Raw genomic sequence first — 125,922 nt, 5'->3', positions numbered from 1 at the left:
TGACCCAGGATTGATCTATAGAGATGTTTACAAGAAGATAAGACAAGAATGAGGAACTTTCACATCAGGAGCTCTTAAAAAGGATGTCATATTACCTACTGTCTATTGAAATAAATTTCTGTATTAGGTAAGTTAGAATAGTCAATAGTTATGAATAAATAAATAAACTTAAATTTTAAAAGATGACTTTAGAAAAGGCTTCTGTCTTAATTTAGGTCATGAGCTAAAGTGGCCAGGTGGCACTCAGAGATAACTGTCCTACAAAAGATCAGTCTACAATGGAAGTTCTCCCTTATCCTTTGGGTGATAAAGTAAATTCCTGAACTGTAAGGTATATATACACAATAGGTTAATAAAGCACGCATATCTTTCTAACTGTTTTCCATCAACCAGTATACAATTAACAGTTACATTATAGCTCTAAGTCTTCCAATAAGCCTAGAAATCAGACTATAAAGTAGAATTTGAAAAGTATGGCACTCTTTAAGGTACTAGCTGATCTTTTCTGTGTCTAGGAAACAATGTGAGTGTTTTATAAAAGCTTTTCTCCCAAATATTTGGGTTACAGAATGCTTAGGAAGAACTAATAAAAGGGAGGTGATAACATAGCAATATTACTAATCTGTGTTACAGGGAGAATTGGAAAAGCAGTAAAAGTTACAGAGTTGTTTCATCTAATATAGTGGCTCTCAAACTTCCTAATGCTGTGGCCTTTTAGTACACTTCCCCATGCTGTTCTGACTCCTAACCATAAAATTATTTTTAATGCTACTTTATAACTGTAATTTCGCTACTGTCTTGAACGGTAATGTAAATAACTGGAATACAGGACATTTGATAGCAACCCCTGTGAAAGGGTCATTTGACCCCCGAAGTACTTGTGATGCACAAATTGAGAACTGCTGACCTAACGAATGTCTAGTGCAGTATTATTTTAAAAGTTATAATGTGTTTTTAACTTCCTATACAGTTACTATTGTGTACCTTCCCAGAGCCTAGAGATTTCAGGCCTGTTTCCGTTCTACAGAAAAGTGAGCTGAGCAATGGTAGAAAGGTAGTCGGTGACTGCTGTCCAATGTGCCTAATGTTGGGGTTGTGACTTTTCCCCAGGTGGAACAGAGCCCTTGAAACTTAACACCTTCCACTACAAAGAGAATTTGTACATGCATGCAGCCACAATATGACACTTCCCTTGAACATGACTGACCCTCTGAATGCCAACCTTCACCTTCCTAGTTCAAGGTTTCTTTTCCTACCTTGCTCCTTGAAATTGAAGAACTTTCTTAAGTAAATCCTAAACAAAGCATCAGCAATTGGCATCCATTTTATTTTAAATTCCAAAGTAGTTCAAGCCCAATCACTTATCAAGACCCTGAACTTCAAAGAATCTCTTCTCAAGAAACAGAATCTTGATAAGATTAAAACACATATCCTGTATTTGAACGTGGAATAACAGAATACCAATGCATGCTTCTGGATGATAATAAATGTGTCACTCTGAGTTTTTCCCTATGGGAGACTGTGCACATATGGGGCAGGGTGCATATAGGAAAGAGCCATGCCATTGATTCCATTTTGTTGACAATTTAAAATTACTTTTCAGAAAGAGTATTTTCCTTAAGGGTAGGAATAAGGCAAAAGGAAACTAAGACCATTTTTTATTTTAATTAAAATGATTTTCTTTTTTAGCTGGTTCTAAAGAATCACCATAAATTTTTAAAGAGCTATATTCCATCTCAAGCAGAAACATAAATTCTAAACTCATACACACCCCCAAAAGTTCACAAAGAACCAAAATGATGTTAATGAAGACCAAAAATTAAAGGTGTCATATTTTCTTACTTCAAAATATACTGCAAAGTGACAGCAATCAAAGAAGCATGAGGCTAACATGAACAAAGACACAGAGACTAAAACCCACTCATTGCCAGTATACTGACCTTTGTAGTAATGTTATGGATATACAGTGGAGGGAAGGGTATTCTCTTCAACAAATGATGCTGGAAAAACTGGGCATCTTAATGCACTGGGATAAAACGAATTCTTTTCCATGTGCTATATATAAAACCCAGCTCAATACAGGTTAGACCAACACAGAGAAACTGAAAACTGAAAATTCCTTAAATACTGCCAGAAGTATGACCCAGAAAGCACAGACCACAAAAATCAGAAACAGACATGAAGATCCAATAAAAAGCAAAACAATCTCTGTATATGTGTCTATCTACACACACACACACACACACACACACACACACACACACACCACACACACACACACCACACACACACACACCACACACACACACCACACACACACACACACACAAAACACACACACACACTCAGAATGAGAGAGAGAGAGAGAGAGGGAGAGAGAGAGAGAGAGAGAGAGAGAATGAAAGTAGGACCCACAAAGATTGATTGCATGGAGAGTTAATGTTCATAATACAGCTTGACAGCACAATACAAATAACCTGGGAAAAGCATGAAATGCTTGCCACAACAATGACAATGGTACTAAAAATGGTTGATAGATACAGAAACCTCTTCTACATATAATAAGCATAAAAGTAAAAAATAAATCCTCCTCATGCTTGTTAGGATGCCAATTACAAAAGAGATGAAAGACAGCTAGGGCGGGATGTCAATAAAGGAAACCTAGTTCAGTCTTACCACCAAGGTCACTTGGCACAAGATACTACATAAAATAGTTGGAGTGAAAGTCTCCCCAAGTAGAAAACCTTACCAACCAAAATCCCACTTCTAAAAATCTACCAGAAAGAATGGAGGCACTATATCAAAGTCAACTTTGCATTTTTGCCTTCTATATATGCTGTGCAAACTAGCAGCACCATGGAAATACCTGGAAGTCAATACAGATGAAACATTCTCACTCACGCGTGCACGCGCGCGCGCGCGCACGCACACACACACACACACACACACACACACACACACACACACCTTGAACTATTACAGAAGAACTTTACGTTTGTGGCAGATAGCTTGCGGCTTGAGGAGATTGTGCTAAATATCATATATACAACAGATACCATAGGGCATCATTTACATCTATTCTAAAAGTGAAAGTCAGACAAACAGTGTAAAAGTTAACTCAGTACTCGAGAGAAGGAGAAATTGGAGAGGTGGTGGCCCAAAAATCAGTGGCTTGCATGACATAAGACATGGAGCTCTACTACTCACACTTGCAAACTTAAATTTTTCTCATGTCAAATATTCTCATCAACTTAAAAGGAGGAAAGCAAGAAATGTTAAGAGATAGTGGTCAAGTTTGTGGCATTTATTATATTGACACTGTCATCTTTAATATATCCACTCCATGCTTATAGTCATTAGTAACTTAATGATAATCCTATAAGATGTGTCATTAAAAAAATCCTTGATGGTAATATATTCATTGAAAACCTTTTTGTTTACTCCTTCAAGTTTAAGTTAACTGTCTCACTTATTTGTAAAATGAATGCACTGTTGATTGATGCATAAATGATCATAAAACTTTCCTCTGAGTTCAACTATGTCATTGATTTTAAAATGAACATGGGGCATTTTGCTCAAAATTGCCAACATTTGTGAAGAGTAAATCATAATTCTATTACAGGGAAAATTAGCACTCACAAAATTTTGATTCTTCTCTCCTTTTTAATTTCTACATATTATAGAATTAGGATCAGTAAGGGGTTTAAACTGTACCTTTTCTATGCTAATATTATGGTTAGAACATTTTGTAGCATAGTATTAAATAATCTTCGAAATTATAATATTTCACAGCACTGTAGCATTCCAGTAGGGTGATAAAATAAAAAAACATTTCTACATGTGTGACTGGTCTAAAAACTCTGAGACAAACATACATGTACATGTTCCCATATAGATGCAGAAAGAACTAAGGTTGTTCAAACACTGTGCTCCAAAAACACCTTAGAAATTCAGGAAACCATGCATGCTAGTAGATACCTTTATATACTTTCTTTCTGTTTTTCAATCTCTATTTTAGTTCAGTTTCTACTCCACACATGACCCAGACTATTCCAAAAAGGTGGTAAACATGGCAATGAAGCAGCCATGGTCTGTACTTTCATGTGCAGAAGTCCAAGGAGGCATCAATCATACAAGAATATACAAAGCCTCACCAGTGGCAAGTCCTTTGGAGACTGAAGTAAAACCTCTGAGGGCCAATAGCTTTGCACTTGATGTTGACTTTCTTGGATCTAGACACTGAGAAGTCAAGTCTCACACACCCATGATGCATCCCAATTTGCTAAACCAAAAGGAAGGGACTGGTCCAGGATGTTTGTCATCTGTGATAAATTCTACACTACAGATATCGTACATGTAAAACTCAGGGTCAAATGAATCAAATGTGTAGCCTTTAGAGGTAAAACAATTCAAGGAAAGCTCTTTTCAAACAAACTTCACTGCTCAGAACCCAGGGTGGTACAGGACGGGAAGGACAGAGTGGTTGGGTATCTAATGCCAAAGGCAATCAGTTCCATACCAGGTCATTATTAGGGTATGGAAAAAACAAAAATCAGAATCGAGGAAAAGACGATAGGGGCATACAGAATGCCTCAGGAGAAGGAGAGAGAAATAACGATGACCAGCCCTAAGCTCCCAGGAGCTATCCCCAGACTTCAGTTCAGAACCAGTCTACTCATGAGAAACTAACTTATCTTCATTACATGGATTGGACAAGCACAGTTGGGTGTGGCAGGTAAAGCAAGGATTTCAGTCATGGACACAGGAGTCTCTGTGTTTCCCAAGTCAGCTAGTTTCATCGGAGCAAGTACAGGAAAGTAGCTAACGCCAATTAAGGAAACAAGGAAATGATATTCCCATTCAATGAAATGTTTTTAAGTAAAATTGGATTTGCACACTAGGAAGCATACTCTAGTCTGCCGCTTCAAAAGGGCGTCACTTGATTGACTTTATGGCTTGGAGCATGTTGACATTCAGTGGCTTTAGGATGATAAACATTAACTACAGTAATGAAAGTTTATATCTGACCTCTTCCGCCGTCTGCATCAATATTTTACAGAGAAAAATAATAAATCTCAAATCTGCTATTAGCAATTCTGGATTTTTAACTGGCCATATTAGTAGGTGAATGACTTAGGGAACATACACGACAACCTATGAGTCTCTAGAAACCTGGAAGAAAAAGTCAGGCAGCCTTCCAGTAGAGTTCAGCATTACATTAGATTGCTAAAATACAGCCCATTTCATATTCTGAATATCAGCCATAGCCCATACTATTTTCCAGGTAAAGGCTCTGAGGATAATCTGACTTTACACAGCATATTTCATGAGACTTTACACTCCAGTCCTTGAATAGAAAACATGCCTATCTTATAAAACCTTTAACATTTCATTTTCTATCCCTCAGCATCTAAATTTATTTTTGTTTCTTTGATTTCACAGTTGGGCAAAAGTTCTGTTTTCTGTCAAGGACATTTAAGCACATGTATGTTTCAGGCTTGGCTGTGTATGCATCTAAAACTTCAAAGAATGTTGTTTTAATGTATTTGACCTCCCAATGAATCGATACCATTCGCTCTTACAACTAAATAAAATGCTGCAAATCAGAACTCAATGTCAGGGTTTTTCTGGCCTCTACCTGTCCTTGTCTGACCCAACCTGGCCCTCTTCCCTGCCCTCCAAGCACCTTCTCCACAGATTCCACAAATTCCCACTGTACCAAGGGACTAAAGAGTGCACTTTCCATGTAGCACACCTTCTGAGGAAAAAGTTCTTGATGATTCACAAAGAATCAGGCAATGTCTGACATTCAGCACAATACCCAGCTCCAATTATGACAAGTTTACTCCTCTGCTGAACACTGAACAGCTCTGAAACTACACACAGAGAACAGCATCATCTGAAGAGACAAGGATGTCCTTAAAATTCTAAACTCCTTGTCCCTCAGCTCTGGAGCTGAACCTCCGTATTTTTTATGGAACATGAAGGTGCTGGCTCACATTCTGGGACCTTTTGCAGTGAGAATGTGCTACTTTGATGCTCTGACTATTGTGTTTTTACTTATCTCTGTGATAGAGAAGGTTACTGAGAGAGTGACTGTTTTTCCGCAGCTCAGCAGACTTCATAAGCATGTTCTTCCAGGACCTGGGATGACAAGGAAGAACAAGGGACTCATCTACAGAGAGCTAACTCAAGAGCTAGCACACCTCATTCTGAGCCATCTCTTCTGTGGACTTAAGTCCCTTCTCTCTATATGTGCTTCCCTCGGTGCCCACCTCTTTTATCTTTGTAGAAAGTCCAAAATTGAATGTAAGTGAAATGATCTCATATGCCTTTCCACTGTGCTGAAACGAGAGTACTTTGTCGGGCCAATATTGCTATGCAGCTCACAGAACCAGAGACATTTTTCAGCCAGGGAAGAATTAGCATTAACCCTGTAAAGTGATTTCTAAATTATATTTAAGAAAGTGGGATATTTAGCTTAACAAAAATTCTACACAGCATCAAGGTACCTGCAGCTTATGAAAGCCAAGCTGTTCTACAAAACAAAGAAAGTTAAAGAGCCCTTTGTCAGCCTCTCAGAAACCTAGTCATCAAAAATAATTTAAACCTTAAGGTATCCCCAGTCACATCTGAGGACCAGAAATATTTTAGTCTTAAGATATGTCTATTAAGTTATAAGGACACAATTTTAATCTAGCTTTCTGTATCTAAAGTTATAACTAATTGGAGTCTTAATGTTTTTAAACAAATTTGACTCTAATGTAGAAGAAGAAGAAAATAGAATAACCTTTAGTAAGTATGCAATCCTTATGTGACTCAAGATCTCTCTCTCTCTCTCTCTCTCTCTCTCTCTCTCTCTCTCTCATACACACACACACACACACACACACACACACACACGTGTCATGTACACTGTTCTAGGAAGGCAGCAGGCATTATACATGCAAAAAGAATTTTTTCCTTCAAGGTACTTAAAGCTTGGAAGGTAGAAAGATATGCAAAGTAAAATGCAGTGCAGAAATAGTCTTCTATCTCCCTTGGGCTGTTAGGGAATGTTTAAGGAGTATGATAGTTTTCTGAAAGTGATGCTGAAAGCTGAAAGGGGACACTGAGGAAGAATATCCCACTTTCAAAGTCCTGGAGGATTGAAATGGGTCACTCAGGAACTTCAAGTAGGGAGGACAGCATAGAGGATGGCAAGCAGCGGGACTGTACAATGGAAGAATGGCATGCATGCATCCTGTGAGACTCTGGGCAACTCAAGGTTTCTAAGCAGGGACATGTCATTCATAATTAAAAAAAAATACAAACCTTTATAATGAGGGCAATACAAAGTAGAACTGTGACCTTAAGGATGACAAAGAAATACAGAATGAAAAGGATTTACTTATACACTGAATTTGATGAATGAAGACAGAGGTTACAGAAGGGGAAGGCTGAGTTTGGACCATGGGTAAATAGATGGTCACCAGGCTCTAAACTGGGGAAACAGAACATTTTAGGCTCAGAGTGAAGGAGGACTGTCTGAGTTTCAATGTTCATGATCACCAAAGACTTGAGGTCCCAGTAGAAGCCGCAGGCTTTCAGATAAAATACTAAAAGAGTCAAAGATACTTGAAAAGAGAGGAAAACAGAAGGTGCTGTCAGCTTATATGCAGTAACAAAATCATGAAAACAAATTTCCTAAAACCAAAGAAAGCAGAGGAGAAGGCATTCAGGACTTAAGCATTGAGTGATAAATAGTTTACCTGTGTAAACAAGAATGAGAAGGAGCCAGAGTCAAATGCAGAGAGGCAGAGAGATAGATGCCATACAAACCAAAGAAGCAAAGAAGGAGAAATAATGACCAGCTGGGTCACATTGTAGAGAATCAGGTAAGTTGAAAATCACCACATATTTTGCAATAGGAGGTGGCTTACAGCCTTGCTGGGTGATGATAGAACAGAGGCAGCGGAAGCCTCTGCCTTTGTTTGAAAAACAATTATAAAGTGAGAAAGTTTTTTCCAAGGGAATTGAGAAATGTGACTTAAGATTAAGAATATTTAACCAGCAGTGGTTAATCCTGTGTTCCCAGACCTCTAGATGCTGAGGCAGGAAGATCAATGCCTCAAGGACAGTCTGAGCTTGTAATGAGCATAGTAAAAAAAATGCCTTTGAGACATATAAAAATAGCTTAGTCAAGATATAACCAAGGCTGTATTTGATAACCAGAGCTCCTTGATATCACTCACTGCCCTGGAACCCCATGACTCCCACTGGAAAGTGTATAAGCAGAGACTAACAGCAATGCTCCGGACATCTGGAGACATGCTACCTTGATCTCTACCCTGTGACTGCAGAGGCTCCTCCAGGATCCGGACCTTCAAATCAGAGACTTCTGTTAGACCTTCAACTAGGATGCGAAACCCAGGGAAGCAGCCTTAGGGAGATACATTTAGGAACGAAGTTAGGAATTTAAAGTGCGAACATTGTGTGATGAGACCCAGCATAATAAAATACAACTTTTGTTATGATTGACGTTCTTGCTCTCAACAGGGATATACAGTAGGCAGAATACCAGACTGAGCTGCAGGGGACCTCGTCTCAAGGAACAAGTGACAGAAACAATGTAAGAATTGTTTCTGGTTGAAAGGCCTAGAGAACAATCAGTCAGCTAAACTGGCAAAGCTCAAAGCCCAGTGGGAAGTAAAACAGAGACTGGAGCAGAGTCAAGAAGACACAGAGCCCATCCTCATCCCAGGACAGGAGCACAGTGTTGGTCAGGTAGGAGGTGGTTACAAATGGAGAGGGTGAAATCTGCCAGCGTACTTAGCAGACAATGAAATGCTGTAACACAAGAGGTAAAAGGACAGAAATTTGGAGAAATCCCTGAATGGAAAGTCTACACCCATGGGGTGTTATATGGAAATGGCCCATTGGTGTGGCAGTGTGGTTGAACTTAGAGGTACGGAATTCTGGTTAAATTCAGGTTCCAAAAGAATGAGCATTCTCTTAATCCAAGAGAGCTGAGAGACAGCAACACAGACCTGGGTACAGAAGTGAAGGAAAAGTGTGCATCCTGGGAGTTTTCAAAGTTACATACTTCTCTAATGACCCTCAGGGCAAGTAAAATTTCCCCTCTGCTACCTGGCACAGAATCTCACTTCTCTACAGCTGTTTTATTTCCAGTTTCCCGTGTCCTTAGGACTAGCTAGAACAACTGCAGTTGCTTTTTGTGTACAGAATGATTGTGTCCACAGAGACCATTTGCAGTACATCAGAAAACAGGTACGTTATCTCCATTTTGGGAAGATTATAATGTATACATAATCACCAACGCTCCCTATCTCTTTATGGTCAGTTAATAACAATCTGTCTTCCCAAGGACCTTGAGGAATCCAGGAGCCATTGCCTCCACCGTGTTTTCACAACTGAAATTGCTCTTAGAGACAGTAGAGGGAAAAATCAAATTAAGCTATTTCCCTCCTACCCTTTTGCTACCTACTTGGAAATCATTAGTACAAATGATAGTTAAGCCAGCCACAGCAAAGCAATCACAACAAGGACATCCATCTCAGTGAACCATGTCCCAGCCTCAGTATTCCAATGGCTACTAATTAACAGTGTCACACATTAATAGCCCCAGCAGCAGGGTCAGCACAGCACTGGTAGTGTCTTAATGCCAACAGAAATGATAGATATTAAAGTTTGTTGTTTTTTTCTAGCCACTAAGAAGGGTGAGGGTGGAATTGGAAGTCACTTGACAACAGATGGCACATGGCAATAGTCTTTTCAGCAGCGGCCTTCTTGACCCCAGAGAAGGCAGAAGTGCCATCCATGAAGGAGTCTCTCCATTTGTCTCTCTGGAAGAATTTATAATTAGTGTAACAGGACATGAATTTCGTCCTGAACGAGTAAGGCCACCACCATGTAGAGTCAGCAAGAGGGTCTGATTTGTGCTGTATTTTTATTCTGAAATATTTTTGGTAGCCTCTACATTAATTGTTCCTAAAGGATAAAATTAATAACAATGATAATGATAATAATAATAATTATAATAATACACCAACATTACAGGAATTGTGACACACACTGTTTGACAGGAAAAACAGCAGCTGTCCCTAAGGAACCTTAGAAGCTTCCGCCCTTAAAAATGGAGCCTTTAGAAGTATATGCAAAGAATTGTGTGACTTTCCCAACATTCCCTCACAAGGGCTCTAATCCTTGTTCCCCCAGGGCTTCACTATTGCCGACAACAGCAGTGCTCATTAAATATTTGTTGGCTAAATGAATAAACTCATACCCTATTGTTATTAATTTAGCCTTGCCTAGTGATCAGAGTATAGTTTACACTTATCCCTGAGCAATGTTTAGTTAATCTAAAAGACAAGCTAAAGACAAGTGGGACAGAGCAGAAGCAGAGCTGAGGGATGACAAGGGTTCCAGGTAAGGAACTTGAGGGCCTCAGGCATGTGACTGCGGAAAAGACAAAATTATAAAGGGTGATGGCAAAGACAAAGGTGCCCTGGGGAAGCTCCAAGGACTACATGAGGGCCTTTCTCCTGTGCAGAGGAACCTTTGTCCTGTGCATCGCCTTCCTGCCTCTGCTTCCCTGGCTCCAAGGGAAGCAGACTGTGTTTGTTTGTTATGCACAGCACTGCAATACACAAACAGATTGACATAAATTCGTGCCAGCCTTTCTTGTTTAAAACCATGAATTATTCAAGAAATATTACAATATTAATTAGAAATCATTAAAATCCGGGTGTTGGGGGAGGGAGGAACGAGATGGTACATTAGCAGAATCGCATTTAGCCCAAATATGAAGTGTGCCAAAGCTGCTTAATCATTGTTTTGATAGTCAAAATGCCATAACACCAGTTTCACAGTGCAGGGAAAGGAAGCCTCTTGAACACTGCTGCTTCCCCTTATTATGGGGGAATTAATTATTTATGGAGCTCCAGCAGTGTATTGGGTGCTCCAGAAGACACAAATAAGGCTAGGATTCTGCCTGGAGGGCAGAGGAGTGAAGTCAGAATGGAGCAGACTTCTGGCTCACTCCCAGGCAGTGATTAATATCAAGAGAAAAAGGGATTTATGCTCTGACTTTTTTCAGTTTACTTAATGTATTAAGTTGGTAGTTTTTAGATGAATCACAAAGAGATTGTTTTTACTAAAGAATACCATGGAAGAAGTAAGCCATCAGGAGTCCTACAAGTGAATATATATCAACATTCGTCTTGAAGGTTGATGTCACATTCTCAACCTGTGGGAAGCAGCAAGATGAGCCCAGATACTGGGAGCCACTCATGGAACTGGATGATCGAGGTTCAAGGGGGATCTAGGTCCAATGAGGATGATTATTTCCTGCTTGTTATGGTATCTGTGGATTACTATTGTTAAAGAGTATGCACACAGGGCAGAAGTGCTGCCGTTCTTAAAGTTTATAACATTGGTAAAATATGTATTTCATGTACACAAACAGGACACAGTCACTGACTATGGGTGATCAGTTAAAAATCATTGATGGTATCTTAGTTTATTATAAAATATCAGAAAATGCAATGAATCCATTTATGAAATTTTAAGCAGGACCATTTGGCCAGCTGAATTAACTATTTGTTAATAATCCTATGGCTGCTATAATTGAACACAAAGTCTCATAATCTTAGCTGATTCAAACAGCTTCTAAGTTGGCACCAAAGAATGAACAAGTGTCTCCCACATCCTACAAGATGTGAGCAAGAAAAAAACAAAAAAGAGCTGCTAATTTCCAATACTGGAAGCTATCCATTCTCTTACTCCATTTAACTTGGTTTATTTTTTATGTGTGTTTTTATTGGACTTTTTTTTATTTATTTACATTTCCCATTATCAGTTCAATGGTTGGCTGTGAAAGTCCACCTCTGTATTTGTCATGCTCTGGCAGAGCCTCTCTGGAGACTGCTATATCAGACTCCTATCAGTATGCAATTCTTGGCATCCCCAGTAGTGACTGAGTTTGGTATATGTATGTATATGGGCTGGATCCCCAGGTGAGGCAGGCTCTGAATGGCCATTCCTTCACTCTCTGCTCCAAATTTTGTTTCCATATCTACTTCTATGAATATTTTTGTTACCTTTTTAAAGAAGGACTGGAGCATCCATACTTTGGTTGTCCTTCTTCTTGAGCTTCATGTGGTCTGTGGATTGTACATTAGGTAATCCAAGCTTTTGGGACAATATCCACTTATTAGTGACTGCATACTGTGTGTGGGTTTTTGTTTTTTTATGATCAGGTGACCTCACTCAGGATGATATTTTCTATTTCCATCCATTTGCCTATGAATTTCCTGAAGTCATTGTTTTTAATAGCTGAGTAGTACTCCATTGTGTAAATGTACTAAGTTTTCTATATCCATTGCTCTGTTGAGGGACATCTGGGCTCTTTCCAGCTTCTGGCTATTATAAATAAGGCTGCTATGAACATAGTAGAGCATGTGTCCTTGTTATATGTTGGAACATCTTTTGAGTGTATGACCAGGAGTGGTATAGCTGGAACCTCAGGTAGTACCATGTCCAGTTTTCTGAGGAACTGCCATACTGATTTCCAGAGTGGTTGTACCAGCTTGGAATCCCATCAACAATAGAGGAGTGTTCCTTTCTCCACATCCTCACCAGCATCAGTTGTCATCTGATTTTTTTATCTTAGCGATTCAGTGTGAGGTGCATTCCAAGGGTTGTTTTGATTTGCATTTCCTTGAAGACTAAGGATGTTGAACATTTCTTTAGGTGCTTCTCAGCCATTCAATATTCCTCAGTTGAGAATTCTTTGTTTAGCTCTGTGCCCCATTTTTTAATAGGTTTATTCGATTCTCTGGAGTCTAACTTCTTCAGTTCTTTGTATATTTTTTATATTAGCTCTCTTTTGGATGTAGGATTGGTAAAGATCTTTTCCCAGCCTGTTGGTTGCTGTTTTGTCCTAATGACAGTGTCCTTTGCCTTAAAATTGCTTTGCAATTTTCTAAAGTCCCGTTTGTCAACTCTTGATCTTAGAATATAAGCCATTAGTGTTCTGTTCAGTAAATTTTCCCCAGTGCCCATGTGTTTGAGGGTCTTTCCCACAACTTCTGGGTAAAGCACCATTACTCACCTCAAGCTGCATTACAGAGTAATAGTGATAAAAACTGTATGGTATTGGTAAAGAGACAGGCAGGTAGATCAATGGAATAGAATTGAAGACCCAGAAATGAACCCACACACCTATGATCACTTGATCTTTGACAAAGGAGCTAAAATCATCCAGTAGAAAAAAGGCAGCCTTTCAACAAATGGTGCTGGTTCAACTGGAGGTCAGCATGTAGAAGAATGCAGATCGATCCATTCTTATTGCCCTGTACAAAGCTTAACTCGTTATGCACAACACTATAAGCACTGGGTATAATAGGTGTAGGAGCAGCTTTATTAATATAGCCCCTCAATTTTTCAGTCAGCTCTATGTATCTATATTGTTTTGACCTCATATCAAACCAAGGACATACAGGCTGTGCTGCAGCCAGCTCATTTAAAATATTAGCTGATAGAGTTGCAGGATGACTTCTGAGTGACCAGGCAGGGACTTGGTCTTACTCCCCTTTACATATCTCTTCTTCATATTAAGAGGAAGAGATGGAGATTGATTTAAAGCTGGTATTAAAATATAGAGTCAGTTGACATATATGAAGTTCTGAATAAAGTCATATGGTAGCAAAGAGAAATCAGTCTAGATGCAAGAGACATACAATCACGGAAGGAGAAACCAGAAAAGTATAGGCTCAAACACAAGCTAGGGATCATGATGTCCAACAATTTGAAGTCTTGGGAATGTCCATCATGAAAAAAGAACTGAGCCAAGCCATGGACATTGTCTTCCTTTTCGTAGTTCTTATTGCTATATTTGTGGCTCCAGTATGCTTAAAATTTATCTTCAGGATGCTTTTATATTTTTAAATTCTGCAACTAATGTAAACATAGCTGTCCAAATTAAGTCAGCATAACCCAAGCAGTAACTAGCTTATAATATTTGCGTTGGTTCCATGCACATTGCCCAGCATTGGGATGCTAGAAATGTGGAAATGGGACTTTTCTTTCTAGTGAATGCAAGGAGTATTTGGCTTCAATCACTAAGTCCTTTAGCACAAATTCTTATCTACTAACTCACATCTTTTCTTTCTTCAAATATACATTCACACATACATGCAATCTGCAGTAACTGGAATATTAATTTTGTCATTACATTTACTTGTTTTCTTTTTTTTAAAGAAGTGTTTCTTTTAACTTCTAGGAGTGGGAACAGGAGTTATTTTTAAACCTGCAATAATAGGGCTGCAATAATAAGCCAGAGAAACAAGCAACAGAATTAAATAAAGGTACAAATCTATTTGAAAGAAAATACAAGTGTAATGAGATACTTGACCCCACATGCATGACCTCCGTAGCTGATCAAAAGCATTGTGCTTTCCAAATAATCAGGATGCAATTTAATATTGTAGAAACTGCCCAGGTTATAAGATCAACTGTCACCATTTAGATGTTCTTGAGTTCATGTTTATATACTCTGAATATCTCGGCAGGATAAAAACTTCTAAAAAAGAATAACTTCACTTGAAGGGTGAACCTTCTATGTCTGTTCACTCACTGATCAGCCCACGTTCATTTGTCCTTCTAAGGCTCTGTTTCTGCTACCAATGAGAAGTATAGAAGCAGAAGTAACCAAGATGATGAACCTTACTTCAAAGGTCATGTTCAACTAGTCTCATAGGGTAGACCTTCTGTTCTATACTGTCCTATGGGTAGCCTGAAGGCTAAAAAGAAGTGTGACAATTTTGAAAGAGGAGAAATTTAAGATGAGCAGAAACACACACACACACGCGCGCGCGCGCGCACGCACACCATGCAGAGCTCATAAAAAAGAAGGAAAACCAGTATTTAGCAGCAAAATATACTGGTTTGGCTAAGTATTTGTTACTGTGTCTCAGTGGAAACAGAACCAAAACTTTAGGAATCTACACCTTGTGGAAAGGCTGTCCACAGCACACCAAAACAGCCTATTCGAATGTCCAGTATCATCGCAACCTCTCCAAAGTTCTGATAGAGATATTCTAGACTGGTAAACCAATGTAAGTCAGAATTTACTGCAGTATGAAGGAAATAGCCAACCACCTCCATGTAAAACTTCACTCCAGTTTCTATTACTATTTCTGTACTAAAAATAAATTTTAAAAAGCCCTCAGGGAATCTGCATCTTACTCATAGCAAAGGCTCCAATAGAACATGCATGCATGAGAATTAGTACTAGGTCTGTGAGACCTCAGAACACAAAGGTGCAAAGTCTGCATAGAATAACCCCTTCATACTAGAGAACTACACTTCCCTAAAATTAAAGGCAAGCAACCAGAGCAGAGGAGACAAGTAAATATCCCCTTTCCCCGTGGCACCTCTGGCTAATGGGAACCGCAGTTAATGATCTGTATCGAAAGCAAAGCCGTGTTTTATGGAATGCTCACTCTTTGTTAAGCAAAGCTGTTTGGGCAAAGGACCATTCTATTGATTTAGAAATTGATTTCTTTTTTCCTCCTGCATATAACTAAAACATGACTCACAAATCACAGCTCTTTTATTCTTCTGGTTTCAATCGAGGCTGAATCTTTCTCAACCTACTCACCCAGGAATGTGTGATGGAGTTGCTGGAGGAGAAACAGGAGCATTGAGACAGAGATTGCTCAAGATTCTATTAAATGTTTCAAGTGGCTTCCTTTGAACAGAGTCCCATGGTGTAATTATTGTAATTATCATTAATCATCAACTTCCAGACCCAATCGAAATGCAGCACATCAGAAAGGTCAAAGCAGTGGCGAATTCTACTATCCTTCACAGAAGACACAAGGCATTAACATTCTGATGCTCCACCTGTGTGACAACGATTGTAATGGAAACAGAAAATGGCACAAGATTAATGTGTTCTCATGATAAGAATTATCATATGGAAAAGAGAAAGTGAAGCATATTTAACTCATTCCTGGCACAACGCTTGGCACTGACATGAGTTAGACTAAGGTATAAGCAATGTCAGCTCAACCTTGCCCTGATGAAGATCACAGTGTCCTTACTGTGAACTAAGTAACTAACTATGTAACTAACTAACTTATCAACTGTAAGTGCATGAAGGTTATTACATTTTGAATCATTCACTGGAACTCTGTTTGTCTATTTGTTTACTTCCATAGAAAGCATAATTAGTTAGACTATTGACAAAATCTTTAAAACCATTGCATAATGGTTTGTGCTGGGCTTTACGGAAATCCACCTGTACCGCTGAACTCATTCCCACATCTTCAAACCAAATTCAACTCACTGGAAGAGCACAAGATAGTGTGTGTGTGTGTGTGTGTGTGTGTGTGTGTGTGTGTGTGTGTTTCTCATCATGGGGAATCTATTTCTGGTCACTCCAAATAAAATGAACAATGACAGACCAGAGAAAGGATTCCACCCAAGTCTAAGGAAACAGCTTCACAGCACTATACAATATAATAGCTCTGTGAGCACACACATCCAGGTTCAAATCCATTTGATCACAAAATGGCAGCCTACAGAATAGGGAAAGATCTTTAAAAACTTCATATCTCATAGAAGACTGACATTCAAAATATATAAAGAACTCAAGAAACTAAGCATCATCAGACCATATAATCCAATAAAAATAGGATACAGATTTAAACAAAGAATTCTCCATAGAGGACCCTCTAATCACCATGAAGATCTTAAAGAAATATTTAACATCCTTAGTCATTGGGGAAATGCAAATTAAAATAACTCTTGAGATTCCATTTTATATAGATCAGAATGGGTAAGATTAAAAACTTAAGCAATAGCTCATGCCGGCAAGGATGTGGCACAAAGGGAACACTCCTTCATTGCTGGATGGAATGTAAAGTTGTACAGCCACTTTGGAAGCCATTTGGATGGTTTCTCAGAAAACTGAGAATAGATCTACCTCAAGGACAAACTATACCACTCCTAGGCAAATACCCAAAAGAAGCCCCACCATATTCCACAGACATTTGCTCAACTATGTTCACAAGAACTTTATTTGTAATAGCCAGAAACTGGGAACAACCTCATGTCCCTCAACCAAAGAATAGATAAATAAAGTCTACTACATTTATACAGTGGAGTATTATTCTGCCATTTAAAAACTGATATCATGAAATGTGTATGCAAATGGATGGAACTGAAAAAGATCATCCTGAGCCAGGTTACTCAGACCCAGAAAGACAAACATGTTATATCCTTACTTATAAGCAAACATTAGTCATAAATACAGGATAACCATGCTACAAATCATAGACACAAAGAAGCTAAGTAACAAGGAAGGCCCAAGGCAGGGGGATGCTTGAATCTCACTGAGAAGGAGAAATAGATTAGATAGATATCAGGAATAGATATAGGGAGGGGACTGGATGAGGATTGGAAAGGGAGGAATGAGGTGGGGAAAGAATGGAGGGAGAGAGTATTGGGAGAGACAACCAGATTGGAGGAAAAATCACTGAGTTGAGCTAGAGACCTAGTACAATGAAAACTCCTAGGAATCTATGTGAGTGACAATTAATAAATGGAGCCTGAACTGGCTATCTCCTGTATCCAGGCAAGACTTCCATTGGAAGGATCGGGACACCAACCCAGCCACAAAACTTTAGAAACACAATTTCTCCTGCCTACAAGATGTGCAGTGGTAAAAGCTGGAGAAGAATTTGAGGGTAGATCTGACCACTTACTGGCCCAGCTTAGGACCCATGCCATGAGAGGTAGTCCACCACTGACACTATTAATAAAATTCTGCTCTACTTATAGACAGGAGTCTAGCATAACTGTCCTTAGAGAAACCTCACCTAGCAACTGATAGAAAGAGAAGGAGAAACCAAATAATCAGACATTAAGTGGAGCTTGTGGAACCCTGTGAAAGAGGGGCAGGAAGGATTGAAGGAACCAGGTGAGTCATGGACATCACAAGAAGAACTATTCAATCAACTAACCTGGCCCTGTGGTGTCTCATAGAGACTGAACTGCCACAGAGAGCATGCACAGGGTGGATGGATCTAGGCCCTCTGCACACATGTAACAGTCATGGAGCTGGATCTTCATGTGGGATTCCTAAAGCATTACCTCCCTTTGGATCCCTTTCACCAAACTCGGCTGCCTTGTCTAACCTAAATAGAAGATTTTCCTACTCTTAAATTGCAACTTAATATTCCAAGGCTGTTTGATATCTATGGGAAGCTTCCCTTTTCAGAGGAGAAGGGCATAAGGGCTGAATAGGGAAGGAAGGGAGGGGAGAGGGAAAAACTTGGAGGAGATGAGGAAGGGGAAGCTAGAATCTGGATGCAAAGTAAATAATTTAATTTTAAAAGACAATTAAAAAAGAAAAACAAAAAAAACAACATCTTTAACAAATAGTTCTAGCAAAATTGATTGATTGAATAAAGAAAAATGAAAATAGATCTATGCTTATCAGCCTGCACAAACTCAAATCAAAATGGATCAATGACTTCAACATAAAACCAGATACACAATAACCTAGGTGTCCTTCAAGAGAAGGATGGATAAAGAGAATGCAATACTTCTAATGGAGTATTGATATAGCCATTTAAAAACATGAAGAAAAGAATGAGATTCACAGATAAATGGATAGAACTAGGAAAAATTATCCTAAATGAGGTAACCCAGACCCAGAAAGATAAATGTGTATATACTCACTTATTGTAGATATTAGCTGTTAAGTCAATGAAAAGCAAGCTACAGTAGAATCATGGAAGTTAGGTGTAAAACATGGGACTGGGGTACGGGAAAGGTTGATTTTATTAGGGAAAAAATATAATAGAAAGTTATGGATCAATGTAGGCACTGGGATGTAATAATCAAATGGAGATGGGGAAGAAAGAGAGGGACAAAGGAGGAAAGGCAGAGAGAGAAAACTAAAATTATGACCATTTGGGGAGATAGAACATAAAACAAATATATAAGAAGCTTCCTAAAATGCATACATATATGAAGAAAATCTAAGTAAAATCACCAAATAATGGGGAGACAGCATCCCAATTGGCCATTTCTTGTTACCAAATGAAGCTTCCAGTACCAGGACTTTTAACTGAACTGTTGGCTGAAGGAGTCCCATGAGAACCCCAAATGCCCCAGGCTGTTATCAAGACTATAGGTTGCTCTCCACAAACTGATGACAAGGTCCCATTGCCGAAGACAGTATCTACACAGTTCACAGAACATGGAGAGGTAAAGCTGGTACCTGATAGAGTATGCCCCTGCATGCCAGCATCTTTGGTACAGGAATGTTCTGTGCATGTTATAAAAGTAGAACTGTAAACACCAATCCAATCACAAACTCATTGCTACAATGGCATCCTACTTGAAAAATATGTTTGTAACTAGGCTTGTGCAAGTAACCAACTAATATCTGACTTGAGTGAATGCCAACTCCATGATCTAGCACTCAACACAGCTCGGGTGAACAAGAACTTGAGACTAAGATAGCACAAGAACCTACATAAAATCAAGCACTAATGTTCTAGAACAAAACAAAACAAAAACAAAAAACAAACACATGGTAAGAAAATGATTACTATTGACATTTTGTTATTCTCATAGATCAACGCCATGCTCAAACCAGCATTAGAGAAGCGTCCTTCTGCTTCATATAGGAACAAACACAAAGAGCTGTAGCCAGACATTATTCAGAACTCTCATCGATGAACAGAATGTTTCCTTCAAATGTCTCCCCTCATGGGTTGGGTTATCGTGAAGAAGAGGAGGTAGAAAGAATGGAAGAGGCAGAGATAATGGAACACTCCAGAAAATAATAATAATAATAAAGAAGGAAGACTCTAAAGTGCATGAGACCTATGTGATACAAACTCACAGAGATGGAGGGAACGCACAGAAGGACTGCAGAGGTTTGTACCAGATGAGATACAAAGCTGAAAAGAGAAGTGACTGTGTGTCCCTTCCCCGAACCAAGAAGCAATCTCCAAATGTTAATCACCCAACCACACCTTTGGAGGTCCATTACTTTAAAATGTCATATCAGAGTTTTTCCCTTTTTAAATGTTATCTTATTGTTTTTATTTATTTACTTAATATTTGTTTCATTTATATTTTTATTCTCTCCTTTACTCTATAAATTTTTGGATCATGTATTACAGCTTCCAGATTAGTGGTTTTATGGGATTCCTGAGTATACAATAATATCTATTTTGTGCCTTCTCCTTGGGTCCTTTTCTTCTCTTTGTTTGTCCAATACTGTTGGGTTAGCTTTTGTTTTATATTACTATATTGTCTTATATCTTATTTTATTTTTTATTATTCTTTAGATGCCTGTTTATTTTCCAATGAACAGAAAGTGTATAGATATGGGTGTGGGATCAACACTGAGGAGTAGGACAGGAATCCACAATCAGAACATATTATATAAGAAAAATGTCCATTTTTAAGAAAAGGAAATAATTAAATGTGAATGATATCAGGTGGTATAGTGACTGATACCTCCAGTCACAGAAATCTGGAGACTGAGTATTACCACAACTTTGAAAACACCTGTGTCTACATTCTAAGCTTCAGGAATGGCTAAAACACAGAAGTACACTTTGTCTCAAAATAAAAATCATAAAATACTGAAGGAAACCTGCACAAAGCCAAATCAGCCTGACAACAGTATAAGGTAATGCTGCATTAACATTTCCTGGGGAAATGTAGAAAACATCTGTGAGGATTTTAGACTAGCGTGTACGGTATAGGTCAGGGTTAACTCATTGCTTCTTAGGCTGTGGCTTACTCCACAACAGTTGCACCACTGGCAAGCCCCACTTCATCGTAGAGAACAACCTCTTGGAAGCTGCATGATGGAGTCCTGTCAGTAGCCTTCCACTTCTGGCATACTGTAGAATCTAACACTATTTGCAGCAGAGGTAGGGGAAGAAAAGAGTAATGGCTGGAATCCTAAGTGATGGCCCTGCTATCCTCTCCTCTCCCTTTTATTTGGGAGCAGCTCCACTACCATTACTATAGACCTAGCTGTCATTGTAACTAGTTGCCATGGCTACCAGGCCTTTTACTGCAAGATGGAAATGGCCTGGTATTGATATCAGGCAGTTCCCTGATTTAAGTTACTCCTTCTTATGCAAAGGAGAAGTTTTTCTGACTGAGACATTTTACAGGCAGCTTTTGAGTCCATTTTGCAGACGGAGGATGACCATGTACCAGGGTAGAAATGTTAATGAGAACATTAGTTCAGCAGCACCCATCACTACAGATTGATGAATGACTTGTTTCTGGGAAGAGAACAGATACTACAAATGTATCAGGGTGAAATGAAACAGTAGGGACATGTAGGGGTATTGATATATCAGTGAACCTAGACTCAAAACATAGCAGATCAGGGACAGTAACTACCTCACTCAGACCTTAGAAAAGCGAATGACACTTAACAGTGTAATAGCCGCACCTGCACTATTCACATTGTCAAATATACTGAAAACTGAGTCAAATTCTCTTCTGAAGGTGCAGTTTATTAGGATAAAGGGCCTTGAGGTGGGAGAAAGGGAATGTTAGACAAAAACAGAAGAGTCATACATACATAAGAAAAAGTCTCTGAAATATGGAGGATATCGTCGTTAAGAGTAAGAATGAGAGACAAAGGGCAAGAGCATGAAAGGGGTCACCAGAAGGGGTAGAGATGGTGCAGAGGGGCTTTAGACAGCTCATCTTGGTTGTTAGTGACCATCCAGGAAGGGAGAACCCACCCTGAGGAATTTCCTCCATTAAATTGATCTGTGGGCATACTTGCCTAGGGAACCTTTTCTTGATTGCTGAGAGATGTACAGTGGCTCAGTCCACTATTGGAAGTAGCATCTTTAGACACATGGGTCTGACGAGAAAGGTGGCTAAGCATGTGCTAGAGGGATCAGTCTGATAAGCAGCATCTGCCTGTTGTGTCTACCTCAATCTCCTGCCTTGAGTTATTACCCTGGCTTCATTCAGTTCTGAAAGACTGCAGCCTGTAGGATGAAATAAGTCATTTTCTCCCCTCATTGCTTTTGGACAGAACGTTTATCCCAGTAGTAGAAATCATACAAGAGCAAGCCTTTGCAGAAAGTAGCCTTCAGAGCATGGAAGAGTCTGGTATGACAGTAAGGAGCTGTCAAGTCACAGCACAGTCTCCTAGCTCTACCCCAGAGAAAGAGCTATAAGGACAAGCCGAATCTTTATAGACTGTGGGATCTGGCCTTTGAGAATGACTACTATCTTTTAAAGGTGTTGGCCTGTGTTTTAAACTCCAACCCAGTGTATCCATAAAGGAGTAACCAGCAGAGCACTTCTAACTGTCATGGGGGCTCTCAGTTCTGCTTGTTTTTACTGTTTACACAGCCTACTCAAGTTGCCCCTGCCCATTCCTCCTCCTCTTCCTCACTCTAGACCTGCATTTTAACCATTCACCCATACCTTCATCTAGGCTGAGTGCTGCCATTTTTCTGCAGGGGCCTCGGCTCTATGATTTCATGTTCACACCTCGGAGTGGCCTGACAGGAATCTATCCTGCCGGCAGCTTCACTAGTCCCTTCCCTAGGGATACTTCAGTCTCTTTATCTTACAACTATGTCCATTTCCCAGCTGTGGAGTTCAAAGGCCTCTTGGAGACTTCTTACCAGTTTGCCCTTTCTAGTCACTCTGTACCCTTCATATATACTTACAGAGAGATAGATTCCAAAGTGATATGAAAAGCGTGACCTTAGAGTTAATTATTGTATTAAGACTGAAATAATCAGAAATAGCAACAACAAAACTTTTCTTCACCTAAGCCAGGTTTACTGAGGACAGCAGAAATATCTGCTTTCCAAAAAGTTGCCACTGAGCCACTATATTTTATATATTTAATTTCATTATTAAATACAGTATCATTCTGTGCAAAGACACAAATGCTAATCAGTTTCTGACAAACCACAACTAGAGGAGAGCATGTTGGGGGTGAGGACTGGCCTTAAACCAACTGAACGGCTGAAATTATCGACAAAATCCAAAACCACAAGACTTTATCACTCAGATACTTTAACTTTTTCTCTGTTTCAGGGGCCTTAAAACTCTCTCCTATATCAGTTTAATGATTGTCTTCCTGTCTCGAGTCTCAACCCATTCTAAACCGTTAGCCACATGGGAGTCAGATTTTCAAATGGATGAATGTCATAGTAATGGCCTTCTCCTGCCTAAATCCACAAATGGCTGTTTGGAAGTTTTAGCTATGGGTCAGTTTCCTTTGGAAGAAATTAAGTCCCTCTGGACTGGAGCCTGAGTCTCCAATTCCATTCCTATTCTTCTGTAGCAGCTTCACACCCCCACCAGCCAGAGTTGACAAACTTTCTGCCCTCCCAGCACAATCTTCAGATGCTCTTACCGCATGCCTTTGTTAATGCTGTACCCTTGGCCTGAAAAAAAAAAACTTTTCTGTCTATATCTGGAAAATCCCTGCTAATCCTTAAATGGCTCTGCTGCAGCATCACCTCTTTTGCATGCTTTCCCTAGCCCTTTTCTCATATGTCTTAACACCTACAGTGTTCTTTTCTCTGCATTTATGCCCACATATCCAACCATGAAGTTTTTCATCTCTCTGGAAAACACTATTTAACTTTGTGCCTGATGTGTTTGAGAAGCTCAGTCATTTTCCTTGAACATAATCAGACATCTTTCATTCTTTTGCTATCAACAACTATAGATAAGAAGGAAAACAAAGTAAAATTCAACTAATTCTTTCTGGCTCCTTACTAACCATCGAGGTGGGAAATGTGTTGTCAAACTTTCCTAAAATTACGAGGAAAAGACAGGTGTTGAACTAAGTGTACACTTCAAAGTTACTCTTGGCTTTTCGTTTGTATTGTCTGCTGATGGGAGAGAATGGTTTCTTTGCTCAAATGTACAGGCTACAGATAATTGTAATAATTTCCCGAAATGTGCTCTCATATAATGGAGAAAGGAATAGAGAAACATTATAATGAAGAAAACATTTTAAAGCTAACATTTTATGAGAGCAGGGCTGCAGGGGAATTGTACTATATAACCAGTTTTCTGGAGTTACGCTAAGGAAGTCAGTAGGAAAACCATAAAGAATAATAATTCTACTTGACAACCTGAAGGTATGAAAGTCCAAGGAGTCAATTACAATATCCTGCAGAGGGGCTCTAAGTTTATCCTACTGCAAGAGGTAAATAACCACCAGGGGTACAGTAAATCCTATAGCTATCCCTGCTTGAAGACCCTTCTTTAGACTTCTGCTTCTGTGGAAAGATAATACTCTCTGGAGATTCATGTTAGCTGAGATCTACTAAAAGTATTTAAGAGAGTTACTTGAGTAAAAAAGATGGGAGCTCTGCCAGTGGATAGTCTCTGGAGCTGAGCTGATGAGGGATTCTGCATATGTTAGGCAGTAACACTGGAGAAAAACCAAAGCATAGTAAAGAAAAGGTAGCTCTAAGGCCTAAGGGCAAAACAAGGTCATGAATGGAAAATAATAACAATGTCAGAAGATGTAAGCTAGTGTGAACTGAATCAGGAACAGTAATTCATAGGGAAGCTATGGATGAAGCTAGAGAGCCTTGGGGTAGACTTTCATTTGATCAGAACTCCATGGAGGACCAATAGATGGAGTCCAAGAAGCTACTAAGGATAAAACCCTAAAACTCTGTGGTAGAAAAGTGCAAATATTAATGTTTAAGCACACAGGTTCATACTTCCACATGATTAAATGGTGGACAGGTAGACTGAAGAAAAATAACAAAAATAATTCAGTGGCTGAAGAACAAAATGATGGGTCCCCTGACTTGGTCAACAAGTTTATAACCACTATCTTGTATTTGTCTTGAAGGATCGTGGTCAGTGATTAAAAATCTAGACTATTCACTAAACAGGCTAAATAGTACATAATGCACAGACAGGTTAACCAGAGGAATAAACACTCTTAAGGCAAGCAGGAACTAGGATTTTGACTAATGAAGACTGGAATTACAAATAGAGAATTCTAAAATAGCAGTAGTGTTGAAGCATCCATGTGAATTAGTAAAGTCATCCATATGAATTTAGGCTTGCCATGTACACTGAGTCATTGACAACATGAAATTCTTATCATACTTTAGTATTCTAGTGTTTATTTCCTACACATGGGGCATTCTTTCACATAAAACAATCTTGAATCAAGGTTTATCCTGACAGGTCTTAGTTGACAATATCTGGAACTAGAGTTAGGCTTGGGGCAGAATCAGCAGATTGAAAACAGAGAACAAAACCAGAGATCACCTCACCCATTCATTTCTTTGGTACATGGGAGGCCCCATGCTAAGGCCTAAGGTTAATAAGTGTCTTCTCTCAGAGTCTGCAACCTGCATCTACTGCACCATGCTGATTTGGTCTTCCTTTGGGTCAAAGCTTAGAGATAAAGGAGCTGAGGAGGGAGAGGTTGGCAAAGTGACATGGTCCCAGAACCACCTGCCTACTCTTGCAGATTTTGAATTTCTCTTTCAATAGGCTTGTAGTTATTGTCATTTCTGATCTGAGACATCAGTGGTCTTTTGAATTTTAACCAACATTTAGCTCTTATCCCTGGGACACACTTAAGAACAGTGTACTTACTCCTAACTGTCTCAAGTGCTGTGAAAAAACACTAAAAGCAAGGTAGCTTATAAAAGAAAATATTTAATTTGGGTCTCACAGCTTGAACCAAACATGGCCCCACTTCCTAATCCTTTCTAAACAGTTATATCAACTGAGATTTAAACATTCAAACATATGAGCCAATGGGGGCTATTCTCATTCAGTCCTGAGCTTTCAAGTCCAAATGGTGATGGTAGAGAACAGGGAAGGCAGACATGGCACTGGAGTGGCTGGGAACTTACATTTATTCACAGATAAAAGGCGGAGAATAAGAGATTCTGGAATCATGTGGTCTTTTAAAATTTTGAAGCCCATTTCTAGTAACACACCTCTGCTAACATGGCCACACCTCTTAATCTATTACAAACAGTTCCCCCAACTGGGAACCAAGCACTCAAACATATGAGCCTATGGGAGCTCTCCTCATTCAAACCATCATACTGGCAGACACTGGATTTCCATGCTTTTTCCTTTCTTTCTTCCTTTCTTTCTTCTTTCCTTCCTTCCTTTCTTCCTTCCTTCCTTCCTTCCTTCCTTCCTTCCTTCCTTCCTTCCTGCCTTCCTTTCTTCAGCAGAGGGACAATTTTATTAGAATTTAAGTAAAACCTCCACGGTGGTAATATATAAATCTTAGCACATGTGCAGAGGATAAAGATAGATAATAGAAAGGGGGAAATTATGCAATTACAGTTAAGCTGGCAAGTGGACAAGCCATCACTTTGCAGGGAGAACTTTAGAGAAAAGGTGAAACTTAAACAGCACAGTTAAACTCTTGATTTTATCTAAAAGAAAAACAGAAGTAAAGGCAAAGGGAAAACAGACCTTTCTGAGTGGATACCCAGGAGGGTCTCAGGGCTGCCCTTCTCAAAGAAACTGCACCAGAGGCAGAAATTTGGGGAAGTAAAATATGCCTTGTGAAGGGAAAATTGTTCTTCCTATCTTTTTAACATGGCTTAATGTAAACTTTTCTTTCTTGGAGTTGGTCTCGTGTCCAGATGATTGACTAACAATATTACTTGGATTAGTTTTTATGTTTTATATAGCTTGGAATGTTAGGTCTCTTCCAGGACAGAAAAATAGCTCTCTTTAATGGACCTTCATAGAGCCTCATAAAGGTCACTGTAAATTACCTGTCTCTGAAAACCTAGCTCTAAATCAGTAACCATGCCACACATCAAAGTCCCTACCCCCAAATTGTGCCATTTCTGTCCCCCATTCTAGGACTAGGACATTTCTGGCTTAGAGCCAATGACAGGAATGTCTGTACAGTGTCCCATTTCTATGGCCTGCCATCATCACTCCTGTCTCTGAAGAAATTACTGCTGGGGTGGGATCATCAAGTGTGGCAGTTGGAGTATCCTTCTACTTGGCATACCTAAGGTCCTAGAATCACATCAGTTTTTACCTCTGTAAAATAGCCAGGGGTATGGAGGAAACTAACTACCTGGTTGGTTCTTAGAGAGAGATTTGAGGAAGAAGTAAAGGCAAAAGTAACCAAGTAGGCAAAGAACCTAAAGAAGCTAGAACAAAGGAGATTTTTAATGTCTGAATTACATTCCATCAAAACGTATTTGTGAGTTCATTCCCTTTATGAGTCCAATCTTTTATGAACATCTAGTTATTCATATCTTCTCTTCTTGGGAAATTTACAGATTCTTGGAATTTTATAGATTCCAGGTTGATAAAGACAGTAATCTCTTCCAGTCAGGCTGATATTGTTGAAATGGCTATGATCTACATGACATCTTTCCAAGATGATTTCAAGAGAAGCAAGAAGAGAAAGATTGGACCACCATTTGATTTTTAGGCTAAGACCGTACTGCAGTGCTACGTGTTCCAGTTTCAAAAGTAAGCCATAGCCACACTGTCTTGTATCTGGGGAAAATATTCTTGATGAAGAAGAATCATTAGAGAGAAATATTTGTCTAAATAGGAACTTTTCACATGGATTTTTAACTCTAGTTTCTGGGAAGTGTGATTTCTTAAACTGTTAAAAAACAAACAAAAAAAAACAAACAAACAAAAAAAAAAAAAAACAAGTATACCAGTCATTTTAATCCATGGTTACATTTTCTTGTTCTGTGCTTAAGACCATGAAAATTGTCAAAACAACCATTTTTTCTTTTTTAAGACAAAGCTTTTTGACATGTATTCATAAAGGTCACAGGTTTGAGAGGAGTTTTAGCCTTTTTTTTTAACCTGTTGTTTCATGCCTTGCTTAACCATAGCTTCTGCTGGAAGTATGGTGTAAATTTCCCTTTATGGTGACTCCCCATTTTATACAATTTACACAGGGTACATAGTCTATCTGGTTGGGGCCTCCTTGGCTTCCTTGATTAAGAGAATGAGTGACATGCTGAAATTTAGAAACATTTTCAGACGGTCCTCTAGGATCTGCCTGACTTTGGAGGGAAAGAATCAAAATGTTGGCCTTTGTACTCCTCTGCCAATGGTTTCTTCTCTGTGTCTGTCTCTAGTGAACACCAAGTTCAAGAGTGTGCACTTGGGAAGTCACACATGCTATATGAACACCAGGTTGAAGAGTGTGCACTTGGGAAGTCACACATGCTGTATGAACACCAGGTTCAAGAGTGTGCACTTGCGAAGTCACATGTGCTGTACAAGCATTCATGGTTCAGAGTTTTCTGCTCACTTGTTTCTGTCTTCATGGTTTCATGTTTGGACTTTCTGAGGTTTCATGAGTAATAGCTTGTATCCACAAACAAAAGAAAAGCTACCTAAAATGCATGTAATTACTAGCCCTTACTGCCACACTAGCATGCACTTTTCTTTCTTTCTTTCATCCTTCCTTCCTTTCTTTCTTTTTCATAACAAAATTATGTTTCATTTTTATTGAAAATAAATTTTTCTTTCATACAGTATATCCTGACCAGAGTTTCCCCTCACTCTACTTCATCCAGTTATTCTCCACTTTCCTTTCTATCCCAATACAGTTTCTTTCTGTCTCTCAATAGAAAACAAGTGATTTTAACAAACTAACATAATACTTTTATAGATTATTTGGAAATTTTACACAATGCTCCCTGATTACATTCTTCCCTGTCATCTCAGGTCTAACCTGAGCCTTGCGATTCCCTCTCAAAGCAAAAACAAAAAGATGAAGGAAAAAAAGTCAATTTTTTTGTTGCTTTTATACTCACTGGAGTACAGTCAAACTTCCAACAGTCTCTGAAAGATAACTATTCTTCTCCAACCCCAGCCTATCAGAAGCCATCAATTGTAAAAAACTACACTTCAGCATCACTGTCACAATTTTTAAGTGTTCTCTTCATTGGCTTCTCTCTTCAATGGCCTCCTGTCTATAATATTTCTGTTGTCGGGTAGAGGTGAGGAGAAAGAATGGTCACAGAAACCCTTTTTGTCTCTCATTTTCAACTGTTTCCACAATCATCAATACCACTGCCAAAGAAGCTTCCTTGACCTTAATAATCAATGGCAGCATGAATTATGAACTTCCACATGGTTTCTGGCTACAATATAGGCCATGGACATCAACATGACTTTACATGGCAGCTCAGACCACACACATGAACATGACCTTTGTAAGAACTAACAAAAAAGCATAACAAAGTAAAATAAACACAACATTGAAACTGGACAAGGCAAACCAACAAAAGGAAAGAGCTAAAGAGAAGACACAAGAATCAGAGACTCACTCATTCACACTTAGGATTCCCATAAAAATACTAAGCTGGAAGACGTAAGTGCCAAGAACTTGGTGCAGACCCATGTAGGTCTTGTGCTTGCTGCTTCAGTCTCTGTGTTTTTAGATGACCTTTCCTCAGTTGATCTAGAGGGGCTTGTTCTCTTGGTGTTCTCCATCCTTTCTGGCACTTAACTCTCTATCTGACTCCTCTTCCATCAAGTCCCCAGAGCTCTACCAAAGGAATTTGTTAGAGACATTTCATTTAGAGCTACATGTGTATTCCAAAGGTCTATCTCTCTGTGTGCCTGCCTAGCTGTGTGTCTCTATATTTGTTCCCACCTGCTGCAGGAGGAATCTTTTGTGATGATGGCTGAAGAAGACAATGACATATGAGTAAAGCAGAATATCCTTAGGAGCTGTTTTATAGCTAAATTTGTTTATACCAGTAGTATTTAGTTTTACCCTATGCCTCTGGTCCTTGGTCATACAAACAGTATCCTACATGAATCTCATCTCATGTAGTGGGTCTTGAGTCAAATATTCTCTGGTTACTACCACAAGCTTTATGACATCATCACCCTGCTTGTCTTTCAGGTAGTACACTATTGTAGATCAAAGGGTTTGTGATGAGGCTTCCTTCCTTCCTCCTTCCTCCCTTCCTTCCTTCCTTCCTTCCTTCCTTCCTTCCTTCCTTCCTTCCTTTCTTCTTATTCTCCTCATTCTCTTCCTTCTTTCTTTTGTCTGCAGAGTACCTTCCCATACCAAAAGGTATTAGAATGTTCTATTTGGGCATTGGCTTGACATTTCCATGTTCAAAGAATTGTATGTGCCTTGTCTTCAGCAATGGGGCCTTGCTGTTAGTTTGTGGAGAACAACATATTGCCTTGGCAACATCCTGACTTATTTGAGGATTTCCATGGAACTCCTTTGGTCAACAACACGATTGGATATAACCTAGTTCCTGTACTAGAAGCTTCATTTGGTGACAAGAGATAGCCAACTGGGACTCTGTATCCTATTACTTGGAATCTTCATTATGATTGTCTTCATATATTTTATGATTTTTCCACTGTACTAGATTTCCATATCACCCATTAATGCCCCTCAGTTCCAACTGTCTCTCCCAGCATTCCTTCTTTCAATACCACCTGTCCTCCTCCTCCCATCTGATTTGCCTTGTCCATGTTTTGCCTTCTCCAGTTTATCCATAAAATTTATACAGGGAGATAAATGTTCCCTGCTCCAGTCACTTCCTTTTTGTGGACTTACCTCTCTGTATGTATGAATATAGCTTGGCTATTGTTTATTTAATGTTTAATATCCACATATAAGTGACTGTACATCATATTTATCTTTATTAGTTTTGGTTAGCTCACTTGGGATGGTACTTTTTCCAGTCCCATCCAATTGTCTGCAAATTTCGTGATGTCCCTTTGAAACAGCTGAGAAATAATCCATTGTATAAATATATTACTTTTTTATACATTATTTTGTTGAGGGACATCTATGTTATTTTAAATTTCTGGTTATTATGAATAGACCAGAAATGAACATGGTTGAGTAAATGCAGTTTACACTAACCTCATAGCTATCATTAAACTAAATTAAGTAAAACTCAAGGCAATTTCATTTTAACCAAGAACAGGACAAGGGTGTCTACTCTCTCCATATATATTTAACCTAGTACTTGAAATATTATCTAGAACAATAAAACAACTGAAGGTGATCAAGGGATACCAATTGGGAAGAAAGTAATAGTATGGTATTTACAAATTATATCAAAGTATATATCAGTGACTATAAAATTTCTGCCAGGGTACTTCTACAACTGATAATAACTTGTAGCAAAGTAACTAAATACAAATTACTCTCTCCCCTCTGTCTCTGTCTCTGTCTCTGTCTCTGTCTCTGTCTCTCTGTCTCTCTGTCTCTCTGTCTCTCTCTCTCTCTCTCTCTCTCTCTCTCTCTCACACACACACACACACACACACGTACACACACATACACACACCAAACCCAGTAGTCCATATATATATGGACTCAAAGAAATCTGCAAAACAGCACTCTTCATAATAGCCTCAATTAATATGAAATAACTATAACTTGGGGTAATTCTAACCTAGCAAGTAAAAGATGTGTATACTAAAAGTTTCAAATTTTGAAGGAAGACAATGAAGACATCGAAAGATGTAAACATCTTCCATGTTCAGGGATCAGTAAAACCATCCTATCAAAAGTGGTTTACAGATTCAATGCAATAACCCAATAATAAGATCAACAGAATTACAACACAACTCTTTACAAATCTTTAAAATACAATTCTCAGATCATATGAAAACACACACACACACACACAACTCAGGATAGCTAAAACAATCCTGAACAATAAAAGAACTCCAGGAAGTGTTACCATTCCCGATTTAAAGTTGTACTACAAAGTAGTAACAAAAATAGCATGGTGTAAAGACAGGCACATCGATTAATAGAGTTAAAGTCACAGACATAAGTCTACATACCTATATAAATAAAGTCATTCTGTCATTAAAAGTGCATAATGAAATACTGCATACTAGAAAACTGCATACAGGGCTTACTAATAGGTTATTCACTATTGTTCTTTTTTAAAATATCTTTAATCTTTTTTTTTACACTCCAGCCTTTATTCTCCTCCTGGTCTGCCCTCTAACAGTTTATCATCCCATTCCTCTTCTCCCAGTACCCAAGAGGATGTCCCCATCCTCCCCCCCCCACCAGATCTCCCCACTCCCTTGGTCCTCAAATTTCTCCAAGGTTAAGTGCATCTTCTCTCACTGAAGTAAAACGAGGTAGTCCTCTGCTCTATATGTTTCTGGGGACTCATATCAGCTAATGTATGCTGCCTGGTTGGTGTCTCTGTGTCTGAGAGAACTCGGGGTCCAGGTTAGTTGAGACTAATGACCTTCCTATGGGGTCGTCTTCCTCCTGAGCTTCTTCCAGACTTTCTCTAATTCAACCACAGAGGTCCCCAGCTTCCGTTCATTGATTGGGTGTACATATATGGGTCTGACTCATTCAACTGCTTGTTGGGAGTCTTGGAGGGCAAACATGCTAGGCTTCTGTCTGTATGCACAACACAACATCAGTAGTAATATTAGGCCTTGGAGTCTTCCCTTGAGCTGGATACCAATTTGGGCCAGTCACCGAACCTCATTTCCCTCAGTCTCTTCTCCCATTTTTGTTCCTGCAATTCTCTCAGGCAGGAACAATTCTGGGTCAAAGTTTTTGATCGTGGAATGGCAACCCCATCAAAAAAATAATACTGTATGTAATAAACAATTGTGTTATCTTTAAAAAAAGAAATGAAAGACCTATAATAATTGCTAATATTTGGGGAGGAAAGTAATGTGGCTTTAAAAGAAGACTTTATTCAGGAAAGTTCAATATGAGCCTTGAGTTAATCAGTTTTCTTGCCCTTTTCTTCTTGTCTTTACTCTTCTCAAAACCCAAAACCTAAGCAATATTTTTTTTGTGGTTGTTGTTCTTAAGAAACCATGGGAACTTTTCAAATTCTGCTCCTGTGTTTCCACAAGCCTGTTGTCTGTTCTCTGTTCGCAGTTATGCTTCTTTCCCTACGTGATCATATTGACTTACAGAAATGTCTTGGCTTATAAACTTCATCCATAGGAGTGCATTCAACTGCCACAGACATGATAACACTGGAGGAGAGGAAGGTGTTAATAGTCCACCTTTAGCAAAAGGGTCTTTCAATAGAATATAAAGATGTGCTGAAATTATATTAATTAATCCCAAAACCTAATTAATCCCGAGTCTTTTCACATATAATATTTAAAAATAAATATCTTTCCAAAAATATTGTTTATCATTTACCTATCAAATTTAATTTTAATACGCAGTTACCATATCAAAGTAAACATATACCAACATACAGACATTTGACTTCCCTTTCATTCCAAATTTTAATTGTTCTATCTTTGTCTTAATTTCTTCATAATTTTCTTAAGCTTAAAATTGTAGAACAAGTCATGTATGCAAGCAGATGATTTACATGTACCATGTAAATGTGATTTTTGGCAGTTATATTTCTATTATTTATGATACTAAGGGACAGGGATGGCACATATGAGAGAATCATAGCATCTAAGGCTGGAAGTGCTTAAAGGTCAGGTCGTTCAATCACTCACACGACGGCTAATTTACTTCCCTAGCTCCTACACCAGGTAGACTTCCAGCATGTGCTTGAATACTTTTAGTGCTGTTGAAAGGCTACTTCATTTCATCCTTGAGTAATTCCATTAAATTTTGGCTCAATCTAAAGGACAAATCTTTCTATCCATCTGTAACTTTTATACTTATTCTTTGATGATGGGGGAAGAACCATGTTAGTATATCTTTGTATTTCTTTGTGGATTCCAATGCTCAGCTGCAATATTGAAGAGTTTCATTAAGTTCTTTATTTAATATAATTTAAATGCAGACATGAAAATTGTGACACTCAGGCCATTTCTCTCCAGATCCAATATCACTGGTTCCTTAAAACATTCATTAGTCATGAGTTTTAATTTCGTTATCATTCTGGTGCCTTTTCAATAAATGAATTTTATCATCTCTTTTAAATTATCATTCTCCAGAATAAAATAGAACACTGAAAGTCTGTTTTCATAAGAACACAGCACACTGACATTTCATTAGCCTAAAGATGATGTGTTTACTAATCTGGCTTACTATTAAAGTACCCCCATCAGTAGCCACCTTACTCTGAAGGACATTAAAGATAAACAAATATTCTCCTACAGGTAATACTATTATCCTCTGAGCTACAGATTATTTTTTGTTGAAATGAGACCAGCAACTTTGGTAGGCAGTTGGTACCAGTCCAGTACAACCTTAGTAGCCACTCTTCTCTCTATTAGTTGAGGATCTTGCCAATGACCTTTAATTTCTACTATATTTATTTTCCATTCTTAATGGGAGAGAAAAATGTCAATTACATTGGAAATTTTACTTGGGGAGCAATAGAAATCATGGAGCTACTATAAGAAAAGGTATTACAAAGGCACGATGTTCAAATCCTTTTAGTTTTGTTGAGTTGAATATCTATTCAACTGTGAGTTTCAAGTATTGAGAATAGAGAAAAAAATACAATCCAAGAAAAAGAAATGTCTAGGGGGAGAGAGAGAGAGAGAGAGAGAGAGAGAGAGAGAGAGAGAGAGAGAGAGAGTCTGGGAAGCTTACAAATCATAGGAAGCTTCAAAGAAAATGACACAAAAAGTATACAAGTGTGTTTTCCCATATTGGAAAGAAAGAACAGACACCAAAGAGTGAAATACCAACAGGGTTGACAGGGTCCAGGAGAGAGTGCTAACCTGTAAAGCAGGATGTATTTTTATAATTTAATCAAAATATAATACATTATGTACTGGCTAGTCTTATGCCAATCTGACAAACAAGCTAGAATTGTATGAAAGGAAGGAACTTTGAGAAAATGCCTCCACAAGATCTGGCTATGAGGTATTTCCTGAATTAGTAATTAGTAGAGGAGGGTTCCCGAGATCTCTAAGACACTGGACCACCAACCAGCCATCATACACCAGCTGATATGAGGCCCTCAACACATATACAGCAGAGGACTGCTGGGTCCAGGTTCAGTCAGAGAAAATGAACTTAACTGGTGACTTCAGGGAGTGGGGCTGTCTGGTGGTGTAGGGGTTTGAGGGAATGGGGACATCTTCATGGAGACAGGCTGGAGAGAGGAGGAAAGGGAGGTAGAACAGTCAGAGGATTGGCTGGGAGGGAGATAAAATCTGGAGTGTAAAAAAGAATAGATTAAATAAAATTTAGAAAAAAAAACCTGAAAAATGTTAGAGCTTGATTCAGGCATTCGAATTCCACGTTATATATTCCAGCTTCAAGAGTTTGGCTCAGTTACAGAATTAAAATAGGTGACAGGCATGTAAGAAATATTCCTCCAAGGTTTAGATTGTTTGAGTAGCCAGCACCCTCTTTATGTGGCTGCTAGAGCCATTTTAATAGTTTTTATGATGTATTTCACTCCTCCAAGGAGTAGCAAAGAAGATTTGACTCCTTGCCCCGATGCTGAAGAATGTGTTACTTGTATTTAGCATCCCCAGGCACCAAACATACACATGATACACAGACAAACATGCAAGTGAAACATTCGTAGGCAAACAACAAACAAACAAACAAATAAATAGTAGGCCCCCACAGGAAAAAAAATCAAACAACACAAACTGGACTAAAGAGAGAGAAATGGAGAAGGACAGAAACAGACAGAGACAGAGAGACAAAACATTTAATCAGACCTGGGGGATCGGGAAGGAGTTAGAAAATGATTAAAACCTATTGTGCAGAATTCTCAAAAAATGCATTGTTAAAAAAAATCACAGCATGGTTATAGTTGCTTGAATTAGGGTCACATAGAGAGAAAGGCCTTTAGTCTGGCCAGCGTAGCCTAGAGAAACCCAATGACAAGCAAGAGTTTATGTATCAAAAACAATGATCACTGCTATTGAGGCATAAGAGTTTTGAAGTGGACTTCTGGCCTCCACACCCATGTGACCATCCAGGACCACATTAATTAATTCACTAACTAATCAGTGAATAAAATTAAAAGTGCATGAGAGATTAAATAGAATTATAATAAAAGAGTAATATGAAGTACAGTATCTTATCATTTCCTTCAATCTTTGAAGCTTCTAGACTGGGTCTTCTTTTTGACAAAGCTCACTCTTCTCATAGAGAAGAAAAACAACAAATCAAGTAGAGGCTGTCTCTCTAACCCACCCATCCATGTTCTGTCTCTTTCAGAGTTTTACAAGTGTGTTCACTGGAAAAAAATTTCTACATTTTTCTGCTTGAGTCTCTGCCCCTTTGTAATCTTTGGTGTTCATGACTTCTTTTGAAGTCAGAACTAATAGTACTAAGAAAAGAAAACTGTAATTCCAGAAGGTTCACTCTCGTTCCATCTTTAAAAGGTTGCATTTTAGGATTGTTGGTTTAACTCTCAAAAAGGCCTTTCTTGACCCAATTATCCATCCAAAGATTCATGAATACACTGAAACTTTCTTTAAATTTTGAAAGGTGATATGATTGAATCTGATGTACATAATTGACTATTTCCTAAGAGAACATAATGTGTTGAATTGTGATATTTCTCTTAAGATTTCTGTACTTCTGTTTAATTAATGGGCTTAGATTTAGCAAAGAGGCTTCTTTCTCCCTCATTTATTCCATGAGAGCTAGCATGTGCAACAGTCAGGTATGTGGCTTACAGCATAATATGCCTTTACTTATGGGAGACTCCCAATATATCCCAGCATAATTGTACTCTACCGTTTAGTATATCATGCATGTGCTCCAGGTTTTAAAATTCTGGGTCAGTGATGAAGTATCAGTTTCCTTCTATTAATTCAAAAATCCATAGTTAGTATATGCTTATACTATATATATATACATACATATATATATAGAGAGAGAGAGAGAGAGAGTATGTGTGTGTGTGTGTGTGTGTGTGTGTGTGTGTGTGTGCGTGTATTCATTGAATTTTCCCATGGTATTTCGTTTTTCCTTTGCCATCTCTGCCTCATTTGAACACCTTCCTCTGAACTGTATGCCTAGTATGGTGGCCCCTGTAAGTATATTTTTAGTAGCTAGTAATTGATACAACATCAATGTGCTCCACACCTTACTGCATTATCAATTCCATTCCCTGCCTTTTTTATTTTGATAAAGCCAAAAGAAGATGATCCACAAATATTGTATCAAGGACTTTTATGTTTCTGAATCTCATTGAGAGTAAATTGCTGACACAAAAGTATTAATTCAAGCTCAGTGAACGTGAAACAGAAGAAAACTGATGAGAAGTATGTACGTTCAGATATATCATAATCAAACCACAGAAAATGAAGATGAGAAAAATAACTTGAAAGCAGCCAGGGGGAAAAAATGACATGTTACAAAGAGAGAAACAATCACAGAAATAATGATGAGCTTCTCATCAGAAATCATGAAAATCAGGAAACAGAGGAAAGAACAACCTGTAGGACTAAGCAGAGCAAAAGAAAACGAAAGCTATCGCACAATATATTTCTATGAATCAAGACTTCTCTTTCTAGTGAAAATATCCCCAGGATTAGAGGTTAAATAACAACACTTTCCTCTAAAGGAAAAATCAAGTGAACTTATCATGGCAAATAAATTAGTAAATAAACAGAATTATTTCTTTTTGCAAAGAAACTGTAAATCACATACACATCTTTTCAAAAATGTTTATTATTGTTATTAGGTTTTAAGATCATATTTCATTATGTTGTCCATATGTGTTGTGAATTTTCTGGGTCACAGTCCTCCTGCCTTAGTCTGCTGTAGACCTGGGATTGAAGTCCAGTACCATTGTATGAGTTTTATGTAATTCATACTATTTTTAATAATATACATAAAATTATCTGTACCCAAATGTATGAGGGACAGAACAAGAAGAAAAGAAAGTAAATTGAATGTATTTGACTATTGGCTTCTATAATTTATTGAAATGGTAAAATAGTAACAACTTAGAACATTAGATTCATGTGGTATATCCCTTTGAGCAGGAACTAAAACTTGATTTTTAAAACACACAATCAAATAGATAATGGGTAGATTTTTAAAGTATATCAAATATACTCGGCTTGTCCAAGTGAGGCCAAAAAGACAGAAGGGGAAAAAGCCAAGAAAGAAAGAAAGAGAGAAAGAAAGAAAGAAAGAAAGAAGAGACGGAGGGACGAAAGAAAGAAGGAAGGAAGGAAGGGAGGAAGGAAGGAAGGAAGGAAAGAAGGAAGGAAGGAAAATGTCAGAAAGGGGAAACAGAAAAGTTAGGAGGCTGAGGTGACTAAAGTATAAATGCATCAGGAAAATCTGATGTAAATGATCTTAACTGTACCAATAAAAGAAAGCATTATCAGAATAAAAGCAATACTAAACTTTATATTACCTATAAGCCCATTTTTATTATAAGGACATAGTAAAAGTGTTTTCTCACAGGTACCAAGCTAATACCAACAAGACTAAGTTTCATGTGTTATTTAAGTAGAGTAAAATATATGGGTTCAGAGTGAGCAAGCTTTGCAACGTTGGAGGGAAGCCTGACACAGGATAACAGGACATTCCAGAAAACAGATCAAACCCAACACTGGGAAACCCAGCTAAGAAAATGTGTGATAGTGTGTACTGACATTTTAAGAAAATACAGCTGAAAGTAGAATAGTGCTCTTTTATTAAAGATACACTTTTTTTTAACCCAAGGACATAGTGTTTGATTTAATGCAAGTTAGTTTTGGTAACTTGAAGATTATTAGCATCCTGCTATTCAGAAACTACCCCTCAGTCAATATGGCTTCAAAGGAGAGAATTTTATTAGGCATCTGGACAACAGTTGTTTCTTTTTCTGATCGGAGTGATTTTGTGAGAATCCCTCTTTAGCAGGCTCTTGCTTCTGAGACTGCCAGCACCATTATCTACCAAACCCCTTTTTGATTAATAAGAAAAGGAGCTGAGAATGCATTTTACCATCTTCAGCTTCCTGGGGTCTGTCAAACACTCTTGTTTTACAAGATGTAGTTTTCCTGTAGGGCTCTAAGTGTGTCTGCATAATTTTTCATCAAGGCAATAACGTGGGATCCTAAATCATAAACATTCTTTGCAAGAAGTCCCTTAAGTGCGGTGTAATTTGGAACAGGCAATCCATTTCAAATTTGGAAAATTAAAGGGGAAATAGCCAAGCACAAGTTACAAGAGCGGGGCCGGACTCCCACACCTGCAATCTCAACCAAATGACATAAAATGCCAAGCCATTATTCTTCCAATTTAGCTTCCTCAGCTTTCATGTTCAAAACCAAATTCATTCTAAAAGTAATCAAATCAGATAAGGACTGCGACTGTGGAGGGGGAAATGCTAACAACGGCGTCACAAGTGTGGTTGGAGGTTTGGGTGTTTTAACATTTCAGTTTATTTTATGGAGCATATTTTAAAATGATTTTTGCGGGTTAGTTTAATTGGAGTATCAGAAATCCTTTCATCTGTTTTGACAATTGAAATGACGATGTGCTGCCTGCACTGTGTTTATGCCGTTAGAAAGGGGAACCATCCATATTGATAGTCCAGCTCCTGAAAATTTAAAAGGACGAGAACAGCTAAGGGCCGATTAGCCATGGAGAACATTAGCTTCGATACTTCTTAGGCAGAGCCAGACATTACGTCAAGCATGACAAACCACTCTAGCATAAAAGTATTAGCGGCCTCCAGGTCTCAGGCTTACCCTTAAGTTATTTCATTAAAATACAAAATCATGTTGACCTAATTTTTTGACAGGTTTCAAAGAGAGGAAAGATTTCCTTGCATGCCCTGCCTCCCCTTCCTTCCTCTGTCCTGCCAGAACTCTGGGGAGTTTGCCAGTTTCAAGTCATTCAGAAAGCCAATCCCTTCCCTTTTAATCAAGGTAGAAGCTCCAGCTTTGAATGCTTTCTCCTCTCATCTCCGAACATGTACACAGAGGAGGCTCTTCATTGGCATGAGGACTTCCGATCTCGGTAACTCTTTATGTCCTTGGGGAGAGCAGAGCTACTCAGCATTCAGTGTAGAAGCTGGAACTGCCTGAATCGGCCTCATTATGTAGGCCATATGCAATAAGGCACCATACCTAACAGCTGCTGGTGCTAGGATTAAGGGGAAAATATTTAATTTGATGCCGGAGCACGTGCGCTTCTTTTCAGCTGTAGCTCTTACCTGCTCCCTAGGGCGTGTGTTAGATATATGGTATAACTCAGAAATCATTTAATTGTGTCAACACAATGTTAGGGTGTTTGTTTAAAGTAAAAATTAGTTTTTGCAGTATAAATTGATTAGTTGACAGGCTATTTGACTGTCACATAGCTACTGGATACAAAGGGGAAAAAATTGGCTTGGTTAATCTGAGCAAAGGGGAACAATTCCTCAGAGATCAGGGGAAAATACAAGCAATGTAAATTTGGATTAGCCTTTGTGTTCAGTAAATCAATAAAACAACAGGGAAGTGTGGAGAATAGGCGAGATCATCTATCAAACTGGTTTTTATTGTGTTTCCATTTCTATTCCTAGTAAACTTGTGCCTTCAGTTTCCCCTGAATAAAAGCATTTGACAAATAAAAAATGGACTGGAGGTCACTGTAGATACAGTGCCAATGACAAGAGGGAGGGGTGGGAGAAGCGAAGATGAGAATCAGAAAAAGTGCTTCCTCCAATCTCAGAGCTAGAACACTCTAAAATTCTCAGGTGACAGGTGGTGAAAGTGAAGATAGATTCTGTGCATCTACGGCAATGAAGACTGTGCCTTATGCAGAATACTAATCAAAGGGGGTTTTGTTTGTTTTGTTTTGTTTGTTAAGGCAATAGCATTGTCTTATCAGGCTTAAAGAAATGGAAGTTTCTCTCTCTCTCTCTCTCTCTCTCTCTCTCTCTCTCTCTCTCTCTCTCTCTCTCTCTCTCTCTCTCTCTCTCTCTCTCTGGAAATCAGTTAAGGAGCCTTATGCAGCAGCCAAGACTTCTCCCCACCAATCGCCTTCAATCACAAAAGCAATAACAAAGGTGCTGAAACAAGAAAATGCTAATTTTGTGGCCCACTGAAGGGCCTTGCCCTTTTTAAACAGCCCTCTTGTTCTGTAAGCCTTTTCAAAGGATTTCACCTGATTGCTTTAACTGAAGGAAATCCTTGTATCTGTGTTGACAGTTTGCATTGCAATTGTATTTTACCTTTTGGTGCATACAGAATCCCATTTCAAGCTCACCCACCCCCCAAGCCGCAGAGTGCACTGAGATACTGCATAGAAGGACACAAATTTCAGAACCCAGGCACGTTGCACTGCAGTGGTAGAGGAGAGCCAGGCAGAGCGGTACAAATCTTCCCTTCGAGTGTGTGAGAGATGGGGGTGTCTTAGTGGCATTATCTTCCTGGGTGCCCCAGATGGCACCGTGTACCTCTAATGGAAAACCATTCATCTGGCCCTGGGAGTGTACGTGTTGTACATCACGTTGGTTCACGGAGGAAAAGCTAGCAGTTTAAGCGGAAGGTACAGAGCACGCGTTTCTGAAGGCATAATAGAAGAGAGACACAAAAGGGCAGGAGGATTTGTCAGAAAAAGGGAGAAAGGAGAAGGCTGTGCCTCTGTGTAATTCCCCAGGATCCATTCCTACTTGGATTGGCAGTGAAAAGAAAACAAAAGGCAAAAAACAAAAAGAAAAAAACAAAAAAGAACCAAACCAAACAAACAAACAAAATAAAAAAACAAAACAAAACAAAATTTCAATTTGAAGGTGGTTCAGGGTAAATGAACCAGGGAATTGAGCTGCAGGAATTTAATTTAGGACCCTGGCCCCCAAATTACTACTATCTGTGCAAAGAAAGTCAAAAGGCTATAGCAGCTAAAAGAGTTAATGGGAAGTGGCAGGATGAGCAGGCCAGAAGGAGGTGGTTTGCAAACCTCCCAGATGCCATATGTAAAACTCTTGGAAGTGATTTTTTTTAAAAATGCTAATACTGTCAGTACAGAACTTTACAAAGCAGAGGGATGAGGGCAGGAAAAGCATAGTTATAGGATTGTGAAAGTCAAAATGAAAGGCAGCTCGGCCATAGTCCCTGGGAAAAGGCAGAAGTTTTGCATCCTCTGCTGCATTCTCAGAGCACCCCAAAAGATGCTTCAGGAGAAAAAAGGTAATTCCCCTTTCCTTCCCAGACATAGAAGACTCCTAGACTGGAGGGCAGCTGCTGGACCACTGGACACAGCAGCACCGCAGGGGGGAATGATTCCTTGCACCTGAATTCAGCTCACTCCTGATTTTCACACATCACAATTCAGTCTGAGGGAACGAACCTACCTATTTGACTTGTGTAATTTTGTCTGGGCACAAATCTGGCAAGATCTTGGAAGATGCTTTGTTGGATGGGACTAAATGTATCCTCAAGACAGTACTCGAATCCCTGATGGTCTTGCTGTGTTAAATAAAAATATGAAGCTGTTTTGTGTTACTTTAAATTCATTTAAATTTTGTGAAATAAGCTTGAATAGAAAATCTTTCCCATTTATCTCAGCTTCTAAATCTTAGGATCCCTAGTCAAAGTACGCTTTCTGTAGTGTTTTCTCAATTAAAAACAGACCCACTTGGTACAAAAACATGGAATTAACCCCTAGAACAATAAAAGACACAGCAGCTGCTGTCATCTTTGAAATTGATTTCCTGGCTCTTGCTTCAAATCCTTATTCACATAACAATAAATCAAAATTTACATAAAAGGCAAATTGTGCTTTTATTTACTGTATGATTATCACCCCTGCAACTGCTGATTTCTCCCCAAAGCCTTGTAAGCATAGTATCCTGATTTCATATGATCTCTTGGGGCAGAAGAAAGCCAATAAATCGTAGGAAAATAAGTGAAATGGAATATGTTATCCATTTTTTTCATTAGCCAGCAAAGGAGAACTTATGTTTCGGGATCTCAATTAAATAAATAGCTTGTCTCCTTGACCAAATAAACAGGACACACATTTCACCTATTGGAAATAATAATAAATAATAAAGTTATCTAAGTGTGACACACCTAAATAAAAATAAAAAGCACAAAGGCCTATGCCTCGATCTGGGTAGCCACATCAGAACAATCAGGCTAATTCCAGACAGGTATCCTGACATCTACACGGGTTAAACAGCTTTCCGGTATGATCTGTGAAATAGAAATGTTGGAAATTATTTTATTACCATCTAATACAATCATACTTACACAGAGAATTTGTCAGGGAATAATGCTATTTCTCTTTAAAATTTGAAATGTATCCATCCTTTGGATGGATAATTGTGACTTTCTCATACAGGTTGTTATACACTGGTCCTGTAAAATGATAATTAGATTTGTGAGGTTTCCTTTTTTCTTATCATAAAGCAATAGACATTGGTTTGGAAGCTACTGGTAGTTCAGAAAAACTGGAATCCTGCATGTAAATAAAACTGGGACTCACTCCTATTCCCCGGTCTATAGCTAAGTCAGTCTTTCCCTTCACGCAACGTTTGCAAACACAAAAAGTAACACATCTGGTTGTAGGAGAATAGTCTATATGAAAGAGCTGCATTTAGAGAACAGGCCAGCCACAAGGGAACGCAGGAATATAGCTTAAATCACCCTATCACAGAGCAAGCCAGAGATGCCAGCTACCTCTAGTCATTCCTTCTAACTAGGAAGTTTACTTTGTAATCAATGCTTACAGACGATTTGTTCAGTCAAAAATATCTCTTCTAGGACAGGGGATATGTCTCCGAGGGTGCTTGATAACCTAAATTTATTCTCCAAACCCCAAGAAAAATGGAGGAAGTAAACCAAGTCCACATAGTTCACATAGTTGTCCTTTAGTCTCTAAACATGCACTATGGCATACCTGCCCCTACTCACATTACACACACACACACACACACACACACACACACACACACACACACACACATGCAGTAACAACAAAAGTATCAACAACAACAATAATAATAAAATAAATATTTCTTTCTTATCTTCATTTCTGTACTATATTTCTTTTCTACTGATGGTCAAAATGTGGCCGTTTTCTGTTTTCCCTACTGATATACACACATACCATATTCCCATGAGCCTCTTGAGGAAAGAAGATAGCAAATAAATCTACATTGTAATCGGAGTGATTTTAAAGTCGCTTTTTTCTGCAACTGTCAATCCACACAATGAATTGCATCAACTATTCCAAGGTTGATGGTGAGTATAGCATTGCTCACTCAGACACTGGTCATCCAATCCAATTAACTTAATCATTTGACCTTAACCAGAGTGATTCAGTTATGTGAATCATGAAGCAGACAGATTGGATTGAACATTTGCAAATTGATCTTTTTTTCTCAGTGATTAACTTTAATGATGACATAAATAACTAATGTGATGTGAAAATGAGTAAACTGGTGACTTCCTGAAGAAAACCTGATGTTAAGGATGGCCAAAGAGTACTCAGAGTTATAAATCCAATTCAGATATTTATTCTGCCTTTCCACATTCATGAGATGCTGCATGAGACACTGGAGAGACAGAGTTGACTCAGACCTGACCATTAGTTCAATCATAAACAAAATGATTATACAAGCAGATTATTTCTACTACAAAGACAGCACTTTGTGCTAAATAAAGTTGTAAAATTAACAAATTTGAAAGCTTCACTTTAAGGGGAAGAAGGCAGGAAATCTATGGGCTTGGTCTTAGAGGATGATAAAAATAATTAAAGGGAGAAAAATGAAATGCCTTCAGGGGCAGCCAGGTGTCACAGACTTGAAAAACTCCGGAGAGGTAGAGCCCGCAGCAAACTGTACCATCAATGCCAAGCTAAGCAGATCTGCAAGTGAATTTTAAAACACAATTCTTGGCAAACTAACTTATACCTGTGGGCATGTTTAAGCTTTATTTGCTCATGTGAATTTTATTTAAAAAATAGTTGGGAACAGATGATCAGGAAATGCTGCACATGAAGACGTAGGTGGGCCAAGTCCAGGCACTGTCTGCTCTCTGCCTGTCATCCTTCTTCTGTCAGACTACTTCTCATCTTAATCTTGTAACTTCTGTATTTTGGAAGAATTGATTCCCACACACTATGACCTGTCACTCAGCTTCATTTGCTATCAGTTCTGGACTTGCTTTAGGAATAGCAACAGGCCTTTATCTGGACCTCATCCCAGTTCAAGGTATTACAGACTTTGGAGAAAATCCCTGACATACTCATCCAGGTTTATAATCAGCTAGTCAGCCAACTCTATAGATTCTTTGAAATTAGCACTTAACATTTTAGATTCCACATAAGTCAGAACTTGCAATGTTAGTCTTTCTGTGCCTAGTTCATTTCCCTTAACACACTCGCGCTAAGTCCATGAGTGTTTTCTTTGCTGAGAATGAGGCTTCATTTCTTTTAATAGATGAGAATATATCATTTTCTTAGTGTTTTTTGAAACGAAGTCTTGCTACACTGCTAGGGGGAGTTTTAAGCAATCCTCTCACCATCCTGGATTCACAGAAACATGTCAATGTAGACAACAATCTACATATGTGTAGTGTACTGTACACTTTAAGATAACTATAAGAGAGGATTTGGAAACGTATATCACATAGAGATGAAGATGTCTTAAGCTGATGGATGTGCAGATAAGCTTGATTTAATTATTACATAATGTGCATGTTTACTGAAAAGAAATTAGCCTTCAGCTTTAAGGTTTCTACTGTAACCAGAGTCTGAAGTTCTGCCTACACCCCTAATTCAGTCGAGGAGAATGCATTCATGAGTGGGCAGCTTTGCCCAGGCTGACTGCCTGTAAGCTTCTTAATCTCCTGTCAGTGTTGGGTTCTCTATAGCTATGCATTGTTAGACATGAAAATGTCTTTACCTTCGGAATTCTTATACCACTTGTCAGAGCTACCTTGATTTGTCTGCTGGAATAGACTAGGATGGTTCCAGCACAAGTACCTCAACATGAGGCAGCCTCTTCTTCGGATCTGTCCTAGTTTGCTTTTGTGAGAAAACAGAATAGCCAAAAGTAACTTGGGAAGAAAGAGTTTATTTGGTTTTCTTACACCAGGAAGTGTTCATGAAACCCAAAGGCCACCAAGGTAACGACTTTGATGTAATTACATTATGGTCTTTTTATTATAAATTTGAGTTCCAGCTTACTCATCACTGAACTGAAGGACAGTTTGGGGAAGCAGACCCTAACTTTCAACAGGACAAGGTTTTATAGAAAATGGGAACAAGTGAGGGGGTGCCCATCCTGCCAAGCGTCTAACTGTATGACTATTGTAAACCGACGGGTGGGTGTTCTGAAGCAAGACCAACCCTGAACAACCACAAGTGGTCTGAAAGTAAATCTGAAACAATCAGACTAATCTTTGATTAACCTTTGCTAGGAAGTAGCTAGGGAGTAACTCTGGCCAAGGACAAGCCATTGTCCTTCTTGATACGTGGGTGCAGCTTGATTCAGCTTCGGTTCAGCTTGGGTCAAGTTCTCAGGATGCTTTCTTTTAAGATCAAGCCCAGTTACAAGATGAAGTAGGTTCGGCCTCTTGGTTTACCATCCCTAACAGAATCCATTAGGAACTCAAGTGGGGCAAGAATACGGAGGCAGGAACTGAATCAGGACCTACTGAGGAGTGATGCTCACTGGCTTGTTCCCAATAACTTACTCGGCCTCCTTCCTTCCTTCCTTCCTTCCTTCCTTCCTTCCTTCCTTCCTTCCTTCTTTCCTTCCTCTCTTTTTGTATATATAACTCAGGACCACCTGCTCAGGGATTGCATCTTCCATAGTAGACTAGGCCTCATCAATCCTTATTAATCAAGAAAATGCCCAAGAGACTTGCTTATAGCCCCATAGACTTGTTTATAGGGTAATATTTTTTTCTAAACTTGGACTTATTTCCTTCATATTTTTTATCAGATGTTTTATTTACATTTCAAATGTTATCCCCTTTCCTGGTTTCCCCCTCTTCCCATTCCCCCTTCTCCTTGCTTCTATGAAGATACTCCTCTACCACACAACCACTCTCACCTCAACACCTTGGCATTCCCCTAGACTGGGGAAAGAGCCTTCACAGAACCAAGACCTTCTCCTCCTATTGATGCCAGACAATGCCATCCTCTGCTGCATATGCAGGTGGAGCCATGGGTCACTGTATGTGTACTCTTTGGTTGGTGGCTTAGTCCCTGTGAGCTCGGGGGGGGGGGTGTCTGGTTGGAGGATATTCTTGCTCTTCTTATAGGGTTGAAAACCCCTTAAGCTCCTTCATTCCTTTCTCTAACTCCTCCATTGGGGTTCCCATGCTCAGTCTGATTGTTGGCTGCAAGCATTCTCATCGGTGTCATTAAGTCTCTGGCAGAGACTCTCAGGGGCATCCCTATCAGGCTCCTTTTTGGCATAGTGGCTGAGTTTGGTGGCTGCATATGGAATAAATCCCCAAGTGGGCCAGTCTCTGGATGGCCTTTCCTTCAGTCTCTGCTCTACTGTTTGTCTCTGTATTTCCTCCCATGGGTATTTTGTTCCCCCTTCTAAGAAAGACTGAATCATCCACACTTTGGTCTTCCTTCTTCTTGAGCTTCATATAGTCTGTGAATTGTATCTTGGGTATTCCAAGCATTGGGCCAATATCCACTTATCAGTGAGTGCATACCATGTGTCTTTTGTGACTGGTTTACCTCACTCAGGATATTTTCTAGTTCCATTCATTTGCCTAAGAATTTCACGAAGTTATTGTTTTTAATTGTTGAGTAGTACTCCATTGTGTAGATGTACCACATTTCTTGTATCCATTCCTCTGTTGAAGGACATCTGGGTTCTTTCCAGTTTCTGGCTATTATAAATAAGGCTGCTATGAACATAGTAGAGCATATCTTTTGAATACATTTCTCAGTTGAAATTTCCTTTTCTCCAATCACCCTAGTTTATGTCAATGTCACAAAAAAACCTAATCAGCCTAAGACTTATTCTTGTCTTGCTCACAGCAGAGAGCCATGCTGAGGTATTTCTTGAGGCACAACTGAACATTCTCTATCCAAAGCATTGAAATCATTCATCTCTTGGTAGGCCTCCTAATAGGCTTTGGTGATACAGTCTTTATAAAATCTTTGACCTTTGGGAATGACATTTTTAAAGTGTACTAACAGGAAATAAGATTAAAAATTAAAATGTATATATACTAGAAGGTCAAAAGTGCTAAGGAAATTAGCAGATGGAAAGAAATTGCTGTGGAGTAATGTGTTGGAGTTGTCGGAAAGGTCAAGAAAACTGTGAGGTATGAAGTTTGAGTAAAGATTCAAAGGATTAGAGATGGTTTGGTGGCCTGAGCTCCTCACAGAAGTATAAGGACTTGAGTTTGGCTCTCCAACAATTTAGAAATATAGTCATGACTATACAATAACTCCATATTAGTAATACACAGAGACAAGGGTCTTGCTGGGACTTGCTATCTGCCAGCCTCACTCAGATGGGCAGGAAACCCTGTCTCAAGGGAGATAAGTATAAAGCAGTAAAACACAACACTAATCATCTTCCTCTGGCCTTTGCATGTAGGTGAAAGCACATATGCTTTTAAAACATGAAACACACACTCCAAACAAACATACCTGCACACACAGCATACCACACCACACATACACAGACACACCCACATGTACAGGCACAAGCTGTACAGGAATTTTAATCCAGCAGCATGGCTACCTTTGCAAGGGATCATATCCAAAGACCTAAGTCTGTGTGATCCAGATGAAAAAACAGACATGTCCTTAGTATACACCTTTAATCCTTAACAATGAAGGTAGAGTTAGTTCGTACAGTGAATCAACCACGCTAGAAAGTGATAACGAATTAAGGGACAGACAAAGTGACAAATCAGAAAAAGATTTGACAGAATGAGTCAGCAGAGACAGGATATGACCAACTCTCAAGAGAATAGGAGAGGAATAGAGGCTACTTAAGACAGTAGCAGGAAGGGGATGGAAAAAAAGGAGGAGGAGGAGGAGAAGGAGGAGGAAGAGGAGGAGGAGGCAGTTTTAATGGGACAGTTATATAGAGACATGTTGTAGGTGAAGACAGAACCAGCCAGAAAATGAGAAAGAGTCAAAAGATTATAACAGACTGACAAATGCCAAACAGAGAAATTCATTTAGAAGCTGAGAGAAATCTGTTTGAACCATTTTGCTTGGAGAGGAGTTTGAGCCAGAACTGCTGAGTTGAGCAAACCAGCCAGAGTTCAGAAACAGCTAGAAAAGGTGAGCTTATTTAACAGTACGCCTACAAAATAACTATTACATTTGGAGAATAGAAGTTACTTTTACACACACCATATACTCATAATACACACACACCAAACATACCACACATATGCATATCACATAGTACATACATGTAAACATGCATACATGACACATACACCACATAAACATACATATATTATACACGTATACAAAACACATACATACACCACACATATATACACATTAACACATACACACCATATATATCAACACACACACATACACATAAAACAAACATACACACAGATTTGGGGACAGAGAGAAAGAGATAGGGAGATAGATAGATAGATAGATAGATAGATAGATAGATAGATAGATGGATGGATGGATGGATGGGTAGGTATATAGGTAGGTAGATAGATAGATGGATGGATGGGTGATGGATGGATAGATAGATTGATAGATAGATAGATAGATAGATGGATAGGTAGATAGATAGATAGATAGATAGATAGATAGATAGATAGATGATAGATAGATAGATAGATAGATAGATAGATAGATAGATAGATAGATGGATGGATAGGTAGGTAGATAGGTAAGTAGGTAGGTAGATAGATAGATAGATAGATAGATAGATAGATAGATAGATAGATAGATAGATATGGATGGATGGATGGATAGATAGATAGGATAGGTAAGTAGGTAGGTAGGTAGATAGATAGATAGATAGATAGATAGATAGATAGATAGATATAACTATTAACGGACATAGGTGCCTCTTCCCAGGAAAGTTCTTAAAAAGATGTAATAAAAATCCCTGGGATGGTGTTAATTGTCACTTTGACACAATGTAGAACCACTTGTTAAAAGGCTCTGAATGAGAGGCTGACTAGATCAAGTTTAATTTCACATTGGCCTGTGGATGTGTCTGCAGTGGATTGTCTTGATAATAATAATTAAGCTGAGAAAATCTTCGCACTGTAGGTGACTCCATTCCATAGGCAGAGAACCTCAAAATATGACAGAGTAAGCAAACAATCTGTGAACATGTTTCCTGCTCTCTGTACTTGATTATAAATGTAATGTAACTACCTTCCTCAAGTGACTGTCACTAAGACTTCCTCACTGCGATGAATCTGCAATCTGGAGCATTGAGCTAAAATAAAACTGTTGTCTTCTAAATTGCTTTTATTGGGGGTATTTTATCACAGCAACTAAAAAGGAATCTAAAGTGACCCCTAAGAGAGGACTGTCTGCAGTATGTCTAAGAACAGAGGGAATTAACTACTAAGAACAGAGGGAAATAAGGGTCTCTGGGAATATATGCTTAAAGGTCATTACAAGAGCTGAGATTTAATCTCAGTGGTAGAGAAAACCATTAGTAAATTTTATGTGCATGTTTAATAATTTCTGACTTAATGTGCATACTCACCAACAGGCATTTTGGGAAACAGTGAAATGACCCAGATCCAAGGTGAGGGTGGCTTAGACTGGCATTACATTTAGTTAGTAATAGTCAAGAGTGTGTGAAGAGAAATGGAAGAAGATGCCATCCATAGGTCCAGACTAATAACGAACTAACAAAACATAGCTTCCTACATTGCTGAAAGACCCAAAAAGGCTTGAATGCAGGAGTAGATATTTAAGAAAAGAATTGCAGTGGAGGTAATAACAGTGATTTGAAGCGTGTGGTGTGGGTATGTTGTAGGGTAGTGATGAACAAGAGAACAGAGTAGCAGCATAAGAATATCAGAAAGTGGAATGATACAGGAGAAGGAACATGAGAGTTTAATGTTCTTTTTGGAGTGTTCACAATAGTGCCTAGAACATAGACTAGAAGTTGTATTCCTTCATTCATTCACTTCAAAATCACTACTGAATTGCTTTAAAATCAAAATGAATTGAAATTTTAGTAGCCTGGTAATTTACATCTGTGAATTTGATTGTTTCAAGTAACAGAAACATGGTAAACATATTTATTTTTGACACATAGTAATTATACATTTTTATAGATATATATGTATATGTATATATGTATGCATGCATGTATGTTTTGCATACGTATAGATCTTATGTACCAATGATAATAAGTGACCATACCATCATCTTAGATCACTTTAGATATTTATCTTTGTCTGTGCATTGAAATATTTAAAATCCTCTATGCTGCAGATCACATTATTCATTCCAATTACCCTCAGCTTCACTTATTCTACTATGCTATTAATTTTATTTTCAATATGGGGGATTCTTGTGTGGACCAAGCAAACATTCCCCCACTGAGCTTTATAGTCCAAGCTCCTCCTCCTTTATTAGAAGTTGTTCTTCTCATCCAGCTGTATTATATACCAGTACCTCCTAGCTGTCTCCTCTCCTTCACCACCTCCTCAAATAAATTTCAAAGTGTAGTAGTCATCCTTCTTTCAACTTCTATGAAGTCACCTTTTATATATGAGTTACACTATCCCGTATTTGTGTTTCCATGTTTGACTAAGCTCATTTAGCATAATAACATCCATTTTCTTCTGGCTGAAAATGACAAAGTTTTATCATTTTAGAAAGGAATATTATTTTTGAGTATAAACCACATTTTCTTTATCCATTCATCATCTGAGAGATACCTGCGTTTCTTTCATCTCTTGTTTCTAGCAAGTACCATACCAGTCAGGATGATGTACTTGCCTTCATTTAGATATGTAAAGTAAGGTTTCGAGGTCATATGGGAGTCGTGTTTCTAGCTTTGTTTTATAATGAGGAAATTCTATTTTTCTCTTTTGAAGGGTCCTGCCTACAGTGTACAGCATTTCTCATTTTCCTACCCTCACAAACATTCATTATCCTCTTTTATTATTTATTTTATTTTTGAGATTACAATGTAATTACATCAATTCCCTTCTCTTTTCTTCCCTTCAAATAGTCCCATATGTCTTCTTGCTCTCTTTCAAATTTATGGCCTCCTTTTCTATGTTATGCTTACCTCAAGGAGATGCTCTAAGCGGAGTGCATGGATCTCCCTGGGGAAGGGAAATAAAATAGAATTTGCAGGTGGACTTGGACAGATGGAAATGAGAACAGGAGGGAGTAGGTGTGAGGACGAATGGAGGGAGAGAGTAAGGGAGCGAAGACTAGAATTAGAAGGCATTTGGGAGGGGGCATGTAGAAACTGCAGTAAAATCTCCCTATAGTCTACAAGGGTGACCCTAAGCAAGTACACCTCATAATAGAGGATATGAAGTCATCTTCTATTACCAGGCAACTGGAGTGAGGGGACTTGGACAGTAAACCAGCCATGAAATCTTGAACATCAATCCTGCCTTCAAGATATATTGGGGAAATGGAGGCACGGAACTTGTGGGAGTGACCAACCAATGACTGGTCAGAGCTGAGGTCGTGTAATGAAAGGACATGCTTAATATTGCCTGGGTGTCCAGAAACAAAAGTCTAGATCGCCCAAAGACTTAAGAAACAAATGTATAAAATTATTTTTAATGATATTCTGCTATACTCATACTTAGGTAATTAGCCCAGTAGTTCACAGAGAGGCTTCTGCTGGTAGCTGATGGGAGAGATGCAGAGACCTACGTCTAACATTAGGTGGAAAGAGCCCAGTGGACCAAACTGGAGATGTCCATTGTGTACCTCCTCTTGGAGCTTTCAGAACTTTGCAAAAAGGGGAGCAAGAATTATAGGAGTCAGAGAGGCCGAAGATACCAGGAAAACATGGTCCAACAGACATCAACTGGTCTGTAGGGACTCAAAGAGACTAGAACCACAATCATGGAGCCTGTATGGTTCTGCAATACGTCCTCTGCATATATGTTATGGTTATAGTTTGGTGCTTCTGTGGATCATCAAACAGTGTAAATGGAGGAATATCTGACTTTTTTGCCTGCTCTTGAGACAATTTTCCTCCTACCATGTTGCCTTGCATAGCCTTGATATGAGGCTTTGTGCCTTGTCTTATTGTATCTTGTTATGCTGTGTTCTGTTGACATCTCTGGGAAGCCTGTCCTTTTCTGAAGAGAACAGAGGAAGAAAAGTATATCTGAGGGAGTGGGGAGGTCAGGAAAGCAACTGAGAGAAATGGAGGCGGGGGCGGAAACTACATTTGGGATGTACTGAAAAAATATTTGCATATATGTGCATACATATATCCCTAGGTACAACCTGCTCAGTCTGTACAATGTTATTTGTGTGTGTGTGTGTGTGTGTGTGTGTGTGTGTGTGTGTGTGTGTGTGTGTGTGTGTATTCTCATGGTTGATCATTTTATACTGAATAAGCAATTAGTGTGCTCTTCCCTGGAGAAGTCAATTTCTCATCTTTTCAACATTCCTTAGTTGCCTGTAGTTCAGTGTATAAAGCTGAGGCCTTGTAGTCTTCCATTCATCTGCTTGGGCATGTCTTTATCACTCTGACTGTTATCTACCTCATCTTGGCTTTAATTGATATTTACCCAGTGAATTATTACATTGAGCATTTTTTCACATACTTGCTGCCTATTTATCTTTATTAATTTAAAAAATCTCCCTTCAAGTCATTTGTTTCTTTTCAGGTCATCTATAAGTCACATCACTTATTTTTAAATACTAAGCTCCTTTCACTTCTGTATTATCAATCTCTCATCAATTCAATATTTTAAAAATTCCTTTTTCCATTTTGTAAGTGTTTTTGTTGATGGAATCCTCTTCACAAATTCCTTGCTTTTCTAATCTACCAATTTGAGGTCATAGCCAATTGTCTGCCTCCACAAAGGTCTTAAGCTCTCCCCTAAGTTATTGCTTTAATGGCTATCACTTTGCAGGATATTTTGAAACCAGGTTGTTATTGTAATAGTCCTGTTTTCATTTTTTTCTTAAAATATTTGTGTATTCAGGGTCGCTATGGTTCTCTACAAAACTTAACCCTTAACAAACATGTGTTATTGTTTTAAAACATTATTGTAGGCAGCCAAATTTCCAGAGGTGCACAGACATATCACCTTTGTCAATTTTAACAAGGAATTTCCATCCTTGGGAAAGGAGCACAGGCAAGATATTTGATCTATATGGAATAATAGATACCACAGCAGAACCCAGGAAACTGAATGTAGGCACATTTTGAGGAGTGTACCTCAGTTAATCCTACTAAATATGCAGCTCTACTACAAAAGATATTAGCCTAATACATAGAGAGACAGAGTATGAAGGATAGACACAGAAGAACACTGTCAAAGGATTGGTAAAAGATGAGTATGCTGAAAAGGAGGGGATAGTGAAGGGAAGGAGAACGCGGTCAGAGACAGTGATGGAGAAGATAAGTAGACTTAGACCATGGGAGACCTTGCACCATGTAAAACAGTTTGCATGCTTTGTGGATACAATAGACGGACACATAGACTGAGAAACAAATTGCTTTTCTTTCAGGTCAGTCACTCTGTCTCTTGAAGAGCAAGGTGCTCTGAACATTTCTTATGCGCTAGGTCAATGGAAACAACCCAAAACTCTAATAAAAATATACTCAAATATTTGTCCTCCCTGAAAATGACTATAATTATGACAATATAAGGTGATATACAACTAATCATAACTTTGTTATTTCTTTTTTAGTTCAAAATGCTTTTACAGTCACTTATACATTATCATTTATAATATTTTAATGAAAAACCATGACATTATATTTTATTAACTTGAAAATGTTAGCTTCACTTTTGGGGAAATAGTGAGTTGAAGTCTGGTTTAAACTTTACTTCATTTAGATGGTTTAAATAGCTGTCATTTCTAAAATATGTATCTGCCCAAGGCACATTAAGCTGAGATAGAAGACATAGTTGGCTGTATTTAATGAATGCCAACATTCATTATTTTGATCTCAACTAATTTATGTTTGTAAACTTTAAGCTCAACTTCAATATGAACTCAGTTTTACACTTGTTATGTAACGGTTTACACTGGTTACTCTGTTCTTCTGTGCTGAGGATTGAACCAAAGGCCGTGCGTGTGCAGGGCAAGCTCCTCCCACTGAGCTACAGCCTTACCTACCCCACCTTGTAAAGTTTTCTCTGCTCTGATATACATCCATCATACTGGAAAGCTAATTAGAAAAGATAGCATTTGCCTATTTTTTTGTGCTTTCCATTAAGATAATTATAGATTTATATGCAATTTTAAAAAATCATACAAAGAAATCTGTTATAATATGTTCCCAGTCTCCTCTAATGGTAACAATTTGCAAAACTAGTAATATCAGGGAAAGAAGCCTCTATATGCCTTGCCTTTAAGTCACTGTGATTCAAACCACAGTCTTAATGTTTGTTATTCTGTTAGCGATGGCACACCCAACTATATTTATTCACCTGAAGCTTCAGACTCAAAATTAAAAATTTCTAGAAGACCTTCAGAAGCAGTTAACTCGGAGGACAAGAAGCAATAGCTCAGGCTACAGGGGTGGGGGGATCTGACTCCTGAGGCATCGAAGGACATATGAGCATGTATGCACTTACTCTCTCCCATACACACACAAGCAAAAATAAAATCTAAAAAAAAAAGATATAGAGTTGTTATTTGGGGGTCATTTGTACAACTAGAGCTTTTAAGCCTGAATATTTTTAAAGTTCTGTAGGTCAAACCAACCCATGGAAAGAAAATAGTTTATTCTCCTGCCCATCGAAGTCAGGAGAGCCATGGGAAAGTTGAAGAGGGGAAAATAGTTTATACTTAATTGTTTATAATATTGTATAAGTCTAGATTGGATATATTATTACTTAATATTACCCATAGAAATGTAGAAACCTTTCTCTCTCTTGTAAGACTTACTCTTGTAGCAAAGAGAAACAGCAACATGTTAGAGTTATATCTTGCTAAAAAATATCCTTCTACCTCAACGTGTGGAGGAATGTCAATCAAGGGCATGGGCAGCCACATTTTATGGGTGATAAAGTTTGTATTTCTTGAAATTAAAGCAGTTCTAGACACATAGTGGATATTCAGTAAATACTTATTGATTGTCAATTGTAAAACTTTTAATGAGATTTCTGTATTCATTTACTGTGTTGCTAGCAGAATCTAGACCTCCAACTTTTATTGAATACACTGTATCACATAGCTTCTGCCTTTATGGCTTATTTTCCATTGGAGAAAAACTTGTTTTCTCAGCACAGAGGAAATAATGAGGACCATAAAGCCTGCTCTTTTTAAAGCATTTATAGTAAAATAATTTAGTTCTCTGAGTTTTTACATTTCCCACAACAGAACCAAGTTTTCTTTGGTATGTTGTTCAACTAAATAATGTTGTAATGAATAATGAATAACAGCAATCTACTGCATACAAGTAGATTTTCTCAGACAGTTGCATATGGTAGAAAAGTGTTTTCAGAGTGAGTAGGCCTGGGGAATATTCAGAGTGTTCAATAATGCAAGAGCATAGAGATTGAAACTTTCTTGTGACTGAATACTGTTTACAGGCTAGCATGACTGGACAGAGAATGGATATGAACTTTTAAAGAACTGGAAATTGTATGTGGATAGAATAACATACAAGTGCAAATCATAACTTAATTTCTTGAATAAATAAAATAAAGGAATTCTCATTCAATTCCTAGCTTGGTAACTATTGGGCTTCAGCCATTGTCCTCTTAGAAGCCCCCTCTGGCATTCCCATGCCCTGCTAAGAGAGCAATGACCTTCCACACTGGCAACAGCACTAGACAGTGCTTTGCAGCACATTGCAAGGACATACACATTAGTTTTATCTCAAGTTGCTGGTTCCTGTTCACTCCCAAAGAGTAGTGTTTCCCTGGCTGTCCTAGAATTCAATCTGTAGATGAGGTTGACATTGAACTCACAGAAATCTGCCTGCCTGTGTCTCCCACGTGCTGGAAATAAAGGTATGCACCGCCACCACCCAAAAACAGGTGAGCAATTAAATTTGTCTAGAGCTTATCTGTACTATTGGCAAATATCATTTTGCAGTTTACATTTCTATAGGAACCTAAGTCAAAGATAAAAACAATCTTGCCATCATTGAATCAATAGTTTTCAAAGATTTAAAATGATGATACTGTTATCATTATTTTGACCAAAATTCATTTCTTCTGCATCTGTGATTGATAGAAGAGCTGTATAGTTCCCTAAGCAACCTGCAATAAAAAAGAAATATGTAGAAATTCCTTTCCCCAGGGACCAGGAAACCCCATGGAAGAGGATAAAAGTCAGAAAGAATGGGGGCTATCCAGAAAACGAGACCTCTAAATCGCCATGATTAAAATTCTTATGAAGTCACGGAGACTGAGGCAGCATGAGAGCCTTCATGAGATTCTCTGCGTATGTATTATGGTTTTCAGTTTAGTGTTTTGGGGCTATTCTTGAGTGTACAAACAAGTGAGTCTCTTGTTATGTCTTCTCTTGGGCTCTTTTTCATCTGTTTGCTGGGCTTGACCAAATCTGATGTGTTAGTTTTTGTTTTTCTTATTATATTTTATTTTATTATTATCCCTTAGAAGCCGGTTTGTTTTCTAATAAGAGACATAAAGGGGGGTTTATCCACATGGGAGTGGATCTAGGAAAGAACTAGGAAAAATAAAGGGAAGGGAAACCATAATCTAAACATATTTTGTTGGGGGAAATCTATTTCAATCAATGGAAAACAAGAAAGAAATGGATGAAAATAAAACAAAAAGATGTATACATAAATAAAGTCATACTCAAATTCACCAATCTAATGTCATGATGATTATATATTTTGGAAACAGACTTCATGAACATGTTTTTGGGAATTTCTCTATAACTCAGCTGTAAGGTGAACTAGAAGGCCTTCAGATGCTAAGCCAATTTGGACAGGATCCATATTTCTTTTGTAGATCCATGAAGCCCAAGTTGAGTAATCATGACATAAAAGGCTCTTCCTAATTGTACAAGCTCAAAAGAGAATAGGGCCATAATTTAGGAGGAGAAAAAAGTGTTGTTATTCTGAATTGTTTTATGAAATCTCTCTGGTATGTTCCTTCTATGCCTTACCTTGCGAAGTCAACAGGAAAAGAAAAAAGAAAAAAGGGGGAAAAAGAGCCCTGTATTCTTAAATCAAACAAAGAAACAGATGTGTTTAGCCTTCACATTTTTTTAATCTCTGTCATTCTATACCAGATAACAATTCTTTATTCAGCATAAAAAGTAATGGGTTATTTCAATAATTAGCCATCTTCTGATTGTTTTTTCCTTCTTTAGTATTCTCCAAGTCATGTGTGTCATTGTTGTGGACGAATTACTAGAGATGAGACCAACAAAGAATACCAGACCAGAGGGAAACTAATATTCCTTGACCTCATCCAGTGGAAACATACTGTCTTTTGAAATAATTACTGTGGAAGCAGAAAATCCTTACTGGTTGAAAGCCTGAGTATGTGTGTTAGAATAAAGGTTATAGACATTTGGAAGTCATAAATATATTTGTATAATGGATCTTCCATAAGTGGCTGCCTCCCTATCATTTGTATATGTAACATTTTGAAAGATGAAGAAGCCTTTTAGAAATTGGTTTCTAAATAACTCTACTTAAATCACGGTCTTAGTACTATTCCACTGAGAATTATTTTTTGCCCTTAGAAAATATATTTTATATTGTGATTTTCTAAGTAATTTTAACTTTGTCTCAAAACAATGGCTTTGTGGTAGTCAAGGCTATGGATGAAATCTGTCATTGAAAACCAGTACTGTAGATGGGACCTGTATTTATCCAGGGGTCTGTTCAGCATCAAAGAACACAACTAAGGACAGTGGGTGAAGGAGTCCAGACTCGATTGCTCTGGAAATGCACATATATAATCCTCAGTGGGTCTTCAGATGTCCCACAAAAGACTTAGATAACACAATCTACTCTATATATGTATTGTCAGGCTCAGAATAGTAAATGTAGGAAGCACATGAGAAAGACATCTACTAGTTAGTGCTGTTACTAAAGCTGAGGATCTGCAAACCTCATAGCTTGATTATACACCAAGTGATGTCCCAACTCCTGCTTAACCCAAGCACAGCCTTCTTTGAACTTGTACAATACTCTTGCCCTCCTGTCCACTTGTCTAATTTGAGTGCACATTAAGGGTCATCCAATGAGTTTTTCATGCAGTGTTTAATTTTCTTCCACAACAAAATAGCACTACAAATGAATAATGAACTCCTTATTCATGGCAGGGCTCTAAGTTCAATCTATTTCAATATTTATTGGTGATAAAACTTTGGGAGACATCCATGAATTTTTCTGTATCCAATAAAATTATTTAAATTGTTGAAATCCTGGCAGCCTCTGGGAGACTACTAGTTAGTTATAAAATGTGTTTGTCAATGCAGTCCCTGCCTAGCACATGCAAACAAACAAAATTATACATGAGAAGAGTACTGGAGAGATGGCTCAGAAGTTAAGAACATTGTAAAACTCAAGTTTAATTTTGAGCTTCCGTGTCAGGTAGCTTACAAGCATCTCTATCTTCTGCTCCAGAAAATTGGACATTTTCGCCTGGCACCTTCTATCACCTGCTCTTGTGTTGCTTGCCACATATGCACACATATCTTTTAGAAAATTTCTAGACAGAGAAAAGTAAAAAGTGAAAATTGAAAGAAAATTCTCTGATATCCAGTCAATTCCCATATTGCTAATATCCTGCTGCTGTTCCCTTCTCAGAGCTAAATAAACTAAGGAGATAAAATATTTAGGGCACACTTCATATCATAAACTCATTCTTTAGGATTTGTGAGACTTTGAAGCCATAGGCAGAAGCTGTCTGGCAACAAGGAATACATGGAGTCCAGGAACCTGGGCTTTCCAGGCCCTCAGCACCCTGCTCACTTGAACAAGCCAGAAATGCAGAAGTTTCTTAACAAAGCCACCCATTACTTTTAGTTGTCTTGAATGCTATGAAGAATTCAGAGAAGCTGAAACTCTGAACAGATCTTTAAAGAAAGTAGGAACTGTCCTTTTGTTCCTGGTTTGGGGACTAGTAGAAGACTGTCTTAGAGTTTTCAGAGAAACAAGGATAAAGGAGCAAACCATGAACACTCATTAAAGCTGTGTCTCAGATAACTCACAGACTACACACTGAGCTTTAGCATGGCTCAGGCTCGACTCGACCATGGCTCAGGCTTGACTTGAGCAGCAAATCTTTTCTGGAACTCTTCAATGTGCTCAGCAGAAGAACTTGGAGCTGAAAACAAATTTAGCATTAGCAGTTCAGAAATTGCAGCTTCTGAAATGAGACATTCCCTGAGAATGGGCTGAGAGGAACAGAAATGAAGCTACACAGACGTGGTTGGTGAAGGAAACAGGAAGCCTTTATAGAGGATCAGAGGTGCTTTGGAGGCAAGTCTTAGAAAGCTGTGATAGTGCCTTCTGAAAGTCTCTACTTCTGCCTCCTCTGGTTGGCAGGGGCTTCGCTCAGTGACCTTATGAAAACAGCGCTCTTGTTTTTATGTCTGGCTAAGGCTGAATAGTTAAAAACCACCAGATCCATTTACTCATAATTACAGGGACATTGTAAAAAAAAATCTGGTCCTACTATGTGCCCAGCACTGTTCTTAGCACTTTTGTTTATTAGCTCTGTATTTCAACAAGCCCTCATCTCACACCATTTTCCTGACATACATGCCTGTGAGCATCAGCTACAGGATGTGCCAATTAGATCAGTCTGGCTCTGATGTCTCCCTGAAACTCTAACTCAAGATCTAAAAGGATGTCCAGCCACATTCACAGGGAAAGCATACAAATTTGAGCTATCCTGAGATATGTTTTTGCTTATTGGCTTTACAAAATCAGTGTTTCAACACGATAAATCATCTCCATGTAATACAAAGGGGGCATTTTCATGGATTTTCAGTGGGAATATCTAGACAGGACAATTTTTGGCCTATTTCAGAAAATAGCAAGTGCATTTATATTTTGACCCACTGGGGCAATTTTGGTGTATTTAATAATGTGACATATTTTACATTTGGTGCAACAATCCCACTTATCAAAATGTATTTTGCCAATAGAAAGCAAATGTTATATATACAAACTACTAATTGCAATATAGGTTGAATTGTGAAGCTTTAGAATTGCTCAACCTAAATTGACATAGGAGGTATTGATTCTTTCTAGAGCCTGTGAGGATGGGAAAGGAGACAGAGGGGACAGGAGTGAGTGCAATGCTTCTCAGTATAACTTGGACAAAATTGTTTCAATAGTTATTTTTCTTATTGTGTACTTATGTATTCTTTTTGTGTGAAAATTTGGTGACTGTTGTGACCTGACTGATATTTTGAACAGATATTTTAATACTATGAAAGTGTATTACCTTTTCAAAACCACAGTAAAATAGAAATATGAAGTTTGTAACATAATATAGTAAAAGACCAATTCAAAAACAAAACACATGTTAATTTAATGGTGTTTAATACTATGTTTAAAAGTTAGAAAACTCAAAACTACTCTACTATTATGGGAAGAAGTAGAGGGGCTTGCATAATTTTTGTTTATCTTTAAACCACTTGTTGAAATTTGATAAGGTTTTAATTAATGAGCACAATACAGGCTGGCAGCTACTCAGATTTATTAGTAGAGACAGAGCTGTGCACCACAGTGGACACTGCTTCTGTTCTGGGCTCTCTACGGTCTTCATAGGCTGGCCTCTATAACATAGCCTACAACAGTGCTACCTACAATGAGCTCAGGTCCTGCTACCTACTCAATTCTCAAAGCTCCCCTGTACATTTGAACACCACAGAGAGCCTTTGCAGTCAGAGTTCACAAATGAAACCTTTTCCTTATTATTCAAAGAACACTTGGACAGCTCTAGGCAGGACCTTAACAGCCCTTCCCCTCCAGACTGAAGATGTTAGCTTTCTCTGTGGGCATTCTCCAAAGGAAGTATGGAAAACCCAGGTATTGTGAAAATCTGTGCTGTATCACTAAGAATGAGATAGTTTTCAAATATGACACTGATTATATTCTCGTTATTTGCAGATGACGTGATTTGAATTACTATGTAGTTTGGATTTTCCCCACGGAATTTCTGGTTTTGTTGTTGTTGTTATCATTATTGTTGTTTGTTTGTTTTTAATATTCTTCATGCAATCATTTGCCATTTTTAGGTGGCCAATGTAGAAGAAGCACTTAATTGACATGAGATAGTAAGATATATACCTCACCTAAGTAAAAAGATTTGGTTTCATAAAGATCTCATCAAGTTATCTAGGAGGAGTCCTTCAAATGTGAAAGTCGGTTTGGTTAATACTGCCAAGGCTTTCAGAAAATAAAATGGATATGTAAGATAGAATCATTCTTTTATAGTTCCCATTAGTAGTCAATGTGGGAACAAAATATAACGCTGTAAATCCTTCTGAGGTAACTAAATAAAAAGGCTCTCACAAAGGTCAGTTTTACAGCCATCAATTTGCTGTGATGGGACATTTGGTTGCCAAAGGAAGCAACAAATACAGCCCCCAATTATGGTAACACTAAAGAAACAACATGCTGCTATGGCAAGGGGTGCTTTGTGGAGACTTAAACTGACACCGCGTACACAAGACAGCCTGTAAGTAGCAGTGTGGATGTTCTGCTAACAGCAATTCCTGTGCAAGGGCTTTGCAAGAGATGAATGGCTATGACTGTTGCACTGCAGTGAAATAGATCTGCCACAGTCACCACAGTAAGTTACAATGGGCATTTGAAATATATGCAAAAATAAAAAGGAAAGATGGTAGTTTCATGAGCAATTAATGTGATCCATAATTACCATGTACAAACAAAGAAACCACTGGAGAACAGCAGCACAATAATTAGATCTGAGGGCATTAATCTCCTGAATGGCAAGGATACAATTTTTATAAAAACAACAGTTCAAACAGTGGCACAATGTAAAAGTATAGAGGCTGCTAATATGTACAGTGGCATCTTTTATTAGGGACATGTGCAACTTTAAACATCACAAAAGCATTAAACATCTGAGCAATAGCATGGCCCTTCCCACCTCCTTCTCTATCTGGTCCTCTTGTATTTTATCTACAGATAGGAATAGGCTCTTATGTAGATATGCTTAGGGCCTCTTGGAATTTGTGCTTCTATTCAAATTCACTTGTTAAACCGAATGCAAAGTGATATTCATGTGTACAAATGGCTTCGGGGCCTAAGTGACAATTGTCCTACTTAAATACATCAACAGTGGCACTGATATTGAAAAAATATGACCACCAAGTAAGACTTCTGAAACCACTCTTCTCAAGAATCAGTGAAACACTAAAATGGCTACTTTTAACAGCATAAAAGAACAATTAAAAATAAAATAATTTATACTACCAGTACCAAGAAAAACCCGCTATAACATTTTAGTATATCTTTTCACACTTTCTATTATTTTCTATACTCCATCTGTGTACATGTACATAAATATATTAATATATTGCATATATCATGTTTTATTATTTATAGTCATCATGTAATAAATTAGAAGTATTTTCCACATAATTCTTTGAAATCTTTTATGATTATTTTATATCATCGAATAAATTTATCTCTGTGCACCACATGTGTGCTTGATGCCGTGGAAGCCAGAGAGGGTGTCAGATCCCCTGGAATCCCTAGCAATGAGCAGTTTTGTAAGTGTTCTAGAAGAGACAAGTGCTCTTAACTACAGAGTCATCTCTTTCACCTCCAACGTAAGTCTTAATAAACATAATACTTTCTATAAAATTGCACAATCATGATTAATTTAATAATTTTTTTATTTTTCAATAAAATAAATACTATCAACCATATGACATATTGTAGGTTTGAGTATAGGAAAAAGAATCACGATATCAAAAAACAATGAGATCACTGTAATGTTGGAAGTATGTGGTTAGTGTTGAGTGACTACCACATTAGAGAGAGTGCAGACAAGTAGCAGAAGTAGCAATCTCGAGACTCTCCCTTGCTCTACAGATCTTAAACCAAAATGGGGGAATGTTGGTATTCTGTCTAAGCTCCATCCCCACAGCTACCTGGCAACAGCCAGGTATGCTCCACCCCACAATTGCCTAGCAACAGCCAGCTGTGCCTCACTATAAAGGGGTTGACCCCCTCCTCTCTCTCTTACCCCCTCTTACTCTTTGTTCTTCTCTATTCTTGCCTTCTTCCCCCTTTCCTCCATGTGCCCACTGCCAGCTGCCTTTCCTCTCCTCTATTATTCTTCTCTCATTAAACTTCATTAATTTCATGGTTCCATGTGGAACCATGTTGTCTTGGTGTGTTCTGTCCGGGCACGGGCTGAGATTTAATCAACAACATTCACACAGGTAATGTAAGTAGCCATAAGGTTAACAGAACATTCAATAAAACTGAGTATTTTAGACAGACAGGAGGGCATCTATTCAGTGTATACAGACATCCATATGAGAAATATGAAGTCTTCAACTTTCAAAACTTGTTCATTGTAATATAGCCATGGAACATGATATAATAGTGCTTGAGATAAACACTGGAGCATGTCTTTCTATCTTCATACTTGACTTTAATAATTGCCTCATTTACTTATGGGCTTTGTTTTTCCTGAGCACAGTCTCATTCTGCCTGGGAAGAGAGGGAGAGAGGGACAAACGAAAAAAGTCTGTGTTAAGGATTCATGAACAAGTATATTCTAAAAAATAATTTTAGTAATTACCTTATGTAGGGAATTTAGGCAGCAAATTAGTTTTGATACTAATAAGGACTTATTGTAATTAATTTTTAAAAAGGAAAGATCAATATTAAAAAAACATATAAAAGAAATAAGAGAGATGGCAAAAACATTTTGTGTCAAAGGTACCTCCAAATCACTATTAACCCTTGAAACCCAAAAACAAAATAGTAACAGACAATGCGGTTCTATAAGGATTTTTGAGTTTAGAAAAGAAAATCTGGGACTCTTAAACCTACAGATAATGAGACATTTTTGTTCTCCTCATCGCTCTGAACTGCTTGGATTTATCCTTTGCATAACAATGACTCCCTTTGTGTGATGGTTTGCATATGCTTGGCCCAGGGAGTGGCACTAATAGAAAGTGTGGCTTTGTTGGAGGAAGTGTGTCACTGGGGTGGGTTTGGAGACCTGTCTCTTAGCTGCCTGAGGATGCTCAGTCTGTTCCTGGCTTCCTTCAGGTGACATGTAGAACTCAGCTCCTCTTGCACCATGACTGCCTGGATGCCGGGCAATGCTGCCATGCTCCTGCTTTGAGGATAATGGACTGAACCTCTGAACCTGTAAGCCAGCCCCAATTAAATGTTGTCCTTTATAAAACTTACACTGGTCATGGTGTCTGTTCACAGCAATAAGACCCTAACTAAGACATTTTGCTTCAAGTTAGTTCAACATGTGACACCATGGAAGACTTAAAAACACACAAAATTACTTTACTACTCGTAAAGGTGGTGACCTGCTTGCTTTCCCATTAAATAGTTAATACTTTCACTTGATATTCTAAACAGCTTTAACAATTTGTTTATTCTAAAGCAGACCCGCTGTTGGAAAAAAAAAACATATCCAACATTGACATGGCAAACTAGATTTTTGCCAAACAAGATATAAATATGAAGTGTTTGAATTGTGTATGGCAGCGCTGAAAGAACAGTCACTAGTGCTCTCAGCTCTACAAGGATGGCACTTCCAGTGCTGCGTCTAAGGTCCACTGTGGAGATTGGAGAGATGTCTCAGCATCTCTCTTCAGAGGATCTGTGTTCAATTCCCAGCTCTGACATGTCTGTTCACAACTGTTTGTAACTCCAGTTCCAGGGAATCCTACATCCTCACAAATATGCACACTCAGATGAAACACTAATGCAGATAAAATAATAATAAAGAGATCTTTTTAAAAAAAGATCTGCTGTGGACTTCCTGTTAAATTAGAAGATATAGTCTAGTATGTCAGGGAACTTGGCATCTCTTTTACGAAGACAATATACCCTCAACATAAAGCATGGCAATTTCTACAGCAGAGGAAGAAAGTAGATGGTTTCTCTGGTGAGAGACATCCGTAACTGCAGGTGACAATGCACTAGGAATCATTTCAAGCTTTCAGTGCCTGATAAGGAAATTCAATTTTATTATTTACTTCCTTAGGAACTAAAGAGTTTTCAGAAATATTCAGCACTTAACTTCTTCATTACATCTTCCTGAATGTTACTCTTGTCAAACAGCTTTTGTTTTGAACTGGAAGAAGAAAGAAGGTGTTAGAAAGGAATACGTTATTTTAAACCTCGATAGTATATTAATCAACTTATATTTTAAAAATTAAATTAAAGTGTTTATTATAAATGTTTCAATAGACATGCACATATGTATGTATGCATGTATGTATGTATTTATGTATGTATGTGTATGTACACATAAATTGTCTTTAAATACCCACTGTGGTAAACATGTCTATTTTTCAAGCTTTATAAGGAAACCCAAATAAATACCAGCTCTGCAGGTTTATCTAGGGACAGAAAAATTTAAAATAAAGTGAGGCACAATGACACCAGTGATACATAGTGAATTGAAGATGTGAAACCATGACAATACTGGGGTGATGATGCTGAGAATATGAGAACAATTTCTTGACCAGTGACATGTGTCAGTCACAACAGATGTGTATTTGAGAGGTCATGCTTCCCACTCTATTCTTCTGCTTGACTCCTCCTTCTTCACTTCTCCATCCCCACTCTTCCATTTCTGTTCTGTTACTCTATCTTGCTCTTGTTCTGTGTGGTACATAATGTCTGTCTCAATTTCTATATTCCTTACACATGTGAGTCTGTCCTTCAGAGTCTTATATGCTTCTCTCTTCCTTTCTGTGTGTCCTTAATTTTGGTCTCTTTATTTCATGTTAGCAAATTGTTATGTATATCTATCATCTGTCTACTTGTCTGTCTCTCTGCCTATCTAACGATTGATCTATCTATCTATCTATCTATCTATCTATCTATCTATCTATCAATCATTCAAGCAATCATCTATGTGTCTATGCCCCTCTGCACCCAAGACCCCACATTATCCCTGGCCAGTAGGGATGAGACACCCCGCAGTTGGGGTCGGAGAGAAGGCACAAACAAGGCATGCAAGCAGGACTCATATTGTCTATCTATGTCTTTCATCTATGTATGTATCATCTATCCATCTACCTATCATCTATTATCTTTATCTCTATCTATGATCTATCATCTAGCTATTATCTATGAATATACCTATCATCTATCATCTATTTCTCTATCATCTACCATTTAGCTATTTATCATCTATCTATTAATCAATCCTCTATCTATCCACCCATCTATCTATCATCTATACTTCTCTCTCACTCTCTTTCTCTTTCCCTACCATCTCCTCATTTTCTTTATTGCTGCCTGACATTTAGTTTTTATCTACTAAGTTCAGAAAACCAATCAAGGAGTCTTTAGGCCTTGTCCACAAATGTATCCTAGAAACCAAGATTAATTAAAATCAGTCCTGATTTTAGACTTCTAAGAGAAGCAATTTAATGGGTTCTTGTTTGACCAGCTGTATACATTTACTTAAAATAACTAAGGTCATTGACAGGTATGTGGAGTCTTTCATTACAAATATAGTTTTAGGGCAACAGGTTGGGTGAAAAGACAGATGGGTAATTTTCAGACAAAGCAGACAGGTAAAGAAATAACTTCAGAAAGACTACCTAATTAAGCTAATTCAAAAAGATATTCTATTTAGTCCTTTATCTGTGATATTTTCTTTGGCACCTGCTAGCTGTGTGGCCTCAAAGAAATCATTGTTTTGTGTGTGTGTGTGTGTGTGTGTGTGTGTGTGTGTGTGTGACTCTTCATTGTCTCCTTTTCTAAAATTCTTTTAAGTATTTGTTTCATTTCTTTTCTTTCAGTGTTAGTAATAAGAATCATGTTATTCAATTGAATAGGGAATGAGAATATAGAATATAAACTGACCTTTGTATGGGACCAATGATCAACTTGAGGATGACTAGTTCTGAATGATATTCTCTAGGATTCAGATCTGTGCCAGGTCTTTGGAGACTTTGTACTCTTTGAGTAAATCTTGCAGTAGCTAGCCCCATGGCAGACCTAGATCAAGTGCTCAGAAACCCCCAAATGATTAATCAATTATGTAAATACTCTTAGGAACCTAGGAACTAAAACCCAAATGAACATGTTGCATTTCTAATTAAACTCTGCACAAGGAATCCTGAGGAAAAGGAGAGGCATATGACGAGTTATCAAGTGGCTAAATGAGTAACAGTAGATGCCTCCAGAGACAAAATGTGGGGTTTGTTTTTCTTTTAGGATGACAGATTTCAAGGGTGAGTGAAAGAGAAATAAATGTGGAAACAGACAATATTGCTAATATCCTAATAATGTCATATAAATTGATGTTAAGGTCCTGTGACATGATCTTGAAGTATTTAGATGGAATCAGTGAGCCTATCATCAAATCTCACCAGCCACAGAATAAAAATAGCTACGAGACCAGAGCCTTGCTTGTTGCTTTCTCTGTCCTGAACCCTTATCATATTGTCACAGTACAGTAGATGCTTAATATACTCATTTAAAAGTAGATTAATCAAATGAATGCATACACTATAATTCTATTTCCAGTTGGGCCACCTTCTTGGACATGCAATAAATGTAGTTCACATATCCTCCTCCAAGAAAGAACAACACTGAGCTTAATGCTATGTGGTCAGGATCATGACAGTTAAGATTACTTTAATAAGTAGATAGTTTTATTTTACATGTTTTTTTGTATTTATCTAATCAGTTTTGTTAACCAACATGTACAACTAATATTGGATGACTATCAGATTATCATCCTGTCCACAAGCCAAGGAAATGGTCACAGGATGGGGATGTTTACAGTGAAACACTAGTGAAAATCCCATAGAGACAAGCCCATTAAAACAATATCTTCCAGATCTGTAACCAAATACTTCTCTGGGACCAATCAACTTCTCTGGAAACCTCTATTCCACATCACACCTACTTTTGACTTTGCCTCTCAAGGAGATACCAATATACAGTCAACGATCTCGCAAACTATACTAATGTTGATTTATTTACTCAATTTCAAAGTCCAATGGTGTCCTTTAAACCCCTTCACACAGTATCTCAATATCCTTGTTATTTCTGGGTATTTAGTTAGTGTCTGTGGTTTTATGTTTATTGTTTATATTGTAAGTTTTAAATAAAAGCAAACCAAATTGCTTGGGCTGATTTCAAATCATGTCACCTAAATAGCTATGGCAATATTTTAGGGCTAACTATTTAGATATTAAATCCTCAAGAGAATAAAGAGTTAAGAGAAGAAATTAAAAATTAATATATATTTTATCACATGCATCTACTTGACATGTTTTTCTTTTCAAATATCATTTTCATTATTTTTTATTTTAATAGAGTGGTTATCTTCAATTCAAGTACCTTGCGTCTGATCATAATATATGTTCTCACTTGCAGTGAAAATTTGCTCTTGTCACATAGAACCCACTGTTATTAGAGTCTATTGCAATAATTTATTAATATCAAGTCTATTAAATGATGACACACTACGCATAGAAAAATATCCTACACAGAAGAAATCATTTTCCTTCAGAATTTTTTAGTTCCTTTAAAATTATTTGGAGGCATTCATAATTATTTCAGAAGATTTGTCATCCAAAAGAATAGAGCCAATATTTGAAACTAACAAAGACTCATGATTTTCTTGTGAACAATTCTGAATATGCTTGTTAGTTTAATCTTTCTATAGCTCATCACATTTTAAATGTCCCCATTAAAGTTGCACAAAGTCCTTAAGATATTTAAAAAATTTCAAGTTAATAAATGAATATAGGATTTATTCCTGTTTTCTGAATTATTTAGAACAATTCTCTATCATATCTCGCACAATTCCTAAATCTTTTAACTCTTTCTATCCTTCTGCTTTGTTTTTATTGGTCCAGAATAATATTTTTTAAAAGACAAGCAAGAGTATCACTGCCCATTTGACCATCTCCACCTCATTCACTTCTACCAAGGCTTACTCATCTTCTTGTACCTAAAATGTATTCATTTTATCATTCATGCATCTTGTTGAGAAAAATATACTCTTACCTGTACAGTGAAAGTCCTGTATGGAGAAAGCTAAGCTCAAGTTATAAAACATATTTCACTGAAAACAACTTCAATATAAAAACAGAAGAACGTATGACAAGTTGGGAAGACATTTTCTGTAGATAAATCAGTGCCGAGTCAGGAGGTTTCTCAGTAAAGACAAATTTAATACTGTAGTCATCCAGAGTTCTAAACATGAAGAGACAGTTAATCCAGATGTGGACACTGCTTATTGGTGGCTATTGTACTATATGCAAAACCACTGGGATCACTACCAAATAATTCTGACATAGTAAATAAACCTTTGCAAGCTTATTACAGGACCAAGAAACTGGAGTACAATAAAGGAAGAAAGGTTCCTGTAGATTTATTATCCCATCTATACTAGGTATTCCTGACAGGGCAAAGTTTAGCCCCTCACCTGGTATCAGACTAAACATTCTCTTTCTCATGCTTTACATAACTGTCTCACAGATGCTCATGTGTTAAAAGGTGGTCAGCAGCCAGTGACACTGTTGGGAGCTTCTGGGATGTTTATGAGGTGAGGCATAAACAGAGGAAGTTGGCTCACTAGGAGAATGCTCTACAAGGTGACATTAGGACTCTAGTTCTCTTCTTTCCATCTCAGTCACTCCCTGCTTCCCATGCAGTAACCAGTTCTCTCTGCCATGATGTGCTGCTCCAGCACAAGCCAAAAGCAAAAAAACAACTAGTTGTGGACTGAAACCTTGAAATGTTTAAGTCCAAAACAAAGTTTCCTCCTTTGAATGTGATTTTTGTTACGGTAATGAAGCAGACTATGATATTCCATAGTATCTCAAAATGCACCTAGACATTCATGTGCTGAGGTTATGAGCTGTTAAGCCTTTACCTTTCATTTTCACCTGCTTCTGCAGTTTCACCTCTGAAACTGAACTAAAGACTGTGCACATAGTACTTCTGTATTGTTGGTGTGTCTCCACTAGGTCAGCCAATAGACAGTAATAAATGAATGCTTCAGAGTGAGAAAAGGCAGGAAAAATAATTTCTTCCCATTTGCTCCCTCTTCACTTTGCCTTTCCTGTGAGCATTAACACAAGGGATGCTTTCCTGTCTCCAAAGTAGCCATTTTCTTGCACCAAAGTAGCTGAATTCTGTTTACAACTTTCCTGCCACTTAGACAAGTCTCATAATGGGCCCCTTGAAGATATCAGTTCCAGTCATCTCACCTGTTCTCTTCAGATACATGAATCCCAGCACACATGCCTCCTTTGCACACACCAAAGTTAAAATAATGCCAAATTTTTCCCATTGACTTGGTTCTCATAATTATTCATTATATATTATATTACTGTTATTTATAGATTGTTTTAATTTTCTAATTAATTTCAGGCATAGACAATTCCAAAGGCACACGTATACGCACACACACGCACACATACACACACACACACACACACACACACACAGGCACACGTGCACATGAACACAGTAAATTCATACAGATGCACTGCAGTAGCAGCCAGCAGCCAAAAGGGATTAGTTAATTTATCTCTGACATCTGGATGACTTTGTACTTGTGCTTGAAATCCCCCAAATGTCCTCTGGAGATAGAGGATAAAATGCTCTCACATACTATCTTAACCAGTGTATTTATAATGTTTTTGTTGACCTTCTTAGAGCTGCTCATTTGTAGCTATAATTCCAGTGTACATGTTCTATAGTAACCAATTTAAAACTATAATTATTTATTGACACATTTTGTGCTCTGGTAAACCATGAGTTCTATAGAGGCATGTATGTTTTACCTATCTCTTTACCAGATGTCATCTGGCAAGTAGGGAAATACTATGCATGATTGTTAATGGGTATGTTTGGGGCTGATAATCCCAAAGTCCTTTGAACAAATTGAAAGGCATTTCTGAGTTTTAGCACCTGAAACATTTACTTTTATTAGCATAAGAAGAACTGCCTTTGAGAGATACCAAATCATGGAAAATTTCCGTGTGCAGTTAGTCACCTTAAAGTCTGTCTGTATCAAGTATACACAATAATAGACACTCAATAAACATTAGCTATGATTTTATTCTATTTACCAATAATAATGGTTTATATACTATTGACTTATAAGCAAACACTTCTACATCCTCTATATATTTAAAAGTGTTGCTCAAGTCAATTCATTTCCCAATGATATTTGACTCTCTACGGCAGGAATTGCAGAGTAGACTGCATATCAACATTGTTGTAATTAACATTTATTCTTAATCGGCTATGTTTATTCATTTATGCTCTGTTAGCTCCAACTACCTTCTATACACTTTACTAATATACACATGTGTGTTCTATGTTTTTAAGCTATAAAATGTTTAATAGTCAAAATATGAATATTATCCTAGCAAATGCCCTTATACATCTTACCCTTTATGTAAATCATATGCTAATGCCTGCTATAGGACACCACCAAAACAAAATCTCAACATCACTTCATCCATCATGCAATGTTTGCCAGTCCCTTCACTATTGCATTTCACCTCTTATATTCCATTAGTCTTTGAAATTTTCTCATCAGTCCAAGTGAAAGGCATCTGTTTTGTACTTTGAAATTTAGCTTTTATTTTTCTATGCAGTATTTAAATTTTATACCAAGTAATCATTTTATGTGTGTATACACATTTAAAAATATCCCTTAACTGATTATAGATTATCAAAAGATTAATTTTTTATCTTTAAGAGCCATAAAAATTAAGACATAATAAATATTTGTCATATTTTAATAAGTTGAACTGAATTGTGTGGCAGTTGTTTACCTATCCTCTCTTAATGGCTCAAGATACTCGATGATGCTTTACAGTATGGAACAGTGGGTAGACAAACACCCGCCTAGTTCCTTTCTTGAAACTTAACAACAGTGCTCAATGAAAGTCATCACTGTTGATTTGACTATTATTAACCTGTTATCTAAAGTAATGAAGTAAATCAGACTTAAAATGATTTGGAATTTGTGGAAAACAATGACTTCTTTTAAGGGAACTGAATATGGCCTAAGTCAATGAGTTAAGCTTATGAGAGCTATTCAAAGACTTACCTTCAATTTCCTCAATGTCATTAGCTAACGGGTTGTTTTCTAGAATCCTTCTGCAAATGAAAGGAGATTTAAACTCATAGTAAATTCAGCCTGCTTTGATAATTAAACTCTGTTTAATCTCAATCCATAAAATGATGTATTCTAATTATTTTAGTACACGAGATAAATTGTACAACTGTAAAACTTTACAACTCAGTGGATGTGTTTGGTGCCACAATATACTGGAATTTATTGTGTTAGATGCAGGCACATAGATGTGATACATTACTATGTCTTAATGAGAATTAGCTGATTTTATTTCTCCTTCTCAACTCATCTTCATTACTTAAGAGCATAAAATGAAGAGAAACTTCTAGAACGATAACTATTTCTAGACACCCCCCATCAGGTGATAAAAGACTTCTTTTTTAAGAAAGAAAACTACAATTTATTCGCATTTACTGGCTCCAGTAGCATTTTTAACCAAAGTCTGAATTAATGAGTAATAGCTCAATCTTTCAACATATGACTACTGTCTAGAGCAAGTGGCCTAAGGTTCAAAGCATAAACTTGTCAAAAGAAAATGCATATGTGTGAAAACTTTGGCTGAACAACGTATGCCTCATTCTATTTTTTTGATGCCCTGGTATCTTAAAATACATTAATCACATCATAGCTCCATCAATATTACTTACACTGTTATTTCAACCTGGCAGATTATTTCATCCAATCACAATGATTGAGCATCTACATGAAAAATGATAAGTTTTCAAAAGCCCTGAGCTTCAATCTGTTCTTTGTGTATAGAAAGTGCAACTTATCTATGAAAATGAGTTGCCACTGTTCAGAAGAATATGTGTCAAAGTCAAAAGGCACAGAATACATGTAAACATGGGATATGGTTCTCAGAGCAAACCAGTGCTCTATGTAAATCATAAAGTCCATTTATAAAATGGAAAATGAAACTTGGAGATAGCAGCCATAATTTGGAATTGCCCTAATAAAAGTGCTATATGAGAAAATTCAAAGGTTTTATATTAAAAAAGATGCAAAGAAGTTCAGAAAATGACAACTTATTATATGAGAATGTTAGCTTTGCTGACTCACTATAATTTTGATATTTTAATGCCTATAGAAGCATACATGCACTAAACGACCTCTTAAGATCAGAATGACTTTAATTGTCAAGTAGATAAGTAATTCCCTTTTATAAAGGGGAAAATGAAATGCAAAGGGCTGTTATACCTTACTTTAAAGTCCATCATCAATCATGATGTTTGAATTAGAATTCTTATCTCCTAAAAATCTATAACCATTCTTCTAAGTTCCACTGTTTCTTAGGAGATGCAAATATTATATATACATTGTACATGTAGTTTGTATATCAAATGAAAGCTATTGCTTCCAAGAAGGAAGTACAATCATGAAGAATAAGAAGCCTTAAATCAAAAAGTGAGATAGACAAGGAATAATTGTTTTATCAGTGTTCTCTGGCTTTTCCGTCCACAATAAGAAGTTAGAGGTCTTCCTTTTAATTGACCATTAAATCTTTGACAAATTTCTCCCTTTGAAACAAGCCAACTTTTACCTTTTTATCAAGAATGAACAAATGATGATACATGTATACAATGTCCTATACTGTATCATGTACAATAAAAGAAAACGATTTCTCAACAATTTGTGCAAAATTGTTAAGGATTTTCATTAATACTTACAAAACCATCATTATTGCTGACCAAAAGAAAGATATAGGGAAGAAAGAAGAGCAGAGGAAAATATTTAACCAAGAGGCATTGGAAGTCCACACAGGCTAATTTTCAGGGTACACTTTTTTTTAATTTGCTCAGTCATGCTGATTATTAGTCTTAATAATTCAATAAGTTACCTAGGTATTTTCTTTTTGCTTACTAATGTACTCACTATTAATGCACATATATTTCAAAATATGCAAATGAGAGTTAATGTCATTGGATGAACATATTGTCATAAGATAATAGTTTCCCTTTACTAGATAAATGACAATGTAAAGCTAAACTGTTACTAAAAGCAAATGTTGAGGTAAATTGAGAAACACTGCTGATTTTTACCAACATGTTCTCATAAAGTAGCTTCATTCCTGTGGTATCAAATGCTGCATGTTGATATATCATTATCTTCTCTAACAAATTTCGGTGGAGTGTGGTCAAAATGCATCAGAAAAATTGCATCCTGATTACTGAAGAGGACGAGACTTACCATGATGTGCAGTCAGTCCAGCGATTGTTCCCAGATAGTAAGCTTATTTCCTGCTTCACAAAATCATGTGCACAAGTGATTTCTCAGGAAAAGATGATATACCTTCTCATTGAAGATAATGATTTACTATTATACAAACTGCATTGATGTTTTTCCTCTGAAGAGTTTCTGCCTGGTACTTTAGAAATAGCTAAGCTTATATACAATCATATATATATATATATGTACAAATATATGCAAATGTATATATGTATGTATGTATGTATATATAGTTTGTACAGATTTATACATGTGTTTGTATATCTATGAACAAGGGAAATCACCTAACTCTTTTGTTTACTGTTACAGATTTAAAAGATGATCCAGAATAAAGGTATAAAAAAAAATCTTTTCTGGCTTTAAAGGACAATGTATTGACCTCTTAAAAACTGGTTCCCAAAAATACATATTTGCAAAATTGCAAACACATCCAAATTTCAGTGTAATGGCAGATCACCACGCAAATTATATTCTAGGAAGTTCAGTTTAGCATTGTCCAAATTGGTCAAAGCAAAACCACAGGGGAGAGTCACACAGAGAGTCTTCTTCAGAACTGAGGGAAAGTATGACTCACTGCAAGGAATTCCTTAATGTCTGAGAACTGTAGAGAGACAGAGCAAGGTCATTCCACTGGGGACAAGTCTTACTGAAAGAGAAAAAGAGGATAACAAACCAAATTAATTACCTACACTTTTTCAAGTCTAAAAATAGACTTTGAAGTTTTGTATTTTATATTTAAAACAATTTCTCTCAAATTTCTAAGTTCTAAAAGTTAAGAGAAACAGAATTCACCTGAAGAAAAATAAAATACATTCTCATAGAGAAAAAAGAAAATAAAGAGGTTGAAATTTTATATGAGTGCAGTTTTATGTAGCTTTTTGGTCTTTAAAAGGGAAGTGATAAACTAAGCTAAGGTGATGTGAATAAGTGACATATGAATGTGGATATACATGTCTCTTTGTGTGTGTACATGTATTTTAAGAGTGATGTAATATATTTCTTCCTTCAAAGTATTAGATGTGAAAATCTTATCTACTAGTGACATATACTGAATAAATATATACTTTATTGCATATATATATGTATATATGTATATATTACAAGCAAGCATATATATTACAAGCCCATACCACATTCAGTGCTCACTCCCCCACAACAGGATAATAAGAACTACATTTTCTCTAAATTAAAATGCAATCAGTATTCTATTTTTCAATAGGGTTATTTGGTTCTCGGGAGTCTAACTTCTTGAGATCTTTGTATATATTAGATATTAGCCCTCTATCAGATGTAGGATTGGTAAAGATCTTTTCCCAATCTGTTGGTTGCCATTTTGTCCTAATAAAGTGTCTCTTGCCTTACAGAAGCTTTGCAATTTTATGAAGTCCCATTTGTCAAGGCTCGATCTCAGAGGATAAGCCATTGGTGTTCTGTTCAGGAAAATTTCCCCAGGGCCCATGTGTTGGAGGCTCTTCCCAACTTTTTCTTCTTTTAATTTGAGTGTATCTGGTTTGACGTGGAGGTCTTTGATCCACTTGGACTTGGCTTTGTACATGGTGATAAGAATGGATGATTTGCATTCTCCCAAATGCTAAGCAGTAGTTAAACCAGAACCATTTGCTGAAAATGCTATCTTTTTTCCACTGGGTGGTTTTAGCTTCTTTGTCAAAGATCAAGTGACCATAGTTTTGTGGGTTCATTTCTGGATTTTCAATTTTGTTCCATTGATCTACTGCCTGTCTCTGTACCAACACCATACAGGTTTTTTTTTTTTAAATCACTATTGCTCTGTAATTCTGCTTGAGGTCAGGGATGGTGATTCTCCCAGAAGTCCTTTTATTGTTGAGGATACTTTTCATGATGGGGTTCAAAACTAAACAAAGAAATCTCTAGTGAGGAATTTTGAATGGCTGAGAAGCAACTAAAGAAATCTTCAAAATCCTTAGTCATCAGGACAATGCAAATCAAAACAACCCTGAGAGTCCACCTCACACCAGTCAGAATGGCTAAGATCAAAAACTCAACAAGGATATGGAGAAAGAGGTACACTCCTCCATTTTTGGTGGGATTGCAAGCTGATACAACCATTCTGGAAATCAGTCTGGAGGTTCCTCAGAAAATAGACATAGTACTACCTGAGGACCCAGCTATACTACTCCTGGGCGTATATCCAAAAGATGTTCAAACATATAACAAGGACATATGTTCTACTATGTTCATGGCAGTCTTTTTTATAATAGCCAGATACTGCAAAGAACCCAGATGTTCCTCAACAGAGGAATAGATGCAGAAAATATGATACATCTACACAATGGAGTACTACATAGTATTAAAAGCAATGAGTTCATGAAATTCATAGGCAAATGGATGGAACTAGAAAATATCCTGAGTGAGGAAACCCAATCACACACACATACACACACGCACAAAGCCCAACATGGTATACACTCACTGATGAATGGGTATTAGGCCAAAAACTCAAATTACCCAAGATACAATCCCCAGACCACATGAAGCTCAAGAAGAAGGATGACCAAAGTGTGGATGCTTCAGTCCTTCTTAGAAGTGGGAACAAAAATATTCATAGGAGGAAATTCAGAGACAAAGTTTGGAGCAGAGACTGAAGGAAAGGCCATCCAGAGACCACCCCACCTAGGGATCCAACCCATATACATACAGCCACAAAACTCAGACAATATTGCTGATGCCAAGAAGTGCATGCTGAGAGGAGCCTGACATAGCTGTCTCTTGAGAGGCTTTGACAGAGCTTGACAAATACAGAGGAGAATGCTTGCAGCCAACCATTGAAATGAGAATGGGATCCCCAATGGAGGAGTTAGAGAAAGGAGCTGAAGGGGCTTGCCACCTCATAAGAATAATAATACCAACCAACCAGAGCTTTCAGGAACTAAACACCATCCAAAGAGTACATATGGACAAACTCATGGCTCCAGCTGCATATGTAGCAAAGGATTGCCTTGTTTGAGCATCAGTGGGAGGAGAAGCCCTTCATCCTGGCAAGGCTTGATGCCTGAGTATAAGGAAATATCAAGATAGGGAAGCAAAAAGGGGTGGGCAGGTGGTGGGAGAACACCCTCATAGAAGCAGGGGGAGGGGTATGGGATAAAAGGTTTATGGAAACAAGGAAAGGGTATAACATTTGAAATGTAAATTTAAAAATTGAGTAAAAAATTATGATATACAAAAAATAAAATAAAAATAAAATGGAGTCAGATTTCTATTTGAAAAGGTATTATATTGTACAATAATTTACAATAATAAGATGATGCATGTAATATTTACAAACTTAAAGAGTTGTTAGACCTACTTAACAAAATTATTTGATGTAATTGATTGTTTCTCTTTTCTAATAGGTAAATTGTAACAGGCCCTCTCTGCCTAACGCCCTGGGGATACAGTAAGGTAATGAATGACAAAAAGATGCCTAGCAAGTTCCCATTCTGATATGAGGTACTCATTCAAGTAATTTGTATTTTTTGATAGATGACAATATATCAAACAACACAGACATGGCCAATTGTTGGAAGTGAAGAGCCACCCTTGGATAATACCTGTCTGTGAGATTGAAGTGAGTGTCTCGGATCCCTGTGATGCTCCAAGGAGGCATTGTCGGTTTCTTGCAATATCATGCCCAAGTGATGGATATTGGTTTTTCCCCATTGACTTGAGAAGTGAAAGACCATATTTCTTCCAAGTTTCTAAAAGCCAGTCCATATGTGGGAAAAACATCGTTTTCTAACTGCACTTTGCAAACCGACAAAATGAAGTCTGATTCACCAATCTTCCTACATCATCACCTTCCAATGTAGATTTAGTCAAGAAGAAGAAGTTTATTTATAAAATAAATCAGAACAATGAAAAGTCACTTTTCCAGCTTCTTATTTATCCTAGAATTATATTTTTTTATCTTAGGCTTCTGGGAAAAAAAACTTCTATCATTGTTAAAGTGATATTTTATTTTGCTTTTTTCTGTCATTCACTTGTGTTAGCCAGTATTCTATTGTTGTGAAGAGAGACAGCATGAAAACAACAATTCTTAGTAAAGAAAACATTTAATTGGGGCTTACTTAGAGATTCTGAGATTTATTCCATTATATGTATGTTAGCAGGCAGGTAGACATTATGGTGAACAAAGTGCTGAGAATTCTACATCCATATCTGCAGGCAGCAGAAGATAGAGAGAACCACTCTACCTGACTTGTTCTTCTGAAATGTTAAAGCCTACTGCCAGTGACACACTTCCTCCAGCAAGGCCACACCTACTTCAAGAAGGCTACACCAAAATCCTCCCAAGTAGTTCCCCATCCTAATAACCACACATTTAAACATATGATCCCATTGTGGGTTGGACTTGTATTCAAACCGCAACTAGATTTAGGCAACCTAAAAATCCCATACACAATTCTATTTATGATTTTGAAAGAAATTTTCCTGAGTTTTTCATATATACATATGTTGATAAATACATATACATCCCCAAAACCATTGGCTGTCTTTAGACAATACTCGAACTCCAAATACTTAAGCACTTGATGAAAAGAAAAAGACTCAGTAGCCTATAAAGATATGTAGTAGCATTTTCACCTTTTAATTTAAATGTACAAGCAACACTATGCACAAAAGTCAAAATTAAATTAAGAATAAGACATGGGTATTTCAGTGATATCAGAACCTGTATTAATTGATGTGATATCCTTTGGTGATTCACCTCAAATGTGGTCCTCAACCTTAACTACAGATTAGAATTGCCAGAGGAACTTCCTTTTAAATACTGATTCTTGAGCCCAACTCACAAGAGATTCATATTTTAATTGGTTTTAGGTAAAACATGGATGTCAATATTTCTCAGCATCCCTGAGAGAGTCTAATAAGCTACAGGCATTGAAATGTGATCTCCATGGAGTCTTCACTTACTCTCCAGTTCAGATACCCGTCTCTTAAAACAAAAAAGCAGACATATAGCCCTATTCTGTAGCAACCTAAGTGTGAAAATGTGACACAAGATGAAAAACTTGAGACACTTCGGTACACTGTCCATTTTGTCTTGTGTTTCAGTATAGACAGTTTTCTGTGGAAACAAAAGAAATATGTATATAAAAAAACCTAGACCACTGCCCACAAGCACTAACAAAGGCTACACAGATTAACCTTTTGTTTTTAAACTAAGATGCTCAATGTATCATAGTCCTGTAAAGTTTAAGCTCAGTGTATCATAGTTCTGTGAAGTTTAAGATGCTCTGTGATATACAGCCATAAGATTATCAGGCTAAAACTGTACTCCACACCTTTAATTATTCCTGTAGAGTCTTATGAATGGAGAGTGATTTGATTTCTATGAAACTTAGAGAAAGCTTGTAGAAACTAGGGAATGAAATACAATGCAGATATAATCAAGCATTATTATAGCTTGTAATTAAAAAGACCAACATCATAAATAAGCCATTTCTCCATGGATATTCTGCAAAGTACACGTTCTTGGTTTGTTGTTATTATCATTTTTAATTTGTTAAATATTGACAGTGACTTTACTCATTCTTGCTCTTTAAATTTTTGGGAACCATAAAGAAATTAGAGCAAAAATTAACAAATAAGAAAGGCTCTTCCTTTAGTATTCAAATTTACTGAATATGTTTTTCCTACTAGTGTTTTTCTTTTTTTTCCTTTTGACATTATAATATAATTACGCCATTCTCCCTTCTCCTTTCTCTCTCCAAACTCTCTCTCTCTCTCTCTCTCTCTCTCTCTCTCTCTCTCTCTCTCTCTCAACTAATTGTTAATGCATGCATAAGTACTCCACATGCTATTACAGCAATGGACAGGTCTTATATTGATTAATAAGACAAACATAGAGATAAGATAATTCATAACATGCCTTTCCAGAATATGAAGGACAGTTAACCTGAGGGCAGTTAAGAAGAACTGGCATGGAAAATCCTCTGTCTTCCTTTTCTTTGTCTAAAAGCAGGATACAGGCCTACAATAATAGAAAGCATCCTTCTGTGTTGCATGTGAGAGCAAAAGTTCATTCTGAAATACAGACTCATCATCAGTGTATATACAATACAAGAGAAGTTTATGTGAGTGGTCCTCTAAATGTCATTTGCTGGCCTCCTTGTCATTTGTGGTCATAAAGACTAAAGCTCCTTGCCTTTGTATTGCTATTTCTCTGAAATATTGTATTATTTGTGGGAAAAGTTATAAAAGCTAGTAAGCAGGGGTTGGGGATTTAGCTCAGTGGTAGAGCGCTAGCCTAGCAAGCACAAGGCCCTGGGTTCAGTCTTCAGCTCGGGGGAAAAAAAAGAAAATAAAAAGCTAGTAAGCTAAGGCTTTCAGCCTCCCACTGCAGAATTTTACTTTGAAGTATACTACTTGCATTAATAAATGTGCATTCCCTACTCCTGTCCATCTGGCCATTTTTAACAGGAGCCCATCCCATCTACAAACATATGAGGACTGAGAAAAAATTACATTCCCTCAAATGCAGTAGCTAATTGCTTGTAGAGTCCAATTTTTTAATATTTCTTAGCACACACAGTTTAGAATGGATTCACTGTCAAAAATAATTAACTCTGATTTTCCTTCCATCAAGAGACAGCCTGTTTCTTGGCCCCTTTAGTTTGGTCTGGCTGATGACTTGCTCTGGTGAATACATCATGGCAGAAGGAATAGATAACAAGACTGTCATACCATTCATGGCATATAATGTGCTTTGTACTTTCTTAGAATTTAACTACTACCATGAGAGCAAACCTAGACTAACATGTGAGAAAATATTAGGCCACATAGAAGAAAATTTGTCTGTCCCTGCAATAGCTTCAGCTAAATGACTTGCAAGTGTATAGAGGAGTTCAGCTATGAACAGAAAGAATGAGCTAAAACCAAACACCACACCCTCAGACTCGCATATTCACAAGATCAACAATAGTCCTTCTCTCAGCCACTTGGGTTTATTTAACAGTGAAGGAATGCTGCAGACACACCCAAAATACAAAACAAAGACTTTCCAAGCACACAGTGTAGTATCTACCATGAATTTCTCATGTCTCAAGAAACCAGTGTGCTTGCAGCACTCTTTCAAACCCAGATGCCTTCATGATTATGAGTGAAAGTAATTAAAATGGATTCAGTGCTCCAAAGGGTTATGGTAGTAACAGCTATGGACAGTAATTAAAGAAAGATCACCAGGCAACATCAGACTTATAATATCAGGTTCTCCCCAGCATAGTCCAGATCAGCTGAAAAGGAATTCTGGTTTTACCATTCTTTCCATCCATGTCTCTCCTGTTCCAAATGTGAGATTGCTCACTCTAATTGGGAAAAGTCAAGCACTTTCAAAGACTGTTGAGTTCTTACACAAGCACTCACACCCTGGGCTTCTGAAGAGGTTTTACAGCCCACAAAACAACGATTCTCCACCAAAATGACAAGGGTGTGGGAGAAAGAAACTGGCATCCCAAGGAACCTGAAATAGATAATATTGAATTAATTTTCCTTTTGTTTGGAACATGTGATTCTTAAACTTGACCACTGAGTGGTATCATGGACTTAATAAAAATCTGATAATTATGATAGTAATGGAAGGAAAAAGAGATGACAATTTAGGTTTCTAGATGGTGCAGCGCTTCCTGAAATGGCCCTCTCCTCTAGTGGTATTTGTTCAGCTCATCACTTCTGAGTGTGTACGAAAGATCTGTCCTGCAAAATGATGAGAGCTGGAAGACATACCTTTAAAGAAAATTTATTGGGAGTCCATTTCAGAGAAAATTCCAACCGCAATCAGGTTCACCGCATCATTATCCAGCAATTGCAGCACTCCTGTGTTCGGTCTCCTGACTTCTGCAGGTTTAGAGCACCACTATGTGGAATAATGGTATGTCTGAAAAACCCTGTATGTATTTTTCTCATATGAGTGCTGTACATGATATAGCAAAAGCAGAAAAGCAATCACATCTCTCTTATCTAAAAGAATATTTCTTCACAGGGTTATGAAATGTACATAACCTTTTTAAAAAAATAAGAGTAAATTAAGCCTTTGCAGTTAATTGTACAAACCACAGATATTTTTGCAGCTAATTTTAGCAAACAGAAAAGCATCCAGACCATTTTTTTTCCCAGAGATTCTACCTAAATGCATTTTGCTATTGTGTTTCATCTGCATGTGGTACATTACATTTAATGGAAATCACACAATCCAATTATCTCTCCTAGGGGAAGAAGAAAGGGGGAAAGGAGCTAGAGGAATTTATTGTAAGCACAAGGAGATGCTTCTGGCAACTTAACTGGGGGAGAAATGGCAGATCCTGCTTTCTTAGCTACTCAAGTATACTCCCCAAATGCAATGAATCTGAAGGGTACAACACAGAAGAAAATGGCAAGGCTGCACTAAACTAGCGAACCCTGGGTTCTAGAAAGAATACAATTTTCTAGTTTATAAAATTGCATGGATGTTTCCTTTCTTAAACACTGTACAACTGATCTTATCTCACTTTGGTATTTAACCCAGAGGCCACATGTAGCATTCATTTCTCTTCAAAGATGCACCAAGTTGCCTAAAAGTATGATTCTATCCTCAGAAGTGTTCACCTTAAAATCAAAGGTCAATGATACTATAAAGCACCTTAAAGTTGTAGTCTTAGACAAGCGTGCAAACTGTATGGCCAGTATAGTAACCAGTTTATATTTCTACTGAAGTTTTAACTAAAATGAACATAAATGAAGATGTAGTTCCTCAGAGACTGTATCATATTTCTAGAGCCCAAGCCATGTGGGAATGGTAGTAGTTGTACTAGACAGCATAAAAGGAAACCATCACCAGCACAGCAATGAATTCCTTTGTGCTGACCCTGCTCACAGACAGTGACCCCACTGACACCCCTGCTTCAGTACAGCAGCATTTCTTTGGGGTTTTGCTTCCTTTAACCGGTTATGTGTGACCTGTGTGATTTGAGTTATTTGTAGCATGGGGTGTTAAACCTGGGAGGGGTCTCATTTCCAGAATTGGTGGGGAATATAAATTTCTTCACTGATTAAAATTAAAAAGCATGGATTCACATAGAGAATGAGGAGTTGGCTTTCAGAACAAAAGGAAGAGATAACAATAGTGAGCTAAGGCATCCCGTCTTTAACCATCATGCTTTTCTCCCCTTTTAACCATAAAATCGTGCTTATGTTATGCTTTGAGAGGGATGAAATTGAGAAAATTGACAAGTGCTATGCTGAGAGAAGGTATTTCTTGATGTCTATACAGACCTTGACTTAAAATGAATCTTTTAGATATAGATAAATAATATATTTTCAAAAGGACTTACCTGGCTTGGAATTGCAAGTTTTCCTCTTCTTCATCTCTATCTCTTTCAAGTATCTCTATGTTATGTCCTCTATGTTATCTAAGCTAGACTGAAAATTCAATTTTATGTCTTTGTATTTTCAGCCCTCTGATGTATGCACAAATTTTGCAAAGTTTCTGAAGGCTCTTAACAAGGACTTTTTGAGTGAATAATAGCATTTTTATCCCTAGTGATATTCTTGGCCTGACCAACTATAACCAATTCTTGAAGATCAATTATGGTCAGGTAAGAATTTGCTGACTTAAAACATTAAAGCATGTTTCCAATGATGATGAGCTGATAGCATGTAAGGAAGCTAACTTAATATCTTTTCCTCTTCTACTTTAATTTACCTCAATTCTTGTTGATCTTACTATATCATCACAATTCATTTATTTCTCCCTGAATATTTTCAGTAGTTTTCATAAGGTCTTTTAGCACTTACTTTTGTTACTCTAGCAACCTAACCTCATAATGCTTCAAGAGTTATGAAATCATCACAAAAGGATTCAATAGGACCTCTATCCATGGAAGGCATGCAAAGCCCCCCATGATGGGTATTATCAAATACCACTGAAAACTTCTCCATAAGGAGCACATTATGAAAAACTCTCTTGATCTCAATGGGCAGATGTCTCTGGTTAGCAGTCCAAAGGGATTGGTTGACACAGGATGCCATGGATTATGCTGGACAATCAACTGTCTAAAGTATAGTAGTGCATCCCAGACTCAGAAATAACTGAAACCAAAAATATAGAAACTCCCAAGACTTTGTTTCTCATCTTTAGCCCTCTCTGTATATGCACTTTGGCCACTATTACTTCAGACACACCCGCTCCACCTGGCGGAACCCTTATCAACTCCTTAAAATGTTTTTCTTAAAACAACCCCTTGGCTAGAAAAGGGAGACTATAATCCTTTCAGTACTTTCTGATTTACAATTTTAGATTGCAGACTGAGATTGCCTTCACCTGAAACATGTAATCCTAATAGTCTTTGTCACATTACTATGATGAGCAAATCTCATTGTGAGAGATCTAGGAGAAATGAGAAAGCTACCAAAGACAGTTGCTGACAAATATCTACTATAGAAACTGAACTTTTCCATTCACAAAGCTCTTTGTGAAGCTGTATGTCATCTTTGAATGCTTAGAATGTAATGGCAATAAAATGGTCTAAGTTTGATAGCCAAAATATGGTTGTTTAAATAATAGCCCTCATAGGCTCATATATTTAAAAGCTTACTCATCAAGGATTTGCACTATTTGAGAAGGATCAGGAAGTATATATCCTTGATGGAGGAAGTGCATCGTTAGGGATGGGTGGGCTTTGAAGTTTTAAAAGTCCACATGAGGCCCAGTTTCTCTCTCTCTCTCTCTCTCTCTCTCTCTCTCTCTCTCTCTGCTTATGAATCAAAATGTAGGTTTCAACTACCTCTCCACAGTGCCTGCCTGCCGCCATGTTCCCTTCCATCATAATGGACTACACCTCTGAAACTGTAAGCAAGCTCCCAACCGAATCCTTTTTCTCATAAGAGTTGCCATTGTCATGGTATCTCTTCACAGCAATGGAACAATGACTAAGGCATCAAGTAACAAGGATATTCTAGGAGCTCTAATGTATCTGTTATCATTTTATTAATATTACAGAGGTATTATGTACTAACAAAAATGGCCCTATAATTTATCACTTGTATTCTACAAGCCAATCACTACTACATCAATAGCTGACAATCAAGAAACTTAAGCTGGTTGTGGTGACTTGCACCTATAACCCTAGCACCAACCTGGGAGATAAAAACAAAGCATAGAAGTTCAAGGTATGTCTTAGCTACATTACCATGAACTACACAAGATCTTGTCAAAGACGAAAAGGAAGAATGGGGAATGGAGAGAAGAAAAGGAAGGTGAAGATGAAGAAGATGAAAGAAGAAAAGAGAATGAGGGGCAAGCAGAGAACAAGAAAAACTACCATACAGAAACAGTAATAAATACTCCTTGTTTTCTTCTCCCAGAGCCATCTGATGTATGAATTTTGTAAGTAATGCCAGTCTATGTCAGCCACAGTTCTCTCTCCATCATGCTTAACTGTGTAACTTCGACAAGTTATCTAACCCTTCTCTACTTCAGCCACTGTATCTGTAAACTAGAGACTAACATAGCATTTATCAAAGATGCTGTATGCAAAGCACTTGGAGTAAAGCCAGCACTATATTATTAAATGTGATGACTTTGCTCCTACATGAAACAGTTTATGGAGGCTCTGCAATGAAGTCTATGTCTACTGCATAAAGTTTAAGAATACTGCTGAGTATCCTACCACACACATGAGAGTCTTTTTAAATAAAATACTATTCACTCCAAATTTCAGGATGGTCAAGACTTGAAAATTCTATACTAAAGCATGATAGGAAAATGTTGTTATTAACAACAGAAATAGCAATGATATTGGTAAACTTGGACACAACACTTATAATGTACCAGATACTATTCTCATTACTATATGTGAGCCAATTGTAATCTTTACAAAACAAATAAATGAACAAACAAAACTATGAGGTAGGTCCTATTTTCTGTCTCTGTCTTATAAAAACATGAGGAATATAAAATTATGGATTCATTATCTGTTTCTACTGATGGTAATTGGAGCCCATCAGTTAGGTTACACTAAATCTTTATGGAAAATTGTTCTCACTGGGAGATATGTTTTAATTGTAAGAAGCTTATGCAAATTTTGAACCATCCTTCTTCCTCCCTCTGCCTACTCTTACTCAGTTCACATTTTAAGAATGCCAAAATTTCCTGATGTTTTTGTTTTAATCAGATATTTAAATCCAATCATTTCCCTTCCTTTCCCTTTTTTGAGCTCCTCCCTGATCATTAAAGGTTACTTTGCAGGGATTACAGCAAAAAACTGATATGAAAAGATAAGAGATTTGAACATTTATCCTAAAGCTTAAGTTGGATTTCTTGTACTTTGATGTATAAGCTTCTTTCTGAATTTTCTCCAAACATCTTGAGCAGTGCTGTGAAAACACGTCCTCGGCCAAAGGTCTTCAAGGTGGTGACAGAATGCCGTATGTCTCAACTCCTTTGCAGATCTTAGGACTAAGAAGCCTTCTTTCTTGGATTAATGCAATTGTTCAAAAACGTAGCAGCTATTTCTAGTTTTAAAAATCTTATTTTACTTAGAAATAATATTCTCCTGGGACCATATTGTAAGGTGGGGATTTTATGAAGAAGTAGTTACTAGCAGAAACTGAGGTAAATATATTCAAATGTCAGTTCATAAGAGCTGTTACAATATAAATAGTTCAAAACATCCAGCCAGATCCTTAATCTTCCAGGCAATAATGCCTCCTACTTCTCAGGTAATACAAGTAAAAACCATAAGAAAATGCAAAGATGCCTATGTAAAAACAAGATCACAAAAGCCATACAATTTTTATATTTGCTGATCTTTAGTTTTTCCGTAATGAACTAATGTTTGCATTGATGAAATATAACCCTTTAGGGGTTGATTAAACATGCCTCATCAAGAAAGCAAGAAATATCAAACTGTGATGCTGCACCCCTTTAATCTAGCACTCAGGAAGCAGAGGCCTCTGAGTATAAGGCCAGCCTGATCTACAGAGCATGTTCCAGGACAGAAAAAAACCTGGCTTGAGGGGGGAAAAGGCAGGGACTCAAAATTTAATGCAATCAAATTGACTGGCAACAGGTACAGGTGGCTTAGATTTAGGGAAATGATTGGAACAAACCTTTGGGACACAGCCCCATTCAAGAGATGCCACAGAGAAGTTTCTGTGTTCAGGATCTCCTCTGACCTTATACTATAACGACAAAGTCAAAAATCACAAAGGTTTAAAAATAGCCTTATTAACTCAAACAAAAAAAAGAAAAAAACCCACATAACACTCATGCAAGCTGTGGAGGAAATGGCAAGATATCACAAGCCAAGTCTAGCACCCTTAAACTGTCTTTCAGCCCCAAAGTCCCTCTAACCATAGCAAGCCTTACCTAACTCTTAACACCCACATCTAATGTTCATTAAATGTACTATGGAACTCTCCCTTGGAATCCCACAAGAAAATTAAAGATTAGGTACATAATCTTAGAAACACAGTCCTGTAACCATGGCCCTACCATATACATTTTCATGCATGCATGATTGGTGTTTGGCCTCTCTAGATGCCCAGTAATGTAAGTAGAAGGTGGATGTGTCCTGGTGAATGCAGAACCATAGGAAATTTAAATATACCTTTATTCTGAAGCAGTTCCTACGTACAGTTTTGTTTTATAGATTATGTTACAAGATGGTTTTCATAAACAGTTAAGTTACAGCTGTGGGATAATGTTGAGATGTATGTATCAGCAGTGAATTGGTCAGGGAATGGTAACCTGTATTCATACTCACAATTTATACCAGACTAATACTGTATCTGCAGAGCTACTCCCAAGTGTCTCATTCCTACACTGAGCTGTGGAATAAAATGGGCTGTAAGAAATAATTACTTTTCTATCATTTTCTTGATATAAGATTAGGAATAGCCTAATCACTAATTAACAGGAAGAATATTTCATTAGAGAAATACCAATTCTCCCAAAGGTGGGCAGAAAGAGTCCTGCACATATAAGCTTATGAAAAGCCAATGTTGAGAAGTTCCTCTTGGACTTTCTGTCCAAGTCTTCCTTTCACAGAAGCTCAAGACCTCAAGGTCAAGTGAGAGATAGAGTTGAGGCCCCTGCACAGCCCAGTGTTACTGCCATTTTTTGCCAGCTTCAAATGGACCAAAGTCAAGTACGGAAATGCAGCTCAGCATTCCAGGGTCTGAATTAGGAGGAGCAAAATAGTAGCAATTAGGTAGGGGACAATAAGGCAACCAGGAGCCACTTTTGCCACATTTCCTGTGTTCTTTCTAGGGTTTTCGATGTTTTGTTTTGTTTTTGTTTTGTAATGTTTGCCAGATATTTTTGCCACTACAAAATCTTGTGTTCTGCATCTCAGAAGTTTGGGAAAGGGAGGATGTAGGAGAAAGGTTGGAGAGAGTAAGGCTGATGTGAAAGTCGAGTGAATAGATTTTAAGTCTAATGGGCTTTGGGAAGTATTTGCAAATCCTGAGCTAGACACTGGCCGGGTTGTCATGGAAACCAGCAGTGCTGAGACCTAGCAACAAGACCCAGTGAGGAAGGTTCTCCTTGAAGTTCTGGGGAAATCTTTGGGCTTGTAATCAGACTCTACTGCTACACAGCAAATGTATGAAAACATCTCAAGAGTTAAAAGCATTCCTTCCTTTGTTGTCCTGCTGTTTTGGAAAATCCATATATCGTGTTCTTGGCTCCTCCTCTCTCTTATCTGCTGCAGAACAGGAGCAGAGGAGAGAAAGGCAAGGGCATCAGTACAGAACGCATTTGGCAAGGTTCTATCGATTTCCACTTCCTGCTTCATCAAATTACAGCAAAAAAATCCTGTTTTCCACAAACGGTGCTCATGGGGTATCAATTGTCAAAATATGTTTGCTGAAAAGCCCTTTCCACAAAGGCTATCTTGTCAAGGAAGTAATTTTTAGTGTGTGAGAACTTTGTAATACTGTTTGACTTTTAGAAATATTATTTTCTGTCTCAATTTAATGAAATTTGTGTGGAAGAGTTTGTTTATTTGTGCATGCGTGCATGGCATAGTTTTTATATATGTGATATGTTGTATATACAAATTCTTTTTTTTTTGTCTTTGTGGTACTTGACGGCAAACCAAAGGTGTCATGAATGCAATGTGTGTGAGTTTCAGCTCCGAGCTACATCCCCAGCCCAATATAATTTTTTCACTTAAATTTCATTTTCTTCTAAATCTTTGTTTGTAGTGTTTACCATTTATTTGCAGTTAGTATAAAGCATTTCCTCTGCTTTTGGAAAATTTCACATGACAACGCTTTATAAGATATATATAGTTTTTTGTTGATAAGGGAGAAAATATTACACTATCACTGTATCAGGTCTATATATGATTCCTCCTTAGTATCTTCTCCCAAGATATTCAAAACATGGTTATAATGCTTTTAAAGAAATAAATACACCTCAGTATACTAGTAAAGAGCTAAAACTTTAAAGAAAGCACTGCAGAAAGGAAGAGACCTATGTATGGCCATGGATAACAATGTACTCTGGTGGGCAGAAAGCTTCCCTTGGGGAGATGACATCTGAGACTTGGTACCCAGACTGCTTGTTTTATGCATTTATTCTCTTATGTCAGATAAATGAGACTGTGTCTCTACCCAGAGACTGAACCATGTCCACACTTTATATATAAGCTACACCTATAAAGAGAGAGGATAAGCAGAGAAACTTACCTCCTGAACTGACTGAAGTGAATTACTTTTTATTTTCAACTTGGACCAACACATGCCTCTCATTCTCAGCCTCACTTAGATTGTGATAACTTTGTTCCTAGGTTCATTATTATGACTGTCTAATTTTCCAAAGCCACTTCTTATTTGCCATTGGACAGGTCCTACACCACTAAGCTAGATCAGGGCTTTAGATTTATAATCACTTTTTACCCATAAGGTATTTATGTAACACTGTATGCATGACAAAAACATTTTGCATACTGATGACATGAATGATTTTTATTTAAGAAATTAAATCTCAGCTGAAGATTTGACAGCTCAGAATGTAGAGCATCTTAACAGTTTTCAGAGTTGATCAATACTTTGATTTCATAATCAATCATTAATGTTGAGAATACTACTTCGTGTGTGTGTGTGTGCGTGTGTGTGCGCGTGTGTATGCACACGTGTGCATGCACACACAGAAATTAAGCTTAGGGCCATTTCAGAAATAGTTGGGAAGTCTGAGTCCCAAGCCAAATTTCATTTCACTTTTTAAAATAAAATTCTATTTAGCAACTCTCTTTTTAAACTTAAACATTCTGATACCATCTAAAGAAGGACTAATATGATGCATGCTGAGGAATAAAGGTAGGTCAATATTAAAGTCTTTGTTTTTAACAGTTAAAATGTTACATCCTATAAGAGTACAAAACTGAACACTCCATATAAAGATGGTAATTCCTAGAACAATAGTCTTGAATCTTAGTGGAGGTGTTTCAACCAACTGCATTGAAGAAACTCAGTACAAAGTACACATATTGGATGTTCAGAGCCAAGGCCACAATCAGATCCTATGGTGCTACATGCATGAGAACTGCTACATACCAGAAACATGTCAGATTAACGGTTTAACTTTGACTTCGGTTTTGGTCACAGTGTATTCTGGAAACTTTGACTGCTGTCAAGTTCTCTATGGCCCTATCTTCAGTTATGGGCCCTTATATGTAAAAGCCTTAGTTTTCTCTTTTGTACACATTGTACTCAGCCTCTTTTCCTGGTGAACATCCTGATTTCAGTCCCTCATCTGTTTAAATCCTTTGCCTTCTGGTAGTGGTGGTCCCTTCTGAAATACCTTCCTGTTATAGGGGAAGAAAGGGCAATTATACACATTTCTAGCAAACAGAGTACTAAGTGTGAGGTGGAATTTACCCTTGAGTTATGAGATTTGATAGACAAAATACTACAATCTCAGCAGCTAGCAAACCCTGCCACATGATTTCAGTATCATTTCTCCAGACTCCTGGCAGTATAGCTGTGATTTCAGTGGGGCAGGAGCCTGTATTAATGGGCCGATGGAGTAGGCATTTAAAAAAGCCAGTGGCAAATGGGACGGCAGCTCCTGATCCCTGGATTTCAATGTCAACAATGAATTCTGGTATCAGTTGTCAGAGTCCTCAGGCCATTACAGGTAATCTAGAAATTATCAACTCCGAGAAAAAAAAAAAACAAAAAACACAGAGCCCTTCCCCTACACCTCCCAATGGTCTGGGAAGGAAGCATTAAAATTGCTATATTAAATAAATTGTGGAGTGAAATACATAGGTTTGGGTTTCCTAACCTGATTTCTGACTAATAGTAACCATGAGGTCAGATTCTATAAGGAGAGGTCAGAGATAATACAGCCTAAAACCTCGGCAAATGAGACCTTAATCTAAGACAGGATGAAGAAATCAAGAATGAAATCCTCTTGTGATCCAGGATGGCCAGGCCCATGGTGTGATCTCCCCCATCACAAGTACAAGATATATTCTGACCTTGGATGGGAACCTATTCTATTTTTGCCACCCAAACTCCATAAGCACTACAGTGATTCTTGGACTACACAGAGTCAGTGGATTGACTTGGGATGATGTATTCTGCTCTGAGACACATGCTTGAAATGCAAATACTTAAATGGCTACTATGCCAAATAGACAGGGTATGTACTCATCCCATCAGCCTTAGATCAGACTTAGAGAAGCAGTTGCTGCCACTCCCTTGGCTGTTACGTTCATATCAGAGTTGTTAACCTCTGCATCTGGGCTATCCAGGCTTCTACCTCCCACTAGGGAAGCCCTTCAGGTTTCAGGAACTGAAGAAGAGGAAGCAGGAATGAGTACCATAACATGTCAGGCACTAATGTAGCCTATGTCATCAGCAATAACTAATCAGATGAATGCCATCACTTCCATTCCTTTAGAGATTACATCATACAGAGATTATAGTAGAATGAGGTGAAGATTGCCTCATTATCAAGAGGCACAGTCAGAACCGGAATCCGGGCTATGGTAAGCTGAAATGTCTGCAAAAAACCATGGTGGAATCAATTTCCATTCAAACTCTGCTTCCTGAACTTCAGTGGGATATAGAAATATTTTTCTGGGGGTTGGGGATTTAGCTCAGCGGTAGAGCGCTTGCCCAGCAAGCGCAAGGCCCTGGGTTCGGTCCCCAACTCCGAAAAAAAAGAAAAAGAAAAAAAAAAGAAATATTTTTCTGAAGTTTCGAATTTTGGAGATGGTCACTGTGCTAAATGCGCAGTAAGTTTCCAAACTAATTTTTAGTCTGTGGTATCCTCAGTCTTTCCCACCACGATTTAGTGGTCCCTGGATATCTAACAACCTTATGGTTTTCTGCCCCTTGTTTAGGGACACTGCTGGGTTAGGGTTGGCTCTTGCTAGGCTCAGTTGGCATCGTCTTCCTCCCATGTGGCAGGGAGTTCCTTCTGCCTGGGTCAATGTTCGTGTCCTGCTTCTACACTAGTATTGGAGGGAAGGAGCTACCCAGATGGAATTTAAAGAGTGTAGAACACAAAGTAACTTAATTGTGTGTGGGAGAGCACATTTGTAGGTAATGGGGAAAAGAACATTATAATGAGAACAGTTCTAGATATAATGAAATGCCCCCATCGCTGCTATTTGTGGGCATCTCTTTTATGTGTATTAGGCTTGTTTTGCTGTATTCTATTATTTTCCTGCTGAGGAGACCGATTTCTCTCCCACATCAGCATGACCCTTTCCTCAGAGACCAAGTAAAATTCTGATTTCCATTATCTTAGAAGCATCAGCTTTTTAGTTGGGAAAATGAAAGCTACAGAGGGAGAGGAAACTCTTGATAGGTTCTGCTGTCTCTCTAGGCTTCCAGGCTCCCAGGGTGCATATGCTCATATGCACAAGCTCCTAGGCCCTCAGGCTTCCATGTTGGGTGTACTCAGATGGAGATGAATGAAAAAAATCAAAACTAAATGTTGAATGAAATAATTAATTGATCAGTCAAATAATTAATCAAACAATTAATGAATTAATTGAAAGGAACATGAGTACTACTAGATATAGTGGAAGAGAAATAACTGGGAGACTCCAGTGTGTCTTAGCAAGCTGAGCTAGGTCATGCAAGGAAAGAGAGGGTAGAGAGGGAATCAAGGTGTAGCAGCTGGGGGCCTAAAATACAAAAGGGAGAGTAAGCAAAATGTCTGGATTATATAGGAAAGAACACCTTGTAGGTAAGGACTGAGGAATGCCGGGAGAACCTGGAGGCCAGTACCACTTTGATATTCTAAATAAACATTTCGGCAATTTGTTTCAGGTTTGAAACTTAACAGGAGACCTCACAGAGGTGTCTAGGCCCAGGCTCCAAGGCACCCAGGCTTCCAGGCTTCCAGGCTCTCAGGCTCCCAGGCTCCCAGGCTCCCAGGCTCCCAGAATCCTGGGATACCAGGCTCCCAGACTATATTGGACAGATGCCACCTATAGAATCCTACCATGGGTTAGAGATGCTCGTATTCTTCAAGTCCTACAAGTAAGAGGTTTCCTGAAACTCAATTATGTTTATTCATGTTTCGTGTGCTCATTGCCTCTTTTTAGAGACTTATTTTTATTTTTGTGTGTGTGTGTGTGTGTGTGTGTGTGCACATTATTTCACATGTGTGTGAGTATCTGTGGAGGCTACAAATATCCCTGTGAATGGGTGTTAAACGTATTTCTGTCTCACAGATTATAAAAAGAGCCACTCTAGGGTGAAGTAGCCAAAGAAAGGTGGCTAAAACTGGTCAAAGAACAGCTTAGTCTTTCTGATCCTAGAAACATTACTAATTCTATACATCACTGAACTGGTCTCAGCTTTCTGAATATGTGGCCAGTATGTTACTTGGAACTATACAGAAGGGCAACATGAAAGGACAAGAAATAGCTAATGCAGTCTACAGCATCAGGTAAAGTCCAAGAGACAAGATGTACAAGGTATGCTCCATTGTAAACCATTACTATTGAAAGCTTACATTTTTTATTAGCAATGATATGTTATTTTTCTCATATGAATATTATATGGCTTGGGACTAGAAAAGAAGCCATTATTGAAAAACATTCCACATGAAGTTTACGATACGTATGATCTTTATAATCTTTTTCTTCAGAGTCTTATGGTTTATTTCTGGTGCTGTGGTACAACACCAGGTTTCTCCCCAGTTCGCAGTGGAGAAGGGATACTTCAAAGGGCTTCAAGGCAATAAGGAATTAAATGAATGGCCAATGTCATTCAAAATACTCAGTTATTATATTTCTGGAAGAACCTTGGATGCTGAATGAGTATTTACTAAATGATGCCTGTACAAAAAGAAAACTAAGGAAGCAAGGATGCACTTGTAGGGTACTTCACGCCAACACTGAAGAATTTTTTTACAGCACCCAATATGATCCACTAATTTATTTCTTTATTGTTCAAATCTTGTTCAAATTTGACCAAAGCCACAGAGTGTACCAGGCATGGGGTGCATAAGTGAAGGCATCAGCCCTCACAGTTTTTCAAGACTCTCTCATTTAAACATGCTATTGGCTTTCACCAAAAGCTAGAAAATAACTATAAATGGTAAGGAAGAACCAAATGAGAGGGGAAAAAACTAAAAAAAAATAATAAAGCAACAATAACAACAACAAACAGCCAAGAATGATCACAAAAGCCAATTCAGTTGGTCATTCCAAGGGGAATAAGGATGCTGGGCTTTTCAAGCATTTGGTACTGACCTTGCATTGAACTTTCATCTGGCAGTTCTGGCTGCAAGACAGAGGATAAGCAAATGACAATGATTTGGTTTTATGGCTTAAAAGTCAATAGTACAGGCCCAGCTTTGTTTACAATGTGTTTCTATGCACTTGCACATGTGACTTTAATTGAACCAGATTTAAAGTCAAGCAGGTGCATGAGACAAAATGAGATTCTACCTTTTGGACAGTGTCCTTTAAGAGTTTCCATGAAAGATAAGTACAGTCCCCTACTAGCTGAGCTGTACCAACAGTTGGGTCTTTGAGTTGCACACTGAGATGTAAGAGGCAAGAACTCTGAGGCCACTCATCGTTGGCATTTCAGGTTCAGTACCCTTCAGTTTTGCATGGAGCATGTGAAGCTGTAGCCGAGGCTGCAGTGAGAGGTCTTTGTGACGAGGAGCTGACACCAACCAACACTTGTCATGGCCAGAGGGCTTGCATTCCTTTGTGTTTAGAACAGGAATCCATTTCCAAGTGTAGGAAGCTGAGGCTAGAGATGATACTCCATGAAAACAAATGTTTAGATTAGGGTCTGAAAGGTTGAAACAGGAGGATATTGCTCACTAAAGTAAATTTCCAGATGAGGAGTAAATATCACAGAGAAAAAAAAACTGACAAACATAAATTTTATTTGAGAAAAATGACCCTTCTAGATTGTTAGTCAAATCTGCAAATGCCTATTACGGCTACAGTTTTCCAACCAGCCCGTTTACCTTTATTTTTTTTTTTTTAACCTAAACAGCAGATGGTCTCTGAAGCAGGTCAAAAAAGGGAGATTTAACTCACTGTATGCGTTCAGTTTTCACTGGCTCATTAGACCAAATCCCGTGGTCTCAGCTACAACCCTTTAGAAGATGCAACACAGAGTGGTAATGCTACCGTAGTTATCAACTTCATCCCTTCCCCACTACTCTTCCCTTGGTCCCTGACAGGCTGAACAGAGGAAGGTAATGATCAAAAAGCCACCTGTTCCCCAGAGCAGTTAATGCAAATAAACCCTGGGCCATTGTGATGTTATTGGCACATAAACCAAGAAATAGATGCTGCATTCATCCCCTCCTGAACTGGAAACGTGCCCTAATTAAAGCAGACACAACAGCTCTGCAGATGCAGCCAGACCGTAAATGAAGGGGCTGCCTGCCTGCATCTTTAGCATCCCAGTCCTTGTGAAGTTGACAGGGATAATATAAACTCATCAGCAGCTCAGTGTTCTCCAGTCTAAAAAACTAGGGTTCTGCTTATCTAACCTTTAAGGTTAGCATGCAAAGCAGAGGAATTTTAGAAAAAAAGAGAAGTAACTCTTTCAAGAATAAGGTGCCTAAATGATCTAATTGAGGGGCTGGAGAGGCAGCTTGGTGGTTAAGACCACATGCTGTTCTAGAGACCCTGTTCTGTTTCCAGTACCAACGTCAGGCAGTTCACAACTTCCTCTAATTCCAGCTTCAAGGGCATTTGATAACTCTGACCACTACAGGCAATGCAGTTCTGAGTATCTATCCACACACATACACATCATGAAAAAGATAATAAATCTTCCAGCCAGCTAACTGAAAGACCTGATTACTCCACATTCTTAAGGATGCCCATCTATTAACTCTTATCACAGAGCACGGTCTTAAGGTTATCCTAGCACCAGACACAACCTCACAGTGATGTACAGAGGAAGGTCAGGACAGGGAGTTCCAAGAAGCATTATCTTCTGTACTTGAACAGAACACTTTCTCTGCACATCACCACCATCTGTCCTAGTTTGCCTTATGATGCCAGAACAAATCTAGTCTCTCCTGTGTGACATCAGCAAAGATTATGCAAATATGGTAAGTCAGTGAAAAACAAAAGACTTTGAAGGTCTTTGATGCATCAAGACGAAACTTGTTCTCTCTGAGATCTCCCAGAGAGTCCTAACACTTACAACTTAAGTTTTCTTTGCATATGTACTTCTGTGCAGGAAAGGAGGAAATTCATATGTGAAAATGTTGTTTTTATTATAGGTATTGTGTGTGTGTGTGTGTGTGTGTGTGTGTGTGTTTGCGTGTGTGTATAAAATGCTCAGATAGCAAAAAAAAAAAAAAAATAGAAAAGAAAACCATATACCAAAGTAACTTTGGTCTAGGATTAATCATAAATGAAGGTGGTTAAATAGAGGCCCTTCAATTTGTTCGGTAAAAAATGGAAGAAAATAATGATGAGTATTTATATTTTCAAATGAAATAGGGCATTTTTTCAAAATAACTTCAAAGACTGTGAAGAAAATGCATACATTTAGTTATATACAAATCCAAAACTTTTATATAATAAAATATTCACAAATAAAATTAAAAAGCTAATGAGGAAGCAGATAAATATTTCTGGCACACAATTTAAAAAGATCAAGAAACTTAGTGTATTTTTAAAACCCGGTTAGTAAAAAATGAATATTTTAATATGGAATAAATATATATACAAAAATAAGCAATTTATTACAGATAAAGTATAAATGACTTATAAATGCACAAAAGGAATTCCATTTATCTTTATGTAACTAGTGAAATGAAAATAGAGTAACCTTATATTACTGTTCCTAATGCTCTTAAAGAATTTTTTTAATTGCCAGTTACCATGGCAACAACGATTCAAGAAAAAGGCCATCACTACACTACTAGTGTATGCGAATGGCCCGATCTTTTGAAAAAATAGTTGCTAAAATAAATTAATAAGGTGGAAAGAACTGTGTTTTATCACCTAGTAATTCACATCTATCCTGATTACTTGCAGCATGTACATGGTGCTTGGGATCCATATCTCATTGGTAGACAGTTTGCCCTTGGTTCAACCCCAGTACTGTTAAAAATAATTACAATTTGAAAATAATTAGTGATATTTATCTAAAACTATGCTTACTAAAACAACAGTCACATCAGAGAGAAAAAATTTCACTGCATTTCATTATCAAAGTAGTCACATGTGGTGTATCAAATGAAGGCTCTACCCTGTTATTGTGTAAAATATTTTACTGCAAACTGCATTTGGATATTATTAATCTGCACGAGCTAGTCATAAAATGCAAGTTTGGAATTTATGTATGAAACATTTAAGATACATAATGTGTAAGGGCTGAAGAGATGGCTCAGTACTTTAAAGCATACACTGCTCTTGCACAGTCTTTAAGTTTAGTGCCCCACACGTATCCAGTAACTCACAACTGCCTATACTCCAGGACATCAAACCCTCTGGCCTCTCCTGGCAACTGGACTCCTGTGTACATATTCATACACACATACATAGAAACATACATACACATAACTATAAAAGTATTTAAAAATAAAATATATATGCTATATGGACTATATTGTTTATATTTATATGTCATATAACTTATTAAATTTTAAATATGTAAAATAAATAAATATAAAAGTATAAAATATGCAATGTATATTTTATATGTTTATATAGAGATATACAGAGACTATTATCTCAAGATTGTTCTGTAAATAAATAAAAGATCTCACAATAATCTCTGTAGTGGTGTCTTAGTCAGTGTTCTATTGCTATGAAGCGGCACCATGAACAAAGCAATTATTATAAAGAAAGCATGTAATTGAGGCTTACTTACGGTTTCACAGGTTTAGTCCATTTTCCTCCTAGTGGGAACGAAGTGACACAGTGGCAGACATGGTAGCTGTTAGTTCTACAACCAGATCTGCAGACAACAGGGAGAGAAAGATAATAGGAATGTCTTTGACTTTTAAAACCCCACAGTCTACTCCTAGTGTAACACTTCCTCCTACAAATGCACACCTACTTTAATAAGACCACATCTCCTTGTCCTTATAAATAGTACTACTCCCTATACATTCAAATATATGAGCCTATGGGGGTCATTTTTATTCAAACCACTGCAAGTGGTTATCCCGAAAGCATAAAACATGATAAATTTTAGTTTTTAATTTGTATTTTGTATTTATTAAATTTTTTACATGAACAATTTGATCTTAAAATATAAAATAGAGGAATTGGAGATATGGCTCAGATAGAAACATGCTTGCTTCCTTCACATGAGGGCATGGTTTGGAACTAGCACCTACAGTCTAAGCACTGGGAATGCAGACACGAGTATCTCTAGGCACACTGGCCAATCAGTGTGCATGAATTGGTAAACTCCAAGGACTCTAGCTAGAAATAAGAGTTCAAGGACTATACAACACACACACACACACACACACACACACACACACACACACACACACACCACCCCATACACACACCAAAACTAAAGAAAGCAAAATTGAAATATAGTTGCAAAAGGATCTAAGCAAACAAGTATAAGATTAGTGGCTATTCAAATTCAGCATATGCAAAAAGTCATTGCATGGTAAAGAAGTCTATAAAAGAGGATAAGGTGAACAGAAACAAAAAGATAAAACAGTAGATTTCATCCAGAGCTTTAATACAGGTACCATAACGTGTCCTTTCAAAAAGGGAACTGGGGACTCCAGTAGACAGAGTGTGAAATGGAATCCTGACGCTACAGAGGGAGTTCTGAGACTGACTTTTTCAATGCTCTGAGGTCAGACATTCACTCACTTTAGGTCTCATGCCTTCTTTTGAACATAAGTGTATTATAGGAACATGGAGACTGTTTGATAAATAAAGCATATCAAATGTGAAGTCTGAATTTTATGTCCCCAGCAGCCATGTAAGTCCCAAAGTTTAGGAGGCAGAGAAGTGATCCCTGGGAAAACTTAAGCTAGAATAGCCAAATTTAGCAAACTGCAAGTTCATCAAGAGAACCCCCACCTCACCTCAACAGATAAAGTAGTGAGGCCCACAGGCATGCATACAGACCACAGACAGACAGACAGACAGACAGACAGACAGACACACACACACACACACACACACACACACACACACACACACACACACACACATTCTTGTAAGGCACTTTTCCTTCTACAGTTCCCCAGCAGAAGCCTAACTGGGTATTAAAAACTGAGGCAGAGGGACTATTTGAAAAGGGAAAACCTGTTCTTTTCAGTGAAATAATACTAGTTTACCAAACACACACCAAGGCAGGCCTCATGCTCAGAAGTTAACATGCTAACAAATTAAAGTCCATGTTTTGTTCCATTTCTTGTTCTTATTCTTATTCTTCTTGTTCTTCTTGTTCTTGTTCTCCTCCTCCTCCTCCTTTCATCTTTCTTCTTCTTCTTCTTCTTCTTCTTCTTCTTCTTCTTCTTCTTCTTCTTCTTCTTCTTCTTCTTCTTCTTCTTCTTCTTCTTCTTCTCTTCTTCTTCTTCTTCTTCTTCTTCTTCTTCTTCTTCTTCCTTCTTCCTTTCTCTTCCTCCTCCTCCTTCTCCTTCTCTTTCTCCTCCTTCTTCTTCTCCTTCTCCTTCTTGTTCTCCTTCTATTGCTCCTCTTCTCCTCCTCCTGCCCCATTTCCTACTCTTCTTCCCCTTCTTCTCATCATCATTGTCTTCTTCATGGTTTTAGAGGAAAAAGAACACACGAAGTTGGGTGTGTAGGAATCAAGGAGGGATTGAGAAGAAATATGGAACTGGAAAAAAATAAGATGAAAAATATATTGTGTGAAATTCTCTAAGGATAAAAAAACACACGCAAGAACTTGGAGGCGTCATAGATAGAAAATATACTCTTTTCAAAGTTTAATTCTATTCTCAGTGGAGAAGTGAATGGCATATCTCCTAGGCTCCTACAAGCCCTTGGGAAGAGAGAAATATCTCCAGGGCTCCATGGGCTTCTTTCTGCTATGTTTAGACAATTAACCTTCCAGGAAATATAAAGTATACCTTACAACTTAAAGCACAAGTCAGACATTTTCTTAAAGGGGTAGAGGTTGTATTTGATGAATATTATTTTTAAAATATTCTTGTTTTGAGATTTTATTTATGCATGTGAGTATCTTGCTTGATTATATGGTGCGTACTATGTGCATCCAAAGAGGCCAGACGCTCCAGATCCCCTGGAACTGGAGCTGCGTGCTGTCATGTGGGTACTAGAAACTGAACCTGTATCATCTTCACCAGTGAGAATTTTCTCCAGTCCCTTAAAATATTATTTAAAGACTTAAATATCCAATAACACTTTACAAAAGCAGGTTTTAAATTATGTCTTACTCATAGTTTTCTGATCCCTTATTTTAAAAGTTGCCATCTCTAGGATATATTTCTAACTTAATAGAGTTGAAAATTCTCACATAAAAAAGTAAGGTTCTCACAATGGAACTTCGGATATCAGTAATTATCAAGAGAATAATAAGACATTTCTATTAACCATAAATGCATTTTATAAATGCCGCCAATGTACAAATGAAGGCACTGACCTAAATTGGCCTTTGTTAACTTTACTGTCGAGCAGAATACTGTGTGTGTAGGAAGACATCTAACACTTTATTAACATCACTTAGAGAGTGTAGGGCTTTCATGAGAAAAAGCTTTTACTTTTCATAGGACTTGAGATTTGGACCATAAAATCTTTAATATTACATACACATTTTATAGCATAGAAGACTTCTTGGATAACCATTTAGCATGTTTTACAAAATCAAAATGTAAAATCATTTGCCTCTGTTAAAGGGAACACATCACATTCAGGCAGCAAACAAATGCATTGCTTAGCTTAGCCTCCATGTCTCTGGGACCAAGTGCTTTCCTGACTCTTCATAAAATACAGAAGTCAAGCAGAGGGATTTCTGGATTCTTTTAGAAAATATCAATTAGCATTTCTGAAGCTTAAGTGCAGACTCTAAAACTGAATGGAGAATTGCTTGACTCCAGAGCTTGTCCAGAAGTGTAGCGGCTATAACCTTAATGGTCAAGTTGAAGCAATCAAGACCATCTCTGGGCATGTAGGTGAGACACTCACTAATTTAGGTAAATTTGGTGAGAAAGATCCATTCTAACTCTGGGAAGTATTATTTCATTTGTCCTGGACTCAATGAAAAGAAGAAAGTCATCTGAGCACCTACATTCATTTCTCTCTAGGAAGAGCAGTCATTGCTCTTAACCACTAAGCCATCTCTCTAGCCCTTTCTCTCTGTTTCACGACTTTGGATTCAACATGACCAGCTACTTCAAGAGCCTCGTGCTTTGGCTTCTCTGTCATGGTGGAAAGAACACTCAAACTGTGAGCCAGCCCAAACAAGCCTTTCTTCCCTTAAATGGCTTTGGTCAGAGTATTGTGACACATCAATGAGAAAATAACCAATAAAGGAGAACAAGGATTTAGTAGCAGTAACTAGTGAAATGGATGTAAAGGAATGAAACATTCTAGAACTGGGCTTAGCCTGTAGTCTACATTCATAGCAAGGGGCCTCATTCCTTTGAACACATTGTCTTAGTCTGCTTTGTACTATACTGCCAGCTTCCTCAGTTGGATATACACTTTCCTTCATATAGGATATAACAGTATGTAGCAGGCTTTAGTCAAGATCTCTTTGCCTAAACAAAACAATTACATAGAATTACAGGCATATGCATAAGGTGCTAATCCTTCGAATAATGCTTTATGAACTCATCACTTAAAAGGAAGACTGCAAACTAGTTGTTGTTAAAATTGTCCTAAAATAATTTCTGAACTGCTACACTTATACCAAGAATAAGAAGGGAGAGTTGCAAGTAGCCATAGGGTGCCTGAAATTGGGTCACTGCTGGAACTATCTTTACTATTGGTGGGTTAAAGATGAAGCAGACCCCTAATTGCAGCTTCAACTTCTGTATGTCGATGTCAGCACTACTCAGGGATAAATTTCTAAAATGATAATACTTTGATTTAGTATTAGACTTTTACCATTCACTGCACTTTGCCACCTATTATTTTCTTTTAGCCTCACAAAGAGCCTAAGAGGGAGAGCAATTTTACAGATGAGCAAATAGCAGCACAGTAGGTTAAGTGACCAGCAGAGGGTCACGGAATGATTTTAATAGCAGAGCTGGGATTCCACACAGGCACCAGACTCCCAGTCTTGCACTTATTTTCTGAGACTTGAGTCTCCACTTTCCAAGCTCTCAGGATGCCACTGCTCAAAGAACTGGTGCCAGGACAGTACTGTTCTACGACTAGGGACGATCTGATACCTGCCTAGAAAAAGAAGGATAAAGCAGGGAAGACAGAGGCTTAGCCTAGATGGAAATATTCAGTAGGAGGTAACTATGTCTGGACAATCATAGTGATATAAAAGCATAAAAGTGGTTTTCCATATGCCTTCAGAATTTCATAGTCTGGTTTAGATTACAAGAGCATTGAGATTCTTGAACTCCATATACTTGACAGTTTGCTAAGAAGTTGTGTTCACTAACCTTGTCTCTATAGATGCATGAAGTTTGTTACCTCATTGTTACTTTTGAAAGACCGGAGCCAAAAATTCTCATTAATGAGCCCATGTTGCCACATAAAATGAATTCTTTGAGGATACAAAAGAGAAAGAGTGCAGAATTCTCTCTTGGGTCACATACCATGACAGGAAGGTGATAAAAACTACAGACCTAATTTCCAGAATGAAAGAAATACTGAATTATGCACATAACCTGGACACAGTTTTATTTATATTGGAAGTAAAACTGGGAATTTGCATATGCTTCTACTAGGTCCTTATGGGAAATAATTTAGCTTTCATTGAAAAATGATATCACTTTATACAACAGCTACATACAATGTGTATTCACTAATAACTTAGTGGCAGAAATGACTTGTCAAAAAGAAAAAGTATAAATGGACTAAGTCCTTGAATACTGTCCCAAAGTTCTGTCCCCATGTTCATATATCTAAGTTATAGGTGAAAACAGCAACATTGTCCCAAAAAATGATGTGACCTCATCAAATATGAATCAATTTATTCTTAAATTGATAACTAACCTTTCCTATTATTTAAAATATTGTTCTATTAGTCTCTAGAGCATTTAAAAAAACCTCATACCAATTATCCTGCAACAAAGATATAATTGAAATACTGACCATGAATATAGATAGGTATCTCCATTGAAATCATAGGTACTTAACCAGGGACTGAAGTATTTTTCAGGGTTAAAAGCCAGTGTTAACAGATAACAATTATAATATTGTAGGTGGGAGGCTTGCTGTGGGAGTGTATGGGAGGTCTTGGGCAGGAACCCACCCATATCTAGGGAGGTGTGGCCAAGACATAGAAGTAGAAGGCAGTTGTGGTCAGATTCTGCCTACACTGCACAGGCAGAGACCGCATTTGTGTATGAAAGATGGCAGGTAAAAGGGAAAAGTCAAGGGTATGTCTTGACTTTGGTCAAGCTTTAGTCTGAGTATAGGAAGGCTAAAGCTGGCATTAACAGAGATGAGAACATAAATGTATCGAGAAATAATTTTTGCACGTTAACTTTTCTTTATTTATTTGATAACTAAATTATAATATTTAATAAATAATTGATAAACCTTATAAGACTTCTGAGAAGAGTTCTGCTCTAAATATAAACATTTGAAGATTGTGGTATACAAAAAGGATAGTGAATTCAGACAGAGAACAGCAAAGACTTAGCCTAAGGTATTCGGATATTAAGCAGTTAACCCTTTAGTAGGCTTCTCCTTGCCACAGGAATCTGTCCTAGAAGACAGCAAGGAGAAACAGGCAAGTATCAGTTTCTGTTCTCCGGCCACTAGGAGACATGTATCTCCTGTATCGATAACAGCTTATCTCGTCTGGATTCCATGTTGCTAAAACAAAAAGTGAGTGTTTTTGTGATGTCTTGTATATCACTAGATGAAGTCTAGGGCAAGAAGTGAGAGACATAGGCCAGACTAAGACATTGTCATATGAGGCCTGTGCAAATTAGAATGCATGTAGAACAAGCTGCATCCCTTCAAGAAGCCTGGAAGAAAACAGGCTAAGAAGGTAGGTCTAAGTTACTTTTCTCTTGATATAATAAAATACTGTAACCAAGACAACTTATCAAAGAAAACATTTAATTTGGCTTCTAGTTTTGGAGGTTAGAATCCATGATGGTACACTGAAGAAACAGCTGACAGCTTGTATCTCTGTCTACCACCAAGAAGAAGAGAGATACAGTGAAAGTATTAGAAATCTTATGAAACTTCAAGCCTTTCCGAAATGAAGCAGTTCCTCCGTCATGGCCCCTCCCCTTAATGCTTCTCAGCTGGGGACTGAGTCTTCAAATGGGTGTGCCTGTGGGGGCCATTCTGGTTCAAGCCACCACAGAAGATAGATGAAAGCTTATGGGGCATGCCATCTACAGTATTATGCCCTGGCTAGATCCTTGTATCAGATGATCTATAGCTCTATCCCCATGAATTGTGATCTGCTGAAATGCAAGGGTATTTTTATGACTAAAATGTTATTGTTTTAGACACATAACGTCTTTACTATTTGTTAAATTAAAATGAACTGATATGGCGTGAAAAGCAAAGTGAATTCAGGTGCTATGTGCTGCTGATAGGCTTATATGTGAACTATCATCTGGGCTTTATTTCCTCCTCTGGTGATTTAAAAGTAGAAAATTGATGTAAAATCTTGAAATGCTTTATTTCCTTTGGATCTGTGCTTTAAAAAATAAACACCAATGACAGAAGCAGAAAAATTCACATTTTGTACAAAAAGCAATGACTGAAAAAAATAAAGCCTTAATTGCTTCCCAAGCTACAATTCTTAAATTTGTGGGAATTAGTTGTAGGAGAGGCTCAATCAGGCCTCTGGGCTCCTCTGAGCTTCATTACAGCCTCGGGCTGCTTGGGAAAACTTTAAGCAAAAGAACAGAAACCTCCTCCATGCTCATGAGTCTCCAATGTGTGATAGGATCAATCCACTCTGTCCCCTGTGTTCACTGAGCTGTTCCCATGCTTTTCTTTTCTCCTTGGTTAGGCAGGATCCCATTAGTCTGGATGCAGTGAAGGATCACACTTACCTGAGCTTGATCTATTCGATAATTCCCCACATGAGAATGTTTCTTGATTTTCTTCTCAATGCCTTTGTGAACTAAAGGCAAAGATAACATGAAGATAGTGAAAAAAAAGTCAATCTTTTAAACAGACTACTGTTGATGAGCAAATTCCTTCTCCACCAATTAATATTCAAAAGCCCACTGCTTTGTATTATTTTTTTACTTTTCCAAAGCATGTTTTTATGAAAAACGAATCTTATAGGAAATAAGATTTAGCACTCTCAAATATCCATCATAATTATCTTCATTAAAGGCATCAAATTCATATAGTCTAACCAACAATGGCAAGAGGTTAGAGGGTAAAACTAGAGAGACCATAGGGAGTTAAAGATCCCCACCCCCACCCCATTGCCGCCAAAAAAATCTCCAAAACTGTGCTAGTTAACTTTAGGAGTACCTGGTGGTGGAGCTCTGCTCAATCCCTGAAACCACAGTGCTTTCAGAAGGTGCTTTTGGCTTCCACTTCAACCCAGGGAAGAATCAAGCAGGCAGACAGGAACCGGATGTAGATCTCTCCTGAGAGACACAGCCAGAATACAGCAAATACATAGGCGAATGCCAGCAGCAAACCACAGAACTGAGAATGGAACCCTCATTGAAGGAATCAGAGAAAGAACTGGAAGAGCTTGAAGGGGCTTGAGACCCCATATGAACAACAATGCCAACCAACCAGAGATTCCAGGGACTAAGCCACTACCCAAAGACTATACGTGGACTGACCCTGGGCTCCAACCTCATAGGTAGCAATGAATAGTAAGAGCACCAGTGGAAGGGGAAGTTCTTGATCCTGCCAAGACTGAACCCCCAGTGAACGTGATTGTTGGGGGGAGGGTGGTAATGGGGGGAGGAAGGGGAGGGGAACACCTATAGAGAAGGGGAGGGGGAGGGGTAAGGGGGATGTTGGCCCGGAAACCAGGAAAGGGAATAACAATTGAAATGTAATAAGAAGTACCTAAGTTAACAAAGATGAAAAAAAAGTAAAAAAAAAAAAAAAAGAAAGAAAAGAAAAGGAATGCGAACACACAAAGAAAGGAGGCCCTCCACAGGCAGAAGTCTCTCCTAGCTGCATCAATTGTCCTCCCTAGATTTCCTCTCCCTCAAGAAAATACTCAAGTTTTCTGTTCCTATCACCTTTCTCTAAAGTAAATTAACTATTTTCTAGGTTTACTGCCTTTTTTAAAAAAAATAAAACACAGCATACATACGAGTTGCTTCAGTATAAGAAACCCTTGCCTTTGCTTGGCTGTAGCCTCCTTTTCTTTTGTAAAGAACTTTCCCCTCTTCTGTCATTCTTTGTTCTCAGGGTCTTTTCTTTGTTTCTTCTGCTTTCTTGCATAAAGATGTCACACAAGAGAGTGTTTGACCTTTGCTCTAAATTTAATCCACCACCACCTCAGTTACTCTCCCATGAGAACTTTCATCCCAAGTCTCACTTTGAACTGGAGAATACTTTAAATGCATTTCAGAAATCCTCACCGCCTTCCGTTTAATCAAAGCATAGTTCCCACTAACCTTACACAGAAAGGAAGTTACAACATTGTGTCTCAGTACCCACCATACTGAGAGGACTGGAAACACACGAAGAGCGAGCCATGTAAGAGGCATGGCCAAGAGCATGTGAAACCCTGTTCCGTAAGGACTGTGGTGGAAGCCAAGTCCTTTTCCCCGGCAGTCTGTAAATATTGGAGAGAAATACTTAACCATTATCCTCTAAAATGAGCAAAGACTTCCTAAATATATAGAGCATGCTTTTCCAGAACAAAGAACATGTGTAAAACAAAGAAAGAGACGCTGGTATCTTCCATCTCATGTGATGACTCAGAAGGTGCAGAGTGGAATATTCCATACTCAGGTGCAGACTGTGAGCCCTCAGAGGCAGCAGGGGGACGCAAGCCTGGGGACCGCATGACTATTTCTGTTTTTAAGAGGATTCTAATGGAGGCAATTGGAACGGTTAAGCACAGTTTGAAAAGACTTGATTCTGATATGCCAGTGTTGGAGACAGTAAACAAACAGCAAAACTATGAGGGAGGGAGGTAAAAGCCTAAAGAGTCAGGAGCAAGGGGACTAGAGGACAGTTTCCCCCCACGGCTCATCTAGATCTAAAGCAGCCTGAGAAAGTCGCCTAAAACTGCTCAGACAGACAGAGATGGCTGTGGGTCACTAAGTACATTTATACCTGAGGCAGAAATAAGTCTCTTCATCTTGCTTTAATACATTTTACAGTCTAGATTGTAAAGTTTTCCTTTACTGTTTTAGGTACTCTGCATATATCTGTTTTCTGGATCTCAGAAAACAGCTGGCTGTATTTTAGCCAGAAAATATTTTTACTTCCTGTACAGTGCTGGTTTATAGAGCAACCATTACTGATAACAGATGCTCCCCAAACATTCTAAGGTACTTTATGTTCCTATTCTACCCCAAGATTTTTAAATGGCTGTTAAAACATTTTATATAGTTTTTATCCTCAATATGTTTTCTTCCTAACATTATTACTTATTTTCTCCCAATGTATAATAAAAAAATTAACAAGTCCTGTTATTGTTTATTCTCCATCTGTTAAGGATGATATAAAATTTCAGATATGCTTATAAAATAACAACTGAACATGCCAAATATAATCTATGATATACTAAACATTATGTTCATTGTATATGTTTTATGTAGCACTTCTGTAAAAACGTGCAGTATTATAGCATGAGACAACCGGCTTAAACTATTGTAATTCTCTCAGATACTGCAGTGGCAAAGAAACTGAACTGGGTATCATACACATGCACAGTAGAAAGCATTGCGACATTTTCTACACTTAAAGATCAAACTGTTCTTATTAGGAACATCAAAACCAGTGTTAAAAAGCATGTCATATTCATGCATAAAGATTGAAAGTAAAGGAACTGAACATATGAAACAGCAGCAATATTGTGTATTTTTTTTCCTTTGCCTTTTGAAGTATTTTTATTTTGCTTCATTGCTTTTATTTCATCACATTACCCTTCTTTCCAATCATTCTTACTGGCTAAAATAAGCTAATAGATTAAGCATTCTTAAATATTAAGTCATCTCTCCAGCTCCAGTTTCATAATTTTTTTAGTGATAGCATGTAACTACTATTATTATATAAGTTAAAGTTTATAATAATTATATCTTAATTTTAAATATAGAAGTTTTGATTAATAAACATTATATAAGGCAACATGGTGGCACATGCCTATAGAGCTTGCTCTTCAGGAGAAAAAGAGGAAGAGAAAGGTGATGGTCATAATCATGGGTTCAAGACCAATTGGAGTTAAAAATATGAGACTTTGTGTAACAAAACAAAACATATTGTTGGGATAATCTTTTTATATGCACTATGTACAGGTTGGCTTTGTATTTACCAAGTAGTTTCTGTACCAGCAGAGAGTTGAGTACAGATAAGACTTTGGTATTGTTATTTTTATTAGATCATAATCTGCCTGAGAACACTCGTCTCTATAACTTTGTGGTTGCCTTAGTAAGGAGCTGACAGCCTATAGCTGAGGCAAGAGAGGAAAGGTGGGAGTTTTTGACAGAGATGAAAACAATGGGAAGATCTGAGTAGCAAGAGATTCAGTAGCCAGTCCTGGAGGAAGTCAGGTGAACTGGGACATAGTGAGAAGTAATAGGCCACGTGGCAAATGTGGACTAGTATAAACAGGGCTAATAAAGTTATATGAGCTAGTTGGGAAATAGCCTAAGATTAGGCTAAGCTTTCATAAATAATAAAATCTCTATGTCACTATTGAGACTAAGTGGGTCAGAGATAGTTTGACTATAACAAATAAATAAAATTTCTGCAGGGTTTCAATATTTTGTAAGAGAATAAAGGGATATGGTAGAAAAATAGATTCTGTCATATGGCTTCCTCTTTTATGAAGCAGAAGTGGCTACAGAGAGAAAAAAAATCAAAATCAGAGGATGCTTTGGACTGGCTGCCTTAAATGTTCCTCAATATGTTCATATTTTAAACTTTATTTTGAACCTATATTCATTTGGTTTTCAATTTTTCTTCAACCTTAACTAATATTTCTATGTTATAATAAGAACAAACAGATTATTAACAGATTCTCCATAATTAATGCAATAGCATGGCAAGAGGAGGAGCAGAAAAGTATCAACACTTGCTTTCAGACATTTTAAAATATGAGGGTAATTATGAGCAAGATCTGTAGGGTCCAGTCCTACACTTCACAAACTCAGTGAGCTTGAAAGAACACCTCAGCCTCTTTCTGTCTCTGAATACTCATCCGCAAATGCTACACTTTGTTGGGTGACCATGAAGAGCAGAGTAAGACATTCCTTGTGCAGTCAATGCCTAACAGAGAGTAAACACTAGATGAAACTTATTTTGCTACTTATGTGAACCTTATAACAACCTGGAGAAGAACTTGTTATTAAATCCTTTCATTGGGAAGGAATTCAAGGATCTCAAGGTCATGAATGTATTTGTGATTAAGACTACAAGTGGTAGACTTCTATTTAAATCCATAGCTGCATGATGGAGAAGTACATGCATCAAACACAGCACCTCACACTGGATCTCAAATCAGAATCATCCTTCCTCCAGTGTTTCTCATTTGTAGGTAAGTCTAGAAGAGAGTAAAAAATATGAAGCAAGAATAACTTACCTACAATTGCTGATGCTACCATCAGTTCAAGAAAACCATGCTTGAGTCACAGTAATATTTATTCCTATAGTACCATCATTAAGCAATACAAAATATGTTTGCTTTCATAGTTCATTTACAAACATTCCTTTTCTGGTCTATCCTATATTTCCACTGTAATACAGAAACAACCAAAACTTATGATTGCTTTTATAAATTTTTAACTAAAAGAGTGTCTTAGCTACACTTCTGTTGCTGTGATGAGACACCATGACCAAGACAACTTATAAAAGAAAACATTTCATTCGAATCTTGCTTCCAGTTTTAGGGATTTAGTCTATGATTGTCATGTTAAGGATTATAGCAGCTGGCAGGCAAGCATGCATTGAGCAGTAGCTGAGAGACTTTATCTGAACCACAAGATAGAAGCAATATGAGAAAATACGTATTGTGACCTTCTGAAATCCTAAATGCCACACCTGTGACCCAGGACTTCCAAGACGGTGACGTGTCCTAATCCTTCCAAAACTGTTCCACCAATTGTGAACCAAAAATTAAAATATATGAGTCTGTGGAGGCCATTTTCATTCAAGCCATTACAATAGACTTGTCAGTTATCCATTCAAAGTTATTAAAAAGGTTAAAAAACAGAAAATGGCAGTGAATCAATACAAATAGGTCTATATTTCCCTATATGTTACATCAAAACAAAACTCAAGATAAGCCAATGTGAACGCCACTCGATCTCCTTACCCTTGTTACTTCTCTTAACTGTTACCTAGACATAGAAGTCAAGTCTAGGAAGAATTATTTTTAACAAAAGTACAGGTTGGCTCTCAATTACCTAGAAGTCTTAGATTAACCATGGCAAAAATGAAACATTTAATGAAATTGAAAAAGAGGCACCATGCTATTATGTTCTACTATTCCTCAAGAAATTATCCTGTAATTGGAAAGCCAGAAGGTGAGACTAAGCCAGTGAGAAAGGATGCCTATGCTGCAGGAAAATAGATGAATATGCCTGGTGCTGGCTATTCTATTTTAGAAAGTCTAGGTAAGATGTGAAAAGTAAGTTTGTTGAAGGCAACTAATCGTGATGTGATCTGAGAAAGGAACTGAAACTTCTATCTCCTTGTGTAGGTGAGAAACCTCAAGAAAATCAGTCTTTGTTAAAAAAGCATAGGACCAGAGACATAAATATCATATGTTAAGTGTCCTGAAAGGTTGTATTCCATATTTTCCTGAAACGAAGGTGGGAACAATGCACCCTAGAAATCATAGCTTTCCTCTTCCTTTTTCCTACACTACAGTTCTATCCACTCCCTCTTCTCCCATTAGAGTACTATTGTGCTCCAAGAAGGCAGGGAAAGCATGTAGTTTTTAGCAGGGAATTTTATAATGGAAAGCCATGATTATTTCATGAGAAAAGGTGAAAACATAAAAGAACTCTGACAGATTAACAGATTTGAATTAGGCATTTGGAAGAATTGTGAACCATTAGAAGTGTTTACTGCTCAATGAAGAGACTGTTTTAGAACAAAAAAGCATCTGGATGTCTGAAGTGATCCCCATCCAACAAAGAATATTGAATTCTCTCTTAATAATGATTCTGTGGAGAAAAAATACTGAAAGTTAAACATACCTAAATTAACTTTGGCATACTATATCAATGCCATAGATGAGTCAGAAGGCAAGTATTCCTGTTGGCCTTGAAATCCAGATTTTGTAGGAACCAAGACTACTCACTTGAGTGTGATCTGCACAGGACTACTTCAAGTTTACAATTGATATTTGTGGAACTGATGTGTTTCCACATGCTAATTGCATGCCATGCTTGGGAGAAGTGACACAAACTTGAGAGCAACAATGTCCCCGTACAAAGTGAAATCTGGTATATATAGTGATTACTCCTATGTTTTATTTCCCTGTGCACATGTTCTTAATCTACATAGACATATTCACCCTACAGGAGAATTCTTGCAGTCTCGTTCTTTCTCAACTAGAACAACTAGAACTCATCCCAGCTCAAATATATTTCCCTTTTCCTCTCTAAGACTTGTCTGATGAACCCAGTATGTACTGAAAAAGGATCTATTCCTGATAAAATTATCAACCCATCTCCAGAGAGAGAGTGAGCTAAGCAAGAGAATTGCCATTCTACTGATGCCGGAAACCTCCAGCAACAAGCTTCAGCCTTCAACCATTAGAGCAGTCAGCAAAAATGCACAGATTTAATTACAACCGAGTAATTGTAGAAATGATCATTATTCTAACTGCAATGGAAGAGAAGAGACTGCTCTAAAATGACTTGTAGTAGTATAAATGGAGATCTATTCATTAGAACCATGAAACAAAATGAAAATGTGTTTTGTTTGTAGAGCAATATGATTACCACCAGCAGTAATGACATTATCAAAGGAAAGCATAGTGTCTGCTAGGACACATGCATTATATCTGCCTTGGACTTTACTTTCTTCCTCAGACATGCTTGCAATAAAACCTAGATAGTTCAGATTATCACACACATTCTGTTCTGGTGCTTAGAGTTGATGCTTCTTAAATGAGAGTATTCAGAATTCAAGACTACCCAGTCACTTCTTTCCAATAACTCTGAAACTATTTTAAAATTTTTAGAATTTAAACTTTTGGGGTTATTTTCATAGTATGTAGATTAAAAGACTAGTACAGCATTTTTCTTATAAAAGATTTTATTTAAATTGAAAAATGAAACTGGGTATTGAGAAGGTACAGAGACTAGAAAAGTAGACATAGGGTCTTAGTAGGAAAAGCTTGAGGTATTTGACTTTATTTTAATCTTAAAGGAGGATTTGGAGTGAGGATTATACAGAAGTGGCAAGGAGATTGAAGAGAAGAAAGAATACAGTGATACTGAGAAATCTGAAAGCATGTATTTTATATAATTTTAATTGAGAATTCAATGTATTGCAAACACTGAAATTATAATAATGCAGAATGAGACAGATTAATTATTTTCCGCTGAAAATCCTTTTACTTGGCCTAATAGAGACAAAGGACAATGAGGGTAAGAAGCAGAGCAATTGAGAGGAAGACTTGGTATCTCTTAGACAAGACTGACTGAAAGAAACTCAGAAAGCTGCATGGGGTTGAAAAGAGGAGAAGTAGTTACTTAGAATTATTTCATAGAGAACTAGTTATTTGCATTGGGTATTGAATAGAAAAAGTAGAGATGGACAATGGCATAGAAGCAGCTGCTTCTTTGGTACAAAGCCTTATGTGTGTGTGTGTGTGTGTGTGTGTGTGTGTGTGTGTGTGTGTGTGTGTGTGTATGTCTGTGTCTGTGTCTGTGTGTGTGTCTGTGTGTCTGTGTGTCTGTGCATGCGTGCATGTGTGCTTACAAGCTACACTCCCTTGGTAGAGCATATTCACCTTGATTCCTTATCACAAAACCTTCCTTCTGTATTTAGGGCAGAAGCTTACTTTATAGATGGTGAAATGAAAGGACATTTACCCACCTTCAAATTATAGTGAAGAGCAGGAATGGAACTACAAGTCTTTTGAGTTACAGGCCAACTGTCTTCTCCCAGAATTTTCCATAGTAATAGCATGCACCCTTCTTTTCCTTATCTTAGACAGAGACAGGGCAAAGATATATGTTGCTGGTATTAAAAGTACCCAATTAGGGCAAGTGAGATGGCTCAACTGGGAGGGGAATTTGATGCCAACTCTAACACTGGGCTCTAACCCCAGGACCCACAGAGGAAATGAGAAAACAAACCCCTGAAAGTTATATTTTGGTGTATGTGACAGTATTCACACACACACACACACACACACACACACACACACACACACACACACACACACACAGAGAGAGAGAGAGAGACAGAGACAGAGACAGAGACAGAGAGACAGAGAGACAGACAGAGACAGACAGAGAGACAGAGACAGACAGAGACAGACAGAGAAACAGAGAGACAGAGAGACAGAGGGGGGAGGCACAGAGACTCACACGTATATGCACAAACACATGCTATTTTAAAAATCTTTAAAATTCTTAATTACTTTCATCAGATCAGCACCTTCAGAATCTGTAGTTACCTGGTAGAAGGGACTAAATTTGCATCATTTTCTTATCAGCAACAGGACCATACGTTTAGAGGCAAATGTACTAATTTTCCAAAATTCATATTTAGCTTCTGGGGTTTTTTTCTCTATAATCCAGGATTCATTATCACATCAGAGCAGTTACATAAAAAGCTAAAGAAACACATGCAGGGAAAAACCAATACAAAGAAGTCAGTGATGGCCTGGACCAAAACATTGTAAAGGTGTCATAGACATCTGTCTCTAGCCAACTTAAAAAAAAAGTATTTTTTTCCCTAGAAATTCTTTGACAGATTTCTACTGGACCAGATTGCATACAGTTTTCTCCTAATAAAAAGCAGCTCCTAGGTAAAAGTTTTAGACCCACATGTTTACAGGTCTTAATATTTTGGAATAAATTCTCTATGTAAGTCATTTCAGTATCCTGAAAATGAGTGAGCTCTTCATTGAAAACACTTTAAATAGCTGAACTACTAATCCAGTTTAATTTTCTCCTGGATCAAAGTATATAAAATAGAATATTTCAGGGGTTGCTTGAATAATTCTTGAAAATTCAAAGCTTCAGGTAATATTTGAGCCCAGTCAGTGCATTTGACTGAGTCTCTACTACATTTTGCCCTCCATAGAACTTACTGGAATTTGGACCAGGAGACTCAATTTAGGTTTATTATCAGTAAGTTATGGCTGATGCATCTAATTTATTTCTTTAAAAGAATCACTGGATGGGATAGCCTTAGGATTCAGAAAGCATGTTGCACACAAACATGATATGGTGAGACTTCAGCAAGACAGTTAATGAGGTCGGTCACAATGGTTTTGACAAGAGATGAGAAAACTCAAATTAGAAACTAAGAAACTTTAGATAGACAACTGCAGTTTTTAAGTATTCGCATCTAAGTGATGATTCCACAACAAGAACAGATTATCAAAAAAAGCATCTTCTTCTATGTTATAGATGATGCACAATGCTTTGCAATGTCTTGGAAAGTAACCCGGAAAGTCCATTCCTGTGCAGACTCAGTGAAAGTACTTGGAGTTGATGTAATTCTGTGTTTTTCCCCCAAAATTGTTTCTTCCTTTCTCCCCCTTTTCAGGCTCTTATATTCTCTCTGCTCACTCTACAGTGTTACCCAATCCTTCACATGGATTATCTAAATACCTTATTTAGACTGAGCCCTTGTCCACCACTTATTTTTAGTACCTTGTGAAAATGTTGGCTGACATCCCTTGGAAAGGGAAGATTCTCACATTAAGGCTCAGATTAGCATATGTCTGTGGATGTCAACATAAATATATGGAAGGGAGCTTGATGTTCTATCAATTTAGTTAAATGAAATATGTTCCCCTGTAGGGTAAATCATCTCATAGATTTTAGACCAAATTTATAGTACCAGTCTTGACTCCCTCCTGTGGATCAGGTCTACAGGAGCAGTGATGCTATTTCACAAGCAGGCAAAGTTTGTCTGGCAGACTGATCTTGTAAATCACAGGAGTCACAACTGGCTAAGACCACTGATGCCTTTTCTCCACCAACCACCATGATAATACACCCTAAGATTATGAAAGATAGAGTCAATTTCTAATTTGATCTTTCATATCATACATATGTCATGTCTTCAGCAATATCATCTAGATATGACAAGCAAATATGAGGAATAGAAAGAGTCCTGTTTACCTGGGATAACCTTTGGAACTTCCCTGACCAACAAATAGTCAGGAGCTATCCCACTCCTGGTACTTAGGGATTTTGTTTAGTCATAGGTTTATGACTTAGCAGAAATTGGAAAGACAAATGAAAGTTAAACTGAATGATAAAGTCTCAATACTAAGAATACATGGAGGATCAAAACTAACAGTTCTTAGTATAAAAGAAAACTTTATACTCACAGCTATACAAAGATTAAATAGATCGTCTCATTGCAATTTTTTATTTTATTTTTATCATTGACTAATGGTCTTCTAAGGATTTGGTAAAAATCCATATATCTTGAGACATCTGGACTACATAAACAAGAACAACAAAATAAATCTTCAAATAACTCCAATTTATTATTTGGGGATAGATTAAAGAAAAATGCCCAAAGATTGAAATTCAGTTTCCAACCTACATATAATTTTCCCAAGCCATTTCTTCTCCTTCTACCTCTATATTCTTGTCTGTGTAATAAACGTAATTGTATCTGCCATCTCAAGCCAGATGAGAGAGTCTGTAATGAGTTTGGGGCCGAGAGTATTTTTTTTTACTACTGCTGCTTTTAAGAAAGAAATCCAAATTTTCTGTTTGAACATAAACTGAGCTCAACCTTTAGGAGAATATCCTCAAATTACTGTTTTCTCTGATAAAGAAATTAAAGTGGGTTGAAATTTGAACCAGTAATTCCCTTGATAGGAGCAGCTAGCACTATACTCCTGGATCCGCACAAAGCATTGTATGAATTGTGCTCTGCTAACCCAAGAACTCCCAGGTTCTGCTTAAGCACATTGGCTAGATACCAGCTCATCTATCAGGCTGGCCTTTCCACCCACAAAGGACAACCTGCTAAAGGGAACAGAAAGCAACAACCAGAGGCTTAAAGCCTTTCCAAACAGTATTTTCAACACATTTAAATATGAACTCAATATTAACAATATTTTATTGAATTTGATATTTCTTAGACCCTTTTCTTCCTCTAACCCATGAGCTCCAAATAATCCGATTTTAAAAAGCCGAAGAGGTATCTGAGCCCACAGAGGTGTCTTCTACAGCTCATTTCAAAGGGACAAGATTCGCACAGAAAAACCATGAGACAAATGCTATCTACACAAAATATTCAGGTTGTTCATAAAAAAAAATCTGAATTCTAAACTAAATGGCCATCAGAGCTTTCACAGTCACAACAAAATAGTAGATAGCTTTTATCCTGGTGTACTGGTGATGTCCATTGACAAGATAAGGTTGTATTTATTTTACTTTCCCCCCTTTTGTTGCTTGTTTAAATAAAAAAAATTATTCAATTCTCCAGAAGGTAAAAAATGTCAAAGAGTGGAGTTGTTTGTTTTGTGAGAACTACTAATTGAAAATAATCATTATTTTAGAAAGCAGTAATGGTGACTAAAATGCACTTGTTTTGTAAATGCGTGATAGGCTGTGAAAAAGAGAGTCATCATCATGTACAATTGTATGGGCAGACTATTAAAACACAATGCAAATAATGCCTGCCTTCCTTAGAGAAACAAATTAGGCATCTGAATAAAGTTCTTAAATCGTTTTTTAATGGTCTCCCAAGAGAAATGATTCACAAGTTAGTATTTGCTGGGGATTCAATGTTATTGATTTGGGATATAAATATCAGTTATTTTCAAAAAACTATATTTTAATCATTTTTTTCATTTATTATCCACCCTTTTTTAATTTAGATCTGAGGCACAACTTAAGCTTCTAAGTTTGAATCAGACTCACAAAAATTTCCCAATTTTATGCTTTAGCTATGATAATCATGTATGCATTTAAGGCTAAAGGGGTTGAGGACACAATAGAAATCAAGAAGGTATAAAGTAATGAAGGGAAAGCAAAACAAGCGGATTTTTCAAATCCATTAATTGTAAAGAACATTAAAGATATAATATTGTATCTTCTAACACACATCCAGCAAATGGCACCCCAGAACCATTTGCACATCAGAATTCTGACAGAAAAATTCCAATCACATAAAACCCGTGATATTCAGTAATGCATACAGAACAGGTATCTTATTATTTATGTTATTTTTGTTTCATTTGGTTTATCTTCATTTGAACATTAAAGCAATAAAGAGGGATATGACGGGAGAAGGCAAATCTTTCCATGAAAGATTTGAGCAAATAGTATTGGCCAGAAAATGATACCTTGCCAGTAATGAACCCTGTGACCCTTTTGCAAAACAAACACAACAAAGCAAAACCACCCTCTAACACTAGGCCGCCATGCTCCACAGTGACAGGGTATAAAACTGTTTCCTAGAGAAAAAAAATTCCCAGCCTGGCAATTGGCTGTTACTCTCGCTTCAAATTCCATTTCTCTTTATCCTTTCTCATCAAAACATTTATATTGTTTATTTTTGCCAAGAAGGTTTATAATCCCTCTCATTAAGATTCTTAATAGATATTGCAAGCCTTAGAGCAGGAGCCACTATGAAGCAATTTAAAATAACTACGTGTCAGTCGCATAGGTTGTGTTGGACTGGAGAAACAAGATAAGAGCATAATATTAATAAACAAGAACATTTCAACTCCTAACTGCATTTCCATTATTTTAATCTATGGGTTTAACAGCTTTCAGAATAAAAATTGTGCTGGAGATCCTTAATATATTACATGAGGTTACATGATGCCAAGCACTAATATTAAAAAAGATATAAAATACGCTTTACAAGTTTACAGTATTTATATTCATTGTGGTTCAGATTAACACAATGTCAAATTGTTTATCAATAATATTAGTGTCATACTTGCCGTTTTGTCTACCTTAGCCTGTGAAAACTGTGGAATTAAGGAGCCAGAAGCAGTCACTGCCATTATGATGAGGTATAATCTGCAGAAAGCCACAAGGCGATCATATGCAAGTAAATCCACCCTTGATGGAAAAAAGGAATCCCACCTGAAAGCTGCAAATGTCCTGAAGGATTCTGGAAGATTGGGTCATATTGTAAGTCAGCACTAAGTAATTTAACTCAGTGAGATGCCACGATAGTGAATTCTCCTCCACATAGGACATGGTATGCGATTGACCCAAGAGGGTTAATGTTCACTGAAACAGTGATAGTAGTTTGGGATTAAAATTAGCAAAAACATGTTTAATGCTACTATTTAAGCTAGCTTTTTAAAAACTCATTCTTCATATATATTAATAGATTTCAACATGTAAATGATTGGTCTTTATTTCAACCTTATCTGCATTTATATGCGTGTTTAAATACCCACATTTAGAGATATCTTGTTATATTGGCATAAACATACAGATATTTATGTCTATATGGATATATAAAAACCATGAATTTCTATATAACAATAGCTATATATATGTTTTATATACATATGAATATATATTATTTATTTATACTATATTATATATTAAATATATAATTTGCATGTATATTACACATGCAGAGAGAGACAGAAAGAGAAGAAAGAGCTTTTCTTGTATGGTATTACTTCCTGAGCATGGTAACTTTGCCTTTTAGTTGGGAATACTTGAGTAATCTCACACAGGAGCCAATTTAAATAGTTTACTGCTAGTTTGTCTCCTTTCTCCTTCTATTAGTCACAAACTTGTCATTACCTTGTGAAATCGATTACTATTTTTTTTCAGTTTCAAAAAGGTTCTAATTTAAGGAACGTGAATAGCTCCATAGCATATTAAATAGCTTGCTAATTTAAAATCTGGAATGGTGGGAGTGTGGCCTCATGCAGGCAGTGAGAAAACAACTTAAGTAGCCACCTGACAAACCAGCTCTCACACTGAAAACTGTGAACCTCCTTTAATCCCTTGGTGCTGGAGAAATGCTAATTCCTATGTCTCTTCTTTCTGGGATCCTCATGAAGTCCAATAGTTTGCTTTTCTTCAATGATGGCTTGTCATGCTTTCCACCTTTCTACTTATGTAGACTGCAAAGCTAGCCAACTTTCCAGGAACTGCCATTGCCTCTCAAGCTCATTGTATAGGTGCCATTACTGTTGATGGGAATTCTAAAGTAACATAATAGCAACTACAAAGACGATTTTATACAAGTGAAAACCTTTGAAAGAAAATGTTAAATCTAATCCAACCATTCCCTTTTTAACCCAAGTTTAGCCGAAGATTCTTTTAAATGACTATGTGGCCAGTTCAATTAATAACTTGAGTATTTCTGTTGAGACACAAGAACCAATGCCTTCTCTTAGGTGCTCATCACATACGGACTGTATTGGATCACGAGATAAGAGGCACAGAAAGAGCAGTTTTGTCTCAGAGCCAGAGTGCAGTGAGTGACTGGCATGGTCCAGCTTTTTCTTTTAGTATATGACGAAAGTGAAGCCAACTTCGATGTTATACTTCGATGTTATGGAAGCTAGAGCTGTGCATCCATTAAAATATGCATTTGAAGGTAATATACAATGTTATCTCACTATGCATGTTTCTAATTCCCTTAGAAGTCATTAAGTGACTTTAATTTGGTTATTTTGGCAACCTGTGACTTGATAAACATTTTTCCTCATCTAGAATATTCACAAGCGGCACAGGGAGGTAGAGGATTTGTCCACAGTATACGTTCTAAACGCAACGGAAGATGGTTGGGTCTTCTGGCTTACTGGTCAAGCTTTAAGTGTTCTGAAATGCCACAGCTAAAATTCCTTCTTAGGTATCAAGCAACTACATCCAGTGCCCGCCACATATTTTCAGCTATAGCTCCCAAATTAAAAAAACAAAACAAAGCAAAACAAAAAAGTAAAACAAGCAAATAAATACACCCTAATCTTAGCAAGGAAGCACTAAAATTAAACAATACTAAGGTTTAGTGACAGATATTAATGTAAAAAAAACTGGTTTGTTGTGGTTTTGTAAGAATTGTCCACCTGGGCTTATTTGAGTGCTTGGTTCTCAGTTGATAGAAGTGTTTGGTAATATCTAAGAGTGTGGCCTTGTTGGAGAAGATATGACTGGGTTGGAGAAGATGTTTCACTTGAGTGGGCTTCTGGATTTCAAAAGCCCAGCTAGATTTCTCTCCCTCTACAGATCAGAATTTGTCTCTAGCTTCTGCTCTAGCACTTATTATGGCTGCCTGCTTGCTGCCGTGATCTCTGCCATACTTTTCACAAACTCACTCTCTGAAGATCTAAGGTAACAACTAGTTAAATCCTCTCATTAGCTGCCTTGGTCGTGGTGTTTGTTCACAGCAGTAGAAAAGTAACTAAGGCATGGTACCTCACAAGCTTGCATTCAGCTACATTTGGTCCAAAATAAGCACTTTCTACTTTCTCCTGAATCTCTTTGACTTATATAGACATCATACAAGCTCCGTATGTTGTAACACTGTCCAGTATTAAGCACCCCACAGTAGTTCATTGCTTCTAGCTGTTAGTCAAGGAGAGAAACCAAACCCTTGAGTGAGAATTAATCTTCACACTCTTCAGTCCAGTTTCAAGAAGCATGATAAATGATATTGATGGTAAGAAACACTCAACATTGCTACTTCCTGCTACACGCTCACTCCTCTCATCTCTGTGGCCCTGCTCCTTGCTACACTTGATCTGAAAATTCAAACATGCTCTTTGTTCTCTTGGAATTCAAGTCAAAATAACTGCCACCTCCATTAAGGTAAACTTAAGCCTCCACTGTTTCCTGATCCTTCACAGTTAAAAGTATTCTCCTGTAGCCATGGCACGTCTTTCAGAAATTTTAACTTTTCTTTTGCACAGCTTGAAAAAAAGCCTAAGGGAGAAAAGATTATGGCCAGAATATACATTATGCATGTGTTTCTCCATTAATAAGCCTGCCCCTCTCCCTCTGCCTCTCCCTCTCTCTCCCTCCCTCCTTCCCACCCTCCCCCTCTGTGTGTGTGTGTGTGTGTGTGTGTGTGTGTGTGTGTTATGTTGTTCTAAGTGAGAGAGGAGTATATTTTCTCTTTTCAAGGGGAAACATTCTTTCCTCCCCTCAGGTTTCTGGCTGCTGGATGCTTGCTGATTAATTTAAACCCACAGACAAGTGGTTTCCTTATTAATGATTCTGCCAGGTTTCCAGAACATAGTGGGATTAACCTGCTCTCAGTGCAGACTGCTCTTTTATTAAAGGAGCCACTGCCTTATAATAAAGCATGAGAGGATATGTAACATGGTAATATCAGTATGAACACAGGGAAAAACCACGGTTTGTCTCCTCAGAGCTCTGAAATATAGCTGTGTAATGGAAGTTATCAATACTTCCTTCCGTGGGCCTGGAGTCAGACATCTATAACACACCCAGATCCTTCCTACACTTGTGCCAGAAAATCAAGAAAACCTCTAAAACACTAGTGGAAGTGACTGGAGAGAGAAGACGTGCAGGAGGCAAAGCTGAAATGAGATTGTGATTCAGTCAGAATCCTAAACAATCCCATCAAACTACACTTGAATAAAAATCGTGTGAACAGCAGGCAGTGTGTAAGTATAGCAGAACAGGAAAGAATAACAAGTTCTTGGTACTTCACACCCACATGTTCTCAGAGGGGAGTCTGATGACACAGACCATGCTATGTGTGAGGACCCACATCCTCCTTCGCAGTTTTACACAATCAAGCCCACTCTGAACCCAGTCCACCACAGCTTCCCACACAGCTTGCTTCACAGAAAATGGCATGTAGGTCAGGCTCAAACAAACTCATTGTGAACTGAGGCTTCTCAAACTCACTTCAGGAGAGTCAGTCTCAGATGCACTCTTAAGGTATTCTTTGTCCAAAATGCTGAGCCCTGAAAACTGGAGGTCCAGAGCTAGACGTGACATGGATGTTAAATAACCAGCCATCCTCTGTATAAGACTATATATTACTCTTTGTTCTCATGCCTCTGTGAATCACCACACTAATAAACACTCTTCCGGTGCACTCAGCTACAGAATGGAGACTAGAATTAACCAGAAGCAATGTTTAGCTCCTTCTAAGATCTCAGAAACTTTCATATATATGTATATGTATATATATAAATATATATATATGTGTGTGTGTGTGTGTGTGTGTGTGTGTGTGTGTGCATATGTATGCATTTCATTCTACTGCAGTTTTAGTTTCCAATACTTCAAATAAATGGCCTTCGGGGAACACATCCTACAGTCAGACAAATATTATGGAATTTCTGATACCCACAAAGACAAATGTACCAGCAGCACTCACAGAGGCAAAACTGAACAACTATCCTGGGCTCGTCTACCTTCAAGGAGTTGAGATTACACAACACAAAGCAGACAACACCTCCTTTTTAATGAATTGTATAAGGATGGCTTGTTTTAAAATTTGATTGTAAGGGTATTGCACAGAAGTGGGCATTGGATTTTTAACAAGATGGTCAGATCAGCTTTTACAGCACACACATATATATTTCCTAATGGATAAGTAATATCTCTATTGACTATAAATAAGCCAATACTCAATAGAAAAGACGAGGCAAAGAAATTTAATTTTTTTTAAAAAAGAAAAAAAGATGAGATGGATTAAAGATCCAGTTGGCTATCTATTCTCTTTGTTTGCTGCTGGGACTGACAGCATGGAGCAAAGGAATGCCAGATGTAACTACAGCAGAGAAAGCAGACCTGGGAGCTGTCCAGCTCTCTGCTCCCACAGACACTCAACAGTCCCGAGAGCTGATATTCCCTCTGAATCCAGGATTTAGCCAAATGTCTCTATGGCAAACGTGGGGTTCAGTTCCAGGACTGGAGCTTGGCCATCCTCCTAGTGCATTAGCAAGACTCTAACTAGAAGCAGCCTGTCAACAAGACAGCATCAAGGCAGAGCTCTGCTTCCTTCCAGTCAAGCAGCTGCCTAGCATGGGTGTGTAGGACTTCGAAAAATGACTGAAAATGTAGAAAAATGTGAACATGAAAAAAGTCAGAAACAAAGTACTTCAGAAAATAAAACACCGTGTTTTTCACAATTATGGACATAAACAAAAATTAGACCCTCACCAGAGGAAAGCAGGAGTCATGATTCTAGCATGCACATTACGATATGAGTTTCCTCCTCAAGCTTTTCTGTGACTTCTGATTACAGGAATGGTGTAAAAATCTGCTTAATGTTTGCTTGAGTAAGGCAGCTGGCCCTGTCCCCAAGCACTTTCAAAATACAAAGCCTGTATTTACTTTGCAGGACTGTGTCTTCGAAGTGCGACAAAGATTCTTTGTTCTTTTCTATTTGGGACATCTTTTTAAAAATTAAATTCTAAATGTGTTTCCACCAGAGGGCAGTAAATAAAAAAACAAACAAATGGCTCTTTTCGCTGAGT

The 125,922-nt window shown here is 37.7% G+C and overlaps 5 long non-coding RNA genes across 9 annotated transcripts; 2 read left to right on the top strand and 3 right to left on the bottom strand.

Annotated features, from left to right (window-relative positions):
- Positions 1–32,174: 32,174 nt before the first annotated feature.
- On the top strand, positions 32,175–79,455 carry LOC103692627 (uncharacterized). Of its 3 annotated transcripts, none has more exons than XR_010052646.1 (4): positions 32,175–39,946; positions 75,883–75,907; positions 78,948–78,996; positions 79,078–79,455. It is a non-coding gene; the product is annotated as an uncharacterized LOC103692627 (long non-coding RNA). The 3 variants fall into 3 exon arrangements; XR_005505915.2 differs by lacking the exon at positions 32,175–39,946 and adding an exon at positions 74,607–74,751; XR_010052647.1 differs by lacking the exon at positions 32,175–39,946 and adding an exon at positions 74,673–75,121.
- LOC134479374 (uncharacterized) lies at positions 40,821–52,395 on the bottom strand. Of its 2 annotated transcripts, none has more exons than XR_010052649.1 (2): positions 52,161–52,356; positions 40,821–42,381 (listed from the first exon to the last, which is right to left on the bottom strand). It is a non-coding gene; the product is annotated as an uncharacterized LOC134479374 (long non-coding RNA). The 2 variants fall into 2 exon arrangements; XR_010052648.1 differs by lacking the exon at positions 40,821–42,381 and adding an exon at positions 51,387–51,712 and having other exon boundaries at positions 52,161–52,395.
- On the top strand, positions 51,557–63,643 carry LOC134479375 (uncharacterized). Its single transcript, XR_010052650.1, has 2 exons — positions 51,557–57,481; positions 58,382–63,643. It is a non-coding gene; the product is annotated as an uncharacterized LOC134479375 (long non-coding RNA).
- LOC108351230 (uncharacterized) lies at positions 66,215–74,658 on the bottom strand. Of its 2 annotated transcripts, none has more exons than XR_001838396.3 (5): positions 74,545–74,658; positions 73,321–73,370; positions 70,254–70,442; positions 68,094–68,240; positions 66,215–66,345 (listed from the first exon to the last, which is right to left on the bottom strand). It is a non-coding gene; the product is annotated as an uncharacterized LOC108351230 (long non-coding RNA). The 2 variants fall into 2 exon arrangements; XR_001838397.3 differs by having other exon boundaries at positions 68,094–68,228; positions 74,545–74,587.
- Positions 79,456–99,793: 20,338 nt separating the features above from the next.
- LOC102555435 (uncharacterized) lies at positions 99,794–109,194 on the bottom strand. Its single transcript, XR_354790.5, has 4 exons — positions 107,643–109,194; positions 107,210–107,280; positions 101,371–101,859; positions 99,794–100,002 (listed from the first exon to the last, which is right to left on the bottom strand). It is a non-coding gene; the product is annotated as an uncharacterized LOC102555435 (long non-coding RNA).
- Positions 109,195–125,922: the final 16,728 nt, after the last annotated feature.

This window comes from Rattus norvegicus, chromosome 6 (genome assembly GCF_036323735.1).
Source record: "Rattus norvegicus strain BN/NHsdMcwi chromosome 6, GRCr8, whole genome shotgun sequence".
NCBI lineage: Eukaryota > Metazoa > Chordata > Mammalia > Rodentia > Muridae > Rattus > Rattus norvegicus.
This window is presented reverse-complemented; position numbering and strand designations above follow the sequence as displayed.